The 144179-nt window shown below is 36.9% G+C and overlaps 1 long non-coding RNA gene and 2 other non-coding genes across 3 annotated transcripts; all 3 read left to right on the forward strand.

Moving 5' to 3' along the window:
• The first annotated feature begins 12856 nt into the window (after nt 1-12856).
• LOC131029021 (uncharacterized) lies at nt 12857-59196 on the forward strand. The gene is made up of 3 exons (XR_009102675.2): nt 12857-13193; nt 58218-58347; nt 58731-59196. It is a non-coding gene; the product is annotated as an uncharacterized LOC131029021 (long non-coding RNA).
• Nucleotides 59197-102230: 43034 nt separating this feature from the next.
• Nucleotides 102231-102303, forward strand: TRNAA-UGC (transfer RNA alanine (anticodon UGC)). The gene has a single exon. It is a non-coding gene; the product is annotated as a tRNA-Ala (tRNA).
• Nucleotides 102304-102416: 113 nt separating this feature from the next.
• Nucleotides 102417-102487, forward strand: TRNAG-GCC (transfer RNA glycine (anticodon GCC)). Its single transcript has one exon. It is a non-coding gene; the product is annotated as a tRNA-Gly (tRNA).
• The last annotated feature ends 41692 nt before the right edge of the window (nt 102488-144179 follow it).

The raw sequence follows: 144179 nt of genomic DNA on the forward strand, positions 1-144179 counted from the left end.
TGATAGCTAAGTATGAAACTCAACAATCATATGAAACATGGGAATACTTTCAAGCCTGTGGGTTTCTGGTGCAGGAGCACCCTTCAAAGGGCTCCCACCATTTGGTTTTGTTTGTGTTCTTGCTTCTTTAAGAAGCCATTGTATATACCATAAGAGCCATGTGCTCATTGGTCTTAGTTTAGGTTCTAGTTGAGGTCCTAGGGTCATAAGTCAAAGATGAGTTTTTCTTGAAAATAGAGGGTATGTGTGCCTTTGAGGTGTTTAGGATCCTTCTTAGCATGGTGGTGTCCTTAGGTTAGCCCAATATGGGTCTAGGAGTCAAGAAAAGCAACATTGTGAAAGTTGCTCAAAAGTTGCATGACAACTTTTCAAAGTTGTCAAGCAACTTTTCCACCTAGTGGTCCAAATCTTTAATGTAGCATGGACAACCCGAATATGGGCACATAGACGAAGGAAAAGGTAGTATAAGTAGTTACAAACCCTAAGATAATGGGTTGGATGTCAGTTGTTGTACGGCCCAAGCAAAGTGACTTGACTGTGACTGCAATTTTGTTACCAATTGGCGCAAATGGAGTAAACAAAGATTGTTAATGGATTGATTTTCGAGAAAAATTGTGTTGAGTGTCTTGTATGGTGTATTTACTTCCATTGTGAGCATTTAGATTAGGTTTTGTTTTGCAAGTTGTGTGCGTTTGTAAATATTTTGTAAACTTGCTTCTCACTGTCCAGTTTTGGATTGGTTTGAGTCAATGGGTTCATAACTCCATTCCCCATTGTGGAGTCACCATGAAACCATGGGGAATGAGAGTGCAGACCCCGTACAATACTTCAAAGCAAGCAGGGCCCTTGAAGAAGCAGGGAGGCCATCTAAAGACCCACTCCTAGGCGAGACTAGATAGTGCCCGACTAGGAAGGGTTAAGTTGTAGAGGTCTTGGGGAGCAAGGAAGGACAGAGGAGGAGGCACCCTTTGGAGGAGTTGTAGAGGGGTGAGTGGAGTACCATTGGTGAGAAGGAGGAGCTTCCATCAATCTAGACAATGTGGCAAGAACATCAAACCTACACTGTGACCCTGGCGGGCCTAAAAACCCTCTTTAAAACCCTTAAAAAACTTAAAATCCACCTAGGGTAGTGTACGGACACTTGGGGGCCCAAAACTACAAAAATTCTCGAGCCCTTGCCAAATGAATAGCAGGTCTTTTGGGAAGTTTCACAAGCATATGCATCGTTTGCAAGAGACAACCCTAAAAGTTCAGATAGGAGGCCTAATTGGTCACAATCCTTGTAGCCCTATTTTGTAGGTAAAAGACAAAATAGTGAAATCGGTAAGGAGTTAGAAGTTGAAAACCTCTTGGGGGCACATGAATGCATGGATAACCATGTCCAAGACTTGTCCTATCCTTGCTAGGACCTAAGAAGGTGTGGAACAAGCCAAACCCTTATTAGCCTAAGTAAGGGTTCTTTGAGTCTCATGAGTAGGTGAGACCTTAGGAGAGAAAACTCAATTGTTGGTGGGTGGATTGGGCAAGGTCAGGGGATTCCACAAGCAGAGGAAGTCCTAGAGACCCCAGGGTGTGGTTAGAACACCTGGTGATCCAAGGAAAGGATCCAAGAGCATAGACTAGGCTAGTCTATCCCAAACCCCATCCCATCAGTTTCCTATCTTGAAAGTGACCTTTGGAGATCAGGTTGACTTCATGTCTTGATGAATCCCCTACAACTTGCTTTTTCTCAAATCTGCACTCCTGTGTGGATACTTTCATCACTAGGGCAATGATGTGTACTCACATGAATGTTGCTCAAAACCTTTGAAGCTTACCACAACAATGGTTCATTCTTTTTCCAATCATGGTTGACAGTGCATGATTTTGATAGTCAAAGAACATCCCTAGGATTGCTAAAGTGTCAATGTATATTGTGACCTTTTGAATGGAGGACTGTCATTTTTTGCCTTGAGTGTTCTTTCCTTTATATTTTGTAGCAATGATAATGAGGTTATACATGTTTATCTGCAGGCACCAATGTATCTTATTATACTGATCCTGCTATACTTTCTCTTTATTCATCATGACTGTTTTAAGTCTAGTCAAGAATCTAATATCCTTAAATAGGCCTAATACAAGGATACCATGACTACTTTTTTAGCTTTTATTCATATGAGTGTATTATTTGGTAGAACAAACTCTGCCTTAAAACGATACCTCCAAAGGCTCATGATTGTCCTTACTAGTTATCATGATCGTGGTATATCTTTAATGTCTGCTCATACATGCACTGCTACAGGTTCACATAGATGTTATTATTGTTATTATAATTGATAGGCTTGGATCTCTTGAATGCACTTGCCCTATTTGTTGTCATATGTCTATTGTTCTTGAAAGTGACCTTACTACCCCGTGGCTGCTACAGTAAGGGCTTTGATAACTCTGCACATTATTTGTTTTCTGACATTTAATCACTATCTTATCTATTATGTCCTCCTAATGATGAATGTCTTAATAGTCTTTTGAGGCTGCATGGTTGTAAATTGCGACATTCTTTGTCATGCACTTTGTGTGATCATTATGATCATTGATCTTGGTGTAATACCCTTATACCCCTGTCAATGCTTTTATTGTATTTCATCATGGCAACTGCTGCTCTGATCTGTGTTTAGCTTATGCCTGTTAAAGAATGGTGTTGCGACTCTCATTTCAACATACTTGGACTATATTTGTCAAATGATCATTTACATAAGATTGTCCCCTTTTGGAAGACTATATCTATATTTTCTTTTGTTGTCCTCTGAATACACTGTTATTTCTTGTATTGAATGATTTATCACAATCATAAGACCTTGGGTAACTGATTTACTGTTCTAGGTAGATGCTCATTTACGTTGTATAATCTGGGATTATTTGACATGTGAAAATGAAACACCAGTCTTATGCTTTTCTTTCTTCTCTCTCATTCATATGATGACTCTTGTCACTTGTTGACTACTGAGTGCAACCTCATTCATTGTTGTATATACTGCCACTGGATGGCAGTTTATACTGTCATTGAGTGACAGTATATGGGAATAACACATGTTCAATTTGGAGGTGATGCCAGTTTTGGGTGAGATCAGTTGCAGTACATCTCCCTCATGTATCTTGTGTTGTCTTCTATCTCAAAAAATACATTCTTTGTCAGCAAGTTGCCCAAACATAAAAAAACCTGCACAAATTTATGGACAGTTGGCTCCCTCTGTTTTCCCCCACTCGTGCTCATCCAGAGTTTAATCCTAAAAACTAGATATATTTTCAATTCCATATCACTCGCATGTATTTATTCGTTGATAATTTGCAGGAGCATCAAAGAATCTGAGTACAACATTGGGACACTTGGCCTCTTTCGACCTCTCTATACTTGTGTGCATTTATACACTTGCACATATCTCATATCTCTCACATGTGTTTGGTTGTTGATAAAATTGCAGGGGTTGCAATGTCTCCAATCCACAATTCACAATGGCTTTGAGAATTGCTCTCAAAGGAAAATATATTGATGCAAGCCCTCGAGGAAATGTTTGGGTTTTCTCATTGTCTTTGGCATTCTCCATACCTTATAGCTGCATTGAACAGATGTTCATCAATGTCCTTGGTGAGCAGTGGGTGTAGGATAACCAGTTTCTTCATCCCATTTAGGCAGATTCACAATTTGCTTCAATCGTGATGGACTTATCATGGTCGGCAGATGTCTCCAAGATCCTTATTGGCACGTTTGTTCACCTGGCTCTGTACACATGGGAAGTAGTATCAAATTCACTAGAATCGTATAATGTTTTTGATGGGCCTCCTCTAATTGGAGGTTTTCTCAGCAAAAATGACATTCTGGAAGACTCTATCCCAATGTCTATTTTCATTTCTATTATTAATGGCCCGATATTTGGATCAGTGGCTTTTTTTCATTCCTGGATTAATACTCACAACAATATCATAGGTAGGCCATGATCTTCTACAACATTGTTGAAATTCGATGCACTTTGTGAGCTTATTGATCATGCTCAAATTGACCTTCATTGGTACCCATCCTCTTTCCCTCCTCCTTTAGACTTGGCTTCTTACGAAGAATATTCAAATGACTTGTAAATTCTCTACACAGTTCCTATATGGTTTTTTTGGTAGTAGTCTATGATCCTTCATATTTCTTTGCAAGGCTTCTATATGGTTTTTGTAAAAGTTTTTGAACCTTCATATGGGGTGAATCCTCTCAAATTGTATATGTTGTTTCTTAGCAGTCTCTTGTTCGGTTTTGGTGAGGACTGATATACTTCAATAAACAATAAAAATAAAGCCTAAGATCTATGCATAATTCAAATGATAAACAATAATACCATTGCAAAGACCTTAGATTGTTGCATTGTTTCTTAATAAATACTTGAATGCGCGATGTAGATTTACTCTTAGATTTTGTAGTGTAAATTTGATATCATCATGATAATATGAATTCTTGATGTTTGATCATGGATACATGATAGATGCTAGCTTGCTTAATCGATGTTTGATAATGATAATGATAGATGCCTGCTCAAAATGATACTAGTGCTTTTGATCTCATGAAGTGATAGCTAGGGATGAATAAGTGAAGGCCTTATTTATATGCTTCACATAACATTTGATCAATAATGGAGATTAATTATTGCTTTGAAAACCATTTGATGTAAGTTTATTAATTTATGATAAGTGTATTGAATCAAAATCAGTTACGATGTCGCTTCACTACACTCCACAAACTAGGGTTTCTGCAGGAGGGCATTCTTATGCTGGAAATCCCCCTGGACAAAGGGTTGTCAATTGATCCATGGTGAAGGGGGGCGGTAGTAGATTCAGGACTGATGTGGCACCTAATCATTCCTGGACAAAGGGTTGTCAATTGATCCATGGTGAAGGGGGGCGGTAGCAGATTCAGGACTGATGTGGCACCTAATCATTCTTGAAATGATGGATTTGGGGCTGTTAAAAACTGGAAGATTTTTGAAGCAAATGTTGATGGTTTTGTCCAACGTGGATTGGGGGTCGATCCTGTTCTCGGCCTCTTGCAAAGTGCCAAAGGTCGACGGGGGCAAGCCTGGAATTTGACAGGCAAAATGGCCGTTTTTTCACTTTTGAACCGTATTTGACAGCTTAAAAAATTACTAGAACGTATGCATTGACATGCTATTTTTTTCTAAAACCGTATAGATGACACTTCAAATTATAAATAAACTGTAAAAAAATATAGTAGGTAATATATATATTAGTTTAGAATGTTTATTATAAAAATACAAATTTATTTAGAATATGGAAGGATGTAGTTGTTTCTAATTTTATAATATTTTAATATGATTTTTTAGAATAGTTCTATTTTTTTCATATGAATTTAGAAACTTGTCATAATTGAAATGATAGAATATAATTGATAAAATATTTTAATATGAATTTTTACAATATATTCTATTTTTTTATATATGAATTTAGAAACTTAGTCAATTTAATTTTTTAAATATATTTAATAAGATTGTTATAAAAACTTGTCATATTATATATAATTTTAAAATTTAAATATTTATTATTACTAAATTAGTAATTATTAATTGATTATCATTTAATGTTAATATATAATATATATTAGTGTATTAATTTAGAAACTTATTTAGTAAATTTAACATTTTTTGCATATATTACTAAGAAAGATGTGCATTGATTTTCAATGCTTCAATCTTCTACTTTTATATTTTTTGACAGTTAATATTTTTCTTAAAACGTCAAATGAAAGGCAATGAAATGACTAAACCGTCATCAAAAATTCATATGACAGGTAGGGGTGACCGTCAAATTCCAGGCTTGGACGGGGGTGAGGAAAGGGGGTGTCTTGGACTAGAGTGATCATCACATGATGCATTGTGGTGAATCGTTACCACATGGTATGGAAAGTTTTGATCCCTTTGCTTCAGCTTTGGTGGCAATGACCAAGATGGATTTGGTCACATTGACAGGGGAAATAGAGAAGGAGGTTGAACATAATGAAAAGTTTTTTCCCGGTCTAGGGCTTATTGGCCGATTTAGAGGACTCTAGATAAGTCTTGTTGATCTCCATAAATGGAATTCAGTACATTGGGAACCCATTGTGGATGATTGTGTGCAGATTTATCCTCATGCTTGGGGGTTATTTGTTGTAGTTTTCCAAAATAAGGTGAATAGAAACAAAGTCCTAGGATGTTGTCAATGGTGTTGGGAGGATAGTCATTTGTTGATGCTAAAACCTTGGCATCCGGCTATAGAAGAGAAGAATAAGGATATATCTAAAAGACTGGAAGGAAAGAGTAAAGATGAGAAGATTGCACTTATTGCCAAGATGGAACCAAAAGCATGGATCACTAATATTGGATGTTCAAATCATATGACAGGAGACAAAGATAAGTTCATTATTCTTAAGAAGTATGATGGTGGATCACTGAAATTTGTAGGACAGGAAGTTGCACCTATTTGTGGAATAAGAGGTATCTCGATCGATGGTAAGCATAAAATTGATGATGTTTATTATGTTGAAGGTTTGAGACATATCTTATTAAGTGTTAGCTAAATGTATAATAGAGGTTATGAAGTTGTTTTCAACAATACCAATTGTGTAATTAGAAAAGGAAAAATTAGGACAAGTGTAAATGTTTACTACATAAAGGATAGAAGTGGAAACATATGTTTTTTTACTCAGAGCAATGAATGTTGGTTATGGAATAAAAGGATGGAACATGACAATTTTGATAACATGATAAAGATTTACAATACTAAAGTTGTGAGAGATTTGCCAAGAATTTTGAAACCTATTGTTACTTTTTGTAGGGAATGTTAACTCAAAAAACATACAAAGAAGAGTTTCAAGAACAAGGAGTATTCTACTTCTAAAACCATGGAGCTGATTCATACAAACCTTTGTGGATTGACAAGGACAAGAGGAATCAATAGAGAAAGGTATTTTATGTTACTTATTGATGATTATTCTAGAGGATGACATGAACCTTACATTCTTGAAAGAGAAGTCTAAAGATTCAAAGTGTTCAAGTCAATAGTTGAAAATAAAGTAGATGCTAAAATCAAGTGTTTGATATTTGATAGAGGGGGAGTGTTTACTTCAAATGAGTTTTATGATTTTTATGAAAAACATGGAATTATAGTGCAGGAGCACCCTAGGTCGAATACTAGGTCCAATAGGCCAAAGTTGGTATTTTGTTTTCAGTTGATATTCTCAGATGTAATAATGTATTATTATATCAATTTATGTTTGTTGATGTCTAGTTCGAGTCTTGGTGGTGTCAAAGTGCAAATATTGCAAAAGTTGTCTAATGTTGTAAAGAGCAACTTTGTATCTTTGTGTGTTAAAGGTTAACAAATTGATGATTTGTCAATCCTTAATTAAATTTTTAGTTGGTAACCATTGGAGGAGGTTGGAAATACTTTAAAATTACTTGTCACATCGACCCATGGGGTTGGATGGACGTTTTGGAGTTGAAGATTCAATAAGAACTCACTGTTTTCTGTAGATTTAACGTGTTTTTGCTGCTATATTGTTTCCCATGTGCCTGTATGGATTCATATTGTCTTGAAAGTGTTTGAAATTAAATAATTATGAGTCTCGTTCCTTTTCCAATTGGTTTCATTTGATTTAATTAAGATTTGTGGAAGTTATAAGCATTTCATTCCAGGCGAGTTAAAACCTTACCTAGGGTATAGAGTGATCAAGAAAAATGTATAACTTTCCATTCCATAGGTGAAAAATCCTATAAATTAGTGGAATGGTTTGTAAATATGTTATCTTTAATATTTCAAACTTGAAGGAACAAGGAAAGAGGGTTTCCAATGGGAAAGTGATGCCCTAGGCTTGATATCCCTATGTATCAAGCTGAAACTTCTAGTGGGAAGATCAAATTTGCATTGTGACTCACTGAGAGTGGATTGAATTGATGTGGGACATTATATGGAGTGTATGGAACCTGAATAAGCCCCCAAAATGTCCTGAATGTATTTTGGTGTCTTTTGGAGTTCAAGTCCTAGTTGTATGCAAGCCTAAGTGCTAAATTAGGCCCAATTAGAACAAGGACAATCAAGATTTGACCCAATAATTACAAAATATACCTATCTTATTTTGAGATATGTGTTGTAAGGGCCAAATGGGTATCCAAGAATATGTTTATATTTTGATGGTCATGTCTTCTTCAAATGTTATGGACAAACAAACCTAATAGGAGGGCTACAAGGCCTAGTGGTGATTTGTGAAGGAAGTTTGTGGTGTGATGATCCAAATACCCTTCCAAGTTGTTGATTGAGATTTTGAAATCATTCCGACCCCTAATCTACATCAAATTATAAGCCATTCCCCCCCCCCCCAAAAAAAAAAACCCTCAGCATAATGGAGTAGTAGAAAGGAAGAATATGATTGTTATTGAGATGGCTAGAACTATGATGAAAGATGCTAACCTGGCTAATGTGTATTGGAAGGAAGCTATACATATTGTTGTGTATATTCTTAATAGGATATAGATAAGAGTGAACCATATTAAGACACCTTATAAGTTGTGGAACATAAGACCTACTATAAAGTATTTTAAAATATTTGGGATCAAGTGCTACATCGGATGAAGAAGATCTTGGAAAGTATGATACCAAAGTAGATGAAGGGATATTTGTGGGATATGTTACGAATAGAAAATCCTACCGGTGTTACAACAAGAGATTGAATAAAATAGTGGAGACTACATATGTGAAAGTATGTGAAGTATGGGATCAGACTACCCCTGAACCTATTTAAGAAATTAATTTTGAGATCATCCCAGTTGTTGCAAAAGAAAAGAGTGATCTGAAAAATAGAAAAGAGAAAGTGAACAGTCAAGAAGAAGAGGAAGAAGAAGAACTATAGCAAGTTATCAAAACCCCAACCAAATATGTGCAAAAGAATCATTCTGAAAATCAGATAATTAGAGATAAAAACAAAGAAGTTTAGATAAGGAGAAGAGTTGCAAAAGCAAGTGATCAGGAAAATTACTAATTCTTTTCAGGGAAATTACTATTTCCTTTCAGTCATGTAGCCTAAATCATATGAAGAATAAATTAAAGAAGAGAGTTGGGTAAGAGCAAGGGAAGAATTACTAAATTAGATACAAAAAAATTAGACATGAGAACTAGTACCTAGACTAGTGGACAAAAATGTGATGGGAACTAAATGGATGTTCCAAAACAAGCTAAATGAACAAGGACAAGTCACAAGGAACAAAGAAAGATTGGTATGTAAAGGCTACTCACAAGTTTAAGGTATTTATTTTGAAGAAACTTATGCCTCGGTAGCTAGGATGGAAGCTATAAGGATGTTTCTTGTTTTCTCTGCTTATAAGAACTTTATGGTATATCAGATGGATGTTAATTCAGTTTTTTTGAATGGAGAACTTGAGGAAGAGGTATACATCGAGCAACCAGATAGATTCAAATTATTAGAAGAATTGGATATGATTTTTAGATTGAAGAAAGTGTTGTATGGACTCAAACAAGCACCTAGAGTTTGGTATGCTAGATTGGACAAATATCGATTACAACAAAAATTCAAGAAAGGTACTACATATAACAATCTATATTTGAAAGTTGAATCAAGTTGTTGATTGTTGTTGTCTATGCTGATGATATTATATTTGGAGGAAGTGATGATCTATGTAGAGAGTTTGGAGAAGAAATGTAGAAAGAATTTGAGATGTCAATGATTGGTGAGTTGTCATTCTTTCTTGGTCTACAAGTTACTTAGTTGAAATATGGAATTTTTATTTCTCAAACTAGATATGTCAAAGAAATGCTAAAAAAGAAATTGAAATGGAGAATTGTAAACCTATTACAACCCCATTGGCTCTCGGCTACAAGTTGAGTAAAGATGATGTATCTTCGGATGTTGATCATAAAAAGTACATCTATGATTGGAGGATTGTTATATTTTACTGCCTCTAGATTGGATATCATGCTTGATGTTTGCTTGGTTGCTAGATTTCAGGCTATTCTGAAACTAACTCATGAACAAGTAGTAAAAAGGATTTTTAGGTATTTGAAAGGGACTTCAAATTTTGGACTATGGTACAAGAAGAATGGAGATTTCATGATGAAAGCATACACAGATGCTAATTGGGCCGATAACATTGATGACATGAAAAGTAATAGTGGTGTTGCATTTTTCTTGGGAGACCAATTGGTCTCTTGATTGAGTAAGAAGTAGGATTTAGTATCTTTATCTATTGCAGAAGCAAATACATTGTAGCAACATCTTGTTGTACTCAAGTTATGTGGATGAAAAAAATCTTCGAGATAATAGAGTGGTGTATGTTGAAGCTATTCCTATCACGTGTGATAATACCAGTGTTATAAGCATTTCAAAGAATTTAGTAATGCATTCAAGAACTAAATATATCTCAATTAGATATAATTTCTTAAGGGAAAATTTGGAGAAAAGGAAGTCAGATTGGGTTATCTTTCTACAAAGGAGTAGGTTGCAGACATTTTCACTAAGGCATTAGCAAAGAATACTTTTGAGTATCTCAGGTAGAAGTTAGGGGTCATTGCCCCTCCTTTTTCTAACTAGATGCATTATAATGGTGCAGCTTTCCAAGGAGAATTCTTAAAGATTACTTTGTATCTCCTGGATTGATGCAAGTTGCTACTCTTAGGGGGAGAAGCGGAGCTAATGAGCAATGGTGCAGATGAGTAGCAGTATATGGTGCATTGTGCCCTTTGTCTTTGATGTCAAAGTGGGGTAGATCTTGTTGATAATGGGAGAGATGTTTTGATTTATGCTTTAGTGTTTCAAGTGTTGCCATTAATGACAAAGGAGGAGATTGTTGGAAATACAAGTTTGTGTGTGGTTGTCATTGATGTCAAACTTGGTTGTCTAGAGGGATTTTGGTCTGAATGTTTCTTGTATTGGTGTTGCAGTTGGTGGAAATATTTTGGTGTTCGTTGTGGCAATATACAAGAAATATATTTTAATGTCTCATTGACAGTTTGGTTTGGTTTTCTAGTTTGTGGTTCATGGAAGTCAGTTGTTACTGCTTTCAGATAAGAAGGGTGTCTCTTAGGCTGGTTTGAAAAGTCTTCAGTGGCCTTCAAATACGTTGAAGCTTATGTTGCGGTTCAATGGACATAATTATATGGGTCTTACAATATTCTCAATATGATTCTCTTGTGGTGTTTGTGTTTCACAAGTGAGTTATGTTGATTTGAGTCATATATTTAGTTTTAAGTTGTGGTTCAACGTGTCTGATTGATTTATCTTATTTGGATCATGTTTTTGGTCTAGATATACTTTGGATGACAAGTTGGAATATTTCTATGGGTTTCACCTTGGTGTGTGGAGATTCACATGGAGTATTTTTCATCAAATATATTTTTGGCTAACTGTATGACAAGCTTTGATGCCTATGTACACGTTACGTTTGGTGCTGACCTTGGAGGATGTGTTAGCATGTGCGGATCATTGGATTCCTCTTGGAAGGATGTTTTATGATGTATTTGGGTTCCTTGTTTCTCTTGGAGTGGAGTGTCTTGAGTATTTTTGGTCTGGGTGGCTTATTTTGTGTGATAATGTTCATTCTATTTTGGCCGACCCTCAGTTAGTTTTTTGACATTCTATTTCATATTTAAGGAGTGTAGTGGAATGAGTAGAATGTGTGGAATGTGTGTGAATTGATGATGAGTGTATATGAATGATATGCAAATAGATTTGACTTTCTGAATGTGCAAAAGTCAAATTGTGAAGAGCTTTGAAGGTAATGCATTTGGGAAGATAGTGTGCGAAGACAAAGATAATATTTAGAGATGTTTATCATGATATTGGTCACTTGATTTTGTTGTTCAAGGACGATTTGATGTTCAGGAGATCCTTCTCATATCAATTCTACTATTTCTATTGTTGCGAAATGACAACGAGTCTTCTAACAACATTTTTCGTATTTTTCCCTGAAGTAGTGAGCCTCAATTGAGCAAGTCCTTATCTTATATTTTACCTAAGGTTGTGCTCCTTAGTTTTGCAAGTCCATCAGGTGTTGTTGCTCCTTGGCAATGAACCTAAAACTTTGTAATCATTATTATTCATATCGAGAGTTAGATTCTCATCGTCGTTTTTCCCATTTTGGATTTTCCACGTAAATTTTGTTGTTCATGTGTTGATGGTTAGTAAGTTTTTTAGTAGTGTTTTGTATGGTTGAATGTTGTTTATAATTAATCTTTCCAGACTGATTCCCCCCCCCCCCCCCCCCCCCCCTCAATACCGCCTTGGGTTCAACAAGTGAATAATATATAATATAAATTTATTTTTTTAATGGAATAATGGATAAATAGAATAATTTCTCCAATAATGATATTTGTTGGCAATTTTACATAAATTTTTCTAAATATAAATATGCTAATTATATGAACTCTCTTAATAACATTTGAATTTTTTCCCTCTTATTTTATTGTTTTATCTATATTTAACTTTAATTTTTTTGAATAAAATTCATTATTCATATTTCACAAATAATTCACATAAATCCATTTCTTATTAAATTGAATAAATCAATTAATATTTATTTATCACAAAGGTGAGCCTCTTCTTGGGATGTGACCTAAATCAATAGTTTAAAACATTAAGATTAAACATTAAATCACCCATCTAGTACTCCTAAATATTGGGATGTGACCTAAATCATTAGTTTAAAACATTAAGATTAAACATTAAATCACCCATCTAGTACTCCTAAATATGAACTAGAAATAGTAAAAATCAATGAAATATAGATATTAAATGCATAATAAAAACAGCATAATTTGACACGCCCCTAGAAATAAATCAAACACTTTTTCGTCTTGGTAACGGGTCGAATTTTTGAGTGTCTTAGCTGGCAGTTTGTGCAGAAGAGTTTTAGGCTTTTATTTGATTAGCGAAAGCCTCTGTATTAAGAGATACATCTTTCCTGTATTAAGAGATACATCTTTCCTGTTTGTTTGTATTTGAAGATTTTTTGCTTAATAGTCAATTATAGCGAAATCAGACTTTCGGCGCATTCATCGCGTGCTGAACACATGTGCTCATGGTGACAAATGATAATGTTCGCTCTGATTTCCATTAAGAGTATTGGCCACTCTGTCGCTAACCTCGTTTGCAAGAAGGTTTATTCTGACATGACCAGAAGGTATTTATTTATTTTTTAATCAATCTTTCTATCTTATATTCATTTTATGATGTACAATTAAGGTTTTCGGATTTTCTTGATTCAATTTCTGGCCACAAAAATGAAATAAAACAATGCGAGTATCTGCAGGGTTAATAATTTCTTTAAACTTATGGTGTGTGTGGGTATGTGGGTTTTTTCTCAACTGTATGTAATGGGAGGTTTTCTAGTATTCATATCATTTTGGTGGTAGAGTTTCAGGATGGCTTTTGTATATGGTAGGATTGAAGAGCTGTCAGCACAAGAATTGGGAAATCTGATGGTAATAATGGCAATTCTAGTCAGTTCAAGGTCCCAGAGTGGTTTCTTAACACAAAGAAGCTTCACGAGAATGGACATTTCTCTTAGTTTATTTCCAATGCCCTCGAAATGAAGCTTTTAGATGGCTCGGAACATCTGAAAAAAGACTAGGTGCCATTTGTTTTGGACTATTGTTTAGATGGGGTTTAAGACTCTATTTAGAGAGGAATTAAATTAAGTTTACATTATCCTTTTCTATTAATGGAGGGCGATTGTTAACTTTTTAACTTGTAGCCTATGAAGCAGAAAATCAAAAACTGGTGAAATGAAATGAAGATTTTTAATAATGTCCATGAGACCAAGCGGTTTAGGAGACCCAAGATTGAAAACAATGAAATGGTCCCAAAAGATCCAACCAACAAACCCCAGAAACAAACATAGAGCGACCATTAATCCTTGCTGACTAGGTTTTTTCTGCTGTGAATTTTGACCAAATAATCTGCCATCTTTTTCTATTTGTTCTTCCTCAAACAAAGTATTTAGCGACTCAACTTTTAGCATATCAGCATATTTGTCCCAAATGTCCTCAAATGCCAAACATTCCATGATGTAATGCCATTTTGTTTCCACCAACTCTGAAGTGCAAAGACGGCAAACCTTGTCAGCCCATTCTCTTTGGGTTTTTTCTATCTCCCCCTTTCACACTTAAGATGGTGGGAGCTAGTTCTTAACTGGACTATTAGCATTTTAGCTTTCCTTTTTATATTTGCCTCTATGTAGTGTTTTTGTTGATGTTCACATGTGGGATTGAAATGCTTGATGTAGTATCCCTTTTTCGCTAAAAATGTTTTGGTGGATTCCAAACTATCGAGCTTGTCCAGTTGCTTGGAAAGGTTATGGATTTATAATTATGCACTATGAGACCTCACTAACCCAAAAAATAGAGATTGCCTTGAATATATTAGGGGATGAACATTTTGGATATCATTAATTTTTTGGAACAAAAGGAGTAGAAAGATTTTTATGCTAACCTTAACAAGCTGCATTCTATGATAGGCTCAAAGATGTGGTGGAGACTCCCCTACATTAAGACAAATGGTGGAGGAATCTTCATGTAGTGCCCAAGCTTGATATCAATTACAAAAAAAGAGCATGTATGATGGTGATCCTTCTACTTGTCTTCTATATTTGCTAACCATTTTCCTATCAAGAAGTACCCAGCAACAACCAATATGGAGATATGGTAGATAAGCAATGTTTCTCAGGAACATTGTAATCGATATCGGTCATGTTTTAGATTGTAAAGATCAGATGCAAAATTTAAAGATATGCTAGATATTAGAAATGTTGCTGTCCTTAAATTTTCCAAGGAGAAGTTTGCAAATAAGCCAAAAATGTTTGGTTGGTTTGTAGCATACCAAAGATGGAACAAGAGACCATATATCAATAGGACAAGAATATTATTCCGTTAGACCAAGAAGCACTTTAGGAACCATGCAAATTAATGACATGATTTTGTGATTACACACACTCTTGTAGATGCCTTTCCAAGCCTGAAATCTTTAATTTTAAGTAGACATTACCCTCACCCTCAAGAAGATTAAAAAGTATCAAATCTCTGCATGGATCTCTCTCTCTGACTCTCACACACACAAATTTACGGAAGATCTTTTAGAGCCTACAAATGATCATTGATGTTATCATGTTATGTAAATTATTGCTAAGTTGCGTATGAATAATGAAAGAAAACATGCATGTAAGTCCCATTAATCATTTTTTATAATTTAGTTTCCCTCTCGTACATCATAGAGACAATCATAGACAAACATAAGGAGTTGTTTGATTGATGTATTAGAATGTAACAAAATGAGGAAGATAAACTTCAGACTCATGATAGCTAATTTGCCAACAATGCATATGCTACTATTTTATATTTTGTCCACAAATTCTTGGGTGTATAGTGTTTGTCTAGCAAAAGTAAATATAATTGTAATGAAATAACTCGCACAAGAGAAAAATATAATAGGAAATATATTAGAAATACTTGATATTAATAATCCACTTCAAGGGGTAAAGCTCCAAGAGTCTTCAATAAAAAAATAATTCACAACATGATATTAACTATTATTCACTAACTCCTATATATAAGTGTCATTAGGTACTATTAATACTCTAATCCCAATGAGGCCAACTTAGCATAGTATAAGTATACTTATGAACCTTTAAATGACTCAATTAAGGATTATGTGAGCCCTACAACCGAATCTTCATATCCCAATACAACCAATAGATTAAGGGCATAGTATGGCTCCCACACAATGGTTCTCTTTGACATTTATCAATTGTGGATGTTTCTTTACCAAATCTTCATCTTCCCATGTGGTATCTTAGAAAAAATCTTCTACTTGATGAGGTACTCTATTGTTCTCCTAGTCCTCAACTTCTTTGTGTGTGTTTGAAGAATTAATTGAGGATCCAAGATGTTTCTTCTCTCTTAAACTAGCTCTAGTAACATTATCTGTGTAGGGACCCGTTGATCAATGGCAACAACCTTCTTTAAACAAGAGACATGTAAAATTGGATTTGTGGGAGGTAACTTGCGCTTGTATGCTTCACTGCCAATCTTTTGCAAAATTTGATGTGGATAATATTATCTAGGCGAGCTTGTAAATCTTCTTTTGTTGTTTAAGGGACATTTACTATAGTGTTGGACAACTTCTTGTTTCCTTAAGTTTTTTCCCATGGCTAAGTTCTCCTTGAGATTAGTATCTCTTGTTGTTGATTCATGTGATTGTCCACAACTTGAACTTTTGGTATAATCTTCAATGATAATTTGATGGATAGGGGATGTTCTCCATATAATGTCATAAATGGGGGCATTTTTGAAGCACTATTGAAGGACATATTAAACCATTGTTTTGCTAGTGTTAGCTAAGCCACCCATTGAGACCGATTGGCTAGTGCAGAAAAATAGGCATATTTGGTAAGGTTGTATACCATTACCAAGATGACACTCTTACCTTTAGATTTTGGAAGGCTTGTGATGAAACCCATGGAGACCTCTTCTACAACCATATATATTTTCTAGAATCTTTTGTTTGAGGCTTGAATTTTTGTACAATTATAGCCTCTTTTAATACCATAAAGAATTTCCCTTCCAACGAAACTTTTTGGGCTGCTTGGATCATTTTGCAATTGTTGAATGAGATTCTAGATAGAAACATCTTGCTGCCACTCTAATCTCACTCCCCCAACCTAATTTGCTTGCTATATTGAAATGACACACAATGATGCTTCATTGCCACAACATTCTCTTTCCTTTTCATATAGATGATGTCAAAGTTATATCTATAAGAAAATAGGATCAATAGGGAACTAATCATTAGATATTTTTTTTGAATTGATTATACATTTCTAAAAAGAGGATACAAAACAAGAGCACGAGTTGAACAAAACCCCATGAAGAGTATAGTTCAAAAAGACCTCAAAAGTTCAGGACTCACTAACAAGGCATATAGTTCGCCATCACATAGAGGTTAATATACATCATATAGCTAGAAAGATTAATAGTTCCAACTTTCACAATAATTGTTAATATCATTGAAACCAATTGGAGGATCAATTGCTGAGATGCTATCATTAGATTTGATCACTTCCAAATCAAGGCGTTCTTTAGGGGGGGATTGTCTTTCTTTGAGTCCCATGTCCTCTAGCAACATCTTATATGTGTAGTCCTTATTGTGCATGTTTAGAAATTCCATATATTCTTTTTGAAACTTGTCATTCTCTTCCCTTGTATAGGGCCAGTGTCTAGGAAACTTTAGTTCAAACTTGTTAAAAACAGTATGGCTAGTTTCTAGGAAACTTTAGTTCAAACTTGTTAAAAACAGTATGGCTAGTTTATAGGAAACTTTAGTTCAAACTTGTTAAAAATAGCATGGCCAATGTTTAGCAGCTCCTAGAACTTCTCTTTTGAATCTCGATTGTTAAATTGACCTACATGATAATAGAATGGTATATGAATCTTTTTGAAGACTTCGTAAGCTTCCTCTTCTTGCCTTGAAAATAGTACTCGTTCTTAGCTTTCTATAAGAACCAAAGGATATTAGTTGATAAAATTAACCAAAATAAATTAAGCAATTTGCTAAAGCCTTTGACTTAACCAAATAAAATCTCTTGCCAAGAGAAAATTGCTTTGTTTTCCCAAACCCCCAATTAGAAAATAATAAAAGCCGAATCTCTTTGGTAAATAAACAATTAAAAAAGATATGGCTGATGGATTTAGGGGTTTTGCAAAAGGAGCAAAGACTGCCATTAGATTGAGAATATTCCAAACCAATAGGTAACCCTTTTTAAAGAAGCCATTTAAAACATGCTTTTTTGTGTTCAATAAAATGAGACTATGAGTGCTTTAATTTTTAGACCAAAGACTATGGTTTAGGTTTAATTACCAACATTTATTGAGATGCTTGACCACATCTTGAGTATTAGCAAGGATATTATAGATCCTTTTAGAGTTCACCTTTTGAAGATCGGTGCCATTGAACCACTTAATATTCTCATAAATTTAAGTGTTTAAGTCTAGTTCAAGAGGGAATCCGATGCTCTTACTAGCTTGTTTAAGGATAGAGTATGCCTTCCTGTGAGAATTAGGGAAGCCATAGTTGAAAAACTCGGACTCGGCAATGACTTGGCAAGCCCAAAATTTTTAAAAAACTCAGGACTCACAAAAACTTGAGAAAAAACTCGGCAATAACTCAGTAACTTTATCGAACAATTGAAAATACAATCATATAATCATGTTACATTTTAACTAGTTATTTAGTCATATAATCATATTACATTTTTATTTGCGCTAAAAAACCAAATGAAAACCTTGGTGCATCTTGTCTCATGGCCAAAAAATAGAAGTTCCGAATCAAATTTGTAATTCCTGACGAGTTTTTCTCGAGAAATAGGGTTTAACCGGCGAGATTTCTCGAATATTTCCTCAAAAACTCTGCGTGTTTTTATAGAAACTCGGAGCCGAGTTTAATGGCGAGTGACTCGGCTAGGGTTTTGACCCGCATGTACTTGTGAGTTTTTGAAAAACCCGCAAAGTTTTTCATCTATGAGGGAAGGTATACTTTGCACTTAGAGAATTCCAATATCTTAGCTACTCACTACACACAATGTTTTACCAAAGTCTTTCATCCCTTTGGAGTCCCATTTCTTAGAATAGCAACCCTATAAAAGTGCAAGGATTTATTCCTGGTATGATATCTCTGAAATGGATTTAGATGTTTTGGGAGTTATGTCTAAAGTCGATTCAAACTGAGATTTGTAAAATTGATGAAAAAACTTCTTATTTTCGATAGGAATATTGGACCCAATATGAAACCTATGCTTTCTAGTGAAATACCTCTTTCCTTGTTGAAACTCATTTCTATCTTCAAATATTTCTTGAGCTATTTTTTCAACAGAGTAGCAAAATCTCCACAAACGATGTCGCCCAATACATCAAATAATATTATATAATATTCATAAAATGCATTTAATTCGCTTAACAATTTCATAGTCTCTCCTACCACATATATTGCACATCCAACTCTTGTAGGTGGCCCCTTGTAATATCCCCTTACTTGTTTTTTTCAATTTTTTCAGTTTTCAAACACCACAAACACCCGTTAAGGTTAGGAAGTATAAACTCAATACTGCTGAAAGATAACCCTTCCACTTTCTGATCACCAAGAGCCCAATATTTGTAGGTGAGAGCATACGGTGAATAGGGGATCATTAGCTCCAATAACCAACTGAAATACAATGCAAGGCAGCAAGCTAGCCCCTTCCGCTTGTCCAGCGGGCAAGAACAACTGAGAAGAATCACTCAACCACTTTTCAGCAGGAGAACAATCATTACAATTCTGAAAACAAATCACTCTACCACTTATTCAGTAGGAGGACTGAAATATAACAACAATCTACTCAACCGCTTATTCAGTGTGAGGACAGCAGTACAATAAATAAGATAGGCGGCAATCCAGCCTCTTCCACTTCTTCAGTGGGAATTTAAGAGCAATTCACAATATAACTTGCTGTTAGTACTGCTAATCAGCATTACAAAGGTAAATATAAATGGCACATCAAGTGCTGATAACAAGTCTAACAGCTGCAAATGATAATCAGTTCCTTTCGCACATTACCAAAGAACTCACACTCCCAAAAACCACTCCAAACTCAAAATTCTAAAATCTGATATACATGAACAGCAAGCTGGAAAACTCAGACCAACAACACTAAGCTCCACAAATTCACTCCTAACTCACTCAAACCCCAACCAAATAACTTCAAAACACAATCAAATTGAACCCTAGACATGAGGCGACCTAGATAGAGCTGAGAAACAACAACAAACACTGAGCAAACAATTAACACACAACCCAAGGCACTCTCCAACATAGTACAGCTAGGGCATGAAGTTCAACTTGCTCTATTAAATCCAAATCAGCGAGAATAACCTAGCAAACCAGCAATAGATGTCGCCTAGACTTGAGAAAGATTAGGAGCTTGTACCAGAAACAACAGAGATCCACACAAAGCTTATGAATAAATCACACCTACAACCACACTGAAAAAACCAGCAACCTGCAACTCAAACACTCCACACCAAAATCAGAAACACATCAAACATAATCTCTTCAATGAACTCCATCTATTCTTCTGAGTAAAGAATAGTCTCACAGTCTCAACTAGTCGCTATCTTTCAAGCGAGAAGCTAAGATTCAGCTAGGAGGTAAGCATTCCTCGAAGCAATCAATCGAAATTCCGGCAGCACTTCATTGCAAATATTCATGGATACCAAAAACAAGAGCCCAACACTCTTATTTATAGACTTTGTGTCTTCAAATTTAAATTCACATTCCCTCCAAATAAACACCAAACCCAAATGCACTTTTGCTTCACATTTCTTTGAAATTACATTTTATTTCATTTCTCCTTTCTTGAAGTTGACCTTCTCATAGAAGCAATATACTTTATAAAAATGATAATAAAATAGTAATGTAGCACCCAAGGTAGATAAGTGAAATATATTATAAAATTAACTTGTTTCTCCATAAGGCATCCATCTTGCCTTATTAATATTTCATTTTGTAAAATATTTTCTTTCAACAATAAATCGCCCAAACTTTATGATATAAAAGAATCCTTTATCACCTCAAGTCGTCCCCTTAAGTCATAACCAAAAATACATAAGTCATACGCCTAGGCCAAGGGGGGGCATTAAAAAGATATTAAAAATACTTTTTCCATGTGCTGAACAACTGCAAAAGTGCGCTGATGGCCCAAAAATACTGAAAATTGCACTGCCAGAAATGGCCTTTGAATTGGACCACCGAAACCTACCCAAAATAGCAATGCCAAAAATAGTACTTACTAAAAATAGCATACTACTAAAAATAGTGTCCAAATGCATTTTAACACATTCTGAGCAGCCGTTACTAAAAATAGAAGTTCGGAAAAGTCTTCGGATTCATTTGCATGTCACACCATCGCAAGGCTCTTTGAAAACCCAGAAAAATAAGCCGTCCTCGCCCCCACATATTAAAAATAGTAAGTTCACAAAAGTCCTCATATTCAGTTGCATGTCACAGCATTGCGAAGCTCTCTGAAAACCCATAAGTAATCCAGAATCAGAACTGTAAAATTCCAACATGCAAGCCACCAAAACTGCCAAAGCATCCTCCTAGAAAAAAGGAAACCCTAATTTCTGCCTCTGACTAACCAACGGGTCTTGAAATTGGCCAACAATCCCCAAAACAAACTAGAGCGGAAAAGGGGACATTACGGTCCGCCCTTCCCAAAATTGCTTGTCCTCAAGCAATGCCACCACAACTCCAAAAAATTTTAAACTGATCCACACCAAAGCAAGTACGATCCCAGGGTCCCATGTCTCACTCAAGAAGAACCCACCATACCGATGCCGTGCCACTCTAATCACATCAGTGAAAACATCACGCCAAAACTGCACTAACCTCTCTTGTAACTCCAAAATGTTACCATCCATAATAATCAAACTAAAAAATCTTGAAGGACTGAAATCAATATCATGCAACATCTCATGCCCATAAAGCTCTGACTAATCAATATCAACAATGCCACTGTCTATCACAAGCTTGAGCAATAGGAAATAAAGTCTACTTAACTCACAATCAAACTCCACAACATATCTCCCCAAGGTGTCAAGTAGAGCCATGACTGTAAATGTGACTTCTCCAAATCTCTCTACAAAGAGGAAAACAATCCTTTGCAAGAGCTCAACAACAATCATGGAGACTTCTGAAAACTCTTTGTAGTTCCCATTCCAAGCACCTTTAGAATGATGAACCATAGAAAGCAAAGGTTCGTTATCCCAATCATAAGTAGAAGAGAGGGCATAAGGATAACCACTAGTTAGAGCTTGAACACTTCCATACACGGATATTGATTGCCCCAACTAGATGAGACCATAAACCCATCCTGCCAGGAGACTGTGAAGTCTGAAAAAAAGTACACCAACAACCCACCAAGTCTGAAATGATTGACTTGAGATCTGATTTTAGGAAAATCAGCATCCAAGAAGATGAACAACTTTTGCAACATAGGGAATCGTTGATGTGAAAAAGGTACCATCAAATGGTTGGTAAAGAAAGGAACAATACCATCAAGACTGAAAATTTGTTCCTTATCCCTCCAAAGATCCTTTTTTCCACATGTAATAAGCTCCATCAGACCATGATGACGATCTCGAGCCTGGATACCCAACCGAAAGTTATTTTCAACACATTGAAAAGAAAACTAAACACATCCCCAAGTGCTAGTAAGGACCAAGTGCATACTTAAGAAGTCGATGTCTCCTCTAGTGAACCCTTGAAGCCTAACCATGAAAGCTTCAACAACATTGGAGTATGGAACAAATGTTGTCCTCAAATCCAACTCCCAAAATGGACTAGTATGAGCCTCATTATTATTCAACCCAAGGAATAGGTTATCAAGCATGCAATCACCATGTTCTGGTCCTTCCTTCTCCCCTATTTCATGAGTAAAGAGTCTGAAATCTTCACTCCTTGTTGCTGCAATGAAACCTTGGATAGGTACTAAATTGTGTTTAGATAACACCTTGATGCCAAAGATGTTGAAATCGTCCCGATTCAACACTTCCCAACTGGAGTCTTCATCTTCAACCCCACTTATGCATTCGGTATCAAGCAGCCTCAAAAGATTACTATTCACAAAACGTGGCACATCCTCATGGTTTGACATCACATCATCCATACATTGGAAACCATACTCAGTCTCATGTTCAATCACTTCACCACATGTTTTATCATCCATCACGGAGAGAGGGTTTTCATAACTTTCCTCGATACCCACTTCAAAGAGAGGGTTATCGAGAACTTGGAAGCCATCCCTTTCCTCTTGCTCACTTCCATCTTGCTAATCCGAGTCTGCACATGCAACTTTTATTTTTCTTGTGAAGTTCTCTAGATCAAACTCTTCTTGAAGACTATCAAGCTCACCAATTACTTGCTCGATTTCTTCAGCTCTTTGTGCATTCTCTTGCTCCCTGAAAAGTTTGAAATCAGCAAACTGATCTTCTACCTCCATGAGAGTGAATTGAGTTTATTCTAACGTGTCCTTTGTTGACTCAAGCTCAAGAGTAAGCTCTTCAACTTTCCTCTCTTTTCCTTGGAAAGCACTAAGGATCTTCTTTGCATATTCGATGGCATATTCACGATCTGTGATCAGTTGTATGCACTCTGATTTCAATGTCTCCAAAGAGTCTTTGATTAGTTGCAGATTAGGGAGAGCAACTTCATCCTTAACTCCTTTCCGTCTCTCTTCAATTTGAGCCTTCAAATAGAGTTCTTCTATCAAACTATGTGTACGGTCAAACCCAGATAGAACTCGACCTCATTCTCAAAGGACTTCATGAATTTATCATTCCACTCGTGAACATACAAAGGTGGTGTACTGGTCATTGGTTGTGTTGAAACTTAGTAGCTTCGGTAAGATAAATGATTGAATGGGAGACTTCATTTATCTCTCATTCAATCATCTACCTTATCGATATAACTACAATCTAAATGTAGACCTCATGATTAAATAAATGAACTTGTTATAATCATCTTATATACATAATCGATCATACTATAATCATATTACTCATGCTGTGATTGTAATAAGATCAGACCAGACTTATGACTATCGATGCTATCATATGATAACTATAATAGTTATCATCTTAATCGCACATTATACTGATCGGTTATCTGATGATTATATTTTGACATAACCCGATTGTTTATCGGATGATTATATTGCTTGACGTGCCCCAATTCTTAATCGGTTTAATATGTTAAATGACGTGACCGATAGTTATCGGTATAACACTTAAGTGAAGCGGTGCCTATGCACCTATCAAGACATGTCTTGATCGGGCATGTCAAAAGACATGACCGGTCAAGGCATGCCTTGATCGGTAGGGATGGCCTATAAGTATATGTCAATGAAGTGTTGTAGAAGTATAGAAATAATTAATGTTATCTTCAGCAACCTGAGACATAAGAAGTAACAAAAAATATCAGTAAAAGAATAATAATAATATACAACTTCAAACTTGAACATAAATTTGAATATCATTTACAGGCTGTAACTGAAAATCAGAACTTTGTTTCTTGTCTTCGCTGCCCTCAAAGCTGCTCCAAGATTTCTTTTTTTCACCACCCACTAGCTGCAATTGCTCAATATCATGAAGAGGATCAGATTCTACTAAACCTTCAAGTTTTTGCTTACCACCAACTTCATGAATGGGTAAATCAGATTTGTGTTTTAGAACCTCTTTAAACTTTCCATCATCAAGAATCATATGGTCCTCTAGCTCTACAACACAATCTGTTTGTTGAGCCTCATTAGGATCAAAGGGAAATTCATCTCACACAGTTTCCTCGTTGTCCTTACCTGCCTTCACACCTGGATCCCAAATGCTAAAAGGCTGATTACTTTGTTCAGTTAAAAAGTGCTCACCATGCTCAAAGTATTATGCCTTCACACCTGGATCCCAAATGCTAAAAGATTGATTACTTTGTTCAGTTAAAAAGTGCTCACCATGCTCCAAGTATTATCCAGATCTGGTAGTCTACCATGAGGGTAACCAATTATTTCATAATGTGAACATAGATCAACAACAGGCTGAAAACCAAACTCCAACTTAGATCTTGAATCTTCTCTTGGTTTCCACACGTTGCTATTCTCACCAAGAGCAATGCTAGAACCAAGCAATGTTTCATCTTCCCACTCAAAGAGTAGATTGTCATATGTCTTCTCTATACCCATCTCAAACAATAGGTTATCATTGGAAACCACAAACTGATTTTCCAAAGAAAGTGAACTGCTGTTGTGATGAATACCGAAATCATAATCTTTGTCATACCTTTCAGCAGTGATTCCATGGCTGCCCCAAGTCTTATGTACCTCTTCTTCAAAGCTTGTCTCATCATCATTATCAGCAAATCTCAAACTATGGTTTGACTCCTTGCCAGGATGAGGTGAAGGTGATGAAACAACGCTAGACTCAATTAGAGGGGAACCAAAAGATTCACACCTTGTGTATGATCTAACATAGCTGATTCTATAGTACCTTCTTTAATCTTCATCTTCTCTTCCTCTAGAAGCACATAAGTGCATTCAACATCGTCATTAGCTCCATAAGAAACACTAAGGAACTCATCATGCACAACCTTTGCTACTGATTTTTCTTCTTCTTGAATGACAACCTCATCAACAGTAGTTGCATGCATCACCAAAGAGTCTTCATGAAGCACTATCTCAAAGTTATGTGTCAAAGTACCAACTCCATCATTTGTCTTTGTGTTAAAGATATTATTTTCAAACTCTTCCTTATGTTTGGATTTTGCAAAAACTTTTACCAACCCCCTTCTAATATTTGGATCCTTCATCAAATTAATCAATCCTTGCATTAACTCACACATAGACTTATGTGTGTTAGACATTCTTCCAAACTCTGATATGCAACTCAAAAAGCCACGACCCAATAGGATGGCAGGGAGAACTTGTGCTTTGATCAACTGAACACACAGGTTGGCAGGAAAACCAGCTCTGATACCACTGTAATATCCCCTTACTTTTTTTTTTCAATTTTTTTAGTTTTCAAACACCACAAACACTCGTTAAGGTTAGGAAATATAAACTCAATACTGCTGAAATATAACCCTTCCACTTTCTAATCACCAAGAGCCCAATGTGGGAAGGTGAGAGCATACGGTGAATAGGGGATCGTTAGCTTCAACCAATTGAAATACAATGTAGGGCGGCAAGCCAGCCCCTTCTGTTTGTCCAATGGGCAAGAGTAATTGAGAAGAATCACTCAACCACTTTTCAGCAGGAGGACAATCTTTACAATTCTGAAAACAAATCACTCTACCACTTATTCAGCGGGAGGATTGAAATATAACAACAGTCTACTCAACTGCTTATTCAGCGGGAGGATAGCAGTTTAATAAATAAGATAGGTGGCAAGCCCGCCTCTTCCACTTCTTTAGTGGGAAATTAAGAGCAATTCATAATATAACTTGCTGTTAGTACTAATCAACATTACAAAGCTAAACATAAATGGTACATCAAGTGCTGATAACAAGTCTAACAGCTGCAAATGATAATCAGTTCCTTTCCCACATTACCGAAGAACTCACACTCCCAAAAACCACTCCAAACTCCAAATTCTAAAATCTGATATACATGAACAGCAAGTTGGAAAACTCAGACTAGCAACACTAAACTCCACAAATTCACTCCTAACTCACTCATAACCCAACCAAATAACTTCAAAACATAATCAAATGAACCCTAGACATGAGGCGACCCAGATAGAGCCGAGAAACAACAACAAACATTGAGCAAATAATTAACACGCAACCCAAGGCACTCTCCAACATACTACGACTAGGACATGAAGTTAGACTTGCTCTATTAAATCCAAATCAGCGAGAATAACCTAGCAAACCAGCAATAGATGTCGCCTAGACTTGAGAAAGATTAGGAGCCAGTACCCAAAAACAACAGAGATCCACACAGAGACATGTGAATAAATCACACCTACAGCCACATTGAAAAAACCAGCAACCTAGAATTCAAACACTCCACACCAAAATCACAAGCACATCAAACATAATCTCCTCAATGAACTCCATCGATTCTTCTGAGTAAAGAATAGTCTCACAGTCTCAATTAGTCACTATCTTTCAAGTGAGAAGCTAAGATTCAGTTAAGAGGTAAGCATTCCCCGAAGCAATCAATTGAAATTTCGGCAACACTTCGTTGCAAATATTCATGGGTACCAAAAACAAGAGCTCAACACTCTTATTTATAGACTTTGTGTCTCCAAATTCATATTCGCATTCCCTCCAAATGAATGCCAAACTCAAATGCACATTCACTTCACATTATTTTGAAATTACATTTCATTTCTCCTTTCTCCAAGTCAACCTTCTCATAAAAGAAAATATGCTTTATAAAAATGATAATAAAATAGTAATGTGGCGCCCAAGGTAGATAAGTGAAACATATTATAAAATTAACTTGTTTCTCCATAAAGCATCCATCTTGCCTTATTAATATTTCACTTTATAAAATATTTTCCTTTAACAATAAATCACCCAAACCTTATGATATAAAAGAATACTTTATTACCTCAAGTCATCCCCTTAAGTCATAACCAAAAATACATAAGTCATACTCCTAGGCCAAGGGGGGGCATTAAACAAATATTAAAAATACTTTTTCCATGTACTAAACAACTGCCAAAGTGAGTTGAAGGCCCAAAAATACTGAAAACTGCACTTCCAGAAATAGCCTCTGAACTGGACCACCGAAACCTACCAAAAATAGTACTTACTAAAAATAGCATACTACTAAAAATAGTAATTGTGTCCAAATGCATTTTAACCACATTCTGAGCAGCCGTCACAACTTACTAAAAGGAGTAAGTCCTGGAAAAGTTTTCGGATTTGTTTGCATGTCACACCATTGCGAGACTCTCTGAAAACCCAAAAAAACCCAGAAAAATAAGCTGTCCTTGCCCCCACTTACTAAAAATTGTAAGTTCGGAAAAGTCCTCAGATTTAGTTGCATGTCACACCATCGCGAAGGTCTCTGAAAACTCATAAGTAATCCAGAATTAGAACTGTAAAATTTCAACATGCAAGCCACCAAAATTGCGAAAGCATCCTCCTAGAAAAAAGAAAACCCTAATTTTTGTCTCTGACTGACCAACGGGTCTCGGAATTGGCCAACAGTCCCCAAAACAAACTAGAGCAGAAAAGGGGACATTACACCCCTCATCTTCCACACAATCTACCCTCCATAACCTTTATGAATGACATCTTCGGATCAAATTTTCTCATAGTTATAATCTTTGGATTGCAAAGTATCTATAATTGTAGGTACAAAAATCATGTTAGAGTAAAAGTACTATCATGTTTGGGATCACATCCAATTTGTAACACTTTTTCACTATGTCTAGCGAGGCAATTGAAATATTACAACTAGTGGTTGATTTATTGAATCTGCCTTATCTATAAATTGCTATTTTCATCTTTTAATCTCCTTTTATTTCTTTTTTAATCTTTTGAACTGTTATTCGTTTGATCTAATTTTGAGTTTAACTTTGCCTTATTTATATAATTGTAGCATTTTACATTGTTTGACATTTTTTTTTCCGCTCCCTCAAAGCAGAGTTTTCTCCAATCACTTTTAACTTCAAGGTAATAAATAATGTTATTTATTACCTCGAATCATAAAGAAAAAAGGAACACTAATAGAGTGCATTAATACTGGTATTAATATCTATGAATATTAAACTATGGAAAAGTATTTTAATATATGTGAATATAGTTCATGGAGGAAGATACTATGAATTTCTATATTAATTCTTAAAGATGTCAAAACAAATATTGGTTAACATACAAAATATGAATCATATTATACGGTTGAATAACAAGCCTTATGTGTATACTTGGGAGCTTCTAATGATTAAATAAACCAAGTTATAACCTTGATTGCAATTCTAGAAAGACGCAAAAGTGCAAGTCTATGGAATCAATTTTGCGATTTGATCACTAGCATTGAAATCTGTCTTTACATCAGAGAAATTCCTTGAAGTTACCCAAACGCTAGAGCCAAAAAGGGAAATAGGAGATTTGTTAAAAAATGTGTCATGAGGATGAAGGCCTTTCCAAGTTTTGGTTTGTTTAGGAACAACCATTCGAATGTTGTTTCTCACAAGAATCTTCCACAATTCATTACAAGAGGACTTAAGAATCCATTTAGTAGCCAAAGAAATTCCTTGGAGTTACCCAAACACTTGTCAATACAACATCAATCCCATTTCACTTCAACTATTTTTCCTCTTACCTTACCATTAGACCACAAGAATCTTTTGATGCTTTTTTTAATGTCATTAACTTGGTAGCTGTAGAATAGCTAGATGTAGAGGCATGGTAAAGACTGTAGGATGAGAGAATTTTTTTTTGCAAGCCTGAACTGTCCTAGTCATGTAGAGGTATTGTTTGTTCCATTTAGCAATCTTTTCTTCAATTTTATCTTTAATTCAGTCCCACATGTTTTTGAGTGGACTAGTTGCAAAGGGGATGCCAAGATATCTGACCAATTTGTTAGGTCCATACCATTAAAAATCAAATTTTTGAAAATAGTTAGGAGGAGATTTATCCCTGCTAAGCAGCATAAATTTAGCTCTAGAAAGCTTAACACTAGAGGCTTTATAAAACATATCCAGCTTAGCCATCAAAAACTCCAAATTGTTTTCTATGTAGACAAAGAGAGTAGTATCATCAATATATTGTATGTTCAAAAGTTACATCTTTGTTAGGTAAAATTAGGTTAGAATTTGAAAAGATGAGTTTCCAGAATACATAGTGCAAATGGATAGATATAAAACTGTTAATGTAAGTTATACAAGATTAAAATAACAACACAAAGGTAGTCTCCAAGAGAGAAACACAAATGTTGAGGAAGTAAAATAGCATTAAGAGAACATAAGAACAAATAGCTTCAAAACACAAATGCAATACAATATGATTGCAAAGACTAGCTAGGAGGTGAGTATATATAGAAAATGACAAAGGAGAGAGGTGGAAAATACGACCAATGAGAAGAGTCCACCACAATAGCCTAAAATAGGCATGTGTAACTCCCATTGAAGATGCTGACACCTTGCATCCATTCACACTAATACTCGTATTATTAATCCTAAGCGAGCTTAATTATAAGTGTAGGAAAAACCTAAGAATAGGAAAATAAATAACCAACTAGGAAATAGAAACCTCCACTAACACCCCCCCTTAAGCGCATCTTAGGTGGGTGAAATGATGATGGGTCCCAATAAATGAGGCCATGTTAGGTACTCATGTAGGAAGAGTTCCCCCACAAAGAGAAGCCACTCCAAGACAAAAGGAGAAGAAGCCCCCCCCCTCTCCGCTAATTGTCGCACCCCTAGCAAAGCTCGCAAATGAAGGAACTTGTTCTTAGTGAAGGGTTTGTTGAAGATTTCTGCAATCTGATCCGATTTCAGACAATACTTGAGATCAATGATTTTCTCATGAATCAGCTCCAGAATGTAGTGCATGTGGATCTCAATATGTTTGATTCTCTGATGATGGACTAGATTGCCAGAGATGTGTATTGCACTTTGGCTGTCATAATAGCTGATTGTAGGCTTCCAAAAAGCAATACCAAACTTAGTGAGAATGTTTTGAAGCCAAATGGCCTCACTAGCAACATTTATTGTTCCTCGATACTCAATCTTTTATAGATGAAAGAGCAAATGCAAACCACTTCTTGCTCGACCAAGAAATTGGACCAGAACCAAGAGAGAAGCAATATCTTGAAGTAGACTTGCAATCTTGGGAATTGCCTACCCAATTTGAATCTATGTATCCCAACAAGTCAAAATCCATGCCCGTTGTATAGTGAATCACATAACTATGAGTATCTTGAATGTAGTGAAGAATTCTCTTAGTTGCTTTCTAGTGCAGCTCGTGGGGCTCTTGCATGAATTGGGAGACCATGCCTACAACGTTGAAATGTTAGGTCTCGTGTGAGTCAAGTATGTGAGACTACCAACAAGTTGTCGATACAAAGTGCCATCCACCACAAAAGGTGAAGAGAACACAGCCTCAAGTTTGACCCTAGACAAAAATGGAGTCAGTGTAGGCTTACAGTCAGCCATGTGAAATCTAGAGGGCATATCAAGAGCATACTTAGGCTATGCAAGGAATATCCCTAAAGAAGACTGAGTGATCTCAATCCCTAAAAAGTAGTGCAATAGGCATAATCCTGACATCAAGAAAATGAAGGGTAGTTTTCACTGCTTGAATGGTGGATGAGTTACTGATCAACAAATCATCAATGTAGAGAACCAAAAAAGTGGAAGTATCATCCTGCTATAGAATTTAGACCTTTGGATTAGAATGGTAGCGAAGGAACCCAATTGTTCGAAGGAAGGAGTCCATCTTGGCATACCAAGCCTAAGGGGCCTCCTGAAGGTCATCATGAAGAAAAGCACTCTTCATATCCATTTGATGAATTCCCATTTGTGAGCTACAACAATAGCAAGGACAAGTCAGTTGGAATTTATTTTGGTGACTAGTGCAAAAGTATTAGAGTATTCAATCCTTGGAACTTGGGAGAATCCTTTGGCAACCAAGCAAGCCTTATGTTTATCAACTGATCCATTTGAAGCAAATTTTGTCTCATAGATCCACTTGCATCAAACAAATTTTGTTCCCTTAGGAAGAGGGACAAGATCCCAAGTGTGGCCATGGAATTGAACTCTTCGTGTATAGCTACATCCCACTCGGGGACACTTGAAGCTTCTTGAAAGGATTGTGTATCAAAAGTTTAAGGAATGAAGAGATGTGGAGCTTGCTAAAATTGTGACCTTGCACTTCTGGCATTTGAAGGATCACCAACCCAATCACCTATTGAATCTAATCTTTGATGAGCCCAAAGAGGTCTCGAGATTGGAGAATCTAGAGAAGAATCATCATCCTTGGAATGAAGATTGTGGGAGGAATGTGAATCCTCATCATCATTATCGCACTTGAAGTCGAGAAAGAAGATTCCTAATCAAAAGTAGGAGGATTAAGATCCTCAAAAGAACTATCATCATGATGCAATATTTTCAAAGTGATGGTGGATGGAGAGGTGATAGAAAAAGAGCTAGCATGACTCTCCTCAGAACGAATACTCCTCAATGAACAATTAATGAGTGGTAGGATCAAGAAGCTTGTAGCCTTTGACATCATTTAGGTATCCAACAAATATGCAAGGCTTACTTTGCAAATCCATGGCCTTGCATTTCTTTGTTGGAATGTGGGCCTATGCATGAGAACCAAACACTTGAAAGTGCTTAATTGAGTGTTTCCAACCAATCCAAGCTTCAAAGGGAATTATTCCCTTCACAACTTTGTGAGGGAGCCGGTTTTAGATATAAGACACATGGTTAATGGCTTCTACCCAATATGGTGGTGCCAACGATTTGGAGTGTATCATACAATTGGCCATTTCTTTCAAGGACCGTTTCTTCCAAACTGCAACTCCATTCTGCAACTCTGTTTTGCCGAGGACTATAGGGAACTATATGCTACAAGTCAATGCCCTTTGAAACACAAAACTGCTCAAATTTGTTGTTTACATATAGCCCCCCATTATTTGTACACAAAATTTTGATAGATTTTCCAGATTGTCTCTCTACAAATGTTTTGAAGTCCAAGAATGAATCAAAGACTTCAGATTTTGTTTGAGAAAATATATAAAACTGTATCTAGAAAAATAATCAATAGAGGTAAAAACATATCAATCTCTACTGAAAAATGGGTGTGGAAAAAAGTGTATCTAGAAATTTTTTCAATAAATGTCAAAACATATCAAGCTCTATTGAAAGATGGATGTGGAAATGGTCTAATCAAATCATTGTGTGCCAACTACAAAAGCTACTACAAAAGCTGTAAATCTCTCCAAGCTTTGCCTTTGTCAAATTTTTCTTCTAGATGCTTGCCAAGAATGCATCTTTGACAAACACAATTAGAAAAATGAATTGGAGGCAATCTTGTAACCATGTCATGTTGATTGTGTTGCTGCAAGTAGTGGTGGTTTAAGTGGCCAAATTGCTGATGCCACAAGTTACTCACTTCATCGGAATGAGTGAGCAAAACAGATGGAGGATCAGGAACAAAGTGAAAAAATAGATAAATATGTGACTAATTATCTGCTCTCCCAATTGGAATTGTAGAATCATTATGCAACTAATGAATTACCATTGAATTAGGAGAAAACTTAACCCACTTGCCTGAACTTGTTTGAGTGATCGGATATACAAATAGAAGATTAGTTGATAGTGAGGGCACACAAAGAACATCATGGAATGTGCCATCCCCCACATCAACAAACCCTCTCCCACACACCTCAATAGGAGTGTCATCACCCATCAAAATAGAAGGCATAGAACATGCCTCCAAAGGTGCAAGTTCTTCCTTTGATGAAGCCATATGGTGCAAGGCATTCGAATCAAGAATCCAAGTGGATGGTGTTGAAGCAAATGCTACAATGGCCTTGCCCTTTCCTTTCCCCTTTCTTTTTTCTTTAGCCTTGTTAAACCTCTCATTTGAACTCTGTTTTATGGATTCATGAACATCAATATTATTCTTTTCAAGAGTGTGGGTCAAGTCATTAATTTTTTTCTTCAAAAATTTATGTTCATCATGATCTGGTCTTTTGCAATAGGCACATTTGACCTTCTCTTTCTTAGGCTTGTCACCATTCAAAGATTGGGTCTTATTAGCTGCTTTTGGCGCAGTTGGTTTTTGATCCTTCTCCTTGCCATTCTTTTGTTTCTTATCCTTATTGTTTGTACTTTGGCTTTTTGTTCTTTTGTGCCTTGGTTGGCAGCCAAGGCATGCGACTTAGAGGATTATACAGATTGCCCATCTTGATTAATTTATCTTGCTCCCTTGTGATAGAAACAACAAAATCATCTAAAGATGGCATGGTGAGTTGAGTTGCAAGTGCACTCTTAGTAACATAGAAGGTAGAACTTAGCTTAGAGAGAATACTTAAAATCAATTATTCATCTTTTTTATCCAATTCCACATAACTGCAGCCTTACTGTCACGACCCTCATTTTTTTCAGTATTTTTATGTAATTGATTTTGTCATATTTAATAGTTATAAATATAATATTAAATATTTAAAATAGATAATTAATACTGATATATTAATATTATTATAAATAAAAAATGATAATTTTCCTCGCATTTGAAATGTGGGAAAAGAATTCTTCCACTAAGTCACAATTATAACATGTTAGTGGGCACACTTGTGTCATGAATTCTACATGTCCATGTTTCCTTCATGATCCAATTGAGATGCTATTCACACAATTTTTATATAAGATAAAATTCATGAATGAATTGAGAGTTCACCTAACATTCCAGTAGGGAGGCATCCTTGAGAAACCGGTTAAGGGACTTATTTTGCATGAAAGGGAAGAACACATATAAGGCATGATCATTAGATTCTTTTTGTAACACCTTTGTTAGCCCATATTGATGGGGGCATATAATGTGGCTTTATGCATGTACCTAGGGTAACGATTCCAAGTTGGTGGAGATTCAAGAATTCATGCAACCAACGTGGGAGAGTTTGTAGGAAAAAAATTTCACCATAGGAAGGCGTCCAGCATAAAAGGAGGGGTGAAAAGTTAGTTCTACACAGCTTAGTTTCTTTTGCTTGAAAAGTTTCAAACCTTTCCAGCAATCCATTTTATGCATAACCTGTAACTCACTGTAGTCGATAGGATTGTATATGTGTAATGATACAACATCTTCCACACAAGGATTGACCTTCAAAAGGGCAGGTAGATTAGCTATGAAGTCGATGCAAGAGATCAAACTACCATGGCAGAGATGACAAGAATGAAAGTGCATGCAGATCTGTTTCATGTCAGATAAATAAAGGGTGATGAATCTCAAGCCATTGTATTTCACTGCTCATAATACGAGGTATGTTCTTCTTTTCACAATGACTCAATTTGTCTAAAGTATATTTGCATCAAATAATGTGGTCTGTTATTTTCTCGTATGTTAAATTGGTAGTCTTTTTATGCGTATGTGGTCTGTGCGATTGATGTGATGATACACAAGCAATCTTTGGTATCTTAGTTTGAATGTGTTAGAGTAGCCTATCTCTTCGTATGTCGAGATCCGTAATTCTTCTTTCATCATCATCTCAAGGCTAAAACATATTATGTTGTAAACTCCTCTTGTAATTTGTTACTAGTTGGGAAATCTCAGTTGATGTTCGTATATCTATTATTTGGGTTTCTACTTGTTATGTCTCTTTAGTTTTATGTTTTCTCCTTGATGTACTTTCAGCTTAAAAGTACACAAAAATCCTAAATACCCCTATCATACGAGGGAGCTGCCCCTCTCAAACGTAGAGGAAGATTGTGGTTTACCGCAATCTCTCCAACTGTTGGAACGTTTGTCACTCCTCTTCAGGCAAACATGGTCAGTTTTAGATAAACAACTGCAGTGACAAATCTGTTTACCAACAAAATGCAAGATGCAGTGGGGTGGTCATTTTGTTCCAACGCTTAACACAAATTGATTGAACCTCTTTGAAGAAAGTTTCTTTAGGATCTTGCTTTTTTTCATTGATGATGACTTTCATTTTCTTAATCATCAAGTCAATGCTATCGTATACCTCTCCCAAACATGGGTGATCTATGTCAGTAAAACAAATCATACTCATGATGGGCTCGGTGAAACTAAGAAGATATTCCACTCGTTCCCACTAAGTGTCATCTAGGATCACATGCTTTACATTTGTTACCCTTTTAGCATTGGATTGCCTCCATAGGGACAAACTTTGACCAATAACCATACTAGCAAGTGGTTCCCACACCTTCACAAGTTGCCTCAAGACGATTGTGTTGGATGCAAATCGAGGCCCAACAACTTATTCAAAATTTAAAATTCAAAATTAAAATGCAAAGAAGACATGCTCAAATTTTAAAAACAAATTAGTAATTACTAAAGTGAAGTGTAGATTTTAAAAATTGAAGTGTTTCAATTACCTTCAACAACTTCAATTGTGAAAATGATCTAAAAATGGCCTATGACATGTTACGGTTTGTGATGAACATCTGGATCTCTTCAACCTCAGCATAGATTTGTTTGATCCAATGTATTTTCCTACCTAAATTTTGTAGCTTGAGGTCGAGAGAGTGGACAGCACAAGGTGTCAAATATATGTGTTCAAACCGTGTGTCAATCAACATACTTGCAGGTCTACAATTCTTTGCATTGTCTGTTATTACTTGGACAACATTTTGAGGCTCCACATCTTGAATGCATTGTATGAGGATGTTAGCAATAAATTGTGCATCCTTCACTTGTCCCTCACAATCCATAGCTTTCAAAAACATTGCCCCTTTATGGCACATTGCAATCACATTAATTAATGGCCAATTTTTGGTATCCTTCCATCCATTAGAAATGATGGAGACCCTTATTTGTTTCCATGAATTTTTAATGGGAGCTAATGCATTGTCTATGCCTTTTACCTCCTTTGCTAGTAAGATTCTACGCACCTCATAACCTAGCCTTGTGTACCCTTGTGGAGCCTCATTTGCTTTTCTCAACATATCCTGCCAATATGGTGCCAATATGGTGATTGTACCATATTAAATGACAAACTGTTTGCATATAGACATCTTGCAACGGATTGATTTGCAATCTCTCTAGCATCATTCTTAAATGCTCTCTCTAATGGTCACTTGCTTCTCTTCATAGTAATAGGTTCTTCATCAATTTTGCCCAAGAATGGGTGACTTTGTACTATGATGTCAAAAAAGTTACTATGATATGGAGAAGTAGGGGGCCTCTTTGATCTACTTCCTCTTCCTCTCAACAAAGGATAGTTTGAGGCATGACCAACTCTTGCATCTGCTTCCTCTTGCTCTCTAATAAATCTTGCTATTTATTGAGGTGGTAATCCATTATCATCCTATCCTCGACATGGTTTGATTCCTTTTGGGGGAATGGTACAAAAATGGCCTTTCACACGGCTATAGGAGTTAGTACGTTTCACATTACAAAAACTCATATCCAAACAAATGTTCAACCTCTTTTGCTTGGTTTAGTATTTTACATATTTACATAAAGGTGAATTTGGGTCTGTTTTGAAGGTCGGTCAAGCAATAGAGCTAGCACTCGTTGCCATTATGCTATCTACAACAAGTTAAAAAATAATTATTAAAATTTAATATTAAACAATAAATTATAAATGTTAAATAGTTAAATTTAATTTGATGTGAAAATGAAATTATTAATAATTACATAAGTAAACATAACAATATATTTACAAACTTCTAAATTACAAAATAATTAAATATTCATATATAAAATAATTATAATACAAATACAAATTAAAATTATTATAAGTTTGAACTTTGATATAATAATATTCATTATATTGTATATTTAATATAATACATAAAACACACAATATAATAATTTAACTTAAATTATCTATATTTTAAAGTTTAAACACGTTAAAAAATAAAAAATCATATTTTTTTTAGGCAAAAGGCTGAAGCCTGAAATATTATTTAGAGGAAATAAGAGAGAATTTACAAATATATAGTTGATACCGACACAACGTGAGACCAAAAAAGCCCTAGAATCCCAATAAGGATCACATAACCAGAAATTCTACATACTAACAAAGACTCTCACAAGCTAGGTCTACAAAATATCCTGCCCAGGTTCCCAAAATATGTTACAATTCCAATTACAATCCATAGTTCTAATTGGGGGCAGTAAAAAACCAAAAAAACCAAAAAAACCATAGAGCATAACCAAGAGACAGATCCTTACACACCATTAGAAGACCCTCCTGATGAAGCCAGGTCTGTAGGAAGAGGAAATGAAGCATGAGAGGCATGATGATCAATCTCAGCATGATTGACAATGCTGTTGTAAACAAGGGTTCCCCAATAATAGGTCTGTATGTGTAAATCCAAGAATGAAAGGGAGCAATAGTCTACCATTAATCCATTAATGATAGAAATTAGAATTGATTGTGGAGTGGATTCTTCCCAAATGTCATTTTTGTTGAGAAAACAACCAATCAACGGATCACCTGCAAAACATTGTAAGCTGCCAACTTTGAGTTAAATTCTTCCCAGGAATACAGAGTAGCATGGATGAAAGCACCAATGAGAAGTTTTGAGGTCTCCACAGACCAAGTAAGGTCCATAACCATAGTCCCGAACCTAGAAGCCACCTCTGAAGGGAGTGCAAACGGGTTTGTCTGTAACTAGTTATCCCCAACCACAGTCCTTAACGTCCTCTCAATGCTGCTACATGGGACTGTGAATGCCGATGACAGAGAAAAGGGAGGAATGTTTCTCTGTGGCCAAATTGCCAAGTAATTTCCTCTCAACACAATTTTGGATGCCATGGAGAATGCGAGATGTAAGGCTCGAAATAGCCTCTGCATTTTTAACTTCATGTAGCACATGCGAGGGATTTGAGATGAAATCAAATCTAACATTTTTGAAGAGCTTCTGCAAACACACGAATGAAGGGAGAACGGAAGGTGCCAACTGTCTAGGAGCCGTATTAGCCAAGGTGTTTGTGCAGGGTGCAAACAAGAAAAGTCTTTATGAGGCATATGACAAATAAGAATGCACATGGGAATAGGTATTAAATGTAATCACTGAAAGATTAAACCTATCTCCAAAGAAATAAGAATGCACATGGGAATAGGTATTGAATGTAATCACTGAAAGATTAAACCTACCTCCAAAGGAGTTGGTTGTAAGTACAAACACATCTGCAGAATGATGAAAGAAATGACGAGAGCCTTGGGAATGAAGATGCCAACAAGGAGGAAGAACACACAATGATTAAGAGAATGAGTACATTGAATAAGATGCTGCACATAAAACACACAAATGTTAGAAGCAAACTGGACATTATCCTGCACGAATGGCAGCAATGACCTCTTTTATTTTTGTTAACAATTCTTGGTTTAAAGTTTAAACATAGTTCAGAATTAGATAGAATTGTTTCCCCCCCTGAAATCAAACATCCCTGATTTTCCAAATGATCTGCAACTTGATTTGCTTCTCTGTAGCAATGAGTGATGCTATAATTTTCTATTTGAGACAAAATCAATTTGACTTCTTGAATAATATAATCTATCTTCCAATTTGATGCTTCTTGAGCTTTTAATGCCAAAACTGTGTTCATGGAGTCACCTTCTATGATTAAGTTCTTCACCTTAATAGAGATTGCTAGTCTAATTCCAAACAAAAGGGCCTGAGCTTCTGCCACATTGTTTGTGTAGTTGGGGAGTCTGGCCATGCCAGCTTTGATGACTGAACCCATGTGGTTTCTAATGACACAACCAATACTTGAGATCCTTGGATTGCCCTTTGAAGCATTGTCAAAATTTAGTTTGTAATAGTTATTTTGGGGAGCTTTCCATCTAATCTCCTTTCTGTTTACAAGCTTACTTGAATTATTCATAAGACTCTCTTTAAAAGTAAGTTTCAAAAACTTCCATTCATTTAGGATATCGCTGTTCCAAGAGGTGAATAATGAATCTAACTTCTTGTTCTTTGTTGTGTAATTTATTTTCAAACTTTAGAAAAATAAACAAATAAATAAACTCTAAAACTATAGTTTGAAAAAATATTTGAGACAAAAACAATTGAAAAGCCCTACCTGGTGGGTGGCCAAATCCGCACTCCACCTGCCCTCAACCTGCCAAACCGTGCTTTGTTTTCTTGCTCTTGGTTTGCGCCCTGGTTCATGCCCTAATCCTAGTTTGTGCTCTTGCATTTTCCCTGCTTCGTGCTTTGTTTTTGCTGCTTGTTCGCTGTGCAGAGAAGTGAAAAATATGTTTTAGTTTTTATGGTTTCACCTAGTTTTACTTTTGTGTTTTAGGTTTTAACTTTTTTGGCATGTTTTTGATTCCGGAAGTGAAAAAAAATGCTCAAAACTCGTACCATGGTGTTGATTTGTCAAAAAAAATGTGATGGAATTGCCACATCATTTCAAATGCATCGGGATTCGTCGTTGAAAATGCAGAAACTTTTATGGAGTAAATTGCACTAACCCTGTCCATTTCCATAGGTTTTCCAGGATGTTTCCAATTCTGAAACGTCCCGTATCTGGAAATGGCAGGAAACCTGGATGAGAATAAAATAAAATATATTTCATGCTGATAGCCGACCTAGTTTAGAAGGGTGTATCCTTTGGTAAAGGGGTGCACAGTGAAGGGTATATATAGAAGACCTTTGAGGGTTATTTGATCAAGCATTCAATTGAATATCATTCCCATTCATAGTGGATCTTGAGCATACCTTAGAAGCAGATCTAAGGTGCATGGATGAGCAAAACTAAAGTAGAATTATTGCAAAGTTGAAGGTGAATTAATGCAAACCGAAGAGCAGAGTTAGAAGGTGAATTATTGCAGACCTAATAAGAGCAGACTTTGAAGGTGAATTAATGCATACCGAATAGCAGACTTTGAAGGTGAATTAATGTAGATGTAAGAGCAGATTTTTTAAGGAAAATAATTGCAAGATCTTCAGCAAAAATATTACAGAATTGTTGATATTTTTTTAACAGATTTTCAAGAGAGTTAAGGCAGATCTTGAAGATATTTGGAGCAGCCATTTAAGACAGATTTGTAGCAGATTTAAGATCTTATTCTTATCTTTAACCTCTCATTAAAAGAGATTGGTGTCTCTTGCGTGTTGATGTATTATCGGCTAATGTGTTTAGCGGCGGGAGACATCTCAAAGATATTAATACGTTATGTTTTATATTTGCTATGTGGGCCGATCACCATCCAAGTTGTATTTATTATGGGGCCGACATAACTATTGGACACATCTCTTCGCCTTGGATAGTCGCCACCTTATGAAGAGTCGTCCCTCTTGTGAAGTGGGCCGACTCATGAGAAAGAACAATCGGGTATATAATGAGGTCAAAGTCCTCATCTTTGGTATCGATTCTTTCATCAATACATTCGCCTTCTACTTCATGCATTCATAGTTTCATATAACAGATCGATATCTAATTCAAGGAGTACGACACATCCATTATATTGATGTTATTATTGTTGTGCAGATCGGCCTTGTAATTGGCCTCTTTATTGGCTTTGTGTTGGCCACATTGTAATTGAATTGATTCAATAAATAATAAGAGATACTTGTTGCTGGGTTTTTCTTCCTCATGTTAGAGGGTTTTCCTAGGATATGTTGTGCAAATTTGATTGAATTGTCTTATATCTGTTACCCTGAAATCTGATCATAAATTCAACATTACAGAGTTGGTGCTCAGTTGTGGGGATTGGTGTCTCCAATGGTTTGGCTCCTACGAATCATCCAAAGAGGATTGTGTCTCCTGTAAATTGGTGCCTACGAAGATTTTAAGAAGTTTCTAATAAAACATTTTGCCCTGGTTTTCTCCTACTGGGGTTTCCATGTAAATTGTGGGTTCTTGTGTTCTTAATTGCTTGATCTTGCTTTTATGTTACTGCTGTGGATGATTAAGTGTTGAAGTATTGCTTTTGTGACCAATCAAGTTTTGAAAAGTAAAAAAGTTTATTATATTGATTCATCCCTTCTCTCAGTATAATTGAGTGCTCTTCTAACATTGCAATGACATTGATAAGTGGTCTATTTGGAATGATTCTATCAATTAGAAGTAATGGACACATTTGTTTAGGGCTATGTATCGTTGATTGCTCTCAATGATGACTCTACGAGAGTTTTCTTCTTGGTCAACAAGGTTGTTCACACCTTTTTATAGCTAGGACTAATGTAATGAGGATGTGCATTGACAATTGTCACAATATTCCACCAATATGGTGATCTATCAAGGTTGAAATGAAGTCCATTTCTACAAATACAATGAGCAATATTCTCATCTATAGTTTCTGTTATCACAAAAGCTTGCACCCTTGCTAAGCTATCAACTCAGCAACCTTGTGAAACATGGAAACAACCCCGAAGTGTGGGACCTTGCGCATGGGGGTTGAATCTTTGGAGAAGGCCGGCTTCCTTCCTCAAATAGGTGCATGTGTTGAACCAACTCAATACTTCAAAGCTAATTCCTAAGCCTACCCTAACAACTTGCAGAGGAAAAGAGAAGAGAGAAATTGCTTGAAACAAGGGAGGTGATGCACCAAGAAGAGATTGTTCCTCTCCCTACCGAAATGACACAAGGAATTAATTGAAAAACCCTGGAAATGCACAAACTTCAATTGCATAAGTGGCCCAAAAGCATGTATGGAGGTTAGAATTTGCTAAATGTCAAGAGGGGAGAAGGATTCCCACAAGTTACACTCAGAAAACAAGTTAACACAGCACATATGGAGAGAAAAGCCACAAGACATGCACCTATGATGAAGGTAAGAAAGCATACACAACATACATAAGTTGAAAGAAGGCAAGAATGGTGATCTTAAATTAATTCAAGGCCAAAAGCCAATCTTATAGTTGCAGAAATGCAAAAGATTACAAGTCTTCGAGAGAAGAGAGAGCATAAGAAAGCTCAAGGCAGCAGGGAGAGAACCCTTTACAATGAGGCTTAGCAGCCTTTATATAGAAAAAATGGTTACAAGGGTAATCATGACCCCTGCATGTCAGTCTGGAAGTGCAGGGAAGTGCATGCACTTGACTTGTACATGCAAGCAACCTAGCCATACCTCCAAAGGCAATTCTGAGGAAAATAGATTGGCTGACCTTCCAAAGTCAGACATGACATAAGTCACCCAACATGGCCGCGTACCTTCCTTGATGGAAATCCTGCAAAAAACACTAAATGCACCCCTGTGGCTCCACAAAAAAGTGCATAAGTCACCAAAACTGTCAGAGCATTTGAAGCCTTGAGTGTCGATCACGCCATCCAGAAGTGTCACCAGTCAGAAGGAAGCCCGGAGACTTTGGTAGCTCGGACTCCTGAAGTGAGGAAGACAAGGGAAGAACTTCGTAACCTCGGGGTTCCGAAGTTCCGGAGAGAAGGAAGAACAGGGAGGAGGGAACCTCAGATCCTCAGGGTTCTGGGGTTCTGGGCAAGGCAAGGGAGAGGAACTTTGGAACCTCGAGGTTCTGGAGTTCTGGGATAGAGAGGGAAAGGGTTAAAGGGAGAAGGGGAACTTCGGAGACTGGAGTCACCGTAGTTGGGGAACTTCGGAGATTGGAGTCACCGTAGTTGGACAAGGAACTTGGGAACCTGGGGGTTCCGGAATTCCGGGGTAGGAGGACAAGGAACTTCGGAACTTGGGGTTTCCAGAGTTTCGGGGGTAGAAGGACAAGGAACTTCGGAACCTGGGGGTTCTGGAGTTCCGGGGTTGAAGACTTAGGAACTTCAGAACCTGGGGGTTCCGAAGTTCCGGGGTTGAGGAACTCGGAACTTGAGAACCTGGGGGTTCCGGAGTTCTGGGGTAGAAGGACAAGGAACTTCGAAACCTGAGGGTTCCGGAGTTCCGGGGGTAGAAGGACAAGGAGCTTCAACCTGGGGGTTCCGGAGTTCCGGGGTTGAGGAGAATGGAAGAAAAGCTAAGGGAAGGAAGGGAACTTCGGAAACTTGGAGTTCCGGAGTAGGAACGAAAGAGGCTAAGGCAAAAAAACTCGGAACCTTCGGTTTTCGGAGTTCCGGAGAAAAGAAAGAGAGGGCCAAGGAACTTCCGACAAGGCAACACTTCAAACCATGATTTCACTGCTTTTCTCCTTGATCAATTGGGCAATGCTGGTCCATGGAACATATCTCTGATCGGTTCTCACTGATGGACCATGGGTGTCATAAAAATGACAACAGTTTCCCTTGCTTTTTTTTGAAGGCCTTTTCCAATGGTCCTATTTTACATGAAAGAAAGGGGGCATTCTCTTCTCAAGAAGATGGTGGGCATGGGAGGATTTGGGTCAACTAGTTGTGATAAGCCATTAGAATTTTTTTGGCATCCTTTCTTGGAAAGAGGACATGCTCTTTATTTTGATCTATTACTTACCATTTTGGCATCCTCCTGTTTTCTAATATGAACCAATATTTGTTGCTTTGGCAACCCCTTTTTATTTGGTTATGGTCCATTTCTTATTCATAAGTTGGTAAGTGCACATAGGTAAGATTTCCCTTGACCATACAATCTCTTACACTCTTTCCCACATTGGTTAATATGCCAACAATAACACCCTCCACCAAGAAGTTGATCAATCATAGATGTATGTCCCTAAAGAGGTGATGTTGCATTGAATTCAAATAAGCTCTCTACACTAGGGCCAATTGAACTAGAACTACTACCCATTCTATATGAATATAACAAAACAAATTTTTTTTACATATTTAAAACTTTAAAAAGGGTTTCATTCAAATAATTTTTTTTTGAAAAATCTTGACCACTTTTTTTTCAAGATTAAAAAAATACAATATTCACTCACCTTTGATAGATAAATCTTCTTAATGTAGCTCTTTTTCTCCTATTGGTGTAGGTTTTTCTTTCTCACAACCTTCACCTTTGAAGAAAAATATAGCAACATTCGAAAAAAAACAATGGCATCATGGAGGTAAAAGTAATTGTTTTACTCACTTGTGTTTGTGGAAAGAGGCAAAAGAAGGTAAATGCCCTTGCTTTGGGGTGAAAATAGCTATTTAGGAAATTGTTTATAAAAGTGTTTACAAAGTGTTGTTTTTTCTTAGGGTACCTTGGGTTATCGAGGCAAACCTAGGCAAATCCAAAGCTAACCCAGTCTTAGACCCGGCCTTATTGGACCCATAGTATGGGGGGTTTAGGGAGGAACCTGATAACATAGCTTATCCATTGCTTGTAGGTCTTACGAGTGCCCTTAGGTCTTATATGTAGAGTTAGCCATTAGGAGCTAGGCTAATCTTTGTGAGAGAGGCACTGAATAGAGAGTTTCTTTCATGATTGCTGAGATTTTAGCCCAATGATTTTTTATCATAGTATATTTGCCACCTAAAAATCAGTATAACAGAAGTGGAGAGTAATTTTATGATGGAAAAATATTTTTTGAATGCAGTGTCTAAGAACTTCAATATGCTTTGTTTCTAGATGTTTGATTGGGAGGAGTCTTTGGCAAAATTAAATACCTTTGGTTATCATGTAATAAAGTGGAACTTTTACTAGTACCCAAATGAAACTCTTCCATTAATCGCCTAAGCTGTAGTGATTCTTTTGCAGCTATTTTTGTATTCAATTTTTATATATTAAAGAGCCATATAAGGTTGTTGTTTTAAGTATTACTCCATCTTTGTGATAGCATTTACACCTATCAGTAGGATCAGTAGCATGGTTGGTAACATAAAATTAAAAAATCGAATAAATTTTATTCTTGGTATCAAAATAATAAAGACCACAATTAATTATACCTTTATAGATTAATGTACATTTTTATTTTACAGTGATTCATATAAAATAATGTAGATATTTAATGAAAAAAATTATTATATGACTATTATTTGATCTGGATATTGTTATTTTTTTTCAAGTTAGTCTTTTTACATGATTATATCAGAGTGACATAAATACTACATTTAATAGGTACATCAATTAATAGAATCATATTAAATTTTAAGCGTACACTTAGCTTTGAGGTACTTGTTAATGATCTTAACTTATAGTCAATCCAAATGATGAAGATGGGTTTATCTTAAATAATTGTTTCATTTGTTGGGACTCAAACCTATAGTGCCAAATTTTGCTCAGTCCTACTTCCTTTGTGCACTTATGATGAAGATGGGTTTATCTTAAATAATTGTTTTATTTGTTGGGACTCAAACCTATAGTGCCAAATTTTGCTCAGTCCTACTTCCTTTGTGCACTTAGGCCTTATTTTTCTCATCATTTATAATCGATCTAAGAAATCTCTGTACAAGTCTCCATTTATGAATTTTTCCTAAGTGTTGTGTTTTGTCATCCCCCATGTGCCTATTAATGTGTTAAAGATTGCTTAGGTCTCAGATATTCTAAGTGTGGAGGTTTTTTTTTTCAATTTTCTATAATGTTTAAGTTTTGGATTCTCCCTTCCTACTATGCCTTTCCATCTAAGTCCGCCTTTTGCCTTAGTCCTTGCAAAAGTTTCTTACTTTCCCATTCAGGTTTTCCTTCCTACCATCCATTTCTTCCAACCCCCACGCTTTTCTCCTGCCTCTTTTAGAGTTTTGGACTTTGTTATCCTTGCATGCTTTTGCTCCAATCCCCATCTCCTTGATTCCTACACTAAGTTCCCTTCGATACTATAAATCATAGATGACACACTTGCAGAGTACTCGGCGAGTTTTTGAGCTCTGCGAGTTTTTTTGACTTTAACTCGCAGAAAAAACTTTTGCAAAAAACTCGCCGAGTTTTTGCCGAGTTTTTTCTTTAAAACTAGACTTAAAAAAAAGGCCCAAACATGTCAAAAAATTATCAATTTTTGTTTTTTCAAGTCAGTTTCATTCTCTTCAACAGAATATACCCATGAAATATAACATTTAAGTATAAGTGGCATTTCAATGTCTTTTTCCTTTCTTATACTTTATGACACCCGACGCCTTTATAAAATAATAAAAGTATTTTTGGCCTTGTGGGGCGCTGCCCCTCAACCCCGCCCTGTATCGCGACAGGGACCGCGCAAGAGGCGCTGCCCCTTGACCCCAACTTGGGGGCGCTGCCCCCAAACCCCCGTCGAAAAATATAGGGGGACACTGCGCGGATGGAAGTAGGGAGAATTTAACCTCCGAGTTTGATTATGCTCCAAGTCCATATAACAACATAATTAGCATTGAAGAAATCTTGGTATTATACATTTTAGAGTTGAAAGTTTGAAACTATGAGTATGAACGATGAAATTTCAAATATTGCGCGTTTGTAGATCTCCACCAAGATCTAGACCTATCTCTCTACCCCTCTTTTTCTCACCCTCAGACCCCGACGAGGGGTGCTACTTTCAACCTAATTTTAATTTGCAGATGCTTGGTGGCAAAGTTGAGGTGGAAATACCCCAAATCTCAAAAAAATTTGCCCTCAGAATCTTATGTCAACCTTGTAGTTCATCCAGTTGTGAGCACAATTAAAGCTTGTTTGAAGCCATTGACACGAAGAAGAGGAGCAAGCTAGCTCAAAAACACCTCAATGACCTTGTCTTTGTGCAATATAATCTTCGATTGCGCGTAAGGAAGATAGAGGAAGTAGCAGGTGGTCCACTTGACTTGGATGATATAGATCCTTACAGTGATTGGACATCACAGGAGCAGCCTCCATTGTTTTCTGAGGATGACAACACTGATTTGGAGAGGCAAGCTATGGAGGAGGAGGGGGGTGGATTTGGTTTCACGCTAAATGACATTGAGGAGGAAGAGGATGAGGATGAGGAGTCATTGCCAATGCCACAAGAAGGTGGAGACATAGCTTCATCCAGGATGGAGGATGAGCCAGCCATACCGAGCGAGGAGGCACAGTCACATCCACTAAAGACTTCTAGGACTAGACCCTCTAGTTTTACATCTCCTCTAGTTTTACCTAGAGCTGGGAAGAGGAAGTTGTAATTGTAATTTGTAATGATGTATTTACTTTTGGTTTTACAAAATCTATTTACTATTATGCTTCCAGCCATCAGCATTCCTCATGAGGATGCGATTTTGTAGACGCTTTGCATTTAAATATATCTAGAATCAGCTTGTTTCTTTTGTGTTATCATTTATTGACTCATTGGATGCATCTTCTCATTAAATTTTGCAAAAAAAATGTATTTTTTATTAAAATTAAGCGTGTTTTTACGTTGCCGAGTTTTTTGCCAAGTTTTTCCGAGTTTTTCGCCAAGTTTTTCCGAGTTTTTCCCGAGTTTTCCCCGAGTTTTTTTCCTAGAGGCTTGGCGAGTCGAGCTGAGTTGTGAGTAGTTCAACTATGCTATAAATAGATGGTCCCTCCAAGAATCTTGGAGATCACATCAAAAGCCAGAAATTTTTTTAGAAAGAGACTTAAGTGTCCTCGAGACTAATTGAGCTCACTGGTAACATCAAATAATCCCTCTGACAAGGTTGACACTCACTGATAAGATTAGAGCGAACTGCAATGCTAGAGAAACAAAAAATGGGGACATTACACTTACCTTTTTAACTGAGGCTTGATTGTTGTCAATTGTATCGAGCTTAAACATTTTAGTTTTTACTAATTTCAATAGCACTTGCAGAATCTTTGCACTTTTAGATTTATGACGAATGAGGCATAGCTTTTTATCATCACTTTTGTCAAATTCAATCCTCAAGTTGTGATAAAAAAAATTGATTAACGGATAAGAGATTTTCAATAAGTCTTGGCACATACAAAACTTCAGCGAGCCTACAATGATGTATGTCAAACTGCAAAGAGATTTCATCAATACCTTGGATTTCATAGGTTGTGTCAGCTCCAAGAGAAACATTACCATGATGAGGTTTCAATGTGAGAAACCATTCCTTTTGTCCAGTCATGTGCTTTTAAACACTCGAGCCCACATGCCAAATAGAATTTGATTGTGAAATATCTTCTGAAGTGTAGGCTGAACACACATACTCCTCTTCTTGAGAGTCTTCTTCTTCAGCAACATTTCCATGTTGTTTATGTTTGTTCTTCTACTTCAATCATGTATTGCCACTTTGAAATACCTTCTTTTGATATGATTTATTGTTGAATGATCCTTTGGTCAAGGAATTGTACCAACACTTTTTCATTTCATGTCCAATCCTTTGACATATTGGACACTTCTTCTGAGATCTAGATGAATTGCCAGATTTGGGAGGTCCACTAAATGGTTTCTTAGACTTCTTGCCTTTGCGATTTGTGGTCATTGCATGATCCTCCTCACCATGGTCTTGGCTTAGAGACTCTTTTTTTTGAAATCATGAGCTTCTCAAAACTGAGTGTTTGTTCTATGACATTCAAAGTTGTCACAAGCATTTTGTATTTGGATGGTAGTGCTCTCAAAATCAGGATCTAGTTCTGATTCTTCACCTTATACACTATCTTGAGCTTGTCCCATGCATCTTTGGCTATAGACAAATCTCGAATAGAAGGCTGAACTTCATCAAACACTCTAGACATGATGATCAATTTGGCCTTTATGTTGGCTAGATCAAATTTCTTTTGCTCATTAGCATCATTTGTGGGCCATGTAGTGGTATTGCTCACCACATGCCAAACTTCCTCAAATTCAAGTTGAGTTTTGATTCTGGTTTTTGAAGCAAAATAATTATTCCCATGTAGCAATTGGGAATTTGGAAGAAGAATTTTTCAAGAACTTTCTGCCATTGTGTTACCTAGATATTAATGTTATTTTCAGTTTTGTCAATGCTTGGACACTATATAGCTTGGATATAGCCTCTTGGATTGGTTAATCCTTCTAGACCTAAAAACAAATCTCATTTATATAATATTACCGTTGAAAAACTATATCCTCTACCTCATGTACTCTCACATGCTCATTATTATTGATCTCTTGCAGATTAAGAGTAACAGCTTCAGGGCACAGCTTAATGTTGCATGGTTGAAATGGGAAATCTAGACTTTCTCAGCAGAGACTTGGCATCAATGCCCCAATCTGCAGCCTTAGTCTCCTTAAGCTTGAAAATTATGTTTGGTGTTGGCTACGTGTTGACGTGTATTTTGTACACAATCATACACAGAATAAAATACCCAAGGGTACCTTATCCTCTCTTGAATAAAGCCTCTGATTGCTGAAGATGTCGCAAAAAAAGGATCAATCAGGGTGACTCCAATGTTCTTTGATGTAGGGTCTCTACGTGTGGATAAGCACCAGTGGTCGTTGTGAATGCTGTTTCATCAAGGGGCCTTACGTTTTCCGAGCTGCAGGAACAAGATTTCCTAAAACTAACTAGTTCTCAAAAAGATCAAAAGGTGGGGTTTGCAAGGGATAAATTCTAATCTAATCCTAAGAATGACCCAATGTAGGCTAGACTTGGTAAGATTCTACCAATTTCAATATTGCCATGAAATAACAACTCAACTGAAATTGATGCGATCTTCTAAGGTAACAAATGATTTTTCAATTCATCAAGGATCATAGACACTACCACAAAGGCACATATCCAAAGCTCAATGACGACTGAAGGTTTAAGTAATTCAAGTCTCTCCAGTTGACCACACAAGGCGTTCCTACAATCAGTAAGAAGCTAGTGGTTTGGAACGTGAATCTCACCAAAAATCAAGCCCAACACTTAGTCCTTCATACTTAAATACTACTTCGACTGAGAATGATTCAAGAAAGCAAACAACCATGAAGATAGCCACAAGAATTGCAATAAAACACCATAACTTCAATATTTTATTGATCTCAAAGCCAAAATAGACAACAATTGCTTGAAATTCTTTCTTCAAAACGCAATCTTGCTACAAAATAACTTTCTTCTCTCCAAAAGCTCTATTCCTCTAACTATTTCTTATTGCTAACTCTTACAAAATGAAAATGAGTGAGGGTATATATAGCATCCTCGATTACAATGAACGGCCCAGATCAAAAGAAGATCAACGGCTGAGATTCTGACACCTAAACCCTAATTAGGGTTTTATTACAAAAGTTCCCTTTTTATTGAACAATATTAAATGCATAGCCAAATATTTAATTTGGCACAAAAATCTAGGAAACATAGACCAATGATAATTAAGGTGCCACGTCATCTATAACAACCTCTCTTCTAGAACCTTATTCCCTTTCCAATGCTCTTTTTTAGCATATGCAATGAATCTGGTCACGATTCCTTCAATCTCAGCAATAGGAATCTCGGGAAGATTCCTCATTCGTTCCTCCAAGTGGATAACCTGATCAAAGGCCTTGAGAAGAGCTGCGTCCCATTCAAGTTCGAGTTCTTTGGTTTTCTCAATCAACAGCATAGTAGCGAACATTTGATCCCTTTGCTCATCTGTGATAACATTCTCATCTTTGCAAAAGATGACCTTGACCCTTTCTTCCAATTCTTGAAGATCCACATCTGTCTCAACTTCGATCCTTCTGCCAAGAATAGTACATAACACCCCAAACACCTTATCCTGAATTGGATGGATGACCTCCTCAACTTGATTGCATTTGGTGCTGGTGTCCTCGAAAAGAACTTCCTTCATCTGGAGTAAAGTTGACCACTAGAGTAAATTATGAGCTCCTCCATCCATTATCTTTTCTTGTGCTAAGATCTTCCTTGGTGTTTGCCTGATTACTTGAAGAACAAGAATGATAACATCTTTAGTATGAGCAAAGGCGGCTACTGTTATCATTAGGTTGTGGATGATCTCAAGGACCTGGATAGCTCGATGGATTGTCTGCATCATTCTTGTTGCAAACCCAACGACAACTATATGGGATTTGTCAATCCAAGAGCTCATAAGCTGAACCAAGCTCTTAACTCTCTCTGCCTCACCAACTGATTCAAGGGGAAGTGCTTGCACAGGAGACACTGCGGGATCCTGACATCCCAAAGGCTGACTGAGATGGCTAAAGTAGCCTCTCCAAGCACCGACCTCTCTCTCAAGTTTTCTATTCTTTTCCATTTCTTCCTTAAGTTTATCTTTAAGTGCCTCAAACGAATCAGTTGCCTCATCCATTGCCTGCTCGGTGGTGAGTGGACCAAGCTCAAAGGTTTCTACATCATACTCTTCTGCAAGGATTTCACCTTCGTACTTGTCCACTGCTGGTGTAGCTATCTGCAACTTCCTGGACCCTGCCTCATCCCTGATCATCTTGGACATCTTGGTGGCCTTTTTCTTTTCTGTTACTTCCTGAGAATTTCCTACAAGGCTCTCTAAATCAATCACATTATCTTCTTCTTCGATCACAATCACCCTTGTTAGTCTCTCCTTCAACCAATCTGGAATGGCGGACCTTGTCTCTCTAACTTGGATCTCTTTAGGCAATGGCTCTTCTTTCCGGAGAGGAGACGTTACTTCATCATCATTCTTGTCTTCATGTAGCTCATTGACCTGGGGAGATTGACTTGATGAACGTTGAGATGCCTGTCCTTCTTCGTGTTTATCATTCTGAACCATTGATTCCATAGAGTCCTCCACTTCAAGTGTCCTTTTTTTTTGTCCTTGACTTGTCCTTTTTTCGTGTCGAGAAGATGTACCGGATGAGCGATCTCGATTGGCCTCTTGCTTCTTCTTGGAGGGTTCCCTTTTCTCAGGTCTTTCTTTCCTCTTCCCACCTCTAGGATGAGGATTGCCTTCACTTACGCTTCTGGGGTGAGGATTGCCCTCGCTTGTGCTTCTAGGATGGGGATGGCCTTCACTTGCGCTTGCTCCTCCTTCTCCCAGTCTTTCCTCCAAAGTAAAAGTCATAGGTATGTTCTGTTCTCTCAACTTTTGATGTTGCACATCAACCCACCTGCGGGTACAGGACAAAACTGGAGCTATCAAAGCTTTTAAGTCCACAACCTCAGGTTCGTTCCAATCTATCCTCATTGCCTTGTCCTCTCTATCATAGGATGACTGGAGATGCCTGCCACTGTCCTGAGCTTGATCGGCCACTCTGTAAACTTTGCATCTCCTGATAAAATCTAAAGGCAATCTGGAATGCATCTTTCTTTTCACTTCTAAATCATCTGAGAGATTCATCCAAAAGTCCTCTACCTGACATTCATGCTTGTATTTTCTACCAACTGTCTCCTCTATATACCCATAAGGATCAAAATTCTCCCTCAAGGAAAAGAATGAAAATGAATATAAGGCCAACTCTCTTTCTGCATCGTCCAAATCTGGAGCATTAGGACATACCTCAATTGAATTCCCTAGTATGATAGGTACAGGAATTCCATTTCCATGCCTGTGTCTGAATGCCTTCGCATAAGCTGCCAACTGCCTAGTCACCTCAAGTAATACTATCCTGTCTGTCAGATATCTTGGCAACATATAGGGAGGTGAAGGACACCCATGAACTCTAATATATGTAAACTTCTGGAATTGGATAAACCAAGCACCATACCTCTTTATAAGCTCTTGTGCCTCTTGAGATAGCCGATTGTGAATCCCGCCTTGCAGTGTCCTGGTGATGTTCATCGTGAAGGTATCATTGACTAACTTGTAGTTACTTCCTGGTGGATGATGCAAATGGACATAAGAGTCACAAACCCTGACTTCCCCTGGTCCTCTTCCAATCACTCCTCTGTGAGGTAGTCCTGCATATTCAAAACTCCTGATCAAGGCATATATGATGTATGAGCTCATGTGGAATGACTTGGTAGCCTTCAGTCTTCTTAACTGCACGTCCAAGCAATGGCTAATAATTCTAGCCCAATGAATTGTTCCTTTCCCTTGAACTATCACTTGGATGAAGTAGAACATCCACTTCTCAAAATAGAAGGCTTGAGGAGCCCCTGTAACTCGATTGAGCAAAGTTATTAAATCTCTGTACTCCTCCTGGAAGTCGATCCTATGTGGTGTGTTGGGAATCTTGCTCAGGCGAGGACGACTTTTGAGTAACCAATTCTTGTTGATGATGCTCAAGCAAGTGTCTGGATCATCTTCGTACATGGATCTAGCTCCTTCCAAACTTTTGTAAATCATATCTTTATGTTCTGGTAGATGGAGAGCTTCATTGATAGCCTCCTCTGAAAGATAAGCCAAAGTGTTTCCTTCCTTGGACACGATCGATCTTGACTGTGGGTCGTAATGGCGGGCACACTCGATCATCAGCTCATGGCACTGGACTGTTGGAGGGAAACCGACCGCCTTGATAATGCCACTTTCAATTATTCTCCTTGCGACAGGTGATGGCTTTCCAATGTAAGGGACCTCTCGAAACTTCTTCACACTGAAGTTTCCCAAGTTGGTATCTCCAATGTTGCTCCATTTGGACACGATCTTGGTCTCCAATTCTTCATTCCTTTGATCTTCCTTCATGAGAGCTGGACGACTAGTGGATGCTCCTGCCTTCGGGGTCGCCATCTTGACACCTACATAACATTTCATAATGAGCAATATATTTTGCAATTTTAAACATATAGAATAGAAAGGAGATTCAAAATTTAGGAAACTTCATGATAAATCTTTGAATTATCATTTCCTAAATATAACTACGCAATTTGGAATTTAAAATTTCAATACTTGAACATTAAACTAGGAAGATCTCGCCATACCTCCACTTGAGAACTAATTCTAAGAAATAATGCAAAATTAGGCAAGTTCGCTAGGCAAAATGTGGATCAAGGCTCTCCCTTCAACAAAATGGTCTTCTTCTAGACTTTGCAAGCATTAACTTTACCACCTCTAGCCTCCAACGCCTTGAGGAAAATTCGCTCCACTTCTAGCCTCCAACAAAGTTCGCACTCCCTCTTAGACCAGATTTTGCACTCCTCCTTGGTTCTCCAAATCGCATTTGAACAAATGATTGAATGATGGATTAACATCGCTCAAAATACCTCTCTTATAGAGGTGTTCACCATTGCAATTTCCAATAGGCCGACTTGGAAAATAGGCCAAAAATAAATAAAAATTAATTAAAAGAAGAGGCCGACTTTGCAAAAAAAACATTAAAAAGATACCTTAAGCGCTCTATTTTTGAATTTAATTTAATAATAATTAACTTTAAATGCCTTTATAATTAAAATTTTGATTTTTTAAAGGCTTAAATTAATTATTAAATGCCCATGCGTTCTTATTAAATGCCAATTTAATTCAAATATTTCAAGGTTTTAGTGAATTTGGCATTTAATGCAATTTGAAGGATATTGGTGCCTAAGTATGGGAAGAATAAGGGATATCAACAACATCGCTTTGGTCCCTTGGAGAGGGACAGGAGCGCCCATGCAGTTTTGGCCTTGTATTTCTTGCTTTTCATGTTCAAAGTCTTATCTTGGATGTCCAAAATAGCATTATTGGGAACCTTGAGTTTAATTTGTGCCACCTTTGGAAGGAGCTTGCTTTAAAACATTTTCGCCCTGGTCCCTTGGTGAGGGACAGGAGTGATCTTACCTTTTGTCCTTGGACTTCATTTTCCAAATTGCCAATTCATGTTGGGGGTAAACAAATAATCTTCATTCGTCCTTTCAATGCATGTTTCACTCGCTTTCTCAAGGCAAAATTGACCCTCTTAAGATTTTCACCCTGGTCCTCCAGTGAAGGACAGGAGCGATTTTTGTTTTTGAGCCTAGGGTTGTTGATTTTTGGGGTTGATTCCTTGTTCATTGTCCTCTTAAAGACATTTTGACTTTGCACAACCTTGCCTTGGCGTGGTCTTGGAAGGAAATGATTGATTTTAGGAAAAAACGCCTTGGTCCTCTAGTGAAGGACAGGAGCGCTCTTTAGCTTATTGCACATATTCATGATCGCATCAACTTCCAATGACCTTCGAGGCATAAAACATCATTCCTTATTCCTTGGAAACGAAAGTAGCATTCCAAAATGTTAGGCTATTAGGCAAATTTGAAGATTTCGCTCTGGTCCCTTGGTGAGGGATAGGAGCGCCTAAGCCAATTTTCATCAAGTCTTGTGGTCTTTGCGACTTCGTCCTTCCTTGTAGCACTTTAAATATCATCGCCATCTTGTGCCTTGACCTGGATTCATCCCAATTTGGGAAGGAAGACATGATAATGTGTTTTTCGCCCTGGTCCCTTGGTGAGGGACAGGAGCGCCTTGGCCATTATGAGTTCACTTATGTTTTGCCAACTTTCAAAATTATCTTCAATGGAGTGATTACGCCTTCCTTCCTTCATCTCAAACTTGAAACTTGCTTTACCTTTGCCAAGAATTTGTCTCTTGAGAAAATCGCTCTGGTCCCTTGGAGAGGGACAGGAGCGCCTATTGCAACTTGGGTCGATTTTCTCCTTTGTAGGCCACTCAAGTTATATTCAATGAATAAAACATACTTCTCCCGACCTCCTCAAATCGCGAAATCATTTAAATCTTGTGAGGACAATGTAAATTTGGAATTCAAGCTCCGGTCCTTCAGTGAGGGACAGGAGCGCCTTTTATCCTTCTAGGCCAAAAGTTCAACCTTTCATTGCTAACGACTAAGTCTGGATACTCCATTATGCTTGTTTCATCCTTCATTGCGTCTTTGATGCTTCAGTTCGATCAACCAAGGCCAAAAATGATCTAAGTAAGCCATTTCGCCTTGGTCCTTCAGTGAGGGACAGGAGCGATTTGGTCTTAATCCCTCAAAATTTATCATTTTCGAGTCTTCAAAATCTTCAAAATCTTCAATTTACATCCAATTATATCCCCTAGCGACCCTGCACAAAACAATTTAAACAAGTCAGCAATCAATATGCATCAACTAACATTTTCGCCCTAGTCCCTGAGAGAGGGACAGGAGCGATTTTGCCCTTATAAGCCAAAATATCCAAAATTTAGGTCTTCAAATCACTTCATCATGCAGGGTTAGGTCGTCTTCAAGTCCAGGAACCAGTTATCTTGCTTCCAAAATTTGGTTAAAGTTTGCCTAGACAAAATGTATAATTCAATCATTAAAATGCTAACACTTAGACCTAACTTGAATTTGCCCTCAAAATCCTGATTGGACCCATCCTGAGACATTCTTGACTTCTTGGCAGGCTCATCCTATTTCAAAATTGCAATCTTCGGGAGGATGCTTAATAATCTTTCAAAATTTGACTGGACTTCGGCTTGAAAATATCAAAAACGAAACCCCTAAGGCTTAACCCTAGTCCAGACGACTCACTCACTTACTCAAAACCCTAAAAGCAGAGAGAAGAACAGGCAAAACAAAAACAAAAAGAGGGGATCCCCATTTGAATGGGGCGATGTGTGAAATGGTCACAACACTACGTAGAAGTGAATCTGGACTCATCCTTCACCTTTTGCTTTTCTTGAAGAGACCGGAGTGAATCCCTAGCTCTTAGCACTCCAAGAAAGAGGGTTGTGAGGCAAAGCAAGAAAGAGGAACCTTTGTCGTTGTTCTTGCAACTATAATGAGTGCTAGAAAAACTTCACACATTGGATCTATAATATTAGCAACTACTTCCTTAATGATGGAGATCAATGGAGATACCTCGCCTTCTACAAATCAATCAAATAAAAAATACTCTATTTATGTCTTGCAGCTTCTCAAGATTACACAAACTCAACATTGGTTGTGCCACAAGAATAACATTTACTACAAGAGGAAGAAGCAACAAAGAGCAACTTGATGGGCTTGGCGACAGCAGATCCAGTCAGGGAACATATCTCCTTTTATGCTGCAAGGTCTTGTTTGTCTTCACCTCCATAGACAACATGGAATCGTCAACAATTAAAGAGACACCACAAGCATGCACTTTGTCTTCACTTTTATGGCCAACATGGAATCGTCAACCATTAAAGAGACACCACAAGCATGCATGAAAGGATTAAAGAGACCACGGTCTTAATAATCTATTGTATGTGGTCATGGCAAACGAGTCTGCAATGCAGACCACAAAAGGTAGAGAAAAAGTCATGTCTTTATTGTCATCACCATAAATAGATCATAATGACATTCGGCCTTCTCAATTTCATTGCCAAGTCTCTGATTTCCTCGTTAGAAAATCAGCTCTACGTTTAGAATGACCTCTGATCAAGAGCCTTTTCCTCATCCATGGACAAATCTATGTCTTCCTTTGCTTATCTTCTAATCCTATTTCTCCATTCACGTCTACAACAAGTCAAAGCTATTCATCAAATGGAGATTGACTTCAGCTATGTTGTCAGGTAGTTCCTCCAATGCAAATCTTTCACCTAACTCTGCCCTCTAAGATGCCATCTCTTATCCCTCTAATGCCCAGTTTAAAGCTGCTGATCCCACTTCTTCGCTTCAGCATGACCAGGAATAATACAGCAATCTAGGTGCAAGGCTCTGATACTATATCAGAGAATCCAATCAACTGCCCTGATTTGTAATATGAGCAGAATTTATACATAAAAATAATGATAATTTCTGCATTCACGGTTCTAACAAATTACTAACAGACCAACCAAATATGCTAAGTTTACAAACAAATAATAGCAAACCAAAACAACCAAACAAACAGAAGAAACTATACAGTAAATGATAGAATATTCAACACCTTCACTACTTTTGCTCACTCTATTCATGGCTGGAAAAAATACAGGAGGATTGGTTAATTTTATCAGCTGTCTTATTTCAGTTTTTAGGAGATCAATATATTTTATGGTCCAGCCTTCACTCATCCCAGCTTTATATTAGACTTCATAGTGGTATCTCTAAAGTTTGTACTGCTTTAGATGTAAACTACTGGGTTTATTTGCCGACCAGAACACATTTCTTTGTTCAAAATCTCAAAAACGATCACATGAAGAGGACTTGAGGTTTAAGTATAGTGTAGGCAGGTTAATGGCCCTATTTCTTCATTTTCTTTGTGCAGGTGGCTGGTACAATCATGCATATTGATTGTCTGCTATGATTCATTGCTATCTTGTTTTAAGTTCAAGTTAATTTCAAGCTAGTTGATTCTTGGATTCATATTAACTGTCATCTCATGTTATTTTCTTTATGATTTTATATTTTTCCAAATTTAAAAAGATATATTTTCTAGATATTCTTTTAAACATGTTTTGAAGCTCAAGAATAGGTTTCTTAGTTGCGAGAGCTTTGATGGGATAACAATCTCATTTTCTCAATCTCTGTTTAAGTGTTCTGTTATACAGACGAGAAATGAAGAAGCATGTGAAATGATCATTCCTATTGTTCATAGGAATGACTCTTGCTACTAAACTGGCTATGGCTGCCAGGACGTGCTCCATTTTTAGTACTGGACCACTGGTATAGAATGACAAAAAAACCCTTTATGCTTTCCTGTATGTTCAATTCAATAGAATAAAAATTATAACTTGGAACAATGGCAAAGAGGCACAAAAATGTGTTTCTATCAATATTGGCAGCTCAACATTGGAAACATTGCTATTAAAAATGTTTGTGGAAGCATTCAATTACATTTCCATGTTTATGCATTGGTGACTTGTGGTAAATTGTTTCAATGAGCTATTTTAAAAATCTTTACCTTATGAGATTGAGAATCAAGAATGGATATATCCTCAGAAAAAGAGCCATGTCTACTAGAATTAGAAAAGGTGCTTGGTGAATGTTGTAAAAACAAACTTGAACTATATAATGCAGATTTATGAAATGATCCTTACATCATGCAGAATTTGAAGTATCCAGATTATTTGCAACATATCTACCGTGAGGTTTTTCTTCACAGGAGCTAAGCACTCGTCTGGAGCCATTAGAAGCTTTGCATCTGAAAAAGCTGTTTGCCAGATTTTGACAAGGACACAATAACATCAAGTCTCCATATTCCTTTTCAGTTCAAGGTCCTAAATCTTGGTGGGGACATTTTCGAGGATAGATTTACCAAAAAAAGAAAATGTTGTAAATTGCAAGAATTATGAAATTCCACTTAAAAAAGGTGATTTTGACCACATTTCAGAAAGATTATGATAACATCAAGCCTTAGTCCTTGGTTTGATTTTCAAGTACACCATACTTGTGTGCCGAAACTACCATCTCTGAAGTGAGTCAAAATAAATGTCGGCTTCTGAAATTGGAAAAGACTGTATATGTTAATATTGTTTACATGAATTCTAGACATAAATACTGGCTGATTATTACTCTAGAGATTTGGAGGTATGTTGATTTGAAGGAAAGATGTGATGAATTTTTTTTGTTTTGATTTTTGTTATGAATAGGTAAAGCTCACACACGTGAACAACTTTGTAAGCTAACTAAAGTCAAATAATTTATATTTGGCTATATCAAATAAAGAATTCATACAAACTTAAATTATTAAGTCAGGGTACAATATACTATTTGTTGATAACTATGACCTCTCTAAACATGAATGCTACAGAGTTTACTTTTCATAAAAGTGGAGTTCTATTTTGCACAGAGAGTAATGGAGACAACAGGATTCAACTTCCAATTAGTGCTCGTATTTAAATTGTTTATGTTTTGTCTTAGGGCAAAATGTTTGTAATTGTATATGCCATAATTGCCAAGAGACTCGTACACTGACACTCGGTACTCATCCCCCATACTGGAAACACATCCCATCTCAGAGACCTATAGACATCTTCAGACATTAGGAAACTTAAGATAAAGTTTATATGTGTCTCCTATACATCTCCTATAAGCATCCCTTGAAAATGAGGAAAGTTGGAAACTTCCTAATAGTGGTTTTTCAGATATATCACATAAATTACATTTGGATTTTCTTGAAGTGCTGATATGTGGTCGACAAAAGTTAAAAGAACTAAACAAATACACAAATAGACTTCTAATTATCTATTTTTCCATAAAACAATAATAAGGCTTAACATGTGTACATGCATTGGAGTTTTATCAATCGATAGAAAATATCGTTGTCTCCAAGGTCCCCCATACGAAGTTTTTCAAAATAATGAGATTCCCCTCTAGTTTCTTTGTCATTTCCAGGCGAGTATGATTTTAAATAATCTTTTCTATCATATTACTATATAATTAATCTCCAGGTGAGTATGATTTTAAATAATCTTTTCTATCATAATTACTATCAAATTACTATATAATTAATCTATTTCAGTACTGTAAAATTTTAGTTTTATTTTAAATTTTAAGCATTTAGTGTAAAGATATCCATTGTCTTATATATACATATAGCTATTTCCAAGTACTTGTCTCTAACCTTTGAAAAAGGCATATCAGTAGCCATTACCATCTCTTGTACTAGTACTTGTACCTATTGTGACCATTTCACACATCGTCCCATTGCAAATGGGGATCCCTACTTTTTTTGCTTTCTAGGATAGTTGTAGAGTCTTTTAGCTATTAGACTTTCACTTGTTAGAAGTGTGGCATGGATGTAATCAAGTCAAGTCTCTCTCTCTAGATGAGTGAGGTCAGTCAATGAATGATTCACATCTTTGCTCGCTCTAATGGAAATGAAATGTTGAAATTTAGCTAAGGCAAGTCGCTTTTGGAGGATCAACATTCTAGGTTTGCACTTTGGAGCCCGGTCATTGACCCCCAAAATGTGCACCTTAAGCATCCAAGCTCGGTCATTACCACCTTGAAAGTGTGCCTTAAGGATTGCACTATTTCCTTTGCTATGCTGAAAGTGTGCCTTAAGGATTGCACTATTTCCTTTGTTATGTTAAAAGTGTGCCTTAAGGATTGCAATATTTCCTTTGCTATGTTGAAAGTGCGCCTTAAGAAATAGAGTGATTTCCTTTGCTACCTTGGACGTGCAGCTTAAGGTTTTAACTACTTCCTTTGACCCCTTGGAAGTGCAACATAAGAATGAAGGTGATTTACTTTGCCCCCCTAAAAGTGCGACTTAAGGATTATGTGATTTCCATTGACCCCTTGAAAGTGCGACTTAAGAGATTGATCACTTCCTTTGCTATGCTAAAAGTGTGACTTAAGGGTTGAGCGATTGCCATTGACACCTCTAATCAGCGAACTAAGGTGTTGGCATTGTATTGTTTGAAATGAGATCATGATCATGCTAGGTGCATTGCTAACAAGGTGATTGCAAGATCAATTGATGAAAAGTTAGGAAGGAAATCAATCACTTCCAATGAAGGGCCAAATCCACGAGCCAAGGCATTGAAAACGTTTCCTTTGCTCAGCCAAGGCATTGTTAGCGCTTCCTTTGCTCAACCAAGGCATTGGCAACTCTTCCTTTGCCCTATGAGATCCACACACTTCCTTTGCCACCTGAAACCAATGCAAATCAAACCTCTCTTAGATCTAAAACCCATCAAATCAGGCATAGAAAGTCAGAAATCAAACATAAATCAAGCTTGCAACACAAAATCAGACTCAAGATGATGAAGAATTAAGTCAAAAGGAGAGAAATCATAAGTAAAATCAGATGTTTCCATTGTCAAAAATTCATTTCCAGATTTAGAGAAGGGAGTAGGAAGCTTGATTTAGTACTTTTTGCAATGTTTTGATTCAACTTATGTTAGTTTATAGGTTTGATGCAAGTAGGATGAACATGCAAAGGAAGGTGATGAGGATCAACTCTAAGATGAGGACTTATTAGCTCACATACAACATTAAGATTTCATCACATAAGCAAAGACGAGCCCAAGGATGACATTGCATCACTTCAAGCCTCAACCTTATGCAAGGTTGTTGATGGGATCATCATCACAGACTATAAGGCAAGAGTGGGACTCATCTACATCAAGGGGAGAACAAGAAGACTCTAAGCTTGGAATGAAGGATTTCCACTACATGAAGAAGATAACATTGTATAGGAAAGACTTCAAGATCAACATAAGGATGGTAGCGAATACAAAGAACATGATCAACATGATGATATGCTAGCACACTGCAATTGCAACACTTCAAGTCTTAGGCTCAGGCAAGGAAGCTACTCGAAGGAAAAGGATTTTACAAGATCACACAGGGTATACTGGACAAACATCTCATTGACAGGGTATGCAGGCAGTTTGGGTGACAATAGAGGATGCCTCGGGGATCAGGAGAGTTTGCACGGACAATGCGAGAGAAGGCTCACTGGGGGCCGATTTTGTCCTATTATGTTGCGGTTACACAGTTTGAGAAGATGGTTCCTATGCCTTGGGATCTACTGAGGGATGTGGTTGATGCTGGTACAGATGAGGAGTATGATGCCTATTTTGCAGCACATCTAGTACCAAGGTTGATAGATCCAGATGAGCCTGTGGTAGTGGAGGATGATGATGATGATGAGGATGACGAGGACAGGGGTGGAGGGAGAGGGAGGAGGTAGAGGAGAGGAGCAGTGAGGAGGGTGGTGAGGGAAAGGAGTGGACAAAGGGATGCTAGAGAGATGGCTAAGGAGAGATAGGATCCTCAGGGAGAGAGGCCACTGAGAACAACGAGGGGTAGAGGAGGACAAGTCTTACAAGTTGGTAGATAGGTACAGGGAGAGATGCACAGAGACATGCTAGGCAAGAGGAGGGTTCTCAGGGTGGAGATGAGGAGGAGGATGAGTAGCTAGCGTTGCGAGAGATTGCAGGAGGATAGGTCGATGAGATCGAGGATCTCGAGAGAGACGTGACTCAATTGAGGCCACAATTAGTAGAGATGCAGAGGGGGAGGGATCAAGCCATCTAGAGGTATACTGAGGTCGAGGAGGCACTAAGGGCATGCAAGAGATCAGCTGAGGACACATGGGCTAGATATGCATATGTCTTATGGGAAGGAGAGGAGATAGCCTATTGGAGAGATCTATACTACACAACTGTTCCTCCAGAGCTGAGGGCTAGGAGCTTCAGAAGAGCTTCTAGGACGACTATCATAGGGGGGAGAGACAAACGGTGGGCATCTAGTGGCGGGGTTATGGGTCCACCCGCACCACCAGGAGGAGGAGACAAAGGAGGTGATCCTGGAGCAGGGACTTCGAGAGCTCAGATTCCTTCAAGGCCAACTAGCTTCGAGGGAGGGTGTTACTGTTCATCATAGCGCTCTTAGATCCAATTCTTGTATCAGTGTTTTGTATGATGATGTAGACACCTTCGGGTGATTTTGTAGCCTTATGAGATATTGACATCATTGTATCATGACACAATATTTTTTGCTATATATATATATGAGATGACTCATCCTTGCGGCAACTATATGCATGTGTTCCTATGTGATGTTCTATATGTTGATGCATTTTATGTATGCATGTTCTTATAATCATTCTATGATGCTTATGATGTCATGATTATGATATGGATGCAAAATATGATGATATGCAATATGTTTTTGTTCTTTTTCTGTTTTTATATGCTTATGCAAATGTGGATGTACTATATGTGGACGGATGTATGATTATTAACATGCTATAATTGTTTACATGATGAGAATGCAAATGTATATATGATATGCTAAACAATGGTGTGTGCAAGATGTGATGTGATTATGATATCTATATGTATGCATGGAATGAAAATTACTAATATGTGGTGATGTAGGTGAATGAAATGCAAATATTTTTGGCATGTCATTATACTCAGTCATGTGATAGCGGGCTACACGAACTCAGGAAGGACGATGGAGGTCAATCATGAAAGGGGAATGTTAGGTCGAAGATATGGAAGTGAAAGAGATTCTTGTGCTTTATCATCATCGAGCTTTATTATGGCAAATATGTTATGACAATCAAGGTATAGGTTCGAACGAGAAAGTCATTGTACCCGTTTGCATGGAGATGAGACAGTCACAAACAAGGAATGCCCCAGTTCACACTAGACTCATAGTGTCCTCATATCCTTGGAAAAATTCATAGCATTACTAAGAGACAATCCACAAACAACAAAACAATAGGTGAACATATCCCATCCTCACCTTTCTAGTTAAAGACATCTTGGAGATATAATCTCTAGTCAGAGACATCTTGGGAAAGCTAAAAGACATGTCACCAAAAGATAAAATCAAAAGAAAACCAAGACTTGACACCAACATACAATGAAATCTTCATGTTATTTGTATTTCTTGCCACATATGCTAACATGTTTGATTTGGTCACAGTGTTGTCATCTTGATAAATGACAGATAATGCTGAAAACCATGTTGTTGCCAAAGTTAGTTGAAAGATTTGATTTGTTGAAAGCCCACTGCTGCTTGTGTTTCATTTGAAATTGTCTGAATCCATGAAAATGATACTTTATTGCGAAGAAGAACGAAACTTTATTGTGGATTGGCAATGCAAATGACTTCTTATTGTGGATTGTGCGCGAAACGGAGGAATGAAAAGACGATGCTCATCAAAACATGCGATGCTCAGGGTACCACTTCCATCACTAGATTTAGGATTTTGCCCCAGTTGTAGATTGGACCTGAATTATTATGAAAGGAAAGGGGTGAAAAGAGAGGATTTATCATGAATGGCTAACCAACCTTAGGTAGATCAATAACAAGCCATGCTTGGAATGGGTAAGTTATTTCTTTTTACTTTTTTTTTATTTTTTCAAATTTTTTGTGTCACAAGGTGCCTGTTGGTTAGGGTTTCACCAAGTAACGATTTCTTTATTTTTAATTTTTCAATTTTTTAAATTTTTTAAATTTTAAATTTTAAATTTTAAATTTTAAATTTGAAAATTTAAATTTTTATTTTTGAATTAGGATATTCTAAAGAGCTATGTGTAAAAACTGCAAAGGTGCATGTTGTTGATAGGATCTTCCAAAGGTTCTCCATCTAGTGTTGAGAGCTGATATACACCCGATCTATAGACTGTTGTGATTACATAAAGACCAAGCCAATTGGGCTCAAATTTTTCTTTCTTTTCTCGGTCCTGCTGATTTTTAGGATTCTCTCTCAATACTAAGTCACCCACCTCAAATGTGTGAGGCTTCACCTAGTGATTATAGTTGTGTTGTTCCTTGACTGAATGATGTGTAGCTCGAGTGGCTATCTTCCTTGATGAAGGAACTAAGGTAGAATCACTAATGTGTGGACTATGTTCGCCCATAGGCGTGTCACCTAAAGAAGTTTGGGCATCCCTGATAACAAAGTCCTTCGAGGAAGTTCCATTAAAGGTCCATTGATGTGATGTATCACCAAAAGGGAATGGATGTGTGGAACAAGTGGATGAGGAATGAAGGCTTATGATTGCGAAAAAAAGTGAAAGTAGCATGGCATGATGGAGACTCAGGATCAACAAGAATACTTCTTGACTTGAAATTTTAGAACTTTTGCCCCTATTTATTTTGGTATCAAGGGAGATCAACTCTTGTTCTTTTTTCTTCATAAGATTTTTATCCTTGACTTTTATTTTTTCAGAGTCCAATAGGTTTTGATTTTGATTTGGACTAAAGGACTTTTCTTTATTTTTGACTTTTAGATTTTTCTTTTCAAAGCTTGATTTTTCATCCCCAATGAGTAAGGGCTTTTGTGATTCTTCTTGATCCAAGCCTAGGAGTGGAGTGGAAATGGAATGAGAATATGAAATGGTAAGGCTATAAGATTTCTCAAGAGGGTTGGTGATATATTCAACAGATTCTTTGTTGGAACCACTCCTAGGACTATTGATATCAAGAGCTGCTTGCATCACTAGAGGAGATTTGCATTCAGGTTTAGTAGCCACAACACTAGGTGGCCCATACCCAATTCCTTGATATTGCAAATTGTTTGTAGGTTGTTCATGTTGACTAAATGTCTTAGGAGATAGTGGGAGTTGATCAACATGAAAGATATACTAACCACATCCCATGTCTTTAACCTTGAATTTTTCTTTTAGCTCTTCTTGTTTTGATGTGGAAGGTTTTAATGATTTTGGATCCACATATGTTGATGATGGAGTTGCTTCTCTATTGATTGGTATTATTGTCTTTGATCTTGGTCATAGGTTATTGCAATATATGAATGGAATTGGATCACCATTAACAATTATTTCAACTCTATTGTGTGGGAACTTGACAAATTGATGATATGTTGAAGGAACAACTCTCATTTCATGAATCCATGGACGTCCCAAGAGTATATTATATGTGAGCTCTAAATCAAGGACTTGACATACCACATTCTTCGTAACTGGCCCAACTCTAAGAGGTAAGGTGATTGTGCCCTTGGATGAGCGCTCTTCGTCATCATATACTTTAATGGTGATTGCGTGTGTAGAATTCACAACCTTTTCAAAATATCCCAATTGCTTAATAGTGTTCAATGTACAAATGTTTAGACCTGCTCCTCCATCTATCAAGAATCATTTTATTCGGTTTTTAAAGATAAAGGCTTCAATATGTAGAGGTGCATTATGAGGCTGGGTTATAGATGCATCATTGGCTTCTGTAAATATAAGGCTATGCGGAACGGAAAGGTATCCCACCATGGCTTGAAATTGGTCCACGTTCAGATCAGTGGGTGCAAAGGTCTCTCTCAAAGTTTTATCAAGGATGACCTTATGTGAAGGGAATATGCGTAAAAGATCAAGGATGAAAATGAGGGCGGGTGTTTTCCCTAGCTGATCTGCAAGGTCATACTCATTCTTGTTGGATGATGAGGCTATGGTCTTGGATAGAATGACTTGCAAGTTGACTTTACTTTGATGGGTTGTGACATTACATTCAAAGGTTTCATTTTTAGAGGATGAAGAAGATGGTCCAGTGCCTTTCAAAACAACTTTACTCCTTTGGATAGAACCTTCAAGAGTTTTGTCCTTTATGATAATGGTCAAAACATGATTGTCCATTGAAATGTGATTAATAGTAGAATCATAATCATAGGGCGTCTTGCTATAATTAGTTTGATTATCTGTAGTTTTGGATTTTCCTTTGTCATGTTTAGGAAATGAATCCTTGAACTTCACATTTTCTTCATTGGAGGTGTGGCCATCAACTTCTATGTCACCTCTATCAATGAGATCCCGTATGATATTCTTCAATCTGTGACAATTGCTAGTTAAATGCCCTTTACTCTTGTGATATTCACAATATTCATCATCATTCCACCAACATGGTTTTACTTTCAGCTCATATGGTGGATTATCTGGTACTATTATGAGCTTGTTTTTCACTAACTTCTTCAATGTTATTTCAATCGGTTCTCCCAACAGAGTGTATTTTCTTCGAGGTTTTGATTGCCTTTGATAGTTCACTTGATTGTTCGTATTAGAAGAACTTGCACTAGGGAAAGTAATCTTAGGTTTTAAAAAATTTGCATCTACGACGCCATCATTGACTGTGTTCTTATTCTTGTTCCAAAAGTGGGGCTTGTCTTTCCCATTTGATCCCTCTTTGATCTCTTTGAATATCTTAATGACACCTTGTTTGATAAGGACTTTTTCTGTTGCCATTCCTTTCTCAATGACCTCTTTGAAGGTAGACAAACAAGATTTTATTAGCTCATATCCAATATCCTTGTTAACGTTTTGAGTGAACATTTCTACCATTTGTTTTTGTGGGATATCACAAGAGCATCGACTAGCAAGACCTCTCCATTGCTGTAAAAATGAAGAGAAAGATTCCCCATTTTTCTACTTAGTATTGCACAAGGTAGTTACAGACACTTCTATTTCAATGTTATATGAGAAGTATTCTATGAAAGCCTATGCTAAATCACCCCATGACTAAATTCCTGGTTGAAGTTGGGAGAACCATTCCATTGCTTGTTCACCTAAGCTTTGTGAAAACAATCTCATCAAGTATGTTTCTTCTCCTCTTACCTCAATGCAAGTTGTGAAAAACTGTCTTATGTGTGCCTTAGGGTCCCCTTTGCCTTTGTACTTATCAAATTTTTGTGTCACAAAATGTGGAGGGAATGGAGGCATTGGAATGCTTCTATCAAATGGGAAAGGACATATATCTTTCATTGTATATTGTTGCTTTGGTGTATTCATGTCTGCCATTTGCTTTTGCAAATCCTTGATCTGTTGTTGCAAGTCATTCCTGGGTGGTGTCTTTTCTCTTTGAACTAGTCCCATGCTTGAGCCACTGGGCGGAGGAGGAGGGATATAATGCATATATAAATGGTATTGATCATAGGTGTGTTCATATGGATGAGAGACATAGTTATAGCTTGGATATGGACCACTTGGTATGGTGTTGTAATGAGGAGCACTAGGTCTAGGTTGATACATGTCATGATCATGAAGATGAGAGGTATCATAAGAGTGATCTTGAGTATTGGCCCCAAATATGACATGGGGTCTCCTCATGTCATGATTTTGAATATTTGCTTTAGTGTAATTGTATGCATTGGTATGATCTTGGATATCATCATGATCATGTGTAGTGGTAGTTCTTCTCCATGGTAAAGGACAACTGTGGGGTTGTTCATGAGAGGTTCTATCATAACTGGCATGAGAATGAGTGTATGTGTTTGGAATTTTAGGTTTTTGAAGTAGGAAGGTGACTCAAGAACAAGACACTCTCTTCTATTACCACCATTATTGGGTTTCTTTTGTCTTGTATTAACTTATTGATTTGATTTGTATCATCCTCCAAAATCTGTGACATATCAAAATCACGGGGTAATCTTGTTCCACTTTGTGCCATAACTTGTAGGAAGCATTGTCTATCCCTCTTCATGATTTCTTGAACTAATTTATTAAAATGGGGACCCATGATAGTTTCCTCAACTTCTGTAGAATCCATAGATGCATTGTCATTGTCATTATCATTTCTATTGTTGTTCTCATTTTTGTCATTGTCATTGTCTGATATATTACTGCGATTTTGAAATGGATTGTAAAATTCGTCCCCATCAAACTCATAGGTAGTCATGTTTAAAGACCTTAAATCTTCTTTGGCTTCCCTTCTAGACCTTTGTGAACGGGTTTCAACCATAGACTAAAGTCTTGACCAAAATGAAAGGTAAGATGAAAATGCAAAGACTATGGAAGACCAAGAGGTGTATGAAGTGTAGATGAATCTAGGGTTAACTTGCAATGTCCAAGAGTGTAATACCAAATTATGTATGTTTTAGAGTAAGGTGTGGCTTCTAAAGAGATGATGGATCTCTTGATGAGGTAAGTTGACCTTGACTCAAGAAGACCAAACGAGACCCTAAGATGATAGATCTTGATACGAGAATCACCTAGTGTTGTGTTGTGTAGTATGTTTGCAAAGTGTGATGATGACAAGAAAAGTAACCTTTTGACTCAAATTTGGAAAATATGTATATGAGTAATGCAAGTGAAGGAAAATGATTGACTATGTATGACCAAGACAGGTTGACTGAAGAATAAAGCCCTATAGGAAGCGGCCTTAGAAGCTCTTTGAATATGAAAAATTAAGTCCTTTTTATCTTGACAAATATTTTGCAAGATCTTAGTTCTGAACACAGGTGCAGTTTAAGTAAACCCATACTTGATTTCTGATCCCAAACGCAATTACAGTAAACACATACACAATTTTCTGATGATAATGACAATTTTAGCTTGAAAGTCAAAGACACAATTCTGCTCTACACAGACGCGATATCTCACTACAGACACAGTCTGAACTGACACATACGTGACTTTAAAGTGTTCTCTAGAAAATTTGATAGTATACTTCTCTGATACCCAGATGTGATTCTGCTTGGCACATATGCGATTTCCCAACATAGATGCAATTTGAACTGACACAAACACGGTTTTGAAAATGTTTTGTAATTCTATCCAATTGTGAAGTTGTCGAATGTGACCTAATCTCAATGTTTTTACTTTTCGTGACAAGAAAACACAACAAAATAGTGAAGACCCAATGTGTGAAGGTGTTTTTGTCCAAAAATGATAGTGTTTCAATTTCAAGTGTGATTGTAAAATGTCCTTGTTCATTTTGTATACACTTGGAGAACACGACAGACACAATGTTTCTTTATTTTTCTTGAAAATGTTTGAGTGTTTTGATCATGCAAGCACAAATCCTAGGGCTGGTTGGGACAATAGTTGTTGAATCTCACTTGGGGGGTTACCCCTTGCTACTTAATTCAGAGCAGATACTTAGATGCTTGACCCCACTAGCTCCACCCTTGACACTTACTTCTCTGGGGCAGCCAAGCACCAGTCCCTACGAAAACTCCCCATGGAAAAATTTGTATCTCTACTAAGAATCATAAGAATGTGAGCCACTTCCGAGGTCCGACCTCATGTGCCAACAACTAGAAGGTTTTTGGCTTCTAACACAAAAGGTGTGTAGTAAGGGCATCTATTCGAGTGACTATAATTAGTAGCATGTTAGGCTTTGTTAAATGGAAGACCTCCCAACCTATATAGATTATGCTCTATAGGGTTTATAGGGAGTCATAACATCGTTATAGCAGCATGTAACACCCGTTGCTTGCAACTTTCATCTCAAACACTTTTATTTATAGTGGCTTGGAAGAGCTTGGCTTTAGCCCGTTACCACTTGGGTCGTTCCCTCTCACTTGACCTTATGTGCTTCCCGAGAGGCAAGCCCTCTAAAAGGTAAAACACAGAGCCTATTGCTCAAGACACAAAAGGCACTTGTTAATTTTAGAGCACCAATTGAAATGTTAAGCTAGACTAAAGAAGACAAAGCAAGCAATTTTAAAATCAAATCTTTTCCAAAGGTCCTGCACCATTAGTAGTTTTGAAATAATACCCCTCCTGCAAGCACACAAGTTAGGTAATTTTTAAAAATCCCAAAAGATTTTTTGAAATAGGGGCCTTCGACAAGACGTTTTTTTTCTTTTTTAAATAGTTGCACCACTTTGTTAGTCGGATCAAGAGAGGTTAGCTCCAAAAACCAAATTTGAAGACCCTAAATGAAAGCAAAAATTCAAAATCGAAAAACACAGACGCAACTATACCAAACATAGATGCGAAAATAGATCACAGATGTGAAAAGAACAAACACAAACACATTTTCAAGAAATTAGACTCTGCAGATTTAACGAAAAAGCATAATGCGACAAAAACCTGCACATACATGAAAAGAGAACTCACAAACGCGATTAGATGTGTCACAGATGCGACTTAGGGCTAACAGATTTGCAAAAACAACAAAAAATAAAAAATGCAGAAAGAATAGTCATAGATGCGGAAAGAAATCTCAGATGCGTTTAGATCCTTCGCAGACGCAGAAAAACGTAGAATCGTCGCAATATCGAATCTAGAACTTTTAAAAACACAAAAATTACAAATAAAATGTCAAAATAAAAAGGGACAAGGATCCCACCAGTCGTGTCGAAATGTATACAGTGAAAATGGATTAATGGAAACAAGAATATTGAAAGACTAACAAGGATCAACCACAAAACCCTAGCCTAACAGTAAAAATGATCCACCATACACAAATGAAGATACCTAAGACCATGCAAATAAACAAAATCAAACAAGATATACCATTCACATGTCAAGTAGGGTTTCAATCTCCATTTCTTCCTATCTCCATTGATCTTGTTTGATATATTTGTTCTCAGATTTTATGTGTGCACAAGAGCTCAACAAAGAACAAAAATATGGTTATAGCTTGATCACAAGAAGGTTTGATTAACACAGTTGTTAGGCGCATCGATTAGGGTTGGAAAGGTTGAGGGTATCCTCTTATATAGAGAACACTCTAAGAAATGAAGAGATAAGATCAAGAGGTGTAAAGATAAATGGTCAGGTAGGATTAAGGGGTAGGTAGAAGAAATAATTAAATGATAAAAGGTAGGTGGTGTAAGAATTAAGAGATAAGTGACATGTGTCATGGGTAGAAAAAGGCTAATGAAATTATTAAATAAATAAAGATTTATTCATTTAATAGACGAAAGGGGATCAATTAAATAAATTAAATATTTATTTAATTTAAGAAAAAGAATAATTTTAAATAAAGAAAAGTATTTATTTAAATGAGGAAAGGCTTAGAAGAGGATTAATGAATTAATTAAATAAATAAGAATTTATTTAATTAATAGAAGACTTAAGATAAAATAATTAAATAAATAAAATATTTATTTAATTAGACAAGACAATGTTCGGTGTCTATAGGTAGCAAGGTGTGCTATACTAGATAGCCACATGATAGGGCATGATAAAGATAGATTTTCCAACATGGGTAGCAACATGCTAGATAGCCATGCGATAGGGCAAATCAATTTGGTAAGTAGTAGATTGGCCCCTACAGAGGCAAACAAGAAAGATAGATAAAGAATGGTTTGGCCCCCATGTAGGTGATCATGGAAAAGATCAAGTGTTTGGCCCCCACCTAAGCGATCTTGGAAAATAAAAAGATCGAGTGGTTTGGCCCCCACCTAGGCAAACATGAAAAAGTAGCCGATAAAAGATACCAATGCAAAGGCTAAAAGGATAAATGCAATTATGATGGCCCCCCCTTAGAATGATATGCATAGAAGGCATGTCATTCTAAGGAGAAGAGCAATTGTGGCATGTCAAGATAACAAGATGTTTCCGTGGAATGCCACCAGGAGAGGGTGACACATAAATGTCCACAATATCGGTGATGAAATGCAAGAGGATAAGGGGATCTGATAGTCTGACATCAGAACCCATAGCAGTGACAAAAGATATTTAACACAACAATGAGATGGGTTTATCGTCATAGTGCCAAAGTTTTTGGATCTGAAGAAGAGCACATGAAGACAAAGATAAAATAAAATTTTGGGTCAACATGGAAGAAGGCAAAGGATGCCCCCAACGCTTTGCATCATTCCCAAATGTCAAAAATCAAGATATGATAGATAGAAGAAGTAGAGAGATGAATATAAGAATGTATACGACATAAAATCTCCTATATCCGAGCACCTACAGGGTAACTCAGGTCCTTCAGGAGAGCACAACAGATAAAGACAGTCAACCTCCTGTATCAAAGTACCTATAGAGTAACTTGGGTCCTTTGGGAGGGAATGAACAAATAAAGAAAGCACAGGGGAACAAAATCACACATACATGCAAACAAATGTAGAGAAAAAAGACAAATATCTAAAGGTCGTCTTGTAAGAGATCATCGTCCTCCTAGTATAGATCATAAGGAGAAGGGCGACGAGCTCAGAGAGGGACTACCATAGGGCTTCATCGAGCGCCTCACCAATAGTGAGAGCAAGGGATGAAGCAACATTGACAACCGCATCCACAGGCTCGAAGGAGGTAAGGGTCAACGATCGCGTGGAGATCATAGACAAGGCCAAGATGTCCTCCAAGAAGTCGAACATGTAGGCCTTCGTGGAGGAAACAAGTGACTCACTTGGAGAAGATGAGATAAGAACAGGATTGACGACCTATGGAAGAGGGGCAGTGAAAAATTTGGGAGAAGGTGGGGCCTTCTCGATCATGCATACACAAATAGGCAGACCAATAGGCATTGAGGCAGGCAGAGGAGGGGATGAGGAGCATACTTGCGAGGATTTGTGTCATTGAAACTTCAAAATGGGGCACTGCTCTAACTTGCACTTAGAAGGGACATGAGTGTCAGGCCTCCTATCAACCATAGTAGGTGGGAGGACCCCAAGAAAACTTGGATGCTAGAGCGATAGTGAAACAAGTGGGGCAGACAAAGGTGTTCTAGGAATCACCTGTGCATGCAACATATTAAGAGGCTAGGACAAGGGAGGCATGTCCGAAAAATAAGTGATAAGAGGTGGCTCTAAAGAGGGAGCAATGAAAACCTACATCGATTTGGGGGGAGGTTCATCAATAGGCCCTGAAGAAGCAAGAAGCAAAATTGAAGTAGACGCGGAGACAAAAGCAATTGCAGAGACAGGCTCTGAGACAACAACGCTAGGTACCGAGGACGCCCCAATGGACTGCAAAGTGACATCATACTCTCAAGATTTGGCTCATCAAAAGCATTTATGCTCACGTGCATGTTGATTTCGACGAAGGTGAGGACCACCAACCGAAGCCTGAGATGATTCAAGAGCATCATGATCCATAGGAGAGGCCTTCGAAACTGTGTTAGGGATAGGAGAAGGTCCAACCGATGGAACAAGAGATGTATCTTGGAGAGGCACCACATCCACAACAACGGGCATGTAGTACCCCTCCTCGATCAACCTCTTTTGTATGCTTTGAGTTACTTCAGTGACTGTTCTGTGGAACATTATTGAATTTTGATTTGGATATTATGCAATGTTATTTCATGCTTTATCTGGATGTATGGTGTATGACTTTATGCAGTATTTTAGTGCTTATGAGTAATGTTATTTTTATGGATCATTATCATGGACTAACACTTTTGCCTTATATTGCCATGCGTTTTTATATGTTGCGTGTTTGCAAGTGTATTGGGATGCGAGGGGATGATTTTCCTTCACTCACTTTGGTGAGACAGGGAACGTCATGATTCTCCTTCATCGGTGTGCATGCCACGTTTGAATATATATATATATATATATATATATATATATATATATATATATATATATATATATATATATATATATATATATTGGTCTATATGCACGTGTGGTTCTTTGGTGCAGAACATTGCAGGTACTAGTACCGGGTAGGTACAAGGTATTGACTCCACCTGGTTTCGCAGGTCTGAGCATGCCTTATATATCCGATGGGAGTGGAAGAGATAGTTGTTGTACCCTAGCTTGACCATAGTTACACTCATGTGAGTGTTGTCAGTCGGTTGTGTTTTCCCATTTGGCTGTTATGCATGTCATGGTGCCTTGGTTTGATCATTTGAGAGTTGTCATTTGCTCTGTCTTGGTTTTGAGTGTTTCCATTTATTTAAATGGTTATTTAATTTAAATGGATGATGCTATCTTGTGTTGGCGTAATCATTTAATTAATATGCTTTGTGATTATCGATTTGTTTAAATTAATGATTGCTAGATTAAATGGTTAAATGGCGTAATTTATTGTGTAAGTTGCATAATGTATTTTTGTGAAATAAATAAATTGCCTAGCCATTTAAAAAGGTTAAATGCTTATGTTGAAGGAAGTATTAATGGAAAAAGAAATAAATAAAGGCATTCCTTTTTAATTTTCCATTTGGCTTTTTTAATTTAATCATTGGAAATAATTATTATTTTTGGGAAAGAAATAAATCTGATTGCCCTTTAATTTTAAAATATTTAAATTTGATTGGATGAAAAATTTTAACCTAGAAGCTTGGGTTAAAAGATATTTTTTGGCATCCATTCTGGGGATACACAGTAGGAGAAGAAGAGAATTTTGGAGAGAAAATTCTTGGAGGAGCTGGAAATTCGACTTGGTTGCAAGACTAGTTGTTCTTCATCTCTTTGCTTGCAAATTGCTTCAAGGTTGGAGGTTTCCTTCTTGTTTTGAATTTGTTTTATAATTTTTAGTTTGCTTCCTATGCATGGAAATTTATACAATCTTCCTATAGATGTTTGTGGAATGATTGAAATGGAAGAATTATTGTTTATTACTGCTGGTTTGGTGAAATCTATATCATATGGTTGCATTCAAGAAAGAAATGGTTCATTTCTCTATCTGCTGTGTGTTTTGTTCTTGGAAATCAATTTCTTGCTCTACCTTTTCTTTTGAAAGAATGAACTTTAGGTTGGGTTGGCTGGGTGCTTCCTTGTTTCTTATTGTCAAGATTTGGTTAGTCATTCCTTCCAGTGTGTTTATTTCACCATTTACCTTGCTGGTAAACTCTTCCTTGAGATTTTGGAAATTGGAACTGTGTGTGTGTGCCCGTGAAATAGTTCTGGAAATGGAGTGTTACCAGTTCGAAGAGGTAAGTGTCACCGGATCGAAGAGGTAAGTGTTACCGGTTCGAAGAGGTAAGTGTCACTGGTTTGAAGAGGTAAGTGTTACCGGTTCGAAGAGGTAAGTGTTACCGATTCGAAAAGGTAAGTGTTACCGGTTGAAGAGGTAAGTGTTACCAGTTCAAAGAGGTAATTTTATAAATGAAATGTTTAGAGTGGTATTGATAGTTCTGATACTAAATGTTTAGTATAGATGCCAAGCTGATAAGATGAGAGGGGCGCGGGGGGGGGGGGGGGGGGGGGGGCGGTGTTGTGAATCATAAAAACAATAGATTCAACCTCGGTAACCTTATCAGAAAAACTGTAAACAATGCAAACTCATAAACAGATAAGATCACAAAACATATAACACCAGATTTAACGTGGAAACCCAAATAGGGAAAAAACACTATGGGATTTCGGACCCACTAAGAAATATACTCTTCTAGAGTATGCTCGGTTAAAACCAAATCCTATTAAAGATTACAAACACATTGCTAGATATGACCCGGTTAAGAGATTTCCCTAAGATCTGTTAGGATCTTCACTTTGTTAGAAGTGACCTTATCAAAGGATTTCAAACACTCAATCAAAATGTCACCTTGCTAGAGGATTGACAAATAAGATTGTTAAGTCCACTCGGTTAAGAGATTTTCTATTACTTCACAAAATAACAGTAATAAAAATCTATCTGCAACTTCACATCTAAAATGCTGAAGCAGATTCTTATTTGCTCAATAAAATCTATTCATAGGACTTATCTTGTCCCTCTACTGGGCTCTATACTATGTTTCTCAAACAGGTCTTCAAGCTTCTGTGCTCGATAAATACTGTGTAGCAACCCTATGCTTACACTTGCCCGCATACATTGTTTATCAACAGTTCCTTATTTATAAACAATTTGCCAACCGCTTAATCTCCTTGATTACATTTCCCATGATCAATCATAGCCATCAGATTTTCAAACTTGACTCAGTTCAATGTATCCTTTGATCTGAAAAACGTTTTACCCTGCCTTGGAACTTGCATATATTTCTTGGAACTTGTGCTAGGGTATTGCGGTTCAATCTGAGCTATAGATCTTCTTGCCGATTTTCCTTTGCCATAGATTTTTTAACAAACTTGATGCACGACATACCAATCATTTAATCAGTTCCAGCTCATCAACTTCCTTCATTAAATAATGCTTTTATTCATTCAATGCATTATGTTATTACTCGGTTGCAACTCAGTGAATACTAAACTTTACTCGGTAGACATTCCGCCTTCATTAACCAATAGCGATAACCTTAGGGTTTACCAACTAGGTTCCTTAGGGTTTACCGACTAGGTTCCTTGCTCGGTAACATAGTATAGTATTAACCTTACAATCAATAACATATGTAGGATATCAAAACAATCTAAAACGTCATGATCTCATCATTGTCTAAGTCGGTAACAATTGCCCATTGAATAAATTATTTATTCCCTTATTCATCATATTCTTTCTGTGTCTTTTACCGACTTCTTTATACTAATCAAAACCTACTTCTTAAGATATGGCAACATCATACTGAATCAGTAAATCAATTTCTTGACATCAATGACAAAATAATGATACTAAGACAGTAAATATCCTTAATCAATTATATCCATAATCATCAACAACCTTCTCAATATCCTTATTGAAATGCCAACAATCTCTCATTATCTGTTATAATGCCAACAATCTCTCATTGTCTGTTATAATGCCAACAATCTCCCCCTTTGGCATTGATGGCAAAACCAATTGATTTGACCGAATTGATTCGGATTCAGATTGCTGTGAAATGCTGAAATGCTCTCCCTATTATCAGATTTCTCCCCCATACATTAGTCTTCTCCTTTTTGTTCATCAGTCTTCTCCCCCACATATTAGTCTTCTCCCCCTTTGACAACAATGCCAAAAAGTAAAGAACTTAAAACATAATTTCTCTCGCCGAGAAGTGAATTCCTTACTGATATGTGTCAATTCAGTCTCGGTTAGAGCATTTTGTCTTCAATTCATGTTCCCTGTTTATTGTTTTCTGTACACCTTTAGAAAACCTCCTAAAGTGTGTAAATCAACATCAACTCTTGAAAGATATTCTGTAGAGTCATCGAATTGATGCTTTCACCGAACTCGATCAGTGAATGGAAGATAGGGGTAGGACCCCTAACTTGCTTCTGAGATATTCAAAAGTGTCCCTTGGCAGTGGCTTGGTGAAGATGTGTCCAATTTGTTCCTTTGTGCTAACATACTCCAACACCACTTTCTTCTCTTGAACTTCTTCTCTAAGACAATGATATTTGATAGAGATGTGCTTTGTCTTAGAGTGCATAACAGGATTCTTTGAAATGTTATTGACACTAGTATTGTCACAGAATATAGTTACTGGCTTGGTAACTTGCTCATTTATGCCTTCCAAAAGTTGTTTGATCCATGCTATATTAGTGCAATTCAATGCTGCAGCAACATATTCAGCTTCTGCTGTTGACTGTGAAACACAACCTTGTTTCTTGCTAAGCCAACTCACTAGTCTTTCTCCTAAAAAGAAAGCTCTTCCACTTGTGCTTTTCCTGTCATCAATGTTGCCTGCCCAATCAGCATCAGTATAAAATTTTAAATCAAAATCATTTCCTTTTTGATATACTAAGCCATAATCTTCAGTGCCTTTCAAGTATATGAAAATTCTCTTGATTGCTGTCATGTGTTTTTCCTTAGGATCTGTAGAAAATCTTGCAACTATACCTACTGCATGTGCTATACCTGGTCTGCTGTGAACAACATATTGTAGTTTTCCAATCATAGATTGGTAGAGTGTCTCATCAACAGATGCAGATTCATCATTCTTTGATAATTTACAGTTGGTAGTCATAGGAGTACTTACTAGTTTTGAATCCTCCATTCCAAATTTCTTCAAAATTTCCTTTATGTACTTGGATTGGGTAATGAAGATCTCATTTTTCATTTGTAGTATCTGTAAACCTATAAAATACTTATCTCACCGATTAGTGACATCTCAAATTCTTTGCTCATTTCATTTCCAAAGTTCTTGCATAGAGAGTCATTTCCACAAAATATAATGTCATCAACAAATATGGCTGAGATCAGTATTCCATTGTCTTCATCATTCTTCATGTACATATTACTGTTTTCACTTGTTCTTATAAAACCAATTTTGATCAAATAAGAGTGCAATCTCTCATACCATGCTCTAGGTGCTTGTTTCAAACCATATAAAGCTTTGTTCAATTTACATACGTAATCTTTATTCTTGTCTTCAACAAATCCTTCAGGTTGTTCAATAAAAACTTCTTCTTCTAATATACCATTCAGAAATGTAGTTTTGACATCCATTTGATATATCTTTAAATTCTTGTAAGTAGCATATGCCAACAATGTTCTTACTCCTTCAAGTCTTTCCATAGGTGCAAAAGTTTCACCATAATCAATTCCTTCTTCTTGAGCATAACTTTTGCAAACTAGTCTTGCTTTATTTCTAATGACCTCACGTTTTTCATTCAGCTTGTTTCTGAAAATCCACTTTGTACTGATTACATTTTTGTCCTTCGGTCTTGGGACTAGTGTCCATGTGTCATTCTTCTTGATTTGATCAATCTCTTCTGTCATAGCATTTATCCAATCTTCACTGTTAAATGCCTCTTTCACTATCCTCGGTTCAAATTCAAATATCAGACATGTGTTCTGTCTTAGTTTGTTCCTTTTCATCACTGGATCATCCTTATCTCCTATAATCTGACTTGATGCATGATGTCTTCTGACATTCTTGGCTAATACAGGCTCGGTAGGCTCTGTAAGATCTTCTTCATCACTCGATAACTGGATATTCTCTTCATTTCCTTCAACAGTCTTCTCGGTAAGACTTGTCGGTTGAACATAGACAAATTCATCATAATCTTCTGGTTCCTTGGAATTTCCTTCATCATTTCTTTTTGCAAATTCATCAATTTTCACATTTACACTTTCTATTATTTTGTTAGATGATTTGATCAGACATTTGAATGCTTTGCTTCTAGAAGAATAACCTAGAAAAGTTCCTTCTTCACTTTTCTGATCAAACTTGCCATTTCTATCATCTTTGTGAACATAGAATCTACTTCCAAAGATTTTAAAATAGCTTACATTAGGTTTCTTGTCATACCAGATTTCATATGGTGTCTTCAAAGTTCCTTTATTCAGTTGTACTCAGTTCAGGGTGTAAACTGCTATGCTTATTGCTTCTCTCCAAAATGTTTGTGACACTTTCTTTTCAATCATCAAGGTTTTGGTACAATCCACAATAGATCTGTTTCTTCTCTTAGCAATTCCAATTTGCTATGGAGTTCTTGGTGCAGATACTTGTCTTTTAATACCATGATCATTGCAGTATAAGTTAAACTCATCAGATGTGAACTCACCTCCTCTATCTGATCTAAGACATTTCAGTTGTCTTCCTGTTTCATTTTCAACTCTTGCCTTGTAACATTTAAACATTTGAAAAGCTTCTGATTTTTCTTTTAAAAACATTACTAACTTCATCCTTGAGTAATCATCCACAAATAATATGAAATATTTACCACCATAATAACTTTGAACTTTCATAGGACCACAAAGATTAGTATGTACAAGATCTAAAATTCCCTTAGAAGTGTAGGACTTACTTGTAAAGCTTAATCTTGTCATTTTTCCCATCTGGGATCCTCGACATATAGCATTCTCAAGTTTTTCAAGACTCGGTAGACCTCTTACTCGGTGCTTCGTACTTATTTTGATCAGATTATCAAAATTTACATGACAAAACCTTTTATGCCATAACCAAGTATCATCTATCTTTGCATATAGACACTTATTCTAAGTTGAGTCAAGGTGAAATGTGTTACCTTTTGTTTGTGTCCCGGTAGCAGCTAACTTTCCATGCTTGTCATGAACTTTGACAATTCCATTCTGAAATTCTATTCGGTAACCTGTGTTGTTTAGCTGTGCTACACTCAACAAATTGTATTTCAAACCTTCAACCCAATAAACATCATTGCATTTTGCATTGTCAAGAAGTGTTATAGATCCTTTACCTCTTACCGGACATGGTGCATCATTACCAAATCTTACATAGCCTCCATCATAGTCTTCTAATATAACAAACTTGTGTTTATCACTTGTCATGTGATGTGAACATCCACTATCTATAATCTAAGAATCATTTTTACTTATATGAGATAGTAGGGCTTTTTCTTCATACCTATCTTTATCTGATCCATCTTTGATAGCCACATAAACAACTTCCTCTGTATCAGTTTCATCTGATTTATCATCATTAGATTCTTCATCAGCTATTAGGCATGTCTTCTTATGTCTTCTTCTGAAATCTCGGTGTCCTCTGTAATGATTATCTTTCTGTCTGTCATCTTGGTAATCTCTCTTTTCACTAGATTCTCTGTCAGGACAGTTTGAGGCCACATGTCCTATATTATCACAACTGAAACATTTCAAAGGTAGTTTTCCTTTATACTTACCTTTGCCTCTCGGTAACCTTCTAGCTAATAGTGCTTCAAACTCTTCTTGTTTCATGATTTCCTCATACAGCTTGTGTACTTTTTCCACATTCTTGTGAAATCTCTCACTTGCTCCACTGTGATCTCCTTCAGTGTACTTACTCATTCTATCATTGTAATCATCAGATTCATCAAGATGAAAAGAACTGAAAGTAGATTCTACTTTATTTATCGATGACCCACTATTATCAAAATTACTTAACTCAAAAGCATGTAGCTTACCAATAGTAGCATCTAAAGAAACTGATATATTGGGTACATACCTCAATTCATTGATTGCAGAGACTCGGATTGCATAAGCTGGTAGAAGGGTTCTTAACAACTTACTTGTTATATCCTTTTCTTCAATGGTTCCACCTGCTCCTTTGATTTGATTGACAATCTCTTTTAGCCTTGTACTGTACTGGGTTGTGTTCTCACCTTCATTCATCCTCATAGATTCAATTTGTTCTCTTAGACTATCCACTTTTTCTCTTTGAACATGTTCATCTCCACCATACACAGATATGAGCTTATCCCACATTGCCTTTACATCATTGCAGCCTTCTAGATCATTAAACTCTGAGTCGGTCAATGTAGATGTTATTTCAATCATTGCTTGGATATGTTCTTGCTTTGCCTTTATCTCTTCCATTGTCAATGGATAGGTGCTCGGTGTAATGAAATCATTCTCTAGATAATATACAACATATTCTCCAACTCCTGATAAGTGCAGCTTCATCCTTTTCTGCCATGTAGAGAAACTTGACTTGTTCAGCTTCGGTGCATCCCTCTTATACATCTTTGGATCTTTGCCTCAAGTACCTTTAAACTTTTTCTTCTGGAGTCCAAAGCTCTGATACCAATTGATAGTTCTGATACTAAATGTTTAGTACATATGCCAAGCTGATAAGATGAGAGGGGGGGGGGTGAATCATACAAACTTAATCTTTCATAAAAACAATAGATTCAACCTCGGTAACCTTATCAGAAAAACTGTAAAGCATGCAAACTCATAAACAGATAAGATCACAAAACATATAACACCAGATTTAACGTGGAAACCCAAATAGGGAAAAACCACTGTGGGATTTCGGACCCACTAAGAAATATACTCTTCTAGAGTATGCTCGGTTAAAAGAAAATCTTGTTAAAGATTACAAACACATTGCTAGATGTGACCCGGTTAAGGGATTTCCCTCAGATCTATTAGGGTCTTCACTTTGTTAGAAGTGACCTTATCAAAGGATTTCAAACACTCAATCAGAATGTCACCTTGCTAGAGGATTTACAAATAAGACTGTTAAGTCCACTTGGTTAAGAGATTTTCTGTTACTTCACAAAATAACAGTAATAAAAATCTATCTGCAACTTCACATCTAAAATGCTGAAGCAGATTCTTATTTGCTCAATACAATCTATTCATAGGACTTATCTTGTCCCTCTGCTGGGCTCTATACTCTATTTCTCAAACAGGTCTTCAAGCTTCTGTGCTCTGTAAATACTGTGTAGCAACCCTATGCTTACACTTGCCCGCATACATTGTTTATCAATAGTTCCTTATTTATAAACAATTTGCCAACCGCTTAATCTCCTTGATCACATTTCCCATGATCAATCATAGCCATCAGATCTTCAAACTTGACTAGGTTCAATGTATCCTTTGATCTAAAAAATGTTTCACCCCGCCTTGGAACTTGCATATGTTTCTTGGAACTTGTGCTAGGGTATTGCGGTTCAATCTAAGCTGTAGATCTTCTTGCCGATTTTCCTTTGCCATAGATTCTTTAACAAACTTGATGCGCGACATACCAATCATTTAATCAGTTCCAGCTCATCAGCTTCCTTCATTAAATAATGCTTTTATTCATTCAATGCAATCTATTATTACTCAGTTGCAACTTAGTGAATACTAAACTTTACTCGGTAGACATTCCGCCTTCATTAACCGATAGCAATAACCTTAGGGTTTACCGACTAGGTTCCTTAGGGTTTATCGACTAGGTTCCTTGCTCGATAACATAGTATAGTATTAACCTTACAATCAATAACATATGTAGGATATCAAAACAATCGAAAACATCATGATCTCATCATTGTCTAACTCGGTAATAGTTGCCCATTGAATAACTTATTTCTCCCCTTATTCATCATATTCTTTCTGTGTCTTTTACCGACTTCTTTATACTCATCAAAACATACTTAAGATATGGCAACATCATACTGAATCAGTAAATCAATTTCTTGACATCAATGACAAAATAATGATATTAAGACAGTAAATATCCTTAATCAGTTATATCCATAATCATCAACAACCTTCTCAATATCCTTATTGAAATGCCAACAATCTCTCATTGTCTGTTATAATGCCAACAATCTGTCATTGTCTGTTATAATGCCAATAGGTATTGCATGATGTAATATGATTTTCATGTGATTTCTATTATGTGGTTAATAAATTTATCAATGAAAATTAAGGCATGAATTAGAGATTCAAATGGGTAGATTTAGAATATTGATTTGGAAATTGATTAAATGCGACTGTTAGAAAAGAGTGTTTTATTTAATTTTCAATCAATGATGTTGCAAGTGTTTATGATGCTGATATTTTCAAAGATTGTCTGAGTGCGGATTTGATGTATTTAGCTGTCCTTGCAAGTGTTTATTGTGGTATTTTGGTCTGTGGTTCAGTCATCCCGTGGTGATGTAATTGGTACCTTTGACCAAGTGCTATATGTTGGCTCCATTGTCTTAACCATGTAGTGTTTTTGCCTTATGGTTAGTCAAGAGTCAGTATGTCCTTGTTTGGCCACTTGTTTCTGATAGTGGTGTTATGGCTGTCTGCTTCGCCATAGGGTCCTCGAGGAGTGACCATGCTTGTGTAGTGTCCTTTGAGAGGGTGGCTTTCACTTGGGGGTTGCACCCAAAGTGGTAGACATTATGACCCAACGAAAGTGAGATAGTAACTGGTAATCTAATGAAATGATTAGGTGGGTAGTATCATAACATTAATAAAGATAATTGTACCTCATGCATAGATGAGTGCTAGTACAGGGCTCATAATGTTGCGAGAAGGCCTGGAATGGCAAACCAACCACCTTGTCTTCACGAAAGGCTGGTAGGGTCCACATGAGACTTAGTTGGAACCGGACAGTCGGGAGAGGTTACTAGGACAGTGAGCCGGACCTATGGAGGCTGTACTATGGTAACCATCTCAAGCTATGCGATGACACTCTCTCATTTGGTTCACTTGTGTTTTTGTGATGTTAGTTCACTTGTGTATGTGAAGTTGAGTCACCTGGATTCTTGTGGAGTCTTATTGTGCTGTCATAGAGTCGTATTGTTTTGTAAACCATGTCATGCTTATGCTTGTTTGAGGGTCCTCATCTTTCTCCTAGCACGGTGGGGTGATTCCATTTGGGAATTACATGGTCGGGTGGTAGTGCCACTTCCCATCAGATGTTCAGATTTGTGCCTTCATGCGAGGATTGGTTTCATAGGTGTTCCTGTGGTTCGTGACTCATGCTTCATCTCATGTTTTGGAAGGTTATTTGTATTGGTAGACCTATGTGTTCATTGTATCATTGTAATATTGATCTTATGTAATCATGTAATTGGATGGGATCTATCCTATATTTTTATTGAGAAGCTATGTATTGGAGGGCAATGTAATCCTATGTTTGGATGTTTTTTATCAGTTCTTGGATGATGTTAGTAAATGCTTATTGAAGTGGAAATTATGTTGTATCCTTCCAATATTTCTATGATGAATCTTTATTTTCTTTTGGCTTCTTATGATCAGTGAGTTATGATGCATATGTGGAATTTATGGTTTTGTGGAAGTTATTCTTGAAGTTAATTCTTCGTTGGTAACCCTTAAGGAATTTTGGTGTAAGGCTTCCACTTGTGTTATTGTGCATGTTGTGTAAATGCACTTATGATGTTTATACTTAAAAAAAAAAAATTGTTTCACCCTTGTTGTGGGTTTTCCTTCGGGGTTCCTGGCGGGGCATTACATTTGGTATCAGAGCCCATGCTTCAAACACTGGGTACTCTGGGTTTGTAGTAAGCCCATTTACCTTGACCTGTTTGTGTAGGCCTTGTGGTGTGACTTCCTTGTGTCTTTCTTTGCCTTTGATCTAAACCTTTTTCTATTGTGCAATGTTAGGTCATGGCTAGGAAAGCCAAGGGAGGTGGCCGTGTTGGTGGTTGCACCAGAGGAAGAGGAGGAGGAAGGGGTCAAGGTTCCGACCGCCATAGTCCTTCGCCTCCACCCACTCATGCGAGTGTGGATAGAGATCATTCGGTTCATCAGGAAGAACCACATTCAGTAGAGCAGGTTCCCGAAAGGGAGGAGCTACGCCAGATGTTTTAGGAGGTGTTAGCTAGACTATGTCCTAGACCCGAGATGGATCAACCCATCCATGGCCGGGTAGAGGAGTTGCTTCAGGGGATTCCAGAGAGAGAGAGAGGTCTCCTAGAAGGAGAGAGGCCCCAGTGGACCCAGATCCAGCTATCTTGGGGCACATGAGGGACTTGATGAGGTCCAATCCTCCCTTCTTTGATGGAAAAGGTACCAGTATCGAGGTAGAGACCGGGCTCATTAGTTTGGACTGGTGTTTTGCTATGTATCCCTACAGTAGCAACACTAAGGCGAGATGCGCGATCATGCGTCTCAAGAGCTTCGCATCTATCTGGTGGAGGTTAGAGGAGGAGAGGATCGGTGTGAGCATTAACAATGCTTCTTGGGAGATCTTTTTGGAGAGGTTCAGGGCACAATTCCTCTCACCTCAATGGAGGCAGTCATGAGCAGATGAGTTCTATGCTTTACGCTAGTTTGGGTTGTCAGTGGATCAGTTTGAGCACAAGTTCTATGAGCTCAAACAGTGTACTAGGATCAGTAATGATGAGGCTATGCTTGTGCAACACTTCTTGAGGGGTCTTAATGACCGCATTAGTGGAGGAGTGAGAGTTTTTGAGCCTGCTTCAGTGGAGGTAGCCGTGGCGAAAGCTAGGTTGGTATAGCAGAACCTTAGCCATGCTCATGGTAGCTAGTCTAGAGTTCAGATTGGGAGTTTTCCTTTTAGTGGGTCTAGAGGTAGAGGGAATCAGTCCCAGACTACTGCACCTTTAAGGGGTCCTCAGGCACCCGCCAAGGGTGGGCAACAGCAGCAGCCGCTGAGACCGAAGCAGACTCAAGGCCAATAGGGTGGCATCTCTTAGTCCCAGAAGAGAAGGAGATGGCCGAAGGGTAGGCAGACCTTTCCAGGGCAGTATTCTCAGGGAGCATCTCAAGCCCCTAGTGGGGAGAGCTTTTGGCAATCTAGTGGATCGTCCAAAGGTAGATGACTTGGCAATGGAGCTTTCTTCACTTGTGATCAATTTGGAAACAAGGCCGCTCTGTGTCCTCGACGTTCGCATTAGTTGGTTAGTCAAAGGCCAGCCGCATCAGAGCCGACAGTGGGGGATGCAGGTAGATCCCATAGAGTATTTGCAGTGGTGGATGACCGCCAGGCTGAGCATCAGAGTACTGTGATTGAGACCACATGTGTGTTACGTGGTACACCTATCTCTATAATTTTTGATTTCGGTGCTTCAGATTCTTTTATTTCTACATCCATTGTGGAGCAGTGTGGGCTCGTGTTTGCTAGGCAGGTAGATAGGTGGCAAGTAGAGTTGGCTACCAGTGTGCGAGTGTTTGTAGATGCCTTCATTCCCAATTGTGAGTTGGATCCAGAACCCTTTGTCACTTCAGTGGACCTTCGAGTCATTCCTTTGGGGTCCTATGGAGTTGTGTTGGGGATGGATTGGTTATCATCTCACAATGCTCATATAGACTGTCGTTAGAAGACAGTAGAGTGTGTAGATGACCATGGCAGGAAAGTGGGGATCGTTGGAGTTTAGCGATCAATATCCTTACGTATGATTTCCACTATGCAATTTAGGTGGTGCATGTGTCAAGGGTGTCATCTTTTTGCAGTTTCTCTTGAGGATGTGGATGAGGGAGAGAGTCAAGAAATCACTCTTGATGGTCACCCTATTCTTTGAGAGTATGAGGATGTGTTTCCTTTGGATATTCCCGGTATGCCTCAGGAGCGAGACATAGATTTTCGCATTGACTTGGTTCCTGGTGCGGAACCTATTTCAAGAGAACCATATTGGATGACTACTCAGGAGTTGAGTGAGTTGAAGTTGCAAGTTGAGGAGCTGTTGGCCAAGAGATTCATTCGTCCTAGTGTTTCTCCTTGGGGTGCTCCGGTTATCTTCATCAAGAAGAAGGATGGTTCTCTTCGATTATGCATTGATTATCGACAGTTGAATAAGGTAACCATCCGAAACCGATATCCATTGCCTCGGATTGATGATCTCTTTGATTAGGTGAAGGGAGCTAAGGTGTTCTCCAAAATAGACCTGAAGTCTGGGTATCATCAGTCGCGCATTCCTGATGCAGACATTCATAAGACAACGTTTCGTACTCGTTATGGTCACTATGAGTTCATAGTGGTGCCATTGGGTTGACGAAAGTGCCTTCAGTGTTCATGAGTCTTATGAATGGGGTTTTTCGCACCTACCTTGACCACTTTGTTCTAGTGTTCTTGGATGACATATTGATTTATTCTAGATCCATGGAAGAGCATGAGGGTCACTTGCGTCAGGTATTGCAGTGCTTGAGGGAGAATCAACTTTTTGCAAATTTGGCGAAGTGTGATTCCTTCTAGTCAGAGGTGAGCTATCTTGGTCATATAGTTTCGGGAGAAGGTGTATCCATGGATGCTTCCAAGATCTAGGCCATTGTTGATTGGCCAGTGCCGACCAATGTTTCTGAAGTTCAAAGTTTCATGGGTTTGGCCGGATATTACCGTCGCTTTGTTTAGAGCTTTTCTTGGATAGGCCATCCGATTACTTCTCTTCAGAGGAAAGGGAAGAAGTTTGTTTGGTCAGAGTAGTGCGAGTTGGATTTTCGTACCTTGAAGGAACTCCTTGTTAGTGCTCCGATTTTGGTAGTTCTTGACCCATCCAAAGATTTCATGGTATGCATAGATGCCTCTTTGGAAGGTATAGGTGCAGTGCTTATGCAGGATGGACGTGTGGTTGCCTATGAGTCTCGTAAGCTCAAGGATCACGAGTTGAACTATCCAGTTCATGACTTGGAGTTGGCAGCTGTAGTGCATGCGTTGGTTTGTAGGTGACATATGGACCATCATCCGAAGAAGGATTCAATGCAGAGATAAAGTTTTCCAAGTGTGGAGGGAAAGGATCAGTATAAATCTACAAGTCACAGTTGGTTTTATCAACATACTTGTTTGATTTGTGCTTCTGCGCATCCACCTTGATTGCACCACTGTTAATATGGTCTTGAACAACATGTCAGAGTTGATAACACCACTCAATGTCGTGACCAGGCACACAATGATAATGGCAGAAATTTGATCCATTATACTAGCATAGGTAGGGTCCACTATTAGACAATAATTTAATCTCTAGAAGGGTGATGAGGTTGTCTTTCAACAATCGTTGCATTATGCTTAGGTAAGAATCATTCAACTTAGTGAAAAATCTATTCTGCTGTGAGTTTTTTTTGGTAGCTTTTGGAGGAGAAGCCATGACATTGGCCACTACTTTATTCTTTCTAGACCCTTTCATTGATGTACTTGCAAAGGAACCACCATGAGGGTTTGAAGTGGTATCTCCAAACTGTGACACGGTGTGCTGATAATCCGTAAGAGGGGAGCACATGTTTGCAAAGTTTTGATATTGGTTAAGGGATAATTTTCCTTCAATGCCGACTACAGATTACCAATGAACATTCTTTGTAGGTCGTTATCTAGTTGGGCAAAGGGGATCCTAGTGGAGATTTCCTGGTACCTTGAGATGAAATTTGTGACCTTGTCATTAGGCTTCTGTTTACAATGAACAAGGTTAGCAATAGTGACTTTGCTACTAATGTTTGTCTGACACTGCTTGAGGAACAAATCCATAAGCCGGTCGAGGGCATGAATGGAATGATCAGGCAAAGAGCTATACCATTCTAATGTTGTCGCCTTGATGGAACACAAGAATAACTTGAGTAGAACAAAATCCAGACTATAGAAATCACTACACATAGTCATGAAGGAATCTATATGCACATTCAGGTCCCCATCACCATTGAACCTATCAAACTTTAGTGATTCACTTCCAATGGGAAGGATAGTGTTCAGAATGGTAATATCAAGGGGAATCTTCCTATAGTACATAGGGACAAATGATTGATCAGTAGCAGAGGCTAGGTTTGTCAGCTGCAACTGCAACTGCCCCATGTTCTACAAAATTTCATTCAGAATAGGGTTAGAAGGTGGAGGAGGTGGAGGTGGAGGTGGGCCAGATCCGCCACCACCTCCATTGGAACCTCCAAAAGGACTGGTACTACTGATATATGTAGTGCTAGCGCTAACCGTAGATATGTGAGCTAAAGCGGAAGCAAAGGTTGAGTCACTAGACATACTCGTATAACCCAACAGAGTAGTAGAGGCATTTATGCCATGAATGGTGGGTCTGAGGCTGACCAATGCACTATCAAACCAGGTATGTTAATACTCATCTAGGAACCACAGATATCTAACTTACCATCCTGAGGAGAAGCGTCTGCTAGAGGTACATGATTCTTCGTAATCATGGACAACTTTCCTAGCATCTCTAGACCTCTCTTATCCGAGATGAGCATATCTGTAAAGGTATTAACTACATTCCCTAATTGGGGGAGAACATTCTCTTGATTAAGAAACCCTTTGAAATCTCTCAAGTTCTCCTCTAAAGATTGGATTCGGTCAAAATCGATAGCGACAACGAAATCATCGTCAATAGTAGGAGGAGAAGGCGACAAAGAGTTCGTTGGGGAATTTTTCTGAGAACTAGCAGTTGAAGAACCTCCCATGAAAGGGATCCTAAGAATATGGGAAGGGAAAAACTCGTTTGAGTCAGGAAGAGGTTCCTTGTTCATCATGTCGGGTAGAGGAGGACTGTAATGATCACGGGAAAAACTCCTCCTGGAAGACCTCCTAACCACAACTTTGAGTCATAAAGCTCATAAACAAGATACGAGACGTTCAAGATTACACTATAGGGACACGAAAAAGTTTGGAATGATAGAGTTCATTTAGGTTAAATGCAAATACTAAGAGGAAATACAAGAATTTAAACTAAATGCGAATATTTTTTTTTTCCTTCTTTTTCTTTCTTTTTTAGATTTTTTTAGAAATTTAAAAGCTCATGCAATAAACCAAATAGAAAGTAAAGATGCAAACAAAATTTGTTTCACGTCAGGTTCACCAAAATGTAATGGATGAAATTTGCCACCTCAAGGATGATGGATCCTTTGAGGACAAACTATTCCTCCGATGCCTCCTCGAACTGGCGCTAAGATAAGCCAGGGGATGAAGATAACAAACTAGAGCAAGTACCTATAACTCGAAACTCACAGATGACTTTGTCTAGCCTCTATCTTGAGGATGAGTGCGCGGAGCTGGGACACCAGCGAGACACACTATCATCTTGTGCGTACGAAAAGTGTCGAATGCAAGGATAATGCGATGAAACACAAATAATGGACAAACTAAATTGGAAGATATAGAATGTGAAATGACTGGAATAAAAAAAAAGGGAAGAGAGAAGGATGAAAACACTTACAATCGGTCCATGATTGAAGGCTCCCACCAAGTGATGATTCTTTCACCTCCATGAACCTACACACAAGCAAGAAGGGAAAATGTTGGGGTTGTATTTTGGAGCCTGCCTAAGTCAGACCCCCATTCTGGTGTTTCCACCTCCATGGACAAGCCAAGATAGCCATGAGAATAAAAGAAAGATCAAGAAGGAATGTAATAAAATATTGGAAAATGAAAAAGAAAGGTTGAGAGAAATCCCCTTCTATGATGCTTGTTGGAATGTTGATGTGAAGTCTTTGAATCATTGCAACAATGGTGGTGTTTGTGGAATGCTGTCCAAAATGGTCTCCAAGATCTTAACCTGTAGAAAGATCAAAAACTTGCCAAAGAATCCCAACAAAATGCCTTCAAAATGGAAGATAAAGGCCTAGGAAGGAATTTGGACGTCGGTGGGTGCATGCAGAGGCATTACAATTCCTCCCAGGCATAGGCGTAATTCTCAAATGACCACCTGTAGATTGTCAGGTTTGCAAGACGCTAGTGCATTACACAAATGTCACCATGTCGCACCTTAGTCCCTGAAGGTGACAGGTCGATGAAGTTGGTAATGCTTCTACTCAGAGCTAACAAGGATAATCCGAGTGGACAAAAGGACAAGGTGGCGAAGCCCGACCCCTGATGACATGGAGGAAGGTGCCATTTTTCACATTAATTGCAAGGGGGTAATATTTTTGAGAGACTGTTTCATTATATGAAGGATAATTAGTGTTTCCTTTTGATAAATAGGTTTTCTAGATCTATAGTGGTACACACAGCCTTCTTTGGTCTTTCAAATATTGTATTAGCTAACTCATTCCATTGAAAAACATGCTTAAGGTAGGGTTTCCCCTTTCCCATGAATCTCTTTGTTATTTTTTTTGATGCCATTCAATACTTTCTTAGAAGTCCAAGGCTTTGGCCAAGCGTTCAATGTATTGCCCTCCCAAATCAAGATAACCTACTTCATGTGCACTTTGTAGATGATACTACCATGTTTGGAGAATTGTTTGAGATTTTTTTTGATAATCTAATGATCAGACTTGAGATCTTTTGCAAGGCTTCAGGTGCTAAGATTTCCTTGGCTAAATCTTTGGTGTTGGGATGGAAAGACAAATCTCTTGACTAGTTTTGGAAATATAACCTTCAATAGGTGGCTGAAATAGGAAAGTTAGGTATTTGGGCATCCCATTTGCTCTCAATCTTTGTCTTAAAAGTATGTGGAATTTGATTAAAGATAAAATTGATTCAAAAATTGATAGGTGGAACAAACATTCTTTGTCCCTAGTTGGGAGACTTCAAGTCCGCAAAAAAATTCTATCTTCCTACAACTTATACTATTCTCCAGTTTGGCTTTTATGTAGTTATGAAGTAAATGAGATTCAAAAACAAATTAGTTCCTTTCTTTGGTTAGATGGTGGAGGCAAGAATAAAAAATATTCATTAAAGTGGGAGTGGTGCTGCTTAAAAAAAACACAAGGCAGTCTTGGTCTTAAATAGCTAAACGTTCATGGTATCTCTTTGGTAGTTAAATGGATTATAAAGGCACTTAAGGGTAGTGAACCTTGGAAAGTGCTTTTAATGACCACTGAATATGTGTTTATACCATTTTTAGGTGGGTTATTTCATTATGACTTTGTAGTAGACAAGACATCGATCTGGTTAGTGCCTTTTGTGCAAAACCCTAGAAAAAGAACAATTTAAAATCTAAAAGTAATCCTTTACTTTCTTTCTTTTAATTCTTTTTTTTTCCATATCATACCTGGGTTGAATATTTCATTTGAGGATTTGAAGAAAACTTTGCCAAATCTTTTCAATCCTCTCCATACTATGTGAGATTTTTATTTGTTGTTGCATCATTTGTATCTTATAAAATCTGAAAAATGAAAGAGTGTTAAGGGTTACCCCCTTAGGTTTAGCAAATGCCTAAAGTGCAAAGGGAGATAGGAATATGAATGATCTCCAATTCATTTTCCATCTCTCATTGAATCTAATCATAATAATTAGCAAGTCTTTTGTGTTTAATGACATGCAGACTTTATACCAACAATATCGACTTTGAAATTTCATCCACAACTCCATACACTTTCAAGCCTTTCACCATTTTCTCCACCACCTATTATAGGCACTATCACCACATCTTGGAAGCATGTAAATGCTCAAGAACACAACATAATTTTCCTTCCTTGATGAACAATATCTATTATATCATCATGAAGTAGATAGGAATAAGCTACATTCAACAATAGAGAAGTGAAAGACAAAGGCTGAGAAGCATCAAGATAATCCATCTCCCTTTCATGTATCTTGGGTCAAGAAAAAAAATTCCATGACGGAGTAAATCCCTACAATTAGAGACCCATTCACATTCTATGTCAATTCCTAGATCCTCATTGCCCAATGTAAGAGATCTTAGTCCTTGATTTCCTTATTGACAAATACTAAAGTCCACAACCATTTCTTCTCTAGAAAACACACACACACACACACACACACACACACACACACACACACATATATATATATATCTATATCTATATCTATATCTATATCTATATCTATATATATATATATATATATATATATATATATATATATATATATATATATATATATATATATATATATATATATATATATATATATTTGTTGGTTCAAGGGATACACTTTAATTTTCTTCTTTCCTTTATACTTTCCACTCTTCTTTCTAACCTCCGCCTTTACAAAAGGTATTCATAAACCAAAAAATGCTATAGAAAGAAACTTTAGCATCCCAACCAATAGCTCTATTGCTACCTCAAAAAGAATTGAAAAAACAAACAAGGGCATAAATTCAATCAATGCACACATGAAAAAAAAGAAATTTCATTTATTTAACATCTTTTGTAACCCATTATTACATGAGTTGACCTATCATATTATATGACAGTGGAAAATGTAACGTTTCTCTATCTAAAATTAATACATTTAAGTTTATATCTACTCTTTTAGAAGTAGGTTATGATAATTATCTCTATATAATTTATTTTTGAGTAGATTTTGTATAAAAAAATCCTATATAAAAAAATATAGAGACAACTTTAGAGTCTATGCATATTTTTAAAATTTTTGAATTTGATAATTTTAACGCTAGTATTAAGTGATGCAAGAGAATAATGTAAAATTTCTACTTGAAATTATATATATGTTTATATCTCTTTCAATTAGTAACTAGGTTATGATAATTAGTTTTAAAGTATTTATTTGAATACAAAGACGATATTAGAGTCAAGCAATATTTAAAAAATGTGAATGTGATTATTGTATTTGTATCTCTATATGTGCTTTTGAGCAACTAGGTTGTGATAATTATTTTTAAAGCATTTATTTGTGAGCATATTTTGTATCACTAATATTGCACATAAAAATGCAAAGATGACATTAAATTCTAAGCATATTTTTTGAAGTTAAATGTGATAATTGTACCTAGTTTTGACCTCTCCTACTATGTGACACAGGTGAATAATGTAAAATTTATCTATCTAAATTTTTTTACAAGTTCTTGATTCTTAAATATATCATTAAATTAAAATGAAATCACTTAAAGAATATAGAGCATGTCAAATAAAAGATTTGATGTAATCACAATAATTAGTAATTTTTGAGATAACACAAAATCATTGCCATTAATTATTGGAGGATGTAACAAAAGGTTTGATAACTTGTCCAATAATCTAAAATTTGATAAAAAAATTTTTATCGATAATAAAGGTGTTTTAATATTAATAAAAAAATACTTGCATACATTGTCACCATATCATAAAAAAGGGATTAACCCAAAGTCTGAGAAAGTATAACCCAATATCACCTCCACCATTAACTACACAAATTCAGCCATAATGACTAACTACCTGGACCTAGTATGCCAAAAAAAATAAAAAATGACTGGTCCCTACCAATACTACCAAAAAATGACACAACGAGCAAGCAAATCCTACTTCGATTCCTCCTTCTAGCCAAACACAAACCCTGACCCCTCTATGCATCCTGCTTCCATCTTCCTGCCACAATCTTGTTTCTTCTTTGCTTCACGAGTCATTTCTCTCTCAATTTTAGGTGAGCAAACATACACCACAAAATCCTCCCATGCTTCCCGAGCCTCATTGGTTCTCACCATAGAGTCTGCACCATCCCTCCATAGTAGAAATAAATGATATTCAATATTTACATGGTTCGACATCACACCCTCCCCAAATAGTCTCCTCAAACCTTGCCCAGGAACCGCTCTTCCCATTAGAGAAACCAGGCCACAAAGTGAGTGGGCAAGAACACAAGGTTTCATCACCTATTCAACCTTTACTTTAGTCCCAAACGACAAACCTCAGGCCACTAACATTGACACAATAGCCATGTTGACCTTCTGTATCAAAACTCAGACACCAAATACTCCTGACCCAAAAGATGCTTAATGATGTCAAGAAAGGCCTCCTCATCACAAATAAAAATACCACCTAGCTGCTTATCAGAGATACCTTTGAGGAAAGACAACTATTGCTGGGTGGAATGGAGAGTAAAATTGGCCTCCATTTCTACCCAAAGTAGAAGAAACACAATTATCTCCACACCATGCCCTCACTTCAAATAGGAAAAACTTCACAATGCAGGCGAAAATCTAGAAATTTCTAAATAAAGATAAAGCTAGCCCCTTCACACGCCATAAAATGTGCCACCCCTCTTGCAACCAATCTCAAAAACTTTACTCATAATGACAATTTAAGGTGATGGCTCAAATTTAGTAATAAGGAAGTAAGATCAACATAGAGAGCAAAAAGAAAAGGGAGGAAATTAATTCATAGTACAACTTCAAGGCCGAAACAATCATGTCAAAGTACCGATCAATCATCCCAAGTCACATCGGCTCTTGAGCTGCCCACAACGAGATCATTTGGGGGTCCAAATCACATGCCACATCGGACAAGGCATCAACCTTCCCATTACCCTCCCACTATATATGTGAGATTTTGAAATCTTGAATTGAAATTAATTTTGAGCAAATAACTGATACAAACTTGTTAATATGCCAATATTGGGAGGTTCCACCTGAGATTGCATTTGTAACAATTTTGGAGTCTCCTTCAAGATGGAGTTTTAAAATTTTAAGGTTGCATGCTAACTCAATTTCCATCAACGCAACTTGAACCTGGACCTCATTATTTGTCCCATTTTGCAACCTTTGAGCACCTTTTAACAAGATTTTCCCTTCATCATCTCAAGATACACAACCAACACCTAAAATACTTAGATTTCCTCTTGACGCGCCATCAAAATTGATCTTCACCCATCCTTTCTCCGGTCTTATCCAAATAGTTGCAAAAGCACCACAACCACTATGATTTACCCTAGAAAGCCCATTAATGGGCCAAAATTTGATAAATATTAATAAAGAAATGAACTTCTATTTTTAATGGTAATAATTATATATATTTGAAATCTACTACTTACTAGATTTTCAACTTCAAAATTGGCTATATTTTAAAGAAGAGATTTTATTTATTGTAATAAAAAGATTTGTAAAATAATACTTTTAAATAATTATTTATCAAAATATATATTTTTATGTAATATTTTGATTATTGAATCATGATGAAATATATTTTTAAAATGTCTTTATACAACTTGAAAAATATAGGATTAGTTTAGTTCTCCTATTTGAGAAAGAAAATAAGAAGAATATTGAAAATATTAGAGAACGACAAAAAGATTAAAGATTGATGAGTGTAGCAATCTCCGAGGAGTCAATTTTAGCAAGACTTTGCCTAATTACCAGATCCTTCCTAAATGCTAACTCTCAAGATGTGGTGTGGCAAGCTACAAGAACCATCTATGTCTTCCTCTACCAGTGAATCTAAAGACTTAACTACAAGCAGTGGGACAACACTAGTGAGTGCATCGACTAAGGGGAACAATTTTTACTCATAGATGAGGTTGAAACAGAAACCAAGAGTACAAATAAAACCTCGTCTTTGGAACCCACGAGAGAGATGGTGCAAATAGAGGACGACCAAGGAACATAAGGAAATTTGAATACTCAAATAGCCACAAATGCATGAAAGAGTGCTAATGAAACCCAATAAAGAGATGGTGATAATGGAGGAAGACTAAGGCACAAAAGGAGATATGAATAATTAAACAACCACAAAAGAAGGATAATCCATACAAACTAAGGAAAAGAAGGAGAATCTAAAAAATACATAAAAGAAAAATAGGGTAAAATCATAGAATTTTTGCTCCTCGATGAACTTGTTGAATACATTTTGAACATCAAAATAGAATTGTTTTTTTAAGGGGTATTTCTTCTTAACTTGATTTATACAAATGGGGCAAGATGAATTAGGATAATAGGGGATGGATGATTGAATATATTGGAGGATTAGGGAAAGGATATGTTTCATGTATGTTTAAGTAATCTAAACATGCACAAGTTGTTTTATAGTATCGCACATGAGTAATATGTGGACAAATACGTCGTCTTCAAACATAGAAATATGACTTTCATTATGGAGGTCCTTCATGCTCCCACTATCCTATGTGGTTGGGATTACCCTTTCTTGATCTATCTTGTAGGCCCTTTTTAAAGGTCATTGTAGCTCAACTAGGCAAAGTTATTTGGTGCAAAAAAAAATCAGACAAGTTTTCTAGTTTAGGAGTCCATCTGAGGAATTGTGTTGAAGTAGAGTTGAACAAACCTGTGCCAGAATTTTTTTTTTTATGGACCTGGATTTGAATTCGATTAGCCAATATTTGAATAAGTCGAATGCTTGGGTCTATCGTCGATAGAAAGGCCATTTGATCTAAGATTGTCCTATTAGGAAAAATAAATCACATTCCCCCTAGCCGACAGTTTCACCTTCTATCATTGACTCTAAATTTGACTTACAATCTTCAATTGTACCTTACAACATTAGTAGTAGTTCGGCCTTACATTCATCACCAAACCTAAATCTCTCTCCCTTTTAGCCTAAAAATAACTCCCTTCTTACTCTCTTTGGACAGTCTTCCCCTTTCCGGTCACCTTTAATGGAACATGCATCCTATAAAGATGTTATTATGATTGAAGAGTGGAAGACTATTTGTAAGATGAACAAACCTCCTTCATCTTTTACACACTCTTCTTCTATTGTTCTATCCTACCCTCACTCTCAAGGTTTGTTAAAATATGCTAATAGATATGGTTCTCCTCGTAATGCTAGACTAAGATCAATGTCCCCATCAGTAATTACAAATGAAAGGTTGAGAAATGATCACATGGTCTCTTTTGCCAATCAATTTGGAATGTTGCCACAAGAAGATGACACTGCCCTACCTAGTTCATCACGAATTGCAAGATTTTGTCTTAGAATGTTAGAGGGCTTTCTCTCTGTCATCATAAGTTTAAAGTCAAAGAGATATTATAGAAGTGGAAACTAGATGTATTGTTCTTACAAGAAGTTAAAATCAGTGAGGATCATTTAGATTTGACTCTTTTTAATATTTGGAAAGATTCTCTTTTTTTTCATACCTCACATAAAGATGGTTGTTGTGGAGCAATACTTGGATTGGCAAACATGTGATTGATAAGTGGGAGGATCTAACACATAGCTATGTTTAGGTGCTTTCGTTTATTAATGGTTAGCCCTTGGGTTTCTATTTTGTACATGCTCCTAATAATCCAAAAGAAAGATCTACTCTTTGGGAATGGATTGCAACAAATCTCCCTAATGCTAATTGGGTGTTGGTATGATATTTTAACATGGTAGAACACAATGAAATCACAACTAGTTTACCTACTTTAAGCTTAACCAAGAAGAATTTTAAAAATGTATCTATTATCGAAACTTGCTTGGGGTTGCTGAACCTATTCAATCAATTGTCCAACCACTTTAGCAATTGGTTTACATGGTCAAATTCTAGACATGGAACTAATAGAAAATTGAGAAGATTGGATCATTTTCTATTTATCTCATAATATTCACGTGGAGGATTCTCTTGGTTCTCATCTCCAAGCAGATTATTCTACAACCTTATGTGACCATTTTCCCATTATTTTCTTTGTTGCTTTCTCTAAATCAATAAATTAGTCTTCACAGCCCCGTTTCAAGCTTAACATATCTCATCTTAAGAATTTTGAATATGTTTCCACTTTAGTTGGAATTTGGAATTATATTCTAAAATCTCAAGAAGGTATGTCATGGGTTGCTTGGTGGAGTGTTGCTCTATCTCAATGTGTTGAATTTCTTTAATTCTTTGGTAAGTGAATGGTTTGGAGACGTATACGTAAAGAAATATCTCTTCAAGGATGGTTAGAACATGCTAAAAAAGTTAGAATATGGATCCTTTTAATGAAAAACATAAAAAATAGATTGTTGTTATTGAAGCTTAGCTGAAAAATTGGATCATTACAAAGGGCAATGTTCCAAAATTAGATCTAGGCTTCATTGGATTAAAGGAGGGAATAAGGGGTCTAAGTTTTACTTTAATTATCTCAACTAGAAATATACAAAGGAGAGAATTGGTGCTATAAAGTATGGAAATGGATATCATAGATAACATGGAAATTATTAAGATTTTCTACAATTTTTATGAAAATCTATGTAGCGAAGAAGGTAACTAGATGGATATTCAACAATATTTGAAAGAAGATATCCAAGACTGTATTCTTAACAAAATTGACCTACGTTATAGAAAATTATTGGATCATATTCTGTCCATGGAAGAAATTGAATGCGCTCTTTTCTCCATGAAATTTAATAAAAGTCTCGGTGTTTACAATCTTCTAGTTGAATTTTATCAAGTTATGTGAAATCAACTTAAAGATGATTTTTACATGTTTTACTTAGAATCCTAGCATAATGGTTCTTTGGGCCTTAATATGAATAAGGGCCTAATCAATATTATTTCTATAGGGAATAATGAGGAGACTATAGTTGGTTGGCATCCAATCACTTTATTAAATACCTCATACAAAATCATTGCAAAACTTGTTGCTATCAGAATTAAACCTATTGTTTAGGGTATTGTGAGGCTTCAACAAACAAGATTTATAAAAAGGAAGATACATACTTGATAATATTTTGTTGGCTTCAAAGACTATTGAATGGGTCCCAAAAAAAGGCCAAAATGCTTTGCTAATCAAGTTAGACTTTGATAAAGCATATGACAAAATTCGTTGGAGCTTCATTCTTAAAATGTTGCAATAGTTTGGGTTTAGACCAAAAATTTGCAGTCATGTTCAAATGTTGTTCAAGGATGCCAATGCACATCTCATTATCAATAGAGCAATTTCAGATTCATTTGAGTTATAATATTCTATTAGACAAGGATGTCCCTTATCTCCCTTTTTATATGTGTTTATTATTTGATGCATTAGGTTATATTCTTCAACAAAAGCTAGCTAACTAAAACTTATTAGAGGCATCTCTATTCCTCAAAATCAGGTGGTTATTGATTCCAACTTTGCTAATGATACTATGCTATTGTTGCAAAATTCTGAAGGATATTTTGAATTTGTATCGTCTTCTTTCTAGCTTCAAAATAGCTCATAACAAGACCAAATTTTTGATGTCTCAACTTGACTTTATTCCTCCATGGATTCCTAAAGAACGGAGTTTAATTGGATGTGGAGAGGTAACCAGATATCTTGGTATTTTTTTTAGACTGGGGATCTCTCTTTTTTGAAATGTGGAGTTGGCTTCTTAACAGACTTATGAATAAGTTGTTTAATTGGGGCAACAAATTCTTATCCTTAGTTGACATCATTCAAGTTTCTAATAAGATCCTCATTGCTACCCATGTCTACTATTGCTCATGTTGGATATTGTCCAAACATGGTTTTGAAAAATTGAACAAAGTAATTCATAAATTTTATGGTCCAATGGGATGGTAATGCTGGATTTATTGCCTCTTCTTGATATCAAAGGTGGTCTCGTAATTATAGATCCTAGATCTCAAGGGTTTTGTCTTGTTGCTAAATGGATCATAAACGCTGCTAGTGGAGATGAACCATGGAAATTTTAGTCCGTCATTGAATCATGGAAGTTGCAATCCATAAAAAATGGCAAATAGTCAATTTGTTAGATAAAATGTCTGTCTCTTTTTTTTAATAGTAGAGATTCATTTCCTTTAATCAATATGAAAAGAATGGCAAAAAGTTTATAAATTTATGAAATGGAATGATTCTTCATTGCAACATGGCTTTAGTTTTTCTTCATCACCAATATGGTGGAATAAGCTTATTAGTTATCAGAATAAACCTTTGGCTATTAGCTTTCCCAAGTATTCTTATTTCTTGTTAAAAAATGGGGTCCAATAACTTAAAGATATTTGGGACTTCAATTCATTTGAATGGGCCTCATGGACATATATTTAAGAATGCCTTGGATTGAGTGATAAATATAAACAATTCTTGATTTTTATCCAATCTCTAGTTTCTATTGACCTTTCAATGAAATTATGTACTTCAAGGGATTGCAACTTTTTCAAAGATTGGAAACGACTATCCTACAATCAGTTTAACTATTTTCCTCTTACGAAAATTTATACACAAATCCTTCCTAACTGGTCTCTTGATCCTCATTTAATCAGAAATGGAAATATAGATTTAGTTGCAAGTTATGGACCAATTTGAGCACTCAAATATGAAAATCTAAAGCTGATTTTGATTCCCCAAGTGTTGGCTTGGAAAATACTACATTGCAAGTTGCCTATTGAGGGTAGATTGAATTTTTTTTATGGTTCTACCAACCAACTATCCTTTTTGTCAAGGTGTTGAGAATACGGAAAATATTTTCTGGGAGTGCATATATGTTAAGAAACAATGGATTCCTGTGTTTACATAAAACCTTGCTAGTTTTAAGTTCATAATCTTAATTGGAAGGAGGTCTTTTTTGGTTATGGTATGCATAATGATGTGATTGCTAATTCAATCAACTTCAACATATCAAGGAGCAAGTTTTGAAGTTTCAGCTTGATAGCCAACTTAGTAATTCCTTAAAATGGTATAGTCTTCTAAAATGAGGTTGCTTTTGTTCCAAATTTGTATGTAATTGGTTAGAGCTCTATGGCACCTCCTATGTAATGGTTGTAGTCTCTTTTTTGATGTAATTTTTTTTTATATTAATTCAATATAAAAAACATATTTTGAAAATATTAGCTATAACTATAAAATAATTGAAACGAGGTATGATAAGAGGAAAAAATAAAATTTAAAAATCATTAAATCAACATGTGAAGAAAATGATGTTGTAAACGTCAAAATTGTTTAAATATGACTCGAGGCATGCAACTTCAATATGACTTCTAGTATTTGAAATAGATTTATTTATTTTCGAAATGATTAATAAATTGGGGATGTAGCTCACATGGTAGAGCGCTCGCTTTGCATGCGAGAGGTACGGGGTTCGATACCCCGCATCTCCATGATTGTTTTAAATAATGTGAATGTCTTTTGCACGAATATATTTGATTGAGCTGTTGAAGAGAAACGTTGATTTCTCCATTGATTAAAACGTTTTTAAAATTTACGATTGTCAGCACCAGTGGTCTAGTGGTAGAATAGTACCCTGCCACGGTACAGACCCGGGTTCGATTCCCGGCTGGTGCATTCATTCTTTTTGTCTGGTTATCGTGTCTCATTTCATTTCAAAAACTGCAGTATTAGTTATATAATTATTTTAATAAGACTTTAAATTGATGATATAGGGGAAATGATCCAGTAGTTGTGCACCCTAATTTTGCATTTATCAACATTTTACTTGGAAATTTCAAATCACTTTGAATTTTTTACAGCGGTTTACTTGGCAAGTCCCTTGCTTATAACTAAGGTTTTGGGGCCATGTCATCAAATATGATGCCACATTAGCATGCTTTTTGCCAAGGTGTCCAAAACATCTCCAAAAAAGAGAGAGACCAATAGATGTGCAAAAGGGCCCCAATACTTGTGCAGCTGATGTGGCATCACATGATTGGTTACTTTTCACAACAAATAGTAATATTTCATTCAATTATTGGTATTTATCATACAACTATTGGTGCAATGTGTACAAAAGTTGGACATTAAATCAATAAGTATGGGGGCATTAAATCAACAACTTCTATCACAAGAATTGGAACGCACTCAACTACTGAGTCCTTTCCCCTAGTTTGTCTATGGATATAGAGAATTTGAAAATATTTTACTTAAATTAATTTAAAAATTGGGGTATTCATTATGTATTTATCTTAACAAGACTTTCAATTGATGATATATTTGATCTATTGATGTGTGGATTTTTGAAAATATTTTATTTATATTAATTCAAAAGTTGTGGTATTTATTATTGATTATATTAGTTGATGTATTGATGTGGAGATTTTGAAAATAGTCTACTTATATTAATTTGGAAGTTGTGATATTCATTATGTAATTATTTTAATAAGACATGTTGGTGTGGAGATTATGATAATATTCCACTTTATGTTAATTCGAAAGATGCGTTATTGATTGTGTAATTATTTAACAAGGGATCCAATTGATAATATATTTGACCTATTTTCATTATGATAATATTATTATCAGGTCTTAAGAATTATAGATTAAATAATTTTGTTTTTACTATAATGGTTATATTATTTCTTAATTTAGTTGTTTGTTTAAGGCAACATATAACTTCATTCTATGAAGAAAAGAGATTAATGACAATTATTTATTAACTAATTTGATGGACTTAGCTTTGATAATGCCAGAATTTAGCTTTTCATAATCTTTCGTGACTCAAAACATTGTCAAGAGCTTGGTTTGTGGCATAACCTCGTCCTTTGATACTATAGTTTGAATATACAACTAGATGATGTTAGTGGTTGAGACAAATAACTCTCAACACTAATAAATAAAATAATAATAATATTTGTAACTTAAAATATCTGGTGCAATACAAATAAAACACACTTTCAATTTAATTGCTAATTGATTTGTAACTTGTGGCATTCGATTGGAGTAAATTAAGGAATCAAAATGAAGCACCAAGAAGAATTTGAACTATGTTACTAGTAAGGATGACCATGTCTTACAATTGGACTACACACACGCCATCATTTGGGTGTAAATGAAGGAAAAACAATGATACAAATAGGGAGTCTTTGCGGATTAAGGGCATTCCATTCTTCATTTAATATTCTACATTTTTCACAACTGCCTAAACTCCTTGTTGCCAATTGCATGATGAAAAAGAAAACAAGAGAGAGACTCTACCAATGAGGGTATAACTTTGTTTATTGTTGCCAAGAGAGGAAACCTTTGTGTGAGGAAGTGGAGCCAAGTATCTTGGTTGATGGTGCAAAGTACAACTGTAAGGATGTGGAAGCTATTCTTCACCTTCAACAACGTTAGAATCGAGTATGTTTTTAGTTGCTAAAGAAATCTTCATTATTCTGTGAAAAGTGTTATCTTTCCTACATTTCCAATGAGCGACCCAAATGTGTAAATTTAGGCCATGCATTTAGACTCAATTCTCTCTCTCTCTCTCTCTCTCTCTCTCTCTCTCTCTCTCTCTCTCTCTCTCTCTCTCTCTCTCTCTCTCTCTCTCTCTCTCTCTCTCTAATTCAATCTTGTATTTATTTACCTTTCATTTGTAAAGAAGTATTGATTAATACGTGTTGATAAGGAGAAAACTTTAAAAACCTAGTAGCGTTTGGTATAAATGGTGCCTTTGGCTTGTGCTTATAATTAATGCCATCATGATTGAGCTACTGCATCTATCACCTAATAAAGTTACAATAACAACATCTATGACATTGTTTTTATAAATTGTTGAGGAGTAATAAAGGACATTGTGGAGTTAAAATCAAGGGGTGGGGAATCCCCCTTGGATCAATAATCTAATACAATAACTCTTAATGAATTTACATCTGCTAGTGAAACTGTAGAAAACCCCAATATGGCTTAGATGTATGCAATTACTCAATTTTTTTAATTAAATGTTATGATTCTTTGTTTTGATACATGGGTTAAGGGTGACGTGATTATATGACCAGGACCTAGATGGAATTAGGTAAACAAGCAAGGGGCCACCACATACCCTTTTGCTTTATGAGCCTCCCAATATAGGTAGCAATCATAGAGAAATTGTCTAGGACAATGACCATAGAAAGGGTTGCGTACCCACTATACAGTTTACACCCAACCTAGAAACAAAACTACATAGGCATTGATCCTGTTTGGAAGCCGTGTATGTAGGAAGTCTAGGGATAGAGCATGTCCTTACTATATAGGCAATTAGATATGTGGTTTTAGGAAGGTGAATTGCTAATAAAAATCAATAAACCAAGATAATTTATTTTAGTGAAGGGATGGTGCTAATTTATTTTAATATAATATCAAGATTAAATTAGGTGTTCTCCTAATGCTTAGAAGAATCCTTAGGGAGGATTGCAATTGTACCTAATAAGATGCCCTAAACCCAACGAAGGGTATAGGGTCCTTTATTATTTTCTAAATCCTTGGTGGTCTTGTACGCGGATTGTTGCCCAAAATCTAAGGAAGGGTATAAGACATTTTTGGACTTACAATGAAATCCTCACTCAATATTTTGGGCATGCTTCAATTCTTTGTAAGTGACATTAGGACCTAGATTGGTCTTATAGAGTAAAAGTCTCTGGCTAGAGCATATATATTTATTCGAGTCCTTAATCAACTATGATCAATATGTTACCTATTATGTGAAGTATGAAGGTGTGATTTATACAATTATGTTTGTGAAATATTTAAGAAGATCAAGGGAAGCCCAGAGGATAAAATAGCCTAGTTTGGCTATTATAAAAATCTGAGCCTTTAACTGAGACTATCAAACATTAATAAGATAATAAAGTTAAAAAAAATTGTGGCCATGTTTTTCTAATGTGTGGGTTATTATAGTTTTCTAAATCTCCCATATATTAATGAATTTTTTTGTAGATAATGAAATTGAAAGAACAAAAAACGAGTCTAGTTTTTACCTAGAGTTAGTATGAAAACACTTAATTAGAATTAGATGTCTTTATGCGTATATGTTAAAATATGCGAGGTTAAATCCTTTTAGATTCAATTTAACTAGCCTAATTTGCAACTAAACAAATGCTCTTTTTACCTAGAGTTAGTATGAAAACCCTTAATTATAATTAGATGTCTTTTATGCATATATGTTAAAATATATGAGGTTAAATCCTTTTAGATTCAATGTAACTAGCCTAATTTGCAACTAAACTAATATATATTAGAGTTGGAGTTGAAAACAAGACAAGATACTTGACTTGGGAATAACAAACAATTAAATTTAACTTGGGAATAATAAACAATTAAATTTAGTGTTGCAAGAGTCAAAATAGAGACTTATATTTTGGGTAGACATAAAGTGCACATGAAATTTGATTTCTTAGAAAGATGACAAAAATTTTCTTGGAATGAACTTGGATGCCTCAAGATGTGTCATCTAATAAAGGGGTGATGCTAGTCATGCTTGTAGGGTAGATGTCTTAAGGGGCATACATGGTTTTATGTCAAAATTGTACCAACTTGGTATTGATGAGTCCTAATTTTTTCCTTATTTTGAAAAGGACAATCATTTTTCCTAGAAGAACATGGAAAAAAGATGCAAAGGAAAAATGGTCGTCAAAACACAAAAACATTAGAAAAGTAAACCCTAAACATAAAAGTTAAGCTAGCCGCATTTGATAAAAACTAAAAATATATGAAACTAAAATGCTTAGGATGGTAAAACATGGATTTTGGAGAAGTTTCGTGATCACATAAGAAATCCTTGAATAATGGGGTGAGCTCTATTGGGGTATGTTATAACAAGGGAACATGTGGCAATAGTGCCTAAATGCTCCATAAGTTTGAGGAAGTCTCCTTAACACTATGCAATGACTTCTAATACATGCATGCTACACTAATATTCTTAAGAACACCTATAATTTAAAAAAAAAAAAAAATCTACAAGAAAATGTTAAAGGAGAGCTTGCCTTAATCAACCCCCTTGTGTATTATTCCCACCAAAAAACATCAAACACTTGGGAAATGATCTATGTAGATTGAGAATAGGTCATGAATGGATGCAATTGATATCAAATGTGTAAACAAGAAAAACCTTGTATGGAAACACACATAACAAAATTAGGAGATTAACAAAAGGATAGGTATGAAGACTTGTGAATAAAAGGATGACAAGTAATGGTGAGAGAGAGGGTATGTAGAAATAAATAAGAAAAAAAGGTTTTTTTATTGGTAAGGGACATGGAAAATTGATAGCACTAGAGTGTGAGGAAAGATTAAAGTAAATAATGCACAAGAGTTTAAAATTGGAGCTTTGAGGAAAACCATGACTCCAAGAGGCTCCAAGATTTAAGCTCCAATAAGACTAATAATTTCAATAGATCTAAAGTGCAAGAAAAAATTCAAGAATATGGGTGTTGAAATGGGAGGTGGAAAGGTCTATTTATTGGTTTTTAGAGATATCTAATGCTAACAAACACATGAAATAGGTAGATGAAGGCATTAATGAGCTACTACCAAATTTTGGTGAGAAAGTTTCCCAAAACTAGTTGTAGAAATGAAGGGGCACCCTGAGGAAATCTTCCAATAGTTGTGCGAGTGGTATCTAATATCGATCTTCTCAAGTTTTCAATGGAGATGCAAGAAGATAATCCAAAATGATGGGATGTGATTTCAAGTCAATTATATCAACGAGGAATGGGAAATATGGAGAACGAGGTAGAAAGTAAGGTCAAATACACACATCATGAGGGAGACACCAAAATTAATGTCTTAGAGGGAGGTTATAAACAATATATAGGAAAAGATGAACAAGGATTACATAAGACTGAAAACACATGAAAATGAGAAACAAAAGACATATAAGAACAAATAATTACCAACATTGGGCTATGTGTGAACAAGGACTAATTTAGGATGAACATGGCTACACAAGATGTGAGCAAGACTAAAATAAAGGCTCTAACACATATAGATAAAAACACCCAAAATAAGTGTAACACATCATAAATGGAGTTTCATGGTGTGCAATTTATGTTCTTGCAAAAATGAATTAAACATCCCTTGGTACTAGAGTTATAATAGAAAAGTGAATAACTACATATTTGTATTGCAACTCAAGTGTTCTATACACAATTGTAAACTCTAATGCACGTTCTTCAAGATGTTGAAGAGCATCACTTGAAAACAAAGGAAATGGTTTCCTTGAGTCACGAAGGGGATCATTATGGCAAACACTAGGCTAGATCAAGAAGACCAATTTGAAAGAAAGAGATAAATTTAGATCTACCATAATATAAATATTTTATGATATGAATGTTGTAATTAGTTTATTATATATTGATTTAAAAAATCCTAAAGCAATTGACATTCTCTTGGTGAATAATAGTTAAAATTGAAATAAAATTCTAATTCACTATCTTCATCTTATCCTAGTGAAGGTATTAACCATCAAACTACTTTTTACTTACTATCAAATTTTTATCAATTGAGAATTAATTCTATGTTGGGAGCTAAAATGAACTTTGGCATGGAGCGCAGCGGGGGTTTGCAACGGTCATTTTTTGTAGGAAGGGAACAAACTAGGCGTGAAGGCCGACGACTACCATGGAACCCACTACATCAGGCTTGGGAGGATCAGAACAGAAGCAGGGAAGGAGTATAATCTGGGCCAAAACGAGATGAACCCCATGCGTCGAAATGGGGGTATGCTGCTCTGTTCCAAGGTCGCAAAGGAGGGTACAAGAAAGTGGAGAACAAAGTGTGGCAACAACGAAAGGAGGTGGGGAATCACAGGAATGGGCAGGAGACTAACAGACCAAATAATGAGCACCAAGTCACTCTGCGAATTGAGGAAGAGGGTTCGAGTGAGGCGGTGCAATGCCTCAAAGAGCATGGCTTCTTCATCAAATGGGCGGGAGATTGGCCGACGTTCCCGAAGGTTAGACGATAGTGTGAAGAAAACTAGGGTAAGGAACTGATTCTAAAACGACTCTCTAAAGGTTTTTTCCTAGTCATCTGTGCGAACGCACGACTGAAAGATAGTATCCTGCAAGGGGGCCGTACCTAATGGACGACATGGGAGTTTACATTAAAGATTGGGTTCCAAATTTTGACCCAATATGGGCCCAAATTGAATAGGTGCCAATTTAGGTGAGACTCTATGATCTCCTGAGAGAATACTGGGAATCAGAAACCCTTGAGTGTATTGGCAACAGACTAGGGAGATTTATCAAGGAGGATGAAGCGGTTAAATCAATCGACGAGAGTGTTTACACAAGGATTTGCATTATGCGGAGGCCAATCCCATCACTACCAAAAGAAAACGAGTTAATTATGGACCCGGGCATATGGACACAAAATATTGAGGTGGAAAACCTAGTGGACACTTGCAAGATTTTCAGGAGTAACGACCATAGAGCCAAGGAATGTATGAAAAACCCTAAGGGTAAAGCGACGGGAGGGCCGGAATACATTGAGGGGGACAGGGAGGATAGCGGTATGGGTAGAGAGGGGGAGAAGTTTTCTCAGGAAGGGCCCGTCGACAAAGAGAAAGATAGAGGTAAGGAGAACACAGAGGATAGTAGTCAAAAGAATTTGGAAGAGGAGGGCCAATCTAAAGGAGATCTGAGAGTAGAACAAAATACTAATATGGTGGGTATAAAGAACCTTGATCCTGGGGTAGGTGAGGCTGGAAATAAGGAGCGAAGTGGAGGTGAAGGGGAGATGGGTTTACCGGACATGCAATCACTGGAAGAGACTAATAACATGGGCCTGATTATTGAGAGCTCAATTTTCAACTGCTCGCCATTGAGAGAGGTGAGTAATGATTTGGAGCATTATAAAGGCAGAAGGATATCACCTATCAAAGAAAAAGGAACAGATTACAGGAGGATTCTGGGAAAGAGGAAGAAGGAGGAGGAGAATTACGGATAGGCTCTGCGAGTGCTGACAAAGATAGTTTGCCACCTATTAAGGCAACTCCAAAGTTGCTTTTGCTTCGAGGAAAAATTAAATCTAGAGGCAGAGGACGTGGATCCTTTTGACTTGGAGGAGGAAGAGGACATTGGTTAGAATCGAACCATTGAATGAATAATCCTTAGCTTCCTAAAACAAAGTAAAAGTCGGGGAGAAGAAAAGCAGAGGTAAAAAATATAGGCGTACCGTATTGGAAATGGTTGGAAGTGCAAAAGGTCAGCGAAAGTTGAGATCCGAGAAGGGAATTACTCTTCCTGGGGCCAATGAAGGTCTTTTTATGGAATGTCTGGGGTTGTAACGCCCCCCAAAAATTTCACTTGATCAAATGAAGTGTTGATCAAGTAAAACAAGGCAGTGTTGTTGTAGGAAACAAAGAATATAAGTAGAAGAAAGCAAGGATGCGGAAGGTGCATCGGGGGGTTTATTTATGATGTGGAAAATGAACTCGATGCAACGGACAAAATAGGGGGTTTATTTATGATGTGGAAAATGAACTCGATGCAACGGACAAAATTTGCTGTGACAAGATATGGGATGGCGGTCAAATCCAGGAATCTTCAGGATGATAGCGAGATGATTGTGATAAACGTCTAGGGTCCTATTGATCGAAGGGAGAAAACACAGGTATGGGATCAATTATCCGACTTTTTACACTCTGTTGATAATACTGAGGTGATTTTGGGAGGGGATTCAAATGCCTTTAGGTGTTCCTTTGAGAAAGTGAGAGGTGTAAGAGGACATAGTAATCAACATATGTTATTCAATGGTTTCATAACGGGTAACTCCCTCATAGATATAAGTTTTAAAAATGAGAGCTTTACTTGGTCTAATAGACAAGGGGGATGGCCTTATTGCACAAAAACTGGACTGTTTTTAGATGTATGAGAATTGGAATTTCTCTAACACATTGTGTGAGGCCTCCATTTTGAGAAATGTGGGCTTTGATTATCTATCCATTTTGCTACTTCTTCAAAATGATAATGTTCCTATCAAGGGCCCATTCAAGTTTGAAAAGATGTGGTCGAGGGGCGCGAGAGTCAAAGAATTGATTGAATCTTGGGGGCAAAATGCCCCCAAAGTGACATGAACGAAGGCTTTTATAATGGTGAGAAAATTACGACATTTCAAAGCTATGTTAAAAGAATGGAACAAATCTCATTTTGGCAACATATTTGTAGACAAAATCAGGATTGAGAATGAATTAGCATTACCCAATGACAAAATTATCTAGGGAAGAATGTCAGAAGCAAAATACTGCAAAGAAAAGGTTCTCCATGCAAAGTTATCAGAGATTTTGGTGAGGGAGGAAATCTTTTGAAAACAAAAATCAAGAGAGAGTTGGCTTCGAGAGGGCGACATGAATACGGAGTTCTTCCACAGTTCAGTCAAGGCTCGTCGGGTGTCCAATCGAATAAATAAGATATTGAATGACGAAGGGAGACCTCTCGACCATCCTGAGGAGATAAATGAGGAGGCAGTAAAATTCTTCAACCAATTGCTAGCTCTTGATTTGGATGAGATGGAAGGCCATTGTGAGGAAATTCTTAATCCCATCCCCTCTGTAATTACAGAGGGAACAAATAAAATGTTATGTCAAAAAGTAACCATAGAGGAAGTAAAAAGGGTTGTTTTCTCCATGGGGGGAGATACAATACCAGGCCCAGATGGACTTCCTCCTCTCTTTTTTCAATTATTCTAGGAAGTGGTGAAAATGGATATCTAGGAAATGGCGGAGGCAAGGGAGAAGAGTTTTATATCAACAACACTGAATAATACCTTCATCGCTTTAATACCAAAAAAGGATCGAGTTCAAGCCTTTGAGGATTTCAGACCGATTTCTTTGTGCAATACCACCTATAAGATTATTGCTAAAGTTATGGCCAATCGACTGAAGCTTGTTCTCCTAGATATAATTTCTGAAGAGCAGAGTGGCTTCACCCAAATAGATCCATTGTATAAGGGATTATTATAGCCCATGAGGCAATCCATTCCATCTGCTAGGCAAAGACCAACAAAATGTTGATCAAACTTGATATCAATAAGGCATATGATCAGGTTTGTAGGGCTTTTCTAATGAAGGCGTTGAACAGATTCAACTTTTGTGAAAAGTGGCTGACATGGGTTGAGAGTTGTATTTCATCTCCTAGAATTTTAGTGCTGGTAAACGTCAGTCCGCAAGGTTTTTTCTCAATATCCAGAGGTTTATGTCAAGGGGATCCATTATCCCCATTCTTGTTTATTATTATGGCCAAGGCATTGGGACAATCAATCACTAAACTCATAGAGGATGGGAGGTGGAAAGGTGTCAAAATTGCTAGAAATGTGGAGGCGATTACACACACACACAATTTGTTGAGGACACCTTATTGATGGGGGAGGCCACCTTACAAGAAGCTAGGATCATTCAAGCTACTTTGGACAAGTATTGTCGGGCCTCTAGATAGGAAGTTAAATGGCATAAGTCAGAGCTATATTATTTTAATACTAATGCAAAAGTGCAACGAGAAATAGGTGCAATTCTGAATGTTAAGTCAGGGCAACTCCCAGGGAAGTTTTTAGGCATTCCTTTGTTTGGTGGTATTTGCAGAGCGAAATTATGGACCAAATTGGTGGATAATTGCTTAGGCAGGATGGAAGGGTGGAAAGGCAAATAGCTGACCTATGCAGGTCGCATTCTGATGTTAAAATCAATGGTTTCTACTATTCCCCTTTACTCAATGTCCTATCTCAGAATTCTAGGGAAGGTAATCAAATTAGTAGAGAACGGTAGGAGAAGGTTATTTTGGAATGGGAGCCAAGATAAGGAAAATTTTTTGCTATTAGCTTGGGATAAAGTGTGTCTATCAAAGGAGAATGGAGGGGTGGGAATTAGGAAATGGAACTTAATCAATGTTTCCATGGGTGAAAATTTAATATGGAATATGTACAAGAATCCAAACTAGAAGTGGGTTAGAATATTGGCCAATAAATATATAGATAGACAAAACATTGAAAGAATCCTAACTATTGGGAATCCCCCTAGAAGTTCAGTTGTGTGTAATTTTATGATGGAATGTAGGGAGATAATCACAAATCACCTAACTTGGAAACGAGGGGATGGGAGGAAAACAAAATTTTAGGAGGACTGATGGGAAGGGTTTCAGAACTTGAACCGAGATGATTTATGAGGGGGAGTGAAAAATGCTACGGATTTGAAGTGAGGCAAATCTGTAGAAGACTTTGTAAAAAGAGAGTATAATGATGATGAATGGACGTAGGGTTGTAAAAATCTTGCGGAGTTGGAACTACCTCAGAGGAGGAGATTAGATTTAAGGAACTACTATAGGCAAGATTGGTGAAGATCACTAAGAATGATGATGAGATAGTGTGGTGTGGAACAAAAAGTGGAAACTATCCAGTCAAAATTGGGTACAAATTTCTGGAATAAGAACAATTAGAAATAGATTGGCCATGACAACTCATATGGGGGAAGGATCATTTGCTGAAAGTAGGGGCATTTTCTTGGCTCACAATAAAGGAAAGAATCTTAACAGGAGATAAGTTTACGAAGTTGGGTTTTGCAGGTCCATTTAGGTGTCTAATGTGTAAAGAGGATATTGAAACAGTATCACATTTACTCCTATATTGTCAAATTGTGCAGAATTGCTGGATGCAATTGTTGGAGAGACTCGACTGGGTGACCCCACTTTCAGGTGATTTTCTTGGGTGGTTTCAGGCGTGGGATCAAAGAGGGGATAAATCGGTCTATTCCAGCATTTGGAAGATTGCCCCTTCAACATTAATATGGGAAGTATGGAAGGAGAGAAATGAGAGGATATTTTAGGAGAAGGAAGAGGGGGAATGTTGTTTATGAAGCAAAATAGAAAGATCCATCTCAGAATTGGTGAATGTGGCTTCCTCAAAAGTGAATTTGAGAAAAAGACCTTACGACTGGTGGGACATCAAGATTTAGGCCCATTGGCCCCTAGTGAGGTTTAAACCTATTAATGGGTCTCATGGGATTGATCCTCTTGAAAAACAAAGGCACAATATTAAATGGCATCCACTAGACACAAATTGGATCAAGGTAAATTTTGATGGAGCATCTAAGGGTCACCCAGGGAGATCAGGGGTAGGGTGTGTGGTCCGAGATCATGTAGGAGAGGTGGTAGCCAAGTGTGTAATGGGTTTGGGAATTACTACAAATAATCTGGCGGAAGCCAATACAACATTATTAGCAGTCCAAATGCTAAGCGATTGGGTGTGAATATACTTCATTTGGAAGGAGATTCCAAAATCATCACGGAAGCAATTGCAAAAGGGGAAGCAATGCACTGGCAGATTGACAAAATAGTCAAGGTTATCACTAGGCTTTTGAAGGAATTTACACAATTCAAAGTTTCACACATCCTAAGGGAGGAGAATGTGGAGGTCGATATCCAAGCAAAGGAGACAGTGGACCTTAATTGTGGAGACATGTGATGGTTTAATGTAGGATTGAATGTGAGAGGATACACATGACAAAATAGACTAATGGGTCATCTCCAACACACATGCGGGTATAGAGAACTCCAATTGGTGTATGGAGGAGGTGATAGAATTGTATAACAAACTATAATTCTATGGCGGGGAAGATGTAAAGTAGTATAGAAATGATGGACTCCAGATGAAAGGACGTTGGAGTTATGAGCTTGACAATCGATAGATTTCCAACTAGCATGATATCTTGCTAAGTTAGAAGATGCCATATTGGTTGCCATCTTTTTGATGGGTACATTAATGACAACTTAACAACCAGGTGGATTAAATATCAAACAAGAGGTTTTTCATCCACTTATAGAGATTTGAAGTGTGGTGAGAAGGGGCTGCAAAGTGTGGGATATAATGGAAGCGAATTTGTCTTTGCATATGAATAATCAACAGGTTGCTTTTTGGGGGAGTATATTGGATGAGCGATTGACAAACCTATTCGTCTTTGAGGAGAAGACATTTATTACCAAAGTTAAGATTTTATTAGGGTCGAAGTACCTAGCAAGGAGCTTCAGGTACCAAAATAATTCGGACATTGTTTCCCTCTTCTTGGCGTGGGGTCTAGAATTGGAGCTGCAGAGGTCGGTGGAAGCAATTGTGAGAAAATGTGTGAAAAAGGAGAAGCTAGATGGGATGGGGGAGCTTCTTGCTTTGGTTCGAGATATGGTGGGATTTGTTAGTCTTGATGGTGTTTGGATTCATGTCAGTGAGTTTGAAACCCCACTTTGCCCCTTCCTTCTATGGAGTGCCACGAACAACAAGGAGGTATGACAAGCTACGACATGAATAGAGTTGAATAGGATCAAAATGTACATCAACTCAGTTCAATCCTAGGAAGCCAGAATGGAGGCTGCAAAATGGGGACCTTACAAAGAAACCCGAGCCTTGAAGGCGTGGATGGATCCACTAAGGAGAAGGCGAGGTAGGCCAACTACGAGGAGAGGGATGAGCAAGAATAGAGTGTTGTTGTTGGGCGAAGGCACATGGGGCAACATCGACCCTGAGGAGATAATGCAGAATGAGGTGCGAGAGGTGGTGAAGGATGAGAAAGGAAAGGCGGTGGAAGAGGAGGGATAGCCAGAGTGTTTTTTAGTGGTGAATCTTCACCTTTTCGTGAATTCTGCGATTCCATTTTCCGAAATTGGCAAATAGTATTGGACAACACGGTGGCCAAATTGCCTAGAATTTTGGTGTTAACGGTCCAATGTATTTCAGATTTTCCATTGACCACATACCGTTTCACGTGGATGCCTGTTATATTCGCCTGAAATCACTCAGACGTGTGTATTAGATCACCTCCCTTATTCACCAGAAATAGTAACACGACACTGTACCCAGGACCTATTTCGCCAACGGTTAATTAAATCTTCATTGCACGCGTCGACCCATTTCACCAATTGTTAAATTTTATGTTAAGCATAATGAGACCCAATTAAAACATTATAAACATTTGAGGACCCATTTCGCCAAATTCCAATGCATATAGAGTATGACACCTACATACAAATCGAAGGGCCAATAAAACATTATAAGCATTCGAGGACCCATTTCGCCAAATTCCAAATTTCCAATGCATATAGAGTATGAGTCCTACATACAAATCAGAGGGCCAATAAGATGCATTTTGAAAAGCCTGCAGAATTCGCCAAAAATGGAATCATGGATTGATATAAATACAATTGAAAGTTTGAAACAATCTTCCTTACAATTTGTTCGTGTCTGATTAGTAAATTTGGGAGCTCTCGATTCGCATTACGCAATTTGATTTGGAACGTTGAAGTTGATAGTAGAGTGGAGGGCCAGAGTTGCAATCTTGCAACACAGGTCCAAGCATTCCTGATTCCTGATTCAGAGAATTGAGAAAGCGTAAAGGTGAGTAATCATTTCTTCATACTTCATAGTATGTTTTAATTCGTAGTGAGAGGTCAAGATGTCAGACAATGGTGAGACTCCTTTGGGTGGTGAAGGTAATGACCTGTCAGACAAGGGTGAGACTCCTTAGGGTGGTGAAGGAATTGGGAGGCTAGACAAGGGTAAGACTCCTCAAGGCGGTGAAGGGATTGGGAGGCCAGAAAAGGGTAAGACTCCTTAGGGTAGTGAAGGGATTGGGAGGCCATCAAAATGCCCAAAACTTAGAGATACTAACATAAAGTCTTACTTTGGAATTGGCAAAGTTTCTAGTCCATCAACTTCTGCAGTTGCAGAAGCCATTCACAGTAGCTCACCACCACCACAAGGTGGGATTGTCATTGAGTTAAATGTGTCAAATGAGGATGACAATACTAGCACGGGAGAAGATGTTGTAAGGGATACCCACAATGAGATAATTCACTTGGATGAAAATGCTAGCACTGAAGATGATGTTGGTAGGAAGAAAATAAAAAGAAAAGTAAAAATGGGATGGGAGTGGGAAATGACAAGGAGATTTAAGCTTGATTGGGTAGCAAAGTATCCATTCATTGAACCAGTCCCAAACAATGATGAACAACCAACAAAATGCAGGTGTAAGATTTGTAGCTAGAAAACTAAAAGAGAGAAGAAGTTGCAACTAAAGCTTGACACCATAGAAAAGCATATTGGTAAGGTTTATGAAAAACAGATCATAGACGGAAAGGAAACACCAGTAGTAAGATGGAAATCAAAGGAAGAATGTCTTCATATTAAGTATGTTGCGGAATATGAAGAGAATAACCACAAAATAAAACTGATTGGTAATAGTGGAAATACAATCAAGGCTAGGCTTGAACATGCAACGAAAGATGCAAACCATGCAAAGACTATTCAGATGCGTGTTATTTTTCATACTTTGTCAAGAGGGCATCCTATGAAATATTTCCCAGAATATAGTGATTTATTATCTTTTTTGAATGTTCCTCACTATCCTATGTCACATTGGTCAATAAACGTTGGATGGGAAATGGAAAATTGTCTCGCTGAGGTTGAAAATAAATATTCACAAGAGAGTGTAAAAGAGTCAAAATTCATTTCATTATCCATAGATGAAGTTACCGCGGTAGATAACACTGAGCTTGGGTCTGTATACATGTGTATACTGTAAAAGAACACATCCATTGAGCTCATCTACTCTCTATTCGTAAAATGAGGGGCAATTCAACAACAAAAAAATTATATTTGGAAGTTAAGAAAGCTTTGAATGAAATTGCTGGTATGGATGACTTGACAATTGCCAAGAAGTTGGTGTGTGTTGGAGCTAATGGAGCTGTAGTAATGCAAGGTCAAAGGACTGGTCTTTGCGCAAGATTACAAACTAGTATTGCACCATACATGCTTGGCATTCACTGCATGGCCCATCGAATGAATTTAGCACATAGAATTGTAAGCAATTTCCCTACAGTGTCAAAAGTTGAAGATCTGGTCCACGAGCTCCACTCATACTTCTGCCGAAATCCTAAACGTTTTGCAGAATTTCAGATTTTTGCTGAGGGAGTAACAACAGGAAACAAGCTTCTCAGGGATGTTGAGACGAAATGGATCTCCTTGCATGGACCAGCGGAACAAGTTCTAACAGAATATCAATCCTCTAGTCTTCTCCCCATGCTGGATTCAATGAAAAAACTTGTTAAGAAAGCCCGAGACATAACTATGTATATCAATGAGTATAGCACTCTACGTAAAATGACATGCTTGACCCTGGATGGTCTATATTTAGATCTAAGTGGACGAAGCCTAAATTTTTTTAGGTGGCAGATAATTACAGAGAATCATGCTGAATTTTTTTTACATTTCAATGCAAAAAATGAGTTATGTATTTTTGTAAAAGGATTTCAGATACCAATGCACCAATCTAAGACGGGAAAGTGAGGCAGAGAACTACTAGTTAAAAAGGAAGATTTTGACAGGATTGTTAAATCTGTTAGTGATAATTTGAAGTCTATTGCATACAAACTTTCAACTGAGATTCATGAAAGATTCCCTCGAGAATAAATACTTGAAGCCATGGGTTGTGTGTATCCTCAATTTTGGCATTCATTTGGAGATAATCCAAATGACACAAAGGTGTTTCATAAAAAACTAGAGGAATTGATATTGACATTTTAAAAAGATGCATATTGCAATGGACAACCAATAAAAGGAATTTTAAATTCAGATCATCTTAAAAAACAATATAAACACTTTGCATTGTGTATGACACAACAATTGGAAAACTTCGAGAATCCATTTGAACTTGGATCAATAACAAGTCTTTGGAAAAGGATAGATCATAGTGAAGTATTACATACTTCAATACCAAAATATTTCAAACTTGTTGATTTATGTCGAACAATAATATTGGGGTCGGTGGAAGATGAGAGAGTTTTCAATGCATTAGAGCTTTTGAAATAAAAGATCAGAAACAAACTAGAAAAAAATTTGGAAACTTGCTTGAGGTTGTTTGTAACTAAGTATAATGTCATAGATTTTCCTTATGATAGGCCACTGGCAATTTGGAATTCCATGCACGAAATACGAGGGTTGTACAACACTTCAAAATCTGGTGGTGCTGCTGCTAGTGCTAAGACAAATGATGGATCTCAGAGTCAACATGAAATTGAAGATGAAGAAATTTTTGAATATCCGACTCAGAATGAAGATGGACCTGTTAGAACTAGTCAGGTTCATGATCTTGAGTCCATTTGGGATGTAGAAGCCTCAGAGTCCCTCATTCCAGATTGAGTCACTGAAGTGAATTAGTAGTCAAATTTTTAGGTATTTATACTGCACTTCTTGAGTCATATTAGTTGTTACAATTTACAAGTAACAAAACTATAGTTGTTGTTGATTATTTTTTATATTGTATTCCTTGAAATTATCAATAAGAACAGATACTTATTTCATATTTTTAATTTTTAATTTGAATTATTAGTAAACAATTAGAATTTAGTTTCTGATAGTTGTTTGTAACTGTATGTTGACTACTACTATATATTTTAGTTCTAGTTTAAGAAATTTAGACTCTTGACTCTTAGAGCTAAGAGAATATATTTAGTTCTGCATGAAGTTTGATTCTTGAATATATATTTTCTTTGGTAAATTGGTTCCACATTATTCTTAACATGAAATGCAACAATTTGTGTCACAAGATCTATAAAATTATTTATATTGCATAACTGTTAGAACCTTTCTACATTAAATGCTTAACATGATGTTAGAACCTTTCTACATTAAATGCTTAACATGATGTTAAAACAACATTTTTTCCATTTTTCCAAAATGCCAACTCCAAGGCTCAAAATGTCCTTTGTGATCATAATCTTCATCTTAAAATATGATATATTCCCTTCTTCAAATTGTCTAGATTTAAAAATCCCCAATACCATTCATATCGGAAAGACCAGACAAAGTCTATCTAACTTCAAGGGTCACACCCGTTAGGATTGCAATTTTTTTGGCTAAGTCGTGTCGAGCTTCGATTCATGTCATGGGTTTATCCTTTGGTTTTATGGAAGTGTCTTTTCTCGAGTTCTAGTCATGTTCATGGCGATTAGGTTTTTGTGTTTATTTTTTGTGTTTGTTGGCTAGTTGTCGTGCGTTGAAAATATGATTTGTCCTCTTGTAAAGCGGAAAAATCGAACCCTAGTCATTCTCCCCTCCCCAACTCCAAGGAGAGAGAAGGGGGAGCCACTAGGGTTGATGGTTTTCACTTAGGAGAGACTTTACATTCAAAAGAGGGGTTGAAACCCACAAGATCCAATCCCACGCAATGCAAGATTGGATTCTATATGAGTTTCAAGGGTTGAGACATCAAGGATACCCTCTTTTGTAAAGAATGTAGATAGAAAGATTGAACTAGGAATGCATGTAAAGTAGGAAAGATTCGCTTATAAACAGAGATAGGGATATGGAATGAAGCTGCGGACTTGGAATTAGCAGTAAAATGTCGAGATGGTGCTGTTCTGCAAATTTGAGCGAAAGTTGATAGGACGATGGCGCCCGGCGTGCACACGGTCCTCCGAAAAATCCGCGAAACGAAGGGGGATCTGTTCGTCTCTGCACAAGGATTCCAGATCTTCAATTACAGCCGCGTACCTGCAACCTACACACAGAAAAGAGAGGATGATTGGGGGGTTAGGGATGAGGGGTTTGCCTTTAGGTCAAACCCCGATTTTGGAATTAACCAAGAAATGAGAATGCTATAAATGTAAATGTTTGTAATGTAAACAAGTACTGATACCTTGTTGTAAGAATGTTTGTATTCTTACATGCGAAGGTGTAATGTATGTAGTATGTTGTATGTTGTATGTGATCTCCTCTTCAATGGTTGAATCCTTGTCTTGAATGCAACACCTAGCCTTGAATGGAGACTTAGAATGCTCAATTGCTTGAAGGAATGCTTGAATGCTTGAATGCTTGAATATCGCTTTCGCTTTTTGTTGTTGCTTATTTCCTCTTTTCGACCTCCTCAAATGGGAGAGGAAATGTAGTTTATATACTTGTCAATTAGGGTTGATAGACTGATTTTTCTGACCTTAGGCCAACCAGGAAACAATATTTTCCAATTTGCAAACTTAAAGACCCGAAGCCCCATAAGAGACCGGGCCCGAAATAGGGCCAGGGACCAGGGCGCTGGGCGCCATGGTCCTGGGGGACCAAGGCGCTGGGCGCCCTAGTCCTGGGGGACCAGGGCGCTGGGCGCCATGGTCCCACCTCCCGGGACAGCAGGGTGCAAGGAGGATCAGGCCAGGGTGCTGAAAAATGCAGTTTTTGATGTCATGAACAAGTTTCGGGGTCTCCATTCAGGTTCCGTGTTGCATCGCCATCGTGAAGACCCAAATGCGGTCAAAATTGCAAGTGTCACAATTTTAGGACGCTACACCTCTATTTGTCCATGTCAATGTCAAGGGTGGTCAAACAATCGGTCAGACATGTTTTATGTTTCATCTCTAACTCGCGGATCGATTTCATGTTTAACATTTTAAGTGGCAAGTTAGTGAGTGTTGGTTTGGGTTCGAATTGCGAGGTCTTTAGCTTTTTAGGTGTTAGCATTTTATGTTGGCGAGCTGGATATTGCTAATGAAATTGCTTTGGTCATGAGGTCTCGAGTTGGTCTGATGTCATGCATTATAGCCACGAGAGTTAGTGATTAAGTCATTTCATACAGTTGTCGCTAGCTCTCATGTTTGTTTAATGTTAGCATTTTTAGGTCGCGAGCTAGCAAATAGACAATTTGCGGTTAAGTTTTATGGTTATCGCCAACTCGCGAGAGTAAATGTATGAAGAGGTGATCAAGCCGCAAGTTGGTGACAAGTTGGTTTGGGTTTGCATCGTGAGGTCTCTAGCTTTTTGGGTGTTAGTGTTTTATGTTAGCGAGCTAGAGATTGTTAATGAAATTGCTTTGGTCACGAGGTCTCGAGTTGGTCTGATGTCATGCATTATAGCCGTGAGAGTTAGCGAGTAATTCGTTTCATATAGTTGTCGCTAGCTCTCATGTTTGTTTAATGTTAGCATTTTTAGGTCGCGAGCTAGCGACTAGATAGTTTGTGGTTAAGTTTTATGGTTATCTCCAGCTCGCAAGGTTAAATGTATGAAGACGTGATCAAGCCGCGAGCTTGCAAGTGAAGTGCTAGCAGTTAAGAGATAAAATATTTTATGTTGGTGAGTATGCAACAAGGGTTAAAGTTACCACTATCTCCAGGTTGTTGCGGTGATGAGGACTTAACATTTTGAGGTGGAGAATTGGCGCGTGGTGGTTCAATTGCCCTCAATCGCTATCTCTCAAGGTTATTAAGGCTTAGCATTTTCAGCTTGCGAGCTGGAGATAGAGTCGTAAGGGCTTTTTGCTAGGTCACGAAATTTTCTAATGGGCAGTATTTCAGGCAGAGGGTTGACGACTATGTGCCTTGTGTTTTAATGACTTGACGGGGACTGCTGAGGTGTATGGAAACAAAGGGTCGGGACAAATGACGAATTAAGATGTGGATTGTTTTGACTTCTTTTGCTGAGTAAATACTAAAGTGAAATTTTATTCTAATATAGTTTCTAAATTTTGCATACAACTCATTATGACGTTATTGTTTTTACGACTAGTAGCCCAGTATGAAATTTTAAATTTTTAATGGCCGAATGCATGAATATTAATGGTCAAGATGACGACCAATTCTTTCAAGGCCAAAAAATTATAAATGGAGGATTGTGTTAAGGATTTTGCACACTTGCAATGATTTATGAGCCTTGGTCCAAGTGTTGACGGTGTGAGTGGTAGCTTTCTCTTTGCAATTGCAAGCTGTATGCCGTAGGGTTGTGAAGGTGTCAAGTTCTCTCGTATAGTTGTAATTGTGTAGAATTTGAAGTTGTGTTATTTAAGAAGATGATTAAAGCGATGAGTAGCAACAATTTGTCAAGCGTCAGGGAGGAAATCAACTAGAGAGGTGAAGTATTCAGAAGAATTTATTGAATTGCTGCCAGGGACATCTAATGGGTTGTCCATGAATGAGTATGCCTGGAAAGACACATGCAACCAGTGTAGAAACTTGGAGACCCCTGATATTTTTGGCGCTTATCTGTTTTTGTACCTCTGGAACAATAGGGTAAAGGGAGTGCCCATGTCTAATCCTTGGGACTTGAACATGGTTAAACTGGTTGTGCCTGATGTATACATGGATGTGGACCTGGTTAGAGAGCTGGCGAAGGCATATTTCCCTATAACTAGGGTAATTCGAAAGAAGGATAAATCTGACCTAGTTACCATTAATAGGGCCAATTTTGTTGAAGCTTTCCAGATATCTGGTGTAACTTGCATAGATATAGACCTAGATAGAGAAAAGAAGGATTACGAGAATCATAAGAATGTTTTGAAGAAGCACGCAATTCCCCAATACATTCCTAGGTCTGGCAGTCGGTCTCTGATTCCAATTCCTGACAATGTGGAGTAGCCGTTTGATTTGAGTACTTTCCATTTCTATATGAAGTGCACAATTTATGGATTATGTGAGGTATTGGGGATGTATGGGAGCAATATGGTGCTAGTTGAGCTTCTGATGATGGCAATGAACATCCAGGACCTAGAAGTCAATACAAATTATGATTATGTGGGATATTTGGTGCAACATATCCATGACGCCTTAGTGGACATCTAGAAGAATGCTTCTGTCATTAATTTCAAACATTATTCCATATTGATGCACCTGATTTTGTACTACAATGTGGACAAATAATTGGTACTGGAAAGAGTGGAGTTCGACATGCCTATGCTAGTACAAAAGTGGACACAAGTGTGGAATAGTAGCACTTATGATTCCTCTTTTCTTTATTTTCAAAATTGGATTATTTTACCTATCACAGATATGTTAGGAACAAAGAAATAAAGACTTATCCTAGGTGTGAGGAGGTTTTTAAGGCCACAATAGTTTGTCTGTAATTGGCCCATTGCTCATAACTGGGGGGATTTTTATTTCTTTGATAATTTTACTGTCATGAGGGTATATGGGTGTCCTCAACCCCCACACATTTTACCAAAATTTATTCCAATGAGATTAGCCATAATTGAATACATTTGGCAGCTCACTTTAGTTGATAAAGAATATTTATTAACTCATAGAAAGGGTACATTTTTGCCTAGGTTGTGGGTGGTTCTCAACTTTACCATTGGCAAAAGAGCCTTAGATGAAATTAATAATTGGTTAAAACAATACAAAATGGTAAGTGCTTATTCTAGGTTTTATGACCCTGAGCAGTTTATGAAACTTGCACTAAAGAGAATGACACCTTGGGAACAAGTGAAACATCACGAGCCTCTTGATGAAGAGGATGTAGTCAGGAATTTGACAGAAAGGACTGTCGTGCAAGAGAGAAGAAGGAAATGGGGTAATTTGATGAGGTTAGAACAAGAATTCAAAGAGAGTGACCCTATTTTTTGTTGGTTTTTATCATCGAGAGAGTTATTTGGAAAGAATGGAGAAGATGCTCAATGCTTATGAGGACTTAATGGCTCAAATGCCAGGACAAAAGGAACCACAAGAACTAGAGGATGAATTTTCTTCTCAAGGCAATATGCCTATTGATCAGTTGGTAATGGATGTTGACATTGTTGAGAGTGGTGATGAGGTGGAATCTAAGAGGGAACCACCTGTGAAAAGAGAGAAGGTTGAGCAATGGGGAGCATTGGTAAGGAAGGACCCTGCTAAGGCAGTGGTTGTTGAGAAAGCTAAATACTTAGGGAGAAGCCAGCTGAAGAAGAAGTAGGAGAACTGGATTTACCTCTGGCTACTCACATGGATGAAAGGATTATGCTATCAAATTATTTTATGAAAGATGGTTCTTTCATAAAAATAGATGAGTTCAAAAGTTTCCTAATCAAACTTAAGCATAATGAATTGAGAAAAGAATTGGATTTGGGAGAGGGAGGTAAGGAGAAAAATGAACAAATTGTTCAAGCCCTCTAGCTGTATGATCTTGACAGTGAGTATTTAACGGTGGAACAAGTAAGATCCCTTGTAGAAAATAGTGGAATGTTGTTGTTGCTTGGGTGGGACATTCACTCCACCTTCATTATTGATCAAATCAGAAGGCAATCAGATCCTCTTTTCAGATCAGAGGTTGATGTAGGAGATTTTCTAAGAGGATTAGGATTTGATCCCAAATCCAAGAGACTTGCAATCTGGTCACTTGCTCCTACCACACAAAAGCCCCATCTCATGAATATTCTAGGGGAGAGAAGGGGAGACAAATTAATTTGGAATCTGCAAGACACTAGGGATAATAAAATTGCAGATTTAATGGCACATGTCTCCTATATGAATAAAGCTAAAACAGTGGACTTGCAGAAATGAAATGCTGAAACATATAAGGAGCTAGTTGTAATTGCAAAGAAGTATGAATAAGAGATAATGAAGAGTGCAGTGATGGAGAATCAAATCAAGGAGCTAACTGAAAAATTGGCCAATATGCAGAGTACATCCCATGGCCATACTGCAAAGATGGTGGATGATGCCACCAATGTACCTAAGGAGTTTGTTCTTGTTTCTACCAAGGTTGCATTTCCTGACCAAATCAAGATTCAACTTGAGGAGTATGCTGGGAGGATAGAGATGTTGGAGGAATTCAGAAATGAGAAAGGGGTGTTTTCTCTATTGGAGGTTCTCCAACATAGAATTGATATGTTAAAAGGTCAAATTAAAGATGCTCATAACTTTCACATTTCTCTGAAGGAAGCTGGTGATTTGTGTTTTTCTACCATCTCAATTTGGAACCATTATTCAATGTGTGGTCAGGAAGGAACAAATTAATGGATAAATTGTAAGTTGCTATAGTTTACATGGATGACCTACCAGAGAAAATAACTGACACCAAGGAGATTGTAGGCACTATGAACTCTTTGTTTTTCATTTTTCAAGGGCAAGGACCAACTAATAAAGGGAAAACAACAAAAATTCATTGATGGCTATAGTGTTTTTGTTCTTGCCATATATGACAAAGAGGGAAATCTAAAGTAATTGGATGTTTGGAAATATGAATTGGAGATGATAGTAGAAAATACAGAGACTTTACTCCACCTAGGAAATAACATAGATATTCCTGGTTTTAATGAAGTTCTGGATGCACTATACAAGGCTAAGGTGGATTTTTAAAAGTTTGTTGTTTATGCACAGGTTGTAATTGATGCTTGGTGGAATGAGGTCGTTGGATAGTTAGAGGAGGTTAAGAAGTTTGCCTGGCCTACAGATAAGGAAGTAGCCAGATGGGAAATAATTATGAACGAGGGCAAAAGGGCACAAACTGAAATTTGAATGTTTATTTTGTTTTTGTTTGTTCTGAGGAGTAGAATGACCTGGCACCTGAGCGATGCTAACAGGGAGGATAAGTATTTGAAAAGACATCTTTATTTCGCTGTGACAACTACAAATGACCTTCATTGAGTTAAAGATGTTATCCTGAATACTAATAGACAAAAGGTGCCAAGTTAGAGTTTCAGTTGTTGCTCCATTTTCCAGTTTCCTAAGTGATCAATAGCTTGTTTGCATTCCTTGGTTATAAAAGGAATACCATGATCACTTAGGAAGGGGCTGAGAAATTTTATAAAGTCCAGGTTTATTGAGTCATAGGTCCCAGTCATTGATAGGAAAGATACATAGTAACATGAGTATTTTGTAACTATTTATAATTTTATAGATAAATATAGAGGTCTGAATAGTGTTCTTTGAGTCTTTGAGTTGCAAATTTTGAATCTCTAAACATTGCATGATGGAAGTGATTATATAATATCAACACAAATATGATTTGCAGCTTATTTATCTCCTTTGTGTCAAATCATTGAGTTGTGAATAAGTACAACCTCCATAAGTAATAAAATTAGGGAGATGTCACAATAGAAGTGATCCTTCAATCGATATAATAGTTGATTCATTGTGGATGAGAATGTTTGCTTGTTTATATGATCATTGTCTCAATAAGAGATCACATATATAGTATATTATACGATGATACTTTCATCAATATGGAGATTTCACAAAAGAAGAGACCTTCCAATTATAATAGTTGATTCATTGTTGTTGAATATGTTTTCTTGTTTTCCTTTGATTATGAAAGTGTTGATTTTTTTGAGATCTGATTTTATGATTGCATTCTTTTTATATTAGATTTGATTAGAGTTTGGATCTACCCTCATTTGTGTTTCATTATTACATCTTGTTTAGGGTTTGGGATTTCATTGTGTTGTATATATTTGATCTCACCTACCCAACCTCAGACCGTGTTCTTAATTATTTGTCTATAACATCTATCATGGAATTGGATCCTCAAAAGGTATTCCTTTTAATTGAGTTGCATGCATGTTTTACTAATTATGTTGTATTCTTATCTATTGTGGTGTTTGATCCTTTCATTATTAATACTCTTATGATTTTATATGCTATGGATGTTTATGTAATATATATGGAGGTGTTCTATCATGTACATGTTTTCCCTCCTCCATAAAGTTGGCATTTCCTCATACCTATAATCAACATATATCTCAACCTTTATATCCTTGCCATTATATATATATATATATATATATATTCCTCTATGAACATTCAAGATTTCCTATATCTTATCCATCTGTATGTTCGGGAAGTTTTCTGGGACCTCAAAACCCTCTTCCCTTAAGTAATTCGCCCACCCACCAATTACAATAAGGTGCATCCTTAATATGATTCTAGACTAACGTAAATTCCACATTCCTAGGCATAATAGGAAGTCTTTCTACAAATTTAACTTCATCTTTAACCTCTAGAATGGGCCTCTTTCACACATTTTCTCCCTTATCACCATAATCATCCAAGTATGGAATTATTAGGGTATCATCCACATTACCTATTGCTATTTCGAAAAGCCTTAAAAATTCCTCTCTAAATAAAAGCTGGCCCAACAAAATCACATGACTTTTTCCAATTCCTATCCTAAGCAACATGGTCGAGAATATAGCTAGGATATCACAATTTACTCGATAGATAAATAGTTGATTCATTGTGGATGAGAACATTTGCTTTTTTATATGATCATTGTCTCAATAAGAGATCACATATATAGTATATTATACCATGATACTTGCATCAATATGGAGATGTCACAAAAGAAGTGACCTTCCAATTGTTGGTTCCCAAATGGGTTTTCATTGTAAGAGACATAAACCAAGCTGATTCTTCAAATATCTATGGAGAAGCCAACTCGAACTATTAAAATCCTCAAGAACTTGGACCAACTAACAAGTATTCTCCAAATCCTTCTACACTTTGGGCTTTGCACAACCCGAGAGGGTGATCCCTTTAGCGAATTTTATGATCTCTGCACCACACACAAATATTCACTAAAACAAGGCAGATGACCTCATATATGGGCTCAACAATAGGGAGAATGCTCAAGGATGGCAAGTCCTCCAGTGATCCTCAACCTAATCAGAGCATGAGACATGTAGAACATACAATAACATACATGAAAATAAATGTATTATGATATTCAACAAATTATAGCGATTTGTCAGTGAAATGGGAAACAAAATTGATATTTAAAGACAATTATAAGATGTGATCGGAGCCTTACTCCATTGGGTACCTGAAGTTACAAGATGTAAAGTGAAAATGTGATAGAATTTTATCTAATAGTATAAGATCTAAGGCAATATTTCCTTACAATATATCTCATTTGCAATCCCAACCTGAACTACTTATCTAAATCCCTGCATAAGCCCTACCACTCTGTAATTCCACTCAAGCATTTCATCGACCCCTTAGATCGAAGCATGAAATTAAAAAATACATACACCATAACAATGCATGAAATGAAAAAACTCTTGATTCTGTTCATTTGAAAGATGATTGAATTATACACCAGAGAGAAATAGATCAGAATTTTATTTCTATTGAATAAAATTACTACTTTTGTCACAAAATAAATTTACATATAACTCCTTCAAGAACACGCACAAAGCTTGACACTAAATTCTTTTCATTTTCTTTGTAAATGACTTTACAGCTGTCTCCCTTCACCTAGACTCACTACTGGAACTAGGAAAGGAACCCCAAAGGCACCAGAATTTTGGAACCCTCAAGAGAACCCCCAAAAAGGAACCCTTCTGATGGCCTTGATTTCCCTTTTTATAGAAGAAAAGGGAGCAACAAGCTTGAGGCCAAGAGACACATGTCAACAAAACATTTACTCTCAGCAATTAGGCCTAAAAGGCCATATGCAATTCTATTTTAAAAATATTCTTTATCCATGCACTGGCACCCGTGTATCAAAATTTTCAACTGAAAATTGGTAGAAGCAAAACTGCTTGAGCTGTGCCATTATCACCCTGATGCCTTCAAATGGAGTGTGAGATGTTACGTTATGTCCAACATAGCATTTCCCTTCTCATAAGGGATACTGGGTCCTGGCAAGAAGTAAAGTCATCCCTAAAATAGTGGAGGAGCTTCAACCTTCATGCCTAGGATCAGAGAAAGTAGAAAGAGGAGCTCGAGCCTTCATGCCCAAGATCAGAGAAAGTGTAAATAGGAGCTTTACGGTAAACATAATATGTTGGGGAGGTGTCGCAACTACTATATCATCACAAATATGACTGACTGCCACTCTCCACCCAAACAAATCCTTCTTTCATTCCTCTGCGGGCTCCTTCTTCAAACCCCCTGCCATCCTGTGGCAAAGCAGAAGTAGAGGATGTGGCATGCATGGTCTTTATTGACAAGAAAAGGTTTTTATGCCCCTTTTGGCAATCCTTCTCACTTTCACAACCCCTCTGACAATAAAAAAACTCACACAGGAGAGAAAAACAAAAAACAAACACTCATCGGATATCACAAAGCACACAACAACTCCATGCATGATCCTACTCAAACATCATCTTCCTTTCTGAGGAAAAACCACTCTCAGAAAATAAAAAAGGTTTCTTTTCTCTTCTACCAATTAAGTTACCACCCCATTGTACTTATAAATTTTTAACACTTCATCTTGTGATGCTCATTCATGTGAAAAATCATCATTTTGGTGCTTTTCAACTCACCCTACCAGCTATGGACTCTAGAAGTCATGCCTATCAAATCCACTATAATCTGCATCCTACCAAGGTTCATCTTATGTGAACTATTTTGTTCTAATTTTATTCCTCCTTAATTGTAAAAATTCTACTTCAGAATCCCTAACAACAAGCAACCTCTGATTTCTCAGAGAAATCCCTGATCTCCCATCTCTAACTCAAAAGCTATCCAATCCTTTTATGCCTTTGGAACCATCATCCTTGCTTGTCTAATCAACCTTGACTCAGGAGAAACCTTCAAACTAGTCCCTCAAGAATGAGTCGACATCCACACCTTAAAAATTCCTCATACATATTGTTGGCATTGCATGAAGATTGCATTGGAGAAGTATAGTGTTGTCATTGATGTCAATAGCAACTAGTAATGATGCAGGAAGGCAACCAGGAATAAAACAATAATGCAACCGGTAGTAAAGCAGTGAATCCAAGTGGTATTAAAGCAAAGATCAACTGGTAACCCTAAGCAGTTGAGAAGCAGAACCCTAACCTATAGAGCTTGGAGATTGGTCGTGATGATCTATGATCGAATGATGATCGGTGATGAATATACCATGTATGCATGTTGCACGTGATGAGTTTTGAAATGGATTTGGAATGTAGAGATAACTGTTTATCTTGGGAATGATCAATTGCATACTATGAAGTGAAAAACGCGTGATGAGCTACAAGATCCAAACTGCGGTGATCTAGGAGCGGTTGAAGTTGTCTTGAACAATGTGTAGTTGATTGCAATGTAATCTAACAGTCAAGATTGAACTGATGCGTTTGTAATCTCTATGAGAATTATAGGGTTTGTGTTGTGTTACCGACCTATTGTATTTGTTTTTAAGGTCGATGGAATGTTTGAAATTGTGTTGGCAAATTTAGCTAGGTGTGATAGTGATTGTTGCCGAACCAAAAGGTGTGTCTGCAAAATGTCGTGACGGCATATAGGAGCTATAAAGGATCTAATTCAACAAGGAAGTGCTATTACCAGATCAGCAAAGAACTTGTTGTTCTCTAACCATTACAACAGTAAAATCCCTTAATCGGGTAAGCATTAACAAGCTTGTTGTTGAAATCCTCTAACAAGGTGATCCATTAGCTTGGATTTGAAATCCTCCACCAAGGTTACCTTTAACAGGGTATTACCTTTAATAGGGTATTTGTAGACAAACCCTTAACTGGGTGGTCCTTAACCGGATCTGTTCCTAACAAGACATTATTGTATAAGATTCTAACAGGGTGAACTTCAAAAGAGTTTAAAATACTTGTGGGTATTCATCCCTATTGTGGTTTTTCCCATTTGGGTTTCCACGTGAAAAATCATTGTGTCAAGTGGTGAATGATTTTATGGATGTGTTTCACGATATTTATTGATGACTACTCAAGGATGATGTGGGTCACATTCTTGAAAGACAAGACATAAGCATTCAACAAATTTAAGGCATTCAGAGCCTTGGTTGAAAATGACAGTGGAAGAAAGCTAAAGTGCTTAAGAATTGATCAAGGTGGTGAATTTACTTAAGAGGAACTCACTAGATATTGTGAAAACAATGGGATCAAGAGGCAGCTTTGTGCACCTAGGACACCACAATAGAACGATATTGCAGAAAGGAAAAACTGGTCAGTAGTTGAAGTTGCTAGGACTATGTTAATACAAGGAGGTGTAGATAAGACATTCTGGAGAGAATCTGTTAGCACAACTATTTATACAATGAACCTGCAGATACTGGTTAAAACAGGTAAGGACAAAACACCCTATGAATACTGGTATGGTAGATCACCAAATGTCAGTTACTTTAAAAATTTCGTAGCAGATATTTTATCAAAAGAGGTGATTATATTGGTAAGTTTGATGCCAAGAGTGATGAAGGCATATTTCTTGGTTACTTCACCAAGAGAAAAGCTTACAAATGCTACAACAACCAGACTAAGAAGATCATTGAAAGCATCAATATCCGTGTAGATGAGTTTCTTGAAGATTCAGGTGAAACCTGGAAAGAGAAGGAAGAAGAAGAACCTTACACACTATTTTCGGAACCGAAACTGATAAAACTAGAAGTTGGTGAACTGAACATAGAAGCCCCAGTTCAACCAGAACAGGAAGGTCCATCAAAAGATGAAGAAAGTGAAGAAGAAGAAGAACTTGAAAACCTAGATCATGTTATTCCAAGGTATGTCAAACTCAATGACAACCCTGACCATATTATTGGAGACATGAATGCAGGTGTGTTAATTACAAGAGGGCTAAGAGAAAACTCTTGTATGATCTCCACAATTAAGCCTAGAACAACAAAAGAAACCTTTGGAGATGAACACTAGATCAAGGCAATGGAAGAAGAACTTGACCAGATAGAGAAGAATAATACATGGTCATTGGTACCCAGATTGGAAAAGAAGAATATAATAGGTACCAAGTGGGTATTCAGAAATAAAGATGGAGTAGTGGTAAGGAATAAAGCTAGACTTGTATGCAAAGGATATGGACAAGAAGATGGTGAAGATTATGGTGAGACATTTGCACCAGTTGCAAGATTGGAAGGAGTAAGGACTCTACTTGCATTTGCAACATACAAAGGATTTAAGATATATTAGATGGATGTTAATTCAACATTTTTAAATAGAATATTGGAAGAGGAAGTGTACATAGAAGAACCCGATGGTTATGCATTAACCAAAGAAAAGGATATGGTGTGCAAGCTACATAAGGCATTATATGGATTGAAACAAGCACCAAGAACATGGTATGAAAGATTGCATTCTAACTCAGTAAAGATAGGTTTTCAAAGAACCAGTGAAGATAGTAACATATATCTCAAGACAAAAGGAGATAAGATACTGGTAAGTGAGGTATTTGTGGATGATATCATTTTTGGAGGTAATGATGATATGTGTCATGGTTTTGCTAATGAAATGAAGAATGAATTTGAGATGTCACTGGTAGGTGAGATAAAAAAATTCATAGGTTTGCAAATCCAACAAATGAAGGAAGGAATTTTTATCACACAGTCCAAGTATGTGAAAGAAGTGTTGAAAATTTTTGGAATAGGAGATTGTAAACCAGTTGGAGCACCAATGGTTACAGGCTGTAAATTGTCAAAGGATGATGATTCTGCATCAGTTGATGAAAAGAAGTACAAATCCATAATAGGTAAGCTACATTATGTTGTCCACAACAAACCAGACATTGGTCCTATAGTAGGATTGGTTGCCAGATTTCAGAAAAGTTCGAAGGAGACACACGTGATTGCAACCAAAATAATTTTCAGATACTTGAAAGGCACAATAGATTATGGATTATGGTATCCATATGCAGGAGACTTTGATTTAAAAGTCTATACAGATGCAGATTAGGCAGACAATGTAGACAACAAGAAGAGTACAACCAAAGGAGCATTTTTTCTTGGAGGCAGATTAGTGTCTTGGAGCAACAAGAAACATAGTTGTATCTCTCAATCAACAATAAAAGCTGAATATGTTGCAGCTTACATGAATTGTACCCAAGCAATTTGGATGAAACACATTTAGGAAGGTTTTAAGTTGAAGATATCAGAACTGGTAATAATTTTTTGTGATAACACAAGTGCTATAAACATTTCTAAGAACCCGGTGTTGCATGCTAGAACAAAGCATATAGAGCTAAAGTATCATTTCCCGAGAGAGAAAGTGCAAAGCAAAGATGTGTCACTGGAGCACGTATCTACTAAAGAACAACTAGCAAATATCTTTACTAAACCTCTACCTAAGGCTATATTTGAATATCTTAGAGGTAAGTTAGGGGTTGTACCCCTACACGAAGTCAATTAAGCAGATATGGAAGCCATCAATCCCAGAGCCTATTGAAAATCTTGAAGAAGGATTGGTGTAGTATGGAGCTACTTCATAAGGGGAGCAGTTCATTGCAGATTGGTGAAGCATGGATAAGAAACTGAATGATTTACCTTCACTTTGGTATTGTTGTCAAAGGGGGAGAAAGGTATATGATTGGTTGTTGAAGATAAAGTTGAAGGAGAGTATATGGTGAAAAACGTAAACTAGGATTCCTATACCTGTGTATATGCTTTACTCTCAATCATGACAATCACTTGGTATTGATATTTGTATTGCCATCAATGCTAAAGGGGGAGATTGTTGGCATTACATGAAGATTGCATTGGAGAAGTATAGTGTTGTCATTGATGTCAATAGCAACTGGTAATGATGCAGTAAGGAAACTGGTAATGAAGCAGTAATGCAATCGGTAGTAAAGCAGTGAAGGCAACCGGTATTGAAGTAGAGATCAACTGGTAACCCTAACCAATTGAGAAGAAGAACCTTAACCGATGGATCTTGGATATCGGTTGTGATGATCTATGACCGAATGATGATCGGTGATGAATATGCCATGTATGCATGTTGCACATGATGAGTTTTGAGATGGACTTGGCATGTAGAGATAACCGTTTATCTTGAGAATGATCAATTGCATAGTATGAAGTGACACATGCATGATGAGCTACAAGATCCAAAGAGCGGTGATCCAGGAGTAGTTGAAGTTGTCTAGAACAATGTGTAGTTGATTGCAATGTAATCTAACAGTCAAGATTGAACTGATGTGTTTGTAGTCTCTATGAGAATTGTAGGGTTTGTGCTGTGTTACCGACCTATTGTATTTGTTTTTAAGGTCGATGGATTGTTTGAAATTGTGTTGGCAAATTTGGCTAGGTGTGATAGTGATTATTGCCAAACTAGGAGGTGTGTCTGCAGAATGTTGTGAAGGTAGATAGGAGATATAAAGGATCTGATTCAACAAGGAAGTGCTATTACCAGATCAAAAAAGAACCTATTGTTCTCTAACTATTACAACAATAAAATACCCTAGCTGGGTAAGATTTTCACATGCTTGTTGTTGAAATCCTCTAACAAGGTGATCCATTAGCTTGGATTTGAAATCCTCCATCGAGGTTACCTTTAATAGGGTATTTGTAGTCAATCCCTTAACCAGGTGGTCCTTAACCGGATCTGTACCTAACATGACATTATTGTATAAGCTTCTAACAAGGCTTGGCTCCTAATAGGGCGAACTTCAGAAGAGTTCAAAATACTTGTGGGTATTCATCCCCACCGTGGTTTTTCCCATTTGGGTTTCCACGTGAAAAATCATTGTGCCAAGTGGTGAATGATTTTGTGGATGTTTTTTTGATATGGTTGATATGAATGACTGGTAAATCCATTTAGATATATTTGAATGACCAGAAATGATATGAAATATGTTGTTATTGGTATTAGTGAAGTGTTTTAAGGTTTTGATCATATGGTATTTAAGTTTTAGATCTATTGCATTGTATCACTAATGTTTTTTGTCAACTGGTAAAGTTTGACAGTGTGGTTGTAGTTTTGTCTAAGTGACTAAACCGGTATACATTGTGATTTGATTATGAGTTGAAAGTTTGTTTGGTGAAAGTTTATTTTATTTTTTATCTATTGATTCATACCCCCCTTCTCAGTAGTTGACCAGATCTTTATAGTTTCATCATATTATCACATATTAGCTTGCCACCACAGTTGTCACTAGCTCTCATGTTTGTTTAATGTTAGCATTTTTATGTCGCGAGCTAACGACTAGATAGTTTGTGGTTAAGTTTTATGATTATTGTCAGGTCGCGAGGTTAAATGTTTGAAGACGTGATCAAGCCGTGAGCTTGCGAGTGAAGTGTTAGTGGTTAAGAGATAAATAGTTTTATGTTTGCGACTACGCAACAAGGGTTAGAGTTACCACTATCTCCAGGTCGTTGTGGTGACAAGGAGTTAGCATGTTGAGGTTGAGAATTGGTGAGTGGTTGTTCAGTTGCCCTCAGTCGCTAGCTCTCGAGGTTATGAAAGCTTAGCATTTTCAACTTGAGAGCTGGAGATACAGTCGTAAGGGATTGTCACTAGGTCACCAGATTTTCTAATAGGTAGTCTTTCAGGCAGAGGGTTGATGATTGTGTGTCACGTGTTTTAATGACTTGACAGGGACTGCTAAAGTGCCAATATATTTTTTATGTTTTGAAAAAAGGTTGAAATCGCCAATAGATTTATTTTATGGTTTGAAAATAGGTTGAAATCGCCTTTTTTTATGGTTTCAAAATAGGTTGAAATCGCCAATTTTTTTTTTTTATGGTTTGAAAATATGTTGAAATTGCCAATATTTTTTTTTTATGATTTGAAAATAGGTTGAAATCGTCAATATATTTCTTTTTGTGGTTTGAAAATAGGTTGAAATCACCAATGCAAATATTTTTTCTGGTTTTTTAAACATTACAATTCACCCATGCAAATATTTTTTTTGGTTTTAAAAACATTACAATTCACCAAGATTTTTCACAAACTTTGAGCGATCACAAATGATTCGCCAATGGAGATTATTAATTTTTCTCCGTAAACCGCAAAATTTCGCTAGTAAAATTAATATTTTCCTCGACAATTATACACCTTTCACTATGTTTTTACACCTTGTCCAAGGGGGGGGGGGTTTCTTAAAGTTTTCCTTGGGGATAGCCATTGTAATAGGGGTGGGGATTTTGTTATTTTGGACTTTTGCGTTGTCGTTCTGGAATTTCTGGATAGTATGGGGTTTTTTGTGATTAGAATTGTCTATTGGGAAATTGGGGGGGGGGCTATTTTTCTATGTATATCTACCCGTAGTATTGTTGGGGCTAAATGATAGCCATTTTTGAAGATGTAATGAACTCAAATGTAACTTTTTTAGGTTTAATATAGTACAAGCTTTACCGATAAAAATAAATAAATTATCAATTGATTTTTAAAAAATATTAGGAGGAAACATACCAATTGGAATAGGAATGCTTACTACTCTAAAGCTACACCTATGGCACTTTGATCATTCACAATTTTTTATTTTTAATGGATAGCTACTAATGTCCTCTTAGTCTACTTCTACCAATGCCAATTTGACTAAATGAAATTGTTAGTTTGTGTGCTTTGGTTGCTAATGGTGATCCAGATATGTATTTGAATGAATATGTTCAATGGAAGTATGTTCATCTTCCTAAGGTTTGGGTGTATGGTGTATCTGTTTGGTGGTTTAGATGTCTATTTCTATGATATTATACCACAAAATTGATTGCATATTCATGTGGTGTTGATGAGAGGATATGGGATGATGATTCAGTGTGTTTTCAGAAGTTTGGTGTTCCTTACCTGGTTTGGAAGTGATTATGTTATCTTTGGCAACTACTCTAGTGAACTATGCTATGTTCCAGAATGTATGCTTGTACTGAATATGCTTTATATGATCATGTAGATCAAATGTTACCATTCTTAAGGTGTTGTACTTCTTTTATGGTAGACCCCTTATTCTATTTTTGGGTCCAAATTAAGACACTTTAGATTTAGCATATCAATTTGTATTGGCTTATGCATATTGGTTCATTTGGTTGTGTGGAAAGCTTTTAATGATGATTGGAAGTTGTGCCAACTTGGTGTGATCTCTCACACGTCTTCTTACCTTTCAAATGACATTTCTTTTGGTTGGTGTTATGTACATGTTACATTTTCCTTTGATTGACCTAGTAAAGTTTATTTTGATCCAATTGGTATATATTAGGTAGATCGGTTGTGTTTCGTATATGCATGTGTTGATGATGGATGAACAAAGTGTGCTATGATGATATAAAGGGAGTGTGAAGTAGATCTAAGGTTTTAAGGTTGTGCAAAGTAGGCATATGAGTACAAATTTTGAACTATTATCTGCATTTTGATAGATGTTATTTTGTAAATGATGCTCTGCAAAAAGGATTGTTAGGAAACACAAACACAAGACTCAAGAATCAAACGTTGGTGTTAGTATCATAAACGAAATATGATCCTAAGCAAGCATATCAAGAGAGATATCAAACATTTAATGGAAAGCATGAAAAAACAAAAGAAAGACACAAGACCCCTCCAAATGCTTTCCAACATGTTCATAGCTATTCCTCCCTTCTTCTTGTCCTCTCCAAGTTCCACATGAGTGTAGCCCTCAACTTTTTTCCCTACTATGGAAGTTTTATGGAGATTCAAGATTTATTAAATGATCAAAAAATTATGCAATTGCAAGCTAAATATGAGAAAGTACCTAATTAAGCTATATTGATTTTAACCAACATAACAAATGTAGATTATGATTTGCTCCTAAAATGCTCTCTTAAATTTTACTATAGATTAGATACATACAAGATTTCTGGATCTGGATTATGAAGGAATGGGCTCTATTTATAGGAAAAATAGAGAAATGGATGGTTGAGATTGAGTAATCTCAACAAGGGTCAAGATTGAAAGATTTATGATCCATATGAAGGCTTTAAACCCAATCCTAGGATGACAAATGTCAACATGAGATGGTTGAGAGGAGAGGGAAGAAGTATTAAATGCTTGAGATGACATGAAGGTTAGCTTGGGAAGTAAGATTAAGCTTGAGTTAAATGAATAAAGTCTTTATCCAATGAATAATGCCTTTATCCAATGGACAAACTCTTGTGCGAGTTAGTGGGGATAACCATGGTCAAAGCAATGAATGCTTGAAGAGACCCATGAGTTAAATGGAGGTTGAGTTAGAGGGAAAGTCTCTAACCATGCGGGCAAGTGGAATTAACCATTAATGGTTATGTAAGAGCCATAAATGGTCATGTAAGAACCATTAATGGTTTGGAAGACTTAAGGGTTAACTTGTTGGAGACATAAAGAATTTAATGTTTTTCAAAGACTTTGGAGTCTTTGAGAAGTGACTTTAAGTTGCTTAGGGATGTGACAATAAATAGAGAGGGTGATTTGGCTAATTAGGAATGGTTTAGAAGAATCTAGAATGGGTTTAGGATGCAAGTGGGTTTGGTGGGTGAGGGAAAATAGGATTTTAATTAAAATAAAATTCATTATTTCAACTAAATAGGTGCAACTTGCATTTGTAGGAGAATGTAAGTGGGCGGGGGGGGGGGGGGGGGGGGGTTGGAGTTTAGGGATTTAAGTAATTTTTTTATTATTTATTTAAAAGAGGAAAGGGGGTGAAATTAAATAAATATGTTTTATTCATTTAATTGTTTTAGAATGTACCTTAATGAATTAATTTAAATAAATTGAATTATTTAATTAATAGGAGAAGGGGTTGAGAATGAATTAATTAAATATTAATTTAATTCACTGATGATTGATGGTTAAATAATCAAATAAATAGTAAATATTCATTTAATTAAGTGGACAAATTTATGTGACTACATTTGCCCCTCTTTAAGATGATTTGGTTTATCGCGTCATTTCAAAGAAAGAAAAATAGGTGTGAAGAAATATGCCCCATAAATGTTAATTTAGTGGGTGGTATGCCCCCTTGAGAGATGGGTCAATTTTTTTTGAAAAATTGGGCGATCTCTCAAAAAAGAGAAAGAAGTGGAGGGGAGGTATAATAGAAAAAATCAGCAATAATGGTGAAAGAACGGGAGAAACGAAGTTAAGACGGAGAAAGGGGAAGCCAATGAGTACCCTTAGGTCATGCAAGAGATACAGTGCAAAGGTAGTGTATGCTTTTAGTTGATGCTATACAAATGATCAAAATTGGTTGGACAATCTGGTGCAATCGGTTAAATTGCCCTGGTCCAGTCAAAGTGTGACAGTTGATGTCAGTTGTTCACTTGGATAGGATAAAGTTTGAGTAAGTGAATCAAAGTGACTTGTTGTGACTTAGACAATTGATGTAATTGGCCGATGAAGTCAAGGTATCTGAACCAAGATATTCGTTGAGACTTAGACAATTGATGTAATTGTATGTGTTGATTATGTTGGATTGGTTGATCAATTGATAGTTTTGCATTGTAGGTTGTTTGAGGTGAATCATATCAGCCCTATTGAGACTAGGTCTCTTGGCATATGTGCAGAGTTCGATGACATGATGAAATTGTATGTTGTCATTGATGTCAATATGTTGAAGTATAAACTAGTATATTGAAGAAAGAAAACTAGCGAGTGAACCGGTATGTTGGAATGTGAACCAGTATATGCAAAGTTTGTATCAAGGTTTCATTTGATATGATTACTGTTTGGTAGTCTCACCTTCAGGGTTTCTAATTGATGCATTCCAAGTCTGTGTGATTCGACCGATGACATCCTGTGGTGGGTTAGCATTGTAATGAAGATCAGATCATGTTGCCATGTCAGTCTTGTGCGCGTGAAGGATTTCCTTGAGGATCTTGCATGAAGAAGATTGATTCTATCTAACTCGAGAATGTGCGAAGTCTCAGTAAACGATGGAGAGCGAGTGGTGGATTATTAGCTTCCAGAAGCAACAAAGAATGAGCGATGGAGAACGTCTTGAGATGTGTTCAAGATTGTTTCACCCTATGCAATGTGACTGAACGGTTAGGATTGGATCGATTGTATTGTTAACCTAGATGCTTAGGGTTTTAGGTTTTGGCTACCGACCTAATTGTTATCTATAAGGTCGATGATGATTTTCATTGTGAAGTTGTTGACAAATATTGTGTATGTATCCAAGTGAAGATATACTTGATTCTTTCCAGATCGGTGCAGTGAGTAGAGATCTGCAGAGTGTGATTGCAGAAGTATAGGAACTAAAGTGGATCTACCTTGGCATTAAGTGTTGTTATCAGATCAGTGTATTACCTGTTGACTTATAAACATTTCAGCAGTTGGAAAATCCCTTAACCGGGTAGCTTTAATAGGCTTTGTGTAAATCCTTTAACAGGGTGACTCAAAATCATTGAGTTCTTCAAATCCTCTTGTGAGGTAACCTTTAATAGGGTTCTAACCTTTAATTGGGCATTTAGCCATCCCTTAACCGAGTGATCCCTAGCAGGATCGGTTCCTAGTAGAACCTGTTGTAAAGTCCTTAACTAGACTAGGCTCCTAACATAGCAGACTTCAGAAGAGTTCAAAGAACAACTTGTGGGTATTCATCCCCACTGTGGTTTTTCCCAGTTGGGTTTCCACGTGAAAAATTATTGTGTTATGTGTGATGCTTTTTTATGTGATGTCTTAGTGTTTTCTGTTAAAGTGGTAAAGCATGCTGATCCAGTGGTCATTATATGTCTGATGATGTATTACTTGTCTAAACATATGGGTGAAGTGGAAATGAGATATTAGGTTGTGTGAAGATCTAATTTTTACCGGTTTATGTCTTTTCACAGTCTCATTGTGTTTTACCGGTAGTGCCCTGTTTTAGATCGGTGATACTGTTTACCAGTTAGTGCAGTCTTTGCAGTTCAAGTTGGTAAAGTAGTTTTTTTCTATACTGATTCAACCCCCCCTCTCAGTTTCTGTTGAGTATTTACTATTCATCATTATTCATCAATTGGTATCAGAGCGTCCTCCAGGTCCTCTGTGCTATAAACTTAACCGCTTGAGGAAAAGATCCTATTCTAATGATGAAGAGGGAAGGTCCTAAGTTCAACATAGACAACTTTAAGATATGGAAGGACAAAATGAAGATATACATTAAAAGCATGGGTGCTCAACACTGGAACTATGTTGAGAATACTTATGTTGGCCCTACCGGTACTCTCACTAATGATCAAAGAAGAAAAATTCAGGAGAATGGGCAAGTCATGGAAGCTCTTATCAACAGTCTATCTGATGTTGAGTTTATAGATGTTTAAGAAGAAGACAATCCCAAAGATGTATGGGATACTCTGCAGTCTATCTATGGTGGTGATGAGCATGTGAAGCAAGCTAAGGAAGAAAGCCTTAGAGGAAATTTTGAAGACATGCAGATGGTTGAAGGAGAGACCATTCAACAATATGGGATAAGGATTAAAACAGTTGTTGGAGACTTCAAGAGTGCACGAGGTACAATGGATGATTCCACCATTGTTAGCAAAGTTTTGAGAACCTTATTACCGGTCTATGAAATAAGGGTTGCTGCTATTCAAGAGTTGAGATCTATTGACAAGACAAAGGTATCCCTTGATTCTATCATTGCTAAGTTGATCGCATATAAGCTAAACAGTTATGATGGCAGTGTTTAGAAGACCGATTCAGCCTTTAAAGCATCTAGTGCACTATCTAGAAAGGGTAAAGAAGCTAGTACCAGTTGTGAACCAAGACAAAGTAGAGATATGGATGATGAGGAGATCCTGATGGAATTTGAAGCTCTTCTTGCCAAGAGACTTCCTAAGGGAACTGGAAAATACAAAGGTAAGCTCCCTTTGAAATACTTTTCTTGCAATAGGATAGGACACATTGCTGTAAATTATCCCAATAGTGATAACAAGGACAAATCAGAGAGGTTCAAAAAGTTCAAAGGAGGAAATAGGAGAAACTGTGTTGTTGCAGTCGATGAAGGTGTCACTGATGATGAATTAGAAGATGCAGAAAGTGAAGACATAGTATTTGTAGCCGTCAAGGAAGATGTCTCAAACAAGAAGGCTCTTGTCTCCCGCTTTGATAATTCCAATGAGTGGATTATTGACAATGGTTGTTCTCACCACATGATTGGTGACCAGAGACACTAATACATTTGGCCTAAAATTCCGACGGAGGTTTTTGACGGAGAAGGTATATTGTGATCAAATTTGATTTTTTTTTGAAAAAATGCCCGATTTCATCAGAATTCCGACAACAATGCAAGATTTGGTTTCGACAGAGAAGGAATTGGCAATGACATTTTGGTTTTTTTAGAAAAAGTGCTCGTGTTTGTTGAAATTCCGATGACTGCATGCATTACTTCAAAAAAAAAGAAAAGACCAAGTCATTTCATAAATCTCGCGTCTTCGTCCCATCGACCTCTGCCATTACTTTGTCCCACCTCTTCCTCTCGCCTATACCATTACAAAATCTTGCCTCTAGAGGGAACCAATCGTGGAATGAAGTGGTGTTGCAGGAGCAACTGTACTAGGATACCAGGCGACGGGAAACTTTCTAGTTTCATGGTAGGAATTTTGTTATGTTTTTGTTTTTGTGTTTTGTTAGGAATTTTCAAGTCTGGGCATTATTTAATGTAATAAGGGCATGTTTTGATAATGAGGGAGAACAATTCAGTGGGGTAATGAAATAGAATTAATTGGGGTTCCCTAAGAGCCTCCCTCCCTTCAACTGAACTGTCAAGAACCTAACTTCCTCAATCGGGGGTGAACTACCTCCATCCTTTGGACCGACTTCAATCCCTCTTCCCTGCGATGGATTCCCCGCTTCAATCCCTTTTCCCCGGGATGGAGCGTAACAACTGTGGATCGATCCTCCAACCAGAAAAAAATCAGATGGAATAGATCTTCTTCCACCATAGAATAGTAGGGGCCCCGGCATAACCCCTCTCTCCATTTATCATTGTTCTCATAGACATGACTGTAGAAGTGACCAACGTCCATTTAGCTAATAAACCATCAATCAATTGATCATTTTTCTGGCAGACATGACTGGTGAAGTGACCGAAATCAATGACCCTAACCTACACCGCACATTGAATGAAGGTTATCCCAGAATCTGAAGCAATGAAGGTGAGCCTCCATCTGGAACGGGGAACCCCTGCAAGGAGAGGTGTTAGTTGTTCCTCACTGCTTCCCTTCATCCGGTAGAGACAATAATGAAAGCAACCTCGGTAATAGATCCATCTCATGATCTTGTGGGAAACTACTAATATAGTTATCCTTCACTTCTCTATGCTCTGATATCTGCTACTACTCAAATTGAGGTGAATATGTACAAATTGAGGTGATATCCCTGCTGCAGAATCATGAGAGCACTGTGTAGTGATCGAGTGCTATTTTTTTGTCGGTGTTTTGGAAGGGAGCATAAGTGTACCATTAGGAAGGTGGTATAAAATGGTGAAAGAGGATAAGATAGGGAGTTAAGTGATGAAGGATGTAATGTTGAAAGAGTAAGTTAGGATATGTTAGGGGTTTTGAAGGTAGGAAAGTGAATGGGGACCTCAAATCTTACAAGCCATGAGGATCCACTTGTAGTAGAGGAGCATATACTTGCATCTTGGGAGCTTATTAGGAGTTCACCTTGAATTTGGGAAATACACATAGAGGAGATATAATATTGATGAATACACATTACCTAGCCTCATCATGCATAAATACAAGAGGTATAGACTATAGCAAGCACATATCATGAGCCACAGGATCATATTCAAGAGTTGCTTCATCTCCAATCCTCTACATTTTTAAGATCCACAAATGGGGTTGAGGTTAAGTCTTGGTTACTTAGCTTGTAATTATGCTTTAGGTTGCATTTATATGTGAGCAACTTAAAGGCATAATTTTCAATGCAATTTTTGAGAGGACTTGATTCCACCTTGTGGTACGGGGAGGATAAAATGCACCAACTCACATTGGAAACCCTCTCCAGATA

The sequence above is a fragment of the Cryptomeria japonica genome, chromosome 10, assembly GCF_030272615.1.
Source record: "Cryptomeria japonica chromosome 10, Sugi_1.0, whole genome shotgun sequence".
Taxonomy (NCBI): domain Eukaryota; kingdom Viridiplantae; phylum Streptophyta; class Pinopsida; order Cupressales; family Cupressaceae; genus Cryptomeria; species Cryptomeria japonica.